Source organism: Somniosus microcephalus, chromosome 18 (assembly GCF_052327205.1).
Source record: "Somniosus microcephalus isolate GS21.2 chromosome 18, FLI_Smic_1.0, whole genome shotgun sequence".
In the NCBI taxonomy this organism is placed as follows: Eukaryota; Metazoa; Chordata; class Chondrichthyes; order Squaliformes; family Somniosidae; genus Somniosus; species Somniosus microcephalus.
The window spans coordinates 10,210,569-10,354,747 of record NC_141004.1 but is presented as its reverse complement, the minus strand read 5'-3'; the positions used below and the strand labels follow the sequence as shown (position 1 = coordinate 10,354,747).

The 144,179-nt window shown below is 49.2% G+C and overlaps 2 protein-coding genes across 2 annotated transcripts; one reads left to right on the top strand and one right to left on the bottom strand.

The window, feature by feature from the left end:
- Positions 1-66,388: 66,388 nt before the first annotated feature.
- Positions 66,389-107,698, bottom strand: LOC147105018 (uncharacterized). The gene is made up of 6 exons (XM_086011033.1): positions 107,635-107,698; positions 96,446-96,512; positions 90,736-90,876; positions 87,741-87,845; positions 85,179-85,228; positions 66,389-67,023 (listed from the first exon to the last, which is right to left on the bottom strand). Exons 2-6 carry the CDS (start codon positions 96,447-96,449, stop codon positions 66,802-66,804), a joined length of 522 nt encoding a protein of 173 aa, XP_085867159.1. The 5' UTR covers positions 96,450-96,512; positions 107,635-107,698; the 3' UTR covers positions 66,389-66,801.
- Positions 107,699-109,557: 1,859 nt separating this feature from the next.
- LOC147105017 (uncharacterized) lies at positions 109,558-129,364 on the top strand. Its single transcript, XM_086011031.1, has 2 exons — positions 109,558-109,825; positions 124,893-129,364. Exon 2 carries the CDS (start codon positions 124,934-124,936, stop codon positions 125,945-125,947), a length of 1,014 nt encoding a protein of 337 aa, XP_085867157.1. The 5' UTR covers positions 109,558-109,825; positions 124,893-124,933; the 3' UTR covers positions 125,948-129,364.
- Positions 129,365-144,179: the final 14,815 nt, after the last annotated feature.

The following is a 144,179-nucleotide window of genomic DNA, read 5'->3' as shown; positions in this document are numbered from 1 at the left end:
GATTAGAAGCTAGACGAGATGGTAATAGGCTGAGATTAGGTGTAAAGTGCACTGGCAGAGCAAGAGATAGCTGCCAGGTGTGAGAGAGAAACAAAAGGAAAGGGGGGGGGGAAAGGAGTGGAAAAATTACAAGAAAAAATGAAATAGGGGCCGAGGTTATGATCTGAAATTGTTGAACTCGATATTGAGTCCGGAAGGCTGCAGAGTGCCTAATCGGAAGATGAGGTGCTGTTCCTCGAGTTTACGTTGAGCTTCCGTGGAACAATACAAGAGGCCAAGGACAGTGAGGTCCGAGTAGGAATGGAGCGGTGAATTAAAATGACAGGCGACCGGAAGCTCGGGGTCACCCTTACGGACTGAATGGAGGTGTTCCGCAAAGCGGTCACCCAATCTGCGTTTGGTCTCCCCAATGTAGAGGAGACCGCATCGTGAGCAGCGAATACAGTATACTAGATTGCGAGAAGTACAAGTAAATCGCTGTTTCACCTGGAAGGGGTGTTTGGGGCCCTGGACAGTGGAAAGGGGGGAGGTATAGGGGCAGGTGTTACATCCCTCAATCCTTTCTAGTTCCAGAAACATACCATTTGCACTTCAATGGTCCTGCTAACTTGTTTCACAAACCCTCTGGCACTGTATGTAAAAAGAAGGTCCCTCTGACTTCCCCTCTTGCTCCTAGCTTCCTCCTTGTTGACATGCAATGTCCGGTATTTGAGCGATTTGCCTAAAATCCGTTTTTGCCATCTCAATGAGGTGAGCTCAAAGTTTGCTGTTTCCTGGTTCCATTGCATTAATCCTTCCTCATAACCTACATTCCTGATGCAGACATGCCAACCATCAGAATAAGCCTCCTCTTCCCTGGTCCTCCTCTTTGCATGATTCCAGCGCTGATGGCCTGGATTACCCACTCTGTACCCGGTCAATGCAAACTCCTGCAGGAACAGGCATACTTCCACCGCACCCCCGCACCCCCCCCCCCACCTCCTCCAGTGTACAGAGGCACCAATGCAGTCAATCAGCGCTCATAGCATACCTAGAGGAAGAGTGGGACCTGTGCGAAGCATTAAGCAATGGACTCAGGGAGGGTCGGACGGTCGGGGGGTGGGGGAATAGATATCAAGGGGAGAGCAGAAAATGTATAGCGAGGGGAAGGTGGGAGTCAGGATTCAAAGGGAGGAGAGGCGGCAGAACTAAATGGGAGGAGAGGGGTAATTGCAGACTGCAAGGGGAGAAAATGGAGCAGTGTGTTAGGGGAAGGGAGGGGGAAGAATGTAAGATGGAGGGGAGTGTTACGTCCGTGTACAATAAAACACAGACTGTGGAGAACGGTACAACAGGTGTTTACTCAACGTGGCTCAAACTGCAACTGAACTGTACAGATTACTACTCAGTGTTATATACAGGTGTGGTCACTGCTGGTGCTGCAGTATACACGAGCTGTAAAAAATAGTTCCCTCCTTAAAGGTACATACATTACAATTCCTCCCCTTTTAGATTAACAGTACCATAACACTCATTTAACAATTAAATATCAAACTAATTACAATTAACACTTTTAACATGCAACATTAGCTGAAAATAGTCTATTTATATATTCAGTCTTTGGGGAGGCTTCCTGATCCTTTCTGGATAGCGCCTTTCCCGAGTGTCTTGCTCTTGGTGCGGAGGCGATTCTGGCCCCCTGTCGTCGGTTGGTTCATCAGCTTCCGATGCTACTGTTTCTGGGGTAGATGCTGTTAAATCCGTGTATCTTGAGGTTGTGTGTCCTTCAATAACTTGACAAGAGACTGCAGGGAACAATCAACAGGTGTTTACTGGATGAGGGTTACTCTAAAACTAACTATACAGATCCCTACTCAGGGTTATATACAGGTGTGGTCACTGCCGGTACTACAGTATACAGGAGCTGTAAAAAGTAGTTCTCCCCTTAAAGGTACATACACTACAATTCCTCCCCTTTTAGATTAACAGTACCATAACATTTATTTAACAATTAAATATCAACTAATTACAATTAACACTTTTAACATGCAACATTAACTGAAAATAGTCTATTTATAAATTCAGTCTTTGGGGAGGCTTCCTGATCCTTTCTGGATAGCGCCTTTCCTGAGTGTCTTGCTCTTGGTGCGGAGGCGATTCTGGCCCCCTGTCATCAGTTGGTTCATCAGCTTCCGATGCTACTCTTTCTGGGGTAGATGCTACCTGTATGTCCGGTTCATCACCAGGTACGCAAGGCATGGGGTTGACTCGTTCCTGTGACTCTAGGATCTGATCAACATGGCGTCTCACAATGTTCTCCCCAACATCCACTGTGTACATTAATGGCCCCTGCCGTGTGCCTATCGTTACTGATTGCCATTTCTCTGTTCGGTAGTCGCGGGCCAAGACTGGTTGTCCTACATTGAAGCTCCTTGTCGGCTTCTCATTGATGTGCTGGAATTGCTTATTCTCAACATCTCTTCGTACATTTGGTCTGAGCAAATCCAGACGAGATCTCAACCTTCGGTTAAAGAACATCATGGCCAGGGTCTGGTTGGTGACTGCAGGTGTCGCATTTCTGTAGGCTAACAGGAATTTGTCCACCTTATGCTGCAGTGGAATGTCGTCATCGCACATGGCCTTACTGCTTTTTTAAAGGTTTGTACGAACCTCTCAGCCAATCCATTTGTGGCTGGATGATACGGGGCGGATGTGTAATGCCTTATCCCATTCCTTTTCATAAATCTTCGAAACTCTTCGGACACAAACTGTGGTCCGTTATCAGAGCAAATCTGCTCTGGCAAGCCGTTCCTGGCAAATATGGTCCGTAGGACTGCAATAGTTTTCTCCGTGGTGGTGGAGGACATTTTGATCACCTCAGGCCATTTCGAGTGCGCATCCACGGCTATTAAAAAGCATTGAGTCCATGACTGCACCAGCAAAATCAATATGCACCCGTTGCCATGGAGAGGAGGGCCACTCCCATGGGTGTAGAGGGGCATGTGGTGGTGCATTTTGGACCTTCTGGCATCCTGAGCAGCTCTTTGTCAGGTCCTCGATTTGTTGATCGATCCCCGGCCACCACACATAAGCCCTAGCAAGGCTTTTCATTTTCACCCCTCCCAGATGGTCTTCGTGAAGCTCATTGAGCACTCTCTCCCTTAACTTGGGTGGAATTACCACTCAGGATCCACACATCAAGGTCCCCTGGCATACTGACAGCTGTTCTCTTCTGGATGAGAATGCTGGCAACAGCGAGTCGCCATGTGTTGGCCATCCCTTCACCGTCAAGTCATATACCCGAGACAGTGTCGAGTCATTTCAGGTCTCCTTCTCTATATCAGCGTTAGTTACTGGCAAGGTTTCAATTATAGTCGAATAAAATATTTCGGCAAGGTCCACTGCTGGTGCTTCCTCTGCAGTAGGCAGTGGTAGGCGTGATAGCCCATCAGCGTTTCCATGCTGTTTCGTGCCCTTATACTCGATTTCATATTGGTTCGCCCCTAGAAAAAGGGACCATCTTTGTAGCCGTTGCGCAGTCATCACCGGAATGCCCTTCATTGGATTAAAGATGGAGACAAGTGGTTGGTGGTCAGTCAGCAAGGTGAACTTCTGCCCGTGCAGATAGTGGTGGAACTTTTTCACTCCCCACACTAGGCTGAGGGCCTCCCTGTCAATCTGGGCGTAGTTACGCTCGGCTGAGGCTAGTGACCGAGACGCAAAGGCTACTGGCCTCTCCGAGCCGTCTGGGAATTTGTGCGACAGCACCGCTCCAATGCCATAGGGTGATGCATCACACGCCAACCGAATTGGTAGTGCTGGGCTGAAATGAGCCAACACCTCTTTTGATGTGATCAATTCTTTGCACTTCTGGAAAGCTCGTTTACATTCGTCATTCCACATCCATGGTACCCCCGTTTGCAGTAGGGTGTTCAGTGGGTGTAGTACTGTAGACAAATTCGGCAAGAACTTATGGTAGTAGTTCACCAGCCCGAGGAACAACCTCAGTTGTGACACATTTTCCGGTGCTGGAGCCTTGACTACTGCCTTAATCTTTTCAGGGGACTTATGTAACCCCTCTTCATCAATAACGTGGCCACAATACGAGATCTGCTTCTGGAAAAACTCGCATTTGTGGCGATTAGCTCAGAGCCCGTATTCCTTCAATCTAGTGAGCACCTGCTCCAGGTTGGCGAGGTGATCACTGTCATTTTCGCCCGTGACCAGGATGTCGTCCAAATAACACTGGGTCCCTGGAATCCCTTGCAGGACTTGATCCATTGCCCTTTGCCAAATAGCCGGAGCTGATGCTACCCCGAACACCAGCCGGTTGTATTGGTAGAGGCCTTTATGAGTGTTGATCGTGAGGTACTGTTTCGAGGCTTCTTCTACCTCCATTTGCAGGTACGCCTGGACCAGATCAATCTTAGTGAAGCGTTTCCCTCCAGATAGCGAGGCGAATATATCTTCAATCCGCGGAAGCGGATATTGTACAGTGTGAAGGATTGGATTCACTGTCACCTTAAAGTCCCCACAGATGCGAACCTTCTTTGGTTCCCCAGGCGTATTACTCAACGACCTCTTCATTACAGGAACGATGGGTGTAGCCCACTCGCTCCAGTCCACTTTGGACAGTACTCCTGAACGTTCCAAACCTTCCAGCTCTGCTTCGACGGCTGGGCGGATCGCATAAGGTACCGGTCTGGCCTTAAAAAACTTTGGGCTTGCATTTTCCTCTATTTTGATCATTGCTGTTATGACTTTTAGTGTTCCGAGTCCCTCCTGGAACACTTCTTGTGCGTCAGTTAGCATTTTTGACAGCCGTCCAGGTGTGACGTCGTCATCCTTTTTGGCATCTACAGTCAGTGCTTGTATGGAATGCCAATCTAGCTGTATCTTCCGGATCCATTCACGTCCTAGTAGTGGTGGTCCTCCATCTGGCAATACATATAGGTCCATTTTTGGTGTTTCCTTGCCGTTATATATAACGTTCACCCTTATTTTTCATTTGGGGTAGACTTTTTGCCCCGTGTACATCTTCAAGACAATTTCTGTATCTCTCAAGGGTATATGTGAGAATAGCCGCTTGTAGTCCCTTCGGTTTATGGCTGTTAGGGCTGATCCTGTGTCCAATTCCATTTTCACTTGGACTCCGGCTATCTTGAGCGTGACCCAGATAGTTTGGTGATCCTCCATTTTGATCACATTATGTAGTTTCAGACAACCCAGCTCCTTGCTTCCAGAGTCTGTATCACTTTTCTGTTCGTCTGCACTACTCTCCATCACCTTATGTACCTTCTTGTACTTCTCCTGTGGGGATTTTTTGCTGCTGGTTTTCTTTTCCGACCTGCAGACTCTTGCTATGTGTCCTGCTTTTCCACACTGTCTGCACACTTTGTCTTTGAACCAGCAATCATTCTGGTCGTGTGTTGTTCTGCCGCAGCGATAGCACTTCTCTGTTCCATATGACATTTCATTTGTGCCATATTCTTGCGGTCTCTGTTGTATCTCTGCAGCGCCCCGTGCTGCTGCTTCATATGATACCGCAATGCTGAAAGCCTTTTCCAGCGTAAGGTCCTTTTCAGATAAAAGCCGTTTGTGGGTTCCTTCACTTTGAAGCCCACACACAAACTTGTCCCTTAAGGTATCTGCCAGTCCTGCTTCAAACTGGCAGTGTTTCGATAGTTTGCGCAGTTCTGTTAAATAATCAGCATTGCTTTCATCCTTATGCTGGTTCCGTTTGTGAAACTTGAATCTTTCTGCTACCAGCAGCGGTGTGGGGTTTAAATGTTCCTTTAGTATCGTTACTATGTCTTCAAAACTCTTTTCCATTGGCTTCGTTGGGGTTACTAGATTTCGTAATAAACCATACGTCTTTGCACCCATTAAATTTAACAATACCGACGCTTTCTTGTCGTCTGACACCTCATTTGCCTTGCAGTACACCTCTATTCGTTCGACATATGTAGTCCAATCTTCGACTTCATTGTCAAATGCGGTGATACTGCCACTCCTCGGCATTTTGGGTGTGGTTTAAAATGGCGTCTCCCAATGGCTTAAAATGGCGTCTCCCGCGCTTTCCTTCCTCCCCCGCTGCTGCTGGTTCTCGTGGCAATGGCGGCACCCTGTAGGTTTCGCGCGCTTCTCCTGCGCTGCTGCCAACGCCGCTCTCGGCGGTCCTCGTGGCAATGGCGGCGCCTTGCGGGTTTCTACGCGTCTCTCTCTCCCTCCCTCCGACGCTGCTCGGCCCCTGAACACCGGCTGCGCCCTGTGTGCTCTGCCCTCTCTCTCTCCCCCGTTGACGCTGCTCGGCCCTTTGCTGTGCCGCTCGGTCGGGCTCTAGCCCGCCGCTGTCCAGGAAGGGTCTGCGCACTACCTGTTGCCAGCCCGTTTCGCTGGACCACCTCGACTGGAAAGCCAAGCCTGGCTCTCGACAGCCTCCCCCGCAATTCTCGAGTCTCTGCTGAATGACTGGGTGGTTGCCCGTGGTCGACGCCCGAGTCTCTGGCCTTGACCTCCAATCCACTGATCTTCAGGAACGAATCCCTGGGAGGTGATGCAGAGTTGCAGGTAGGTTCGAACCTGCCTCGTCGCCAATGTTACGTCCGTGTACAATAAAACACAGACTGCGGAGAACGGTACAACAGGTGTTTACTCAACGTGGCTCAAACTGCAACTGAACTGTACAGATTACTACTCAGTGTTATATACAGGTGTGGTCACTGCCGGTACTGCAGTATACATGAGCTGTAAAAAATAGTTCCCTCCTTAAAGGTATATACATTACAGGGAGGGCAAGGGGCAAAGGGGGAAATGGATGGGGATGAGAGAGACTGGAGTCCATGGCAGTGACAAAGTGAGGCGTAAGGGCAAAGCTGGGACTGGGGCCTTTGAGGCTGGGGGAGGAGCTGGGAGTGCGACTTTAGGGCATGGGAGTACGTGGAGTCCCAGCAATAACTGAAGGAGGGGCATAAATTGCCAGCTTGAATACTGGAGAGAGTGGAAGAAAAGTGCCAAATTAAATAGGCTAAGTAGGTTGGAGGGATAGAAATGGGAGGGTTGAGAATAGTATGTGTGTGAGAGGGTGGGGAGTTGGATGGGGTACAGTGTGTGTGAGGGTGGGGAGTTGGATGGGGTACAGTTTGTGTGAGGGTGGGGAGTTGGATGGGGTACAGTGTGTGTGAGGGTGGGGAGTTGGATGGGGAACAGTGTGTGTGTGAGGGTGGGGAGTTGGATGGGGTACAGTGTGTGTGAGGGTGGGGAATTGGATGGGGTACAGTGTGTGTGAGGGTGGGGAGTTGGATGGGGTGCAGTGTGTGTGAGGGTGGGGAGTTGGATGGGGTACAGTGTGTGTGAGGGTGGGGAGTTGGATGGGGTACAGTTTGTGTGAGGGTGGGGAGTTGGATGGGGAACAGTGTGTGTGAGGGTGGGGAGTTGGATGGGGTACAGTTTGTGTGTGAGGGTGGGGAGTTGGATGGGGTACAGTGTGTGTGAGGGTGGGGAGTTGGATGGGGTACAGTGTGTGTGAGGGTGGGGAGTTGGATGGGGTACAGTGTGTGTGAGGGTGGGGAGTTGGATGGGGTACAGTGTGTGTGAGGGTGGGGAGTTGGATGGGGTACAGTGTGTGTGAGGGTGGGGAGTTGGATGGGGTACAGTGTGTGTGAGGGTGGGGAGTTGGATGGGGTACAGTGTGTGTGAGGGTGGGGAGTTGGATGGGGTACAGTGTGTGTGAGGGTGGGGAGTTGGATGGGGTACAGTGTGTGTGGGGGTGGGGAGTTGGATGGGGTACAGTGTGTGTGAGGGTGGGGAGTTGGATAGGGTACAGTGTGTGTGAGGGTGGGGAGTTGGATGGGGTACAGTGTGTGTGAGGGTGGGGAGTTGGATGGGGTACAGTGTGTGTGAGGGTGGGGAGCTGGATGGGGTACAGTTTGTGTGAGGGTGGGGAGTTGGATGGGGTACAGTGTGTGTGAGGGTGGGGAGTTGGATGGGGAACAGTGTGTGTGTGAGGGTGGGGAGTTGGATGGGGTACAGTGTGTGTGAGGGTGGGGAATTGGATGGGGTACAGTGTGTGTGAGGGTGGGGAGTTGGATGGGGTACAGTGTGTGTAAGGGTGGGGAGTTGGATGGGGTACAGTGTGTGTGAGGGTGGGGAGTTGGATGGGGAACAGTGTGTGTGAGGGTGGGGAGTTGGATGGGGTACAGTTTGTGTGAGGGTGGGGAGTTGGATGGGGAACAGTGTGTGTGTGTGAGGGTGGGGAGGTGGATGGGGTACAGTGTGTGTGAGGGTGGGGAGTTGGATGGGGTACAGTGTGTGTGAGGGTGGGGATTTGGATGGGGTACAGTTTGTGTGTGAGGGTGGGGAGTTGGATGGGGTACAGTGTGTGTGAGGGTGGGGAGTTGGATGGGGTACAGTGTGTGTGAGGGTGGGGAGTTGGATGGGGTACAGTGTGTGTGAGGGTGGGGAGTTGGATGGGGTACAGTGTGTGTGAGGGTGGGGAGTTGGATGGGGTACAGTGTGTGTGAGGGTGGGGAGTTGGATGGGCTACAGTGTGTGTGAGGGTGGGGAGTTGGATGGGGTACAGTGTGTGTGAGGGTGGGGAGTTGGATGGGGTACAGTGTGTGTGAGGGTGGGGAGTTGGATGGGGTACAGTGTGTGTGGGGGTGGGGAGTTGGATGGGGTACAGTGTGTGTGAGAGTGGGGAGTTGGATGGGGTACAGTGTGTGTGAGGGTGGGGAGTTGGATGGGGTACAGTGTGTGTGAGGGTGGGGAGTTGGATGGGGTACAGTGTGTGTGAGGGTGGGGAGTTGGATGGGGTACAGTGTGTGTGAGGGTGGGGAGTTGGATGGGGTACAGTGTGTGTGAGGGTGGGGAGTTGGATGGGGTACAGTGTGTGTGAGGGTGGGGAGTTGGATGGGGTAAAGTGTGTGTGAGGGTGGGGAGTTGGATGGGGTACAGTGTGTGTGAGGATGGGGAGTTGGATGGGGTACAGTGTGTGTGAGGGTGGGGAGTTGGATGGGGTACAGTGTGTGTGAGGGTGGGGAGTTGGATGGGGTACAGTGTGTGTGTGAGGGTGGGGAGTTGGATGGGGTACAGTGTGTGAGAGGGTGGGGAGTTGGATGGGGCACAGTGTGTGTGAGGGTGGGGAGTTGGATGGGGTACAGTGTGTGTGAGGGTGGGGAGCTGGATGGGGTACAGTGTGTGTGAGAGGGTGGGGAGTTGGATGGGGTACAGTGTGTGTGTGAGGGTGGGGAGTTGGATGGGGTACAGTGTGTGTGAGGGTGGGGAGTTGGATGGGGTACAGTGTGTGTGAGAGGGTGGGGAGTTGGATGGGGTACAGTGTGTGTGAAAGGGTGGGGAGTTGGATGGGGTACAGTGTGTGTGAGGGTGGGGAGTTGGATGGGGTACAGTTTGTGTGTGAGGGTGGGGAGTTGGGTGGGGTACAGTGTGTGTGAGGGTGGGGAGTTGGATGGGGTACAGTGTGTGTGAGGGTGGGGAGTTGGATGGGGTACAGTGTGTGTGAGAGGGTGGGGCGGAGTTGGATGGGGTACAGTGTGTGTGTGAGAGGGTGGGGGGGAGTTAGATGGGGTACAGTGTGTGTGAGAGGGTGGGGGGGAGTTGGATCGGGTACATTGTGTGTGAGAGGGTGGGGAGTTGGATGGGGTACAGTGTGTGTGAGAGGGTGGGGGGGAGTTGGATCGGGTACATTGTGTGTGAGAGGGTGGGGAGTTGGATGGGGTACAGTGTGTGTGTGAGGGTGGGGGGGAGTTGGATCGGGTACAGTGTGTGTGAGAGGGTGGGGGGAGTTGGATGGTGTACAGTGTGTGTGTGTGAGAGGGTGGGGGGGAGTTGGATGGGGTACAGTGTGTATGTGAGAGGGTGGGGGGGATTTGGATGGGGTACAGTGTGTGTGAAAGAGCAATCCAGTGAGTCCCACTCTCCCGCTCTTTCACCAGAGTGGACCCTGTGGGCGAGCTGCCAGATGCGAAAGATAAGCTGAAAATTAAGTGGCTATAAACAAGCCACTAATGACCTGAATTGGGTCACCGCTGCTGCCTTTTGGATCTGCTCAGCGCTGACAGACCCGACATCGGGAAAGACATGTGGCGACGGGTTGACAACGGAATCAAAAGAGCTGGCACAGACTGGATGGGCCAAATGGCCTCCTTCTGTGCTATACTGTTCTATGATTCTATCAATGTGAATGGATGCTGATTGACAGAGCATGGAATAGACACATTGGCCGGAATTTTCCAGGGGGTCAGCGGGCTGGATTGGGGATAAATATTGGGCAACACACCAGGGATAACTCCCCTGCTCTTCTTCGGAATATTGACATGGGATCTTTTACGTCCACCTGAGAGTGAAGACGGAGCTTCAGTTTAACATCTCATCTGAAAGACGGCACCTCCGACAGTGCAGCAGTCCCTCAGTCCTGCACTGGGAGTGTCAAGCCTGGGCTCTCAGGTATGTGCTCAAGTCTCTGGAGTGGGACTTGAAGCCGCGATCTTCTGACTGCTAAGCCAGAGAGTGCTGCCCACTGAGCCACGGCTGACAGCTATAAAATTCAGTACAGGAATCTTCCTATTGTTTTGATCGGAGCCAACATTAGCACCTTGAACAATACCATCAAAAAGTGATCAACTCATCATCCTCTCCGGGCAAATTGGCTGCCGCATTTGCCTCCTCAACAGCGCTCACCACACTTCACAAGAACGAATTGCGCGTCTGAGACATTTCTGGGTGCTTTCCCGACAGCGAGCCTGCTGTGTCGTCACGTGCATAAGGGAGTCGGTTGTGGCAACATAACTGCGGGAACCAGGACAAGACGGGGGCTGAAACCCAAACTGAAGAAGCAACAAAAGATAAAAGCTCCATTTTGAGAGATGAGACAAGACGTCTCTTAAATAAAAGTATTTTTATTTTCTGCTTCTGTCGCTCTGGGACATCAGTTGCAGTCTGTGCTGCCTGGAATGATATATATTGCTGCCTACTTAGATGGCACTCATCATTCATAATACTTACCCTGATGGTACTTACCGTACTTGCCAGCGGTGTACACAACCATTGAGAGTGCTATCCAATTATCATGCTATTGATAGTTATTTAGATTGCATTTACATTTACCATCAACAATATTCATCATGGACTGTATTTATCGGGCATAACCATGACAGAGCTTATTGTTAATACTTCTTACTGATGATGGTGCTTCACTTTGACACCATCTATCTGTAGGAACATAGGAACAGGAGGAGGCCATTCAGTCCCTTGAGCTTGTTCCGCCATTCAATGAGATCATGGCTGATCTGTGACCTTTAAAAGCTAATACTTGAGGCTTCAACATTCTAAATCCGTTTCCTGAGTTTTATTGTCAAAGTAACATCTCATCCTTGTTTTCAAATCCCTCCATGGCCTAGCCCCCTCCCTATCTCTGTAACATAGAAACATAGAAGATAGGAGCAGGAGTAGGCCATTCGGCCCCTCAAGCCTGTTCTGCCATTTAATGAGATCGTGGTTGATCATCCAAATTCAGTACCCTGTCCCTGCTTTCTCCCCATACCCCTTGATCCATTTAGCCTTAAGAAATATATCTAACTCCTTCTTGAATATATTTAATGAATTGGCCTCAACTGCCTTCTGTGGTAGAGAATTCCACAGGTTCACCACTCTCTGGGTGAAGAAATTCCTCCTCATCTCAGTCCTAAATGGCTTACCCCTTATCCTTAGACTGTGACCCCTGGTTCTGGACTCCCCTGCCATCGGGAACATCCTTCCTGCGTCTAGTCTGTCTAGTCCTGTTAGAATTTTATAAGTTTCAATGAGATCCCCTCTCATTCTTCTGAACTCTAGCGAATATAAGCCTAATCGACCCAATCTCTCTTCATACGTCATTCCTGCCATCCCAGGTATCAGTCTGGTGAATCTTCGCTGCGCTCCCTCCATGGCAAGAACATCCTTCCTCAGATAAGGCGACCAAAACTGCACACAATACTCAAGGTGTGGTCTCACCAAGGCCCTGTACGACTGCAGCAAGGCATCCTTGCTCCTGTACTCGAATCCTCTCGCTATGAAGGCCAACATACCATTTGCCTTCTTAACCGCCTGCTGCACCTGCATGCTTACCTTCAGCGACTGGTGCACAAGGACAGCCAGGTCTCGTTGCACTTCCCCTTTTCCCAATCTATTGCCGTTCAGATAATAATCTGTCTTCCTGTTTTTGCCACCAAAGTGGATAACCTCGCATTTATCCACATTATACTGCATCTGCCATGCATCTGCGCAATCACCTGTCCAAATCATACTGGAGTTTCTCTGCATCCTCCTCATAGCACACACGCACACCCAACCTCTTCCAGCCCGACAAAACTGCGCTCCTCCAACTCTCTCCTCTTGCGCATCCCTGATTTAATCGCTCCACCATTGGCGGCCGTGCCTTCAGCTGCCTCGGCACCAAGCTCTGAAATTCCCTCCCTAAACCTCTCTGCCTCTCTCTCCTCCTTTAAGATGCTCCTTAAATCCTATCTCTTTGATCAAGCTATTGGTCACCTGTCCTGATATCTCCTTCTGTGGCTTGGTGTCAAATTCTGATTAATAACTCTCTTGAGAAGTGCCTTGGGACGTTTTGCTACGTTAAAGGTGCTATATAAATGCGAGTTGTTGTTGTTGTTGTAACACCTCTCCTCAATGGGCTAACACACGACTCTATCCAATTTCTTCATTGGCCGCAATCACCTCAGTCTGAGCTCGATTGAAGTCCAAGTCCTATAGGTTGAAAGGTCACCTTTACTGAATCTAAAGGATGTTGGGTTCCTATATAAATCTTGACGTAATAAAACTCACTACACACTTGGTTTGAGTATAAAGCAAGGCTTTAATCAACTTGTTTCAGAACATGGAGGTCTAGTTGTACTTCACTAGTTCCTTGTCTTACAAAATGTCCCTGACAAGCTGGGACCACGCCCGAGTATTTATACTCCTTGGACGGCGCCATCAGCTGGCCGTCCAGCGTTATTTCATGAGTAGTTTCTTGATGATGGAGATTTATAACATATCTGAACAAACCTCTGTTGTAAACTACAAGACCAAGCAGACTGTGTTGTCCTCGACACCATCCAGGACAAAGCATTCCAATTGACCGGCAGCCCATCCACCACCTTAAACTTTCACTCCCTCCACCACCGGCGTACCGTGGCTGCAGTGTGTACCATCTACAAGATGCACTGCAGCAACTCGCCAAGGCTTCTTCAGCAGCACCTCCCAAACCCGCGACCTCTTCCACCTAGAAGGACAAGGGCAGCAGGCGCATGGGAACACCACCACCTCCAAGTTCCCCTCCAAGTCACACACCATCCTGACTTGGAAATATATTGGCCGTTCCTTCATCGTCACTGGGTCTAAATCCTGGAACTCCCTCCCTAACAGCACTGTGGGAGCACCTTCACCACACGGACTGCAGCGGTTCAAGAAGGCGGCTCACCACCACCTTCTCAAGGGCAACTAGGGATGGGCAATAAATGCTGGCCTCGCCAGCGACACCCACATCCCAAGAATGAATAAATAAAAAATTCACAGCTTCATCCCTCTGTGAGTGATGCTGGCACTGGGTGCCTGAGATGGGTATGTGCTCCATTCCCCAACATTGGCCTTCATGACCTTGATAAACACAAAGTGCCCCAGCACAGGCATGACGGGCCGAATGGCCTCCTCCCGGTGCTGTATCATTCTGACTCTATGACAAAATTTCTGCATGACCCAATAATGACATGAATATCCTTCTATTGCTCATTTCTCCCTCATGTGCTGGTCATGGGTTAGTCGAACTCGACTGCGATAGATTTAGTGTGGCGCAACACCCCTGGGCTCGGGACTGGGGGGATAAACCAATCAGCCAAGTTTTCCCCCCTCCTGATCCTGATCTAGAGCATGTGGGATCAGACCCGGCCGCGATGCCCTCCACAGCCAAATAACCAGGGCTCACCCATGGGTGAGGAACTAGGGGACGAAGTGCCCATGGAACCCGAGAGCCAGCGCACTCAAGGGAGGAGGGGAGAAAAGTGTAAGAATATTAAGGGCTCTGCTTGGGCGGGTGTGATCAAACACTCAATGAATTGACGATAGCGACAAGTTATTGTAACTTGCCGCTAGTTGATATAACGTGTGACCACCTTGCAGCTGTTTTCCCCAGTGCTGTCTCTGACTCATACCCATTTCACACGCTCTCAGGAAATTCAGAGAATGTTCATTCAGAAAGTAAGCATTGCTGAGTCAGGTTCACTTCCTGGGTACAGACATGTTGGGAAACAGCGCCCGCGTCTCGTGATCAGCTTAAATATCATTGGTTCAGCTTGATTGATTAAGAAAGGGAAGATAGATTATGAAAGTAAATTAGCAAAAAATATAAAAACAGATAGTAAGAGTTTTTATAGTTATATAAAAAGAAAAAGGGTGGCTAAAGTAAATGTTGGTCCCTTAGAGGATGAGACCGGGAAATTAATGGTGGGAAATATGGAGATGGCAAAAACACTGAATGAATATTTTACATCAGTCTTTACAGTAGAAGACACTAAGAATATCCCAACACTGGACAAACAGGGGGCTAAAGCGGGGGAGGAGCTAAACACGATCAAAATCACTAAGGAAGTGGTACTCGGTAAAATAATGGGACTCAAGGCGGATAAATCACCTGGACCTGATGGCTTACATCCTAGGGTCTTGAGGGAAGTGGCAGTAGGGATTGTGGATGCATTGGTAATAATTTTCCAAAACTCCCTGGACTCGGCAAAGGTCCCGGCAGACTGGAAAACTGCTAATGTAACACCCTTATTTAAAAAGGGCAGTAGACAGAAGGCTGGAAACTATAGACCGGTTAGCCTAACATCTGTGGTACGTAAAATTTTGGAGTCCATTATTAAGGAAACAGTAACAGGACATTTGGATAATCATAATTTAATAGGACAAAGTCAGCATGGTTTTATGAAGGGGAAGTCATGTTTGACAAATTTGCTGGAGTTCTTTGAGGAAGTAACGTATAGGGTGGAAAAGGGGGAACCAGTGGACGTAGTGTATTTAGACTTCCAAAAGGCATTTGACAAGGTGCCACACAAAAGATTATTGCTTAAGATAAAAAATCACGGGATTGGGGGTAATATTCTGGCATGGATAGAGGATTGGCTATCTAACAGAAGGCAGAGAGTTGGGATAAATGGTTCATTCTCAGACTGGCAATCAGTAACTAGTGGTGTTCCGCAGGGGTCAGTGCTGGGTCCCCAACTCCTTACAATCTATATTAACGATTTGGAGGAGGGGACCGAGTGTAACATATCAAAGTTTGCAGATGATACTAAGATGGGAGGGAAAGTAGTGAGTGAGGAGGACATAAAAAACCTGCAAGGGAACATCGACAGGCTAAGTAAGTGGGCAGAGATTTGGCAGATGGAATACAATACTGGAAAGTGTGAGGTTATGCACTTTGGCAGGAAAAATCGTAGAGCAAGTTTTTATCTTAATGGCAAGAAACTGGAAAGTACTGAAGTACAAAGGGATCTGGGGGTCCTGGTGCACGAAACTCAAAAGGTTAGTATGCAGGTGCAGCAAGTGATTAAGAAGGCCAATGGAATGTTGGCTTTCATTGCTAGGGGGATAGAATATAAAAATAGGGAGGTATTGCTTCAGTTGTACAAGGTATTGGTGAGACCACACCTGGAATACTGCGTACAGTTTTGGTGTCCATACTTAAGAAAAGACATACTTGCTCTCGAGTCAGTACAAAGAAGGTTCACTCGGTTAATCCCGGGGATGAGGGGATGGACATATGAGGAGAGGTTGAGTAGATTGGGACTTTACTCATTGGAGTTCAGAAGAATGAGAGGCGATCTTATTGAAACATATAAGATTGTGAAGGGGTTGGATCGGGTGGATGCGGGGAAGATGTTCCCGATGATGGGTGAAACTAGAACTAGGGGGCATAGTCTTAGAGTAAGGGGCTGCTCTTTCAAAACTGAGATGAGGAGGAACTACTTCACTCAGAGGGTGGTAGGTCCATGGAATATGCTGCCCCAAAAAGCTGTAGAAGCTACATCATTACATAAATTTAAAACAGAAATAGACAGTTTCCTAGAAGTAAAGGGAATTAAGGGTTACGGGGAGTGGGCAGGAATTTGGACATGAGTCTAGGTTCGGATCGGTCATGGCCCTGTGGGTAGTGGAGCGGGCCCAGGGGCCGTGTAGCCTGATTCTGCTCCTATTTCGTGCGTCTAATTCTGTTAGATTCAGGAGATGGTTCTGTGATAGTGGATTGGCGGTTAGGATCAGATCAGCCATGATCTTATTGAATGGTGGAGCAAGCTCGAGGGGCCGATTGGCCTACTCCTGCTCCTATTTCTTATGTTCTTATGTTCTTATGTTAGTTTCTGCGAGCGAGAGGTGCTGGGGACAGATTGCCTCAGCTGGGAAACAGCCAGCAGGCCAGTCACAAGTCGTGTGTTACTTCAGCAACAACGATGCCGTGCATTTATATAGCACCTTTAACTTAGTGGAAAGAAACATTCCCCGGCGATTCACAGAGGTGTGCAATGGAATCGCGAGAGAGTTCCGAAGGAAGGAAGGAATAGTGCAAAGGAGGGAGGGAGGGAAAGAAGGAAGGAAGGAAGAGAGGGAGGGAAAGAAGGAAGGAAGGGAGGGAGGGAGGGAATGAAGGGAGGGAGGGAGAGAGGGAAGAAAGGGAGGAATGGAGGGAGGGAAAGAAGGAAGGCAGGGATAGAGGGAGGGAAAGAATGAAGGAAGGGAGGGAGAGAGGGATGGAGGGAGGGAATGAAAGGGAGGAAGGAGGGAAGGAAGGAAGGAAGGGTGGGGAAGGAAGGAAGGGTGGGGAAGGAAGGAAGGAAGGAATTGCATTTATATAGCTCCTTTCATGACCTCACCAGCAACCAATTTGTGCACAGCAAGGTCCCACAAACAGCAATGAAATAATGACCCGGTACAGGGACACCAGGGAGAACTCACGTGCTCTTCTTCGAAATTGTGCCACAGGATCTTTTACCTCCACCTGAGAGGGCAGACGGGGCCCGGGTTTAACGTCCGTTCCGAAAGACGGCACCTCCGACAGTGCAGCGCTCCCTCAGTGCTGCACCGGAGCGTCAGCCTAGATTTTGAAGAAAGTAAGCTCGCAGAAAAAAGAAGAAAAATAACGGGAATTTTTGTGGAGTTGTGTGACGGGGGAAGTGGAAGACGAGTGATGGCAAGGTCAGAACATTGTGGAGGTATGTGCGGTCCATTTTGCTGCCTTCTCAGCTGCGAGGCAGATGTCCTATCTCATCATCTAATCTAGATAGGATTGGGTCTTTAGTACTGATTGTGTTATGGAAATGTTTCCAAAATGAAAACACGTGCGCTGATTGGCTGGCTTTACTGAGACATTGTGCGTAGGAATGTTCTCTGGTGGTTCAGATTCTGAAGTGATAGTTTCTGGATCCGAACAGATTCCCTCGCACATGTGTACATCAAGGTGGCCGGGCCCTAGCCAGACGTCAGGCTTCAGTGAATAATACGCTTCTTCTAGTTTCCCAAAGCCAGATGGAGGTTGGAGCAGTGGGAATATTGGTTTTAAAGGACGGTCTGACTCGCTGAAATACTGAGAACCTGTCAGTTCCTTAGACAGCTCACCACCCAGATAGACACGAACAACATGTGGCTGCAGTTGTTACTTTTAGCTTCCTCCCTTCTCTCCTGAAGGAACTGGCTTACACTCGGGTATAGCTCCTTGGACCTCCTCCACTACCTCGCCCATTCTTTATAAATATGTACAAATATAAGACAGTCACAAATAAATCCAATGGGGAATTCAGGAGAAACTTCTTTACCCAGAGAGTGGTGAGAATGTGGAACTCGCTACCACAGGGAGTGGTTGAGGTGAATAGTATAGATGCATTTAAGGGGAAGCTGGATAAACACATGAGGGAGAAAGGGAATAGAAGGATATGCTGATAGGGTGAGATGGAAGGGGGTAGGAGGAGGCTCATGTGGAGCATGGACCAATCGGGCCGAATAGCCTATTTCTGTGCTGTAATTTTTATTTAATTCGATGTAACAGTGAGCTCAGGCTGGCTAGTCAACCATGGAGGGCACTTCACCCAACCCTGCACCTGTCCTCACCCAACACCCAGTAGTGATTCACTCAATACCCATCAGGAATAAGGACACTGGAGGAAAAGAAAGAACTTGCACCTTTCACGACCTCAGGACGTCCCAAAGCGCTTTACAGCCAATGAAGTACTTTTGGAGTGTAGTCACTGACGTAATAAAACTCACTTGGTTTGACTTTACTTGTTTCAGAACATGGAGGTCTAGTTGTACTTCACTAGTTCCTGTCTTACAAAATGTCCCTGACAAGCTGGGCCCAAGCTGGCCCCACGCCAGAGTATTTATACTCCTTGGACGGCGCCACCAGCTGGCTGGCCAGTGTTATTTCAGGAGTAGTTTCTTCATGATGATGAGATTTATAACAGTCACTGTTGTAATGTAGGAAACGCGGCAGCCAATTTGCGCACAGCAAGATCCCACAAATAGCAATGAAATAATGACCCGGTTGTCCTGGTGAATATTTCTCCCTCAACCAACATCACTAAAAACAGATGATGACATCTGGGATCTTGCTGTGCTCAAATTGGTTGTTGCGTTTCCTGCATTACAACAGTGACTACACTTCAAAATTGGCTGTAGAGTGCATTGGGACGTCCTGAGGTTGTGAAAGGCGTTATATAAATGCAAGTCTTTCTTTCCTACTCACAAAACTTCAACCTACTGCTCCATAATTTCCTGAATCCCTTAGGTAAAGATGCCACCACCTGGCGACAGGAAGCGATCGGTGATTTTGTACAGTAATTTACGGAGGCCAAGAGATTAATCTACAGTTTGTTCAGCAGGATGCCAATGATTGAAATGGTGCATTAATTAATTTGATGGACTGACTCGCTGCTGCCAACATATTCGCCCACACAACGATGAAAAGAATTCATTAAAGAGTCGATGCTATGAATTCAGGCACTCAACCAGCGTTTCGACTGTCATGGGCACTTTTTGGGGATTTGGGGGCAGTGGCCAATGGGCTGTGCAGGATTTTCGGGGCAAATGGCTCTCGCTAACCTCTGCGACTAAATTTGCAAAAGGTCCAATAAAACCATCCAGGACAAAGCAGCCCCACTTGATTGGCACCCCATCCACCACCTTAAACATTCACTCCCTCCACCACCGGTGCACCGTGGCTGCAGTGTGTACCATCTACAAGATGCACTGCAGCAACTCGCCAAGGCTTCTTCGGCAGCACCTCCCAAACCCGTGATCTCCACCACCTAGAAGGACAAGGGCAGCAGGCGCATGGGAACACCACCACCTCCAAGTTCCCCTCCAAGTCACACACCATCCTGACTTGGAGATATATCGGCCATTCCTTCATCGTCGCTGGGTCAAAATCCTGGAAATCCCCCGCTAACAGCACTGTGGGAGCACCTTAACCACACGGACTGCAGCAGTTCAAGAAGGCGGCTCATCACCATCTTCTCAAGGGGTAACTAGGGATGGGCAATAAATGCCGGCCTTGCCAGCGACGCCCACGTCCCATGAATGAATTAAAAAAAATAAGGTGTCTGCCATGGCACAGTGGGAAGCACCCTTGATGTAAGAAAACTACTAGGCACTTGGTCTAAGTATTAAACAAAGCTTTAATCAACTGTTTTACAACATGGAGGTCTAGTTGTGTCCTTCACTAGCTCCTGTTAAGACTGTCCTGCACAAGCTGGGCCCATGCCCGAGTATTTATACTCTCCCTGGACAGCGCCACCCGCAGGCCGCTCAGTATTATTTCATAAGACTTTCATGAATGACTGATTCATGTCAACCCTCACCACTGTGTCAGAAGGTTGTGGGTTCGGGCCCCACTCCAGAGACATGGGCACAGAACCCAGGCTGACACTGCATTGCAGTACTGAGGGAGTGCTGCACTGTCAGAGGCATTGGCCTAGAAATTGAGTTTTGGCGCAGCCAGGGCTTTAGCGCCGGAAGTTAGTGCCGGAGCTAAGTCGCGCTGGTCGGGCCCAAAATTCACCAATTCTGCGCCCAAACGGCTGCCGGCACTGCTGAGAGCTGGTTGCGCCTGAAAACTGGCGCTACGCGCTGAATATCGGCGCTATTCCGGCGCTGCGGCGCCCGCTGCGGTGCGGCAGGTTCGGGAAGTGCAGGCCTCCTCCTTCCCTTAAGGAGGAGCTGCCTGCACCCGGCCGCGGCCCGCGAAAATCTTTTTAAAAATGAGCCCGGCACCTCGGACAAGTGCCGGGCTTGCTTCTGTTCCGGGGGGGGGGGGAAGTCCGGGGAGGGAGCTGCGGCCAGGCGGCCGGCGGGAAAGCGGCCGGCCGCTGCGGTGCCTTTAATGCGCCAGCGCAAAGTCATGTAAGACTCTGTTGCCAGAGTCTTAGTTGCGGCTGCCACGGGCGAGGCGGCCGCAACTGAATTTCGGCGCTGGGGCCCGTCGGCATGGCAACCGGGACGCTGCGCACACCGATGACGTCATCGGTGCCGGCGCAGCGCTACCGGTCTACCGCGGCGGAAGGGCCCCAGGCAATTTCGGCGCCGGCGCCAATTGCAGCGCTAGGCCCTCTAGCGCCGCAAAATCGGCACTAAGGGCACTGAATTTCTAGGCCATTGTCTTTCAGATGAGACATTAAACCGAGACTCCACCTGCTCTCCCTGCCGCTGCCTCAGCCTATCTGATACTGAAACCTTCATCTGCACTTTTGTCACCTCCAGACTCGACGATTCCAACACTCTCCTGGCCGGCCTCCTATCTTCTACCCTCTGTAAACTTGAGCTCATCCAAAACTCGGCTGCCCCGTGTCCTAACTCACACCCAGTCCCATTCACCCATCACCCCCTGTGCTCACTGCCCCGTGTCCTAACTCACACCAAGTCCCGTTCACCCATCACCCCCTGTGCTCACTGCCCCGTGTCCTAACTCACACCCAGTCCCGTTCACCCATCACCCCCTGTGCTCACTGCCCCGTGTCCTAACTCACACCCAGTCCCGTTCACCCATCACCCCCTGTGCTCACTGCCCCGTGTCCTAACTCGCACCCAGTCCCATTCACCCATCACCCCCTGTGCTCACTGCCCCGTGTCCTAACTCACACCAAGTCCCGTTCACCCATCACCCCCTGTGCTCACTGCCCCGTGTCCTAACTCACACCCAGTCCCGATCACCCATCACCCCCTGTGCTCACTGCCCCATGTCTTAACTCGCACCCAGTCCCGTTCACCCATCACCCCCTGTGCTCACTGCCCCGTGTCCTAACTCACACCCAGTCCCGTTCACCCATCACCCCCTGTGCTCACTGCCCCGTGTCCTAACTCACACCCAGTCCTGTTCACCCATCACCCCCTGTGCTCACTGCCCTGTGTCCTAACTCGCACCCAGTCCCGTTCACCCATCACTCCCTGTGCTCACTGCCCCGTGTCCTAACTCACACCCAGTCCCGTTCACCCATCACCCCCTGTGCTCACTGCCCCGTGTCCTAACTCACACCCAGTCCCGTTCACCCATCACCCCCTGTGCTCACTGCCCCATGTCCTAACTCGCACCAAGTCCCGTTCACCCATCACCCCCTGTGCTCACTGCCCCGTGTCCTAACTCGCACCCAGTCCCGTTCTCCCATCACCCCTGTGCTCACTGCCACATGTCCTAACTCGCACCAAGTCCCGTTCACCCATCACCCCTGTGCTCACTGCCCCGTGTCCTAACTCGCACCAAGTCCCGTTCACCCATCACCCCCTGTGCTCGCTGACCCGTGTCCTAACTCGCACCCAGTCCCGTTCACCCATCACCCCCTGTGCTCACTGCCCCATGTCCTAACTCACACCCAGTCCCGTTCACCCATCACCCCTGTGCTCACTGCCCCGTGTCCTAACTCGCACCAAGTCCCGTTCACCCATCACCCCCTGTGCTCGCTGACCCGTGCCCTAACTCACACCCAGTCCCGTTCACCCATCACCCCCTGTGCTCGATGACCTACATTGGCTCCCGGTCCTACAACCACTCGATTTTAAAATTCTCATCCTTGTTTTCAAATCCTCCCATGGCCTCGCCCCCTCCCTAACTCTGCAACTTTCCAGGAGATCTCTGCACTCCTCCAATTCTGGCCTCTTGTGCATCCCCAATATTCATCGCTCCACCATTGGCGGCAGTGCCTTCAGCTGCCTGGGCCCTAAGCTCTGGAATTTCCTCCCTAAATCTTTCTGACTCGCTACCTCTTTCTCCTCCTTTAAGACACTCCTTAAAACCTACTTCTGTGACCAACACCTGCCCTAATATTTCCTTATGTGGCTCGGTGTCAAATTCTGTTTGATAATCGCTCCTGTGAAGCGCCTTGGGACGTTTTACTACAACAACAACAACAACAACAACGTGTACTTATGTAGCACCTTTAACTAATAAAACATCCCAAGGTGCTTCACAGGAGTATTAAAAGACAAAAAAATTGACACCAAGCCACATAAGGAGATATTAGGGCAGATGTGTCTTAAAGGAGGAAAGAGGCGGAGAGGTTTAGGGAGGGAATTCCAGAGCTTAGGGCCCAGGCAGCTGAAGGCACGGCCGCCAAAGGTTGAGCGATTATAATCAGGGATGCTCAAGAGGGCAGAATTAGAGGAGCGCAGATATCTCGGGGGGGGTTGTGGGGCTGGAGGAGATTACAGAGATAGGGAGGGGCGAGTCCACGGAGGGATTTGAAAACAAGAATGAGAATTTTGAAATTGAGTCGTTGCTTAACCGGGAGCCAATGTAGGTCAGTGAGCAGAGGGGAGATGGGTGAATGGGACTTGGTGCGAGTTAGGACACGGGCAGCCGAGTTTTGGATGACCTCAAGTTTACGTAGGGGAGAACGTGGGAGGCCAGGGGAGCTACATTAAAGGCAAATTGTCATTGATGTTGCCAAACAGGGCAAATGTCATCTGCTGCACTTTTACCAGCAACATCTCCATGGCTGCATCCTCAGATCTTGGATTGACCCCTTGCCCTAAGACATTGGGCAAGCATTCATACATTAATACAGTCATTTGCTGGCTGTAATTTGCTATCGATTCAGCAATTAGTATTTTCACCCCCCTGTTGGGGGTGATAGGCGTGAAGAGCCCGGCCATTCAGGAGGTGATGTCAGGAAGCACTTCTTCACACAAAGGGGAGTGGAAATCTGGAACTCTCTCCCCCCAAAAAAGGCTGTTGAGGCTGGGGGGGGGGGGGTCAATTGAAAATTTCAGAACTGAGATTGATAGATTTTTGTCAGGCCAGGGTCACAGAACCAAGGCGGGCAGATGGAGTTAAGATACAGATCAGCCGTGATCCAATCGAACAGACTCGATGGGCTGAATGGCCTCCTCCTGTTCCTGTGATGTCTGTCAGGGTGAGTTTAATTGTTTACGTTTTGGTCACCGTTCCCTAAAAGAAAAATGGATAAATCACGAAGAGGTCCGCGGGGAAGATTCCCGGTCTGAACCCAACAATCCATTGTTTTCTCAGCGTCTGGTAGGCCAGGCCATCGAATTGGAAATCAATCCGCCTGTTGGAGGCTGACCTAATTTTCGCTTAGTTAATGTGTTACCGTCCTCAAAGGGAGTCTCTGGGTTGAAGAAATGTTTCGACTGCTAACAGGTTTTGTTGAGAATGCAGCTCTCCCATCTGGATTAGTTCTTTCAGTCTGAGAGACCTGCTTCTAATTATTGGAGATAAACACTTGGGTCAGAGTAACGTGTTTGTATGCTTTTTCCCTTAAAAGGGGCTCTTTACAGTATTTTCTCTCTCTCTCTCTATTTTATGACTAATACTACAGTCGGCGTTCCTCCCTCCCATTCTTGCTCCTTCCCTGGAGTGTCAGCCGTGGCTCCGTGGGTAGCACCCTCGCCTCTGAGTCATGGGTTCAAGTCCCACTCCAGAGACTGGAGCACAAAAATCAAGGCTGACACTCCCAGTGCAGTGCTGAGGGAGTGCCGCACTGTCGGAGGTGCCGTCTTTCAGAGGAGACGTTAAACCGAGGCCCCGTCTGCCCTCTCGGGTGGATGTAAAAGATCCAATGGCACTATTTCAAAGAAGAGCAGGGGAGTTATCCCTGGTGTCCTGGCCAATATTTATCCCTCAATCAACATCACTAAAACAGATTATCCGGTCATTATCACATTGCTGTTTGTGGGAGCTTGCTGTGCGCAAATTACATTACAACAGTGACTACACTTCAAAAAGTACTTCATTGGCTATAAAGCGCCTCGGTATGTCCGGTGGCCGTGAAAGGCGCTATAGAAATGCAAGTCTTTCTTTCTAAGTTATGACTGCACGGTCCCACACACTCTTCCTGCTCCCTGCAGCTTCCCACAGTGTGAATATCAAGATTCACCACGCCATTTCCCACTAACTCCTTCTTTCCCTGCACCTCAGAACACCGGGACCCCCGCAGTTCCTTCACTCTTCCCTCCCTCTCACAACCGGCAGACGTTTAAAGCCTAAACTCAGTCACTACGGGTGACACTTCCAGCGGGACATAAATCGGGCGAGATTTGATCGGCCGGCCATTATAAAGAAAGAAAGACTTGCATTTCTATAGCGCCTTTCACAATCTCAGGATGTCCCAAAGCGCTTTACAGCCAATGAAGTACTTTTGAAGTGTGGTCACTGTTGTAATGTGGGAAATGCGGCAGCCAATTTGCGCACAGCAAGCTCCCACAAACAATGATAATGACCGGATAATGTTTCAATGAAAACCTAAAGCAAAATACTGTGGATGCTGGAAATCTGAAATAAAAACAGAAAATGCTGGAAATACTCAGCAGGTCAGGCAGCATCTATGGAGAGAGAAACAGAGTTAACGCTTCAGGTCGATGACCCTTCGTCAGAACTGGAAAAAGCTGGAGATGGAACAGGTTTTTAAGCAAGTGTAGGGGCAGGGAAAGGGGGGAGGGGAGGAAAGAACAAAAGGGAAGGTCTGTGATAGGGTGGAAGGCAGGAGAGATTGAGAGACAAAAGGGATGATGGTGCAAGGCAACAGGAGATGGTAATGGGACAAGTTAAGAAACAAAAGATGGCTCTAGATGAAGTGTAAATGGTGATGACAGAATGAAAGACAGCTGCTATGTGAGAGAGAGAAAAAATAGGGGCAGAGGTTATGGTCTGAAATTATGTTGAGTCCAGAAGGCTATAAAGTGCCTAATCGAAAGATGAGGGCCCAGAAATTCGAGTCGGGGGCTTCCCGCGGGTGCAAGCCCCCAACCTGCACTGACCTAGCGCGCCGGCAGTTGAGCTGTAGGGCCCCGTGGAATTCTGCTCTGGGGCCTGGCCCAGCTGCCGGCGCGCTGTGCTTGTGTGTCCCAGGGGCATAGTTAGTGCGATGCGTCCCCTGGGATCATGTGAGCCATGGGCAGCCAATCGGAGGAGGGAAAAGCCCATTCATAAGATTGACAGGAAGACCTGTCTAAACTATGAATACTACGGGCCTCAAAATAGCATTAAACCTTCAAATAATTTTTTTTTTTAAATCACACTTTTTCAATAAACTACAAATTACATTAAATAACTATTTTAAACAATAATTTAAATTTTTGAAAAAAATAACTTTATAAAAAAACGGGGCTAAAAATAAACTTAACTTGCTTTAAAGTATTTAAAAATAATAAACCTGTGGAAAAAGTGTTTTAATTTTAATTAATTGACCACTTACCTTGTAAAAAGCAGGCCATACGCCTGCTTTTTAAATGTGTAAATCCTGTTAGATCCGTGATTCTTAAAACAGGATGTTTCCCAAGAACTACACGGAGGCTGTAACTTAACAATCAACAGGTGTTTACTGGAGTAGGGTAGTCTCAAGACTGGGAGTACAGAGGCATGCTCAAGGCTTATATACAGGTGTGGTCACTGCCGGTACTACAGTATACAGGAGCTGTAAAAGTAGTTCTCTCTTAAAGGTACAGGTAGACTATCCTTTATCCGAAAACCTCGGGACCAGCCGTGTTTCGGTTTTCGGAAAATTTCGGATTTCGGAAGGTGAGCAAAAACACTTCGGTTTTCAGAGTAATTTGGTTTTCGGGAGTGCGGATAAAGGATACACTATCCCTTATCCGAAAGGGTGGGGGTCGGCGGGGGGTCGGGGTCGGCGGGGGGGTCGGGGGTGGGGGACGGCGGGGGTCGGGGTCGGGGTCGGCGGGGGTCGGGGTCGGCGGGGGGGTCGGCGGGGGTGGGGGTCGGCGGGGGTCGGGGTCGTGCGCACGACTTACGCTGAACGATTTCGGTTTTCAGAAGTGCGGAAAAATGCTACACTATCCTTACCCGGCTAAGCCTGCAATCTCCTACCCAGGAGGGAACTCAGTGACACTCTGCCCTGCTCAGCGTAAGTCGTGCGCCACTCTGGTCATGTCGTGCGCATGACTTACGCTGACCGAAAAAACCTTCGGTTTTTAGAGGTTTTCGGAAGTTCGGGTAAAGGGTAGTCTACCTGTACATACACTACAATTCCCCCCCTTTTAGATTAACAGTACCCATAACATTCAAATAACAATTAACACTTTAACATGCACATTAAACAGAAATAGTCCATTTATAAATTCAGTCTTTGGGGCGGCTTCCTGATCCTTTCTGGATAGCGCCTTTCCTGAGGTTCTTGTTCTTGGTGCGGAGGCGATTCTGGCCCCTTTCCATCGGTGCCCACTGCTACTGTTTCTGAGGTAGATGCTGCCGGTATGTCGGGTTCATTCCCAGGTACGCGAGACATGGGTTTGACTCGTTCCTGTGATGCTAAGATCTGGTCGACGGGGCGTCTCACAATGTTCTCCCCAACATCCACTGTGTACATTAATGGCCCCTGCCGTGTGCATATCGTTCCGGGTTGCCATTTCTCTGTTCGGTAATCACGGGCCAAGACTGGTTGTCCTACATTGAAGCTCCTTGTCGGCTTCTCATTGAATTGTTTATCCTCGATATTTCTTCACACATTTGGTCTGAGCAAATCCAGGCGAGATCTCAACCTTCGGTTAAAGAACATCATGGCCGGGGTCTGGTTGGTGATTGTTTGTGTCGCATTTCTGTAGGCTAACAGGAAATTGTCCACTTTATGCCTCAGTGGAATGTCGTCATCGCACATGGCCCTTACTGCTTTTTTAAAGGTTTGTACGAACCTCTCAGCCAATCAATTGGTGGCTGGATGATACGGAGCGGAGGTGTAATGCCTTACCCCATTCCTTTTCATAAATCTTCGAAACTCTTCGGACACAAACTGTGGTCCGTTATCAGATCAAATCTGCTCTGGCAAGCCGTTCCTGGCAAAAATGGTCCGTAGGACTGCAATAGCTTTCTCCGTGGTGGTGGAGGACATTTGGATCACCTCAGGCCATTTCGAGTGCGCATCCACAGCTATTAAAAACATTGAGTCCATGAATGGACCAGCAAAATCAATATGCACCCGTTGCCATGGAGAGGAGGGCCACTCCCAGGGGTGTAGAGGGGCATGTGGTGGTGCATTTTGGACCTTCTGACATCCTGAGCAGCTCTTAGTTAGGTCCTCGATTTGTTGATCAATCCCCGGCCACCACACATAAGCCCTAGCAAGGCTTTTCATTTTCACCCCTCCTAGATGACCTTCGTGAAGCTCATTTAGCACTCTCTCCCTTAACTTGGGTGGAATTACCACTCGGGATCCACACATCACTGTCCCCTGGCATACTGACAGCTGTTCTCTTCTGGATGAGAATGCTGGCAACAGTGAGTCGCCATGTGTTGGCCATCCCCTCACAGTCAATTCATATACCCGAGACAGTGTCGGGTCATTGCGGGCCTCCTTCTCTATATCCGCGTTAGTTACTGACAATCGTTCAATTATTGACGAATAAAATATCTCGATAGGGTCCACCGCTGGTGCTTCCTCCACAGTAGGCAGTGGCAAGCGTGATAGCCCATCAGCATTTCCATGCTGTTTCGTGCCTTTATATTCTATTTCATATTGGTTCGCCCCTAGAAAAAGGGACCATCTTTGTAACCGTTGTACAGTCATCACCGGAATGCCCTTCTTTGGATTAAAGATGGAGACAAGTGGTTGGTGGTCAGTCAGCAAGGTGAACTTCTGGCCATGCAGATAGTGGTTGAATTTTTTTTACTCTCCATACTAGGCTGAGGGCCTCCCTGTCGATCTGGGCGTAGTTGCGCTCGGCTGAGGTTAGTGACCGAGACGCAAAGGCTACTGGCCTCTCCAACCCGTCCGGGAATTTGTGTGATAACACCGCTCCAATACCATAGGGTGATGCATCACATGCCAACCGGATTGGTAGTGCTGGGTTGAAATGGGCCAACACCTCTTTTGATGTGATCAAATCTTTGCACGTCTGGAAAGCTCGTTTACATTCGTCATTCCACTTCCATAGTACCCCCGTTTGCAGTAGGGTATTCAGTGGGTGTACTACTGTAGACAAATTTGGTAAGAACTTATGGTAGTAGTTCACCAACCCGAGGAACGACCTCAGTTGTGACACATTTTCCGGTGCTGGAGCCTTGACTACTGCCTCAATCTTTTCAGGGGACTTATGTAACCCCTCTTCATCAATAATGTGGCCACAATACGAGATCTGCTTCTGGAAAAACTCGCACTTGTGGCGATTAGCTCGTAGCCCATATTTCTTTAATCTAGTGAGCACCTTCTCCAGGTTGGCGAGGTGATCACTGTCATTTTCGCCCGTGACCAGGATGTCGTCCAAATAACATTAGGTCCCTGGAATCCCTTGCAGGACTTGATCCATTGCCCTTTGCTAAATAGCCGGAGCCGATGCTACCCCGAACACCAGTCGGTTGTATTGATAGAAACCTTTATGAGTGTTGATCGTGGGGTATTGTTTCGAGGCTTCTTCTACCTCCATTTGCAAGTACGCCTGGGCCAGATCAATTTTGGTGAAGCGTTTACCTCCAGATAGCGAGGCGAAAATATCCTCAATCCATGGATGCGTATAATGTACCGTGTGAAGGACTGGGTTCACTGTCACCTTAAAATCCCCACAGATGCGGACCTTCTTTGGTTCCCCAGGCATATTACTCAACGACCTCTTCATTGCAGGGACGATGGGTGTAGCCCACTCGCTCCAGTCTACTTTGGACAGTACTCCTGAACGTTCCAACCCTTCCAGCTCTGCTTCAACGGCTGGTCGGATCGCATAAGGCCGGTCTGGCCTTAAAAAACTTTGGACTTGCATTTTCCTCTATTTTAATCATTGCTGTTATGCCTTTTAGTGTTCCGAGTCCCTCCTGGAACACTTCTTGTGCGTTAGTTAGCATTTTTGACAGTCGTCCAGGTGTGGCGTCATCATCCTTTTTGGCCTCAACCTTCAGTGCCTGTATGGAATGCCAATCTAATTGTATCTTCCAGATCCATTCACGTCCTAGTAGTGGTGGTCCTCCATCTGGCAATACATATCGGTCCATTTTAGGTATTTCCTGGCCTTTGTATATCACTTTCACCCTTATTTTTCCTTTGGGGTAGACTTTTTGCCCCGTGTACGTCTTCAAGACAATCTCTGTAGCTTCCAAGGGTATATGTGAAAATAGCCGCTTGTAGTCCCTTTGGTTTATGACTGTTAGGGCTGATCCAGTGTCCAATTCCATTTTCAGTTGGACTCCGTCTATCTTGAGTGTGACCCAGATAGTCTGGTGATCCTCCATTTTGGTTACCTTATGTAGTTTCAGACAACCCAGCTCCTTGCTTCCGGAGTCTGTATCACTTCCCTGTTCGTCTGAACTACTGTCCATCACCTTATGTACCTTTTTGTACTTCTCCTGTGGAGATTTCTTGCTGTTGGTTTTCTTCCCTGACCTGCAGACTCTTGCTATGTGTCCTGTTTTCCCACACTGTCTGCACACTTGGTCCTTGAACCAACAATCCTTCTGGTCGTGTGTTGTTCTGCTGCAGCGATAACACTTCCCTGCTCCATATGACATTTCATTGGTGCTGTATTCTTGCGGTCTCCGTTGTATCTCTGCAGCGCCCCGTGCGGCTGCTTCGTGTGATACTGCCATGCTGAAAGCCTTGTCCAGCGTAAGATCCTTTTCTGATAGAAGCCGTTTCTGAGTTCCTTCACTTTGAAGCCCACACACAAACTTGTCCCTTAACGTATCTGATAGTCCCACTCCAAACTAGCAGTGTTTCGATAACTTGCGCAGTTCCGTTAAGTACTCAGCATTACTTTCGTCTTTATGCTGGTTCCTTTTGTGGAACTTAAATCTTTCTGCTATCAGCAGCGGTGTGGGGCTTAAGTGGTCCTGTAGGATTTCTACTATGCTTTTGAAATTCTTATCCACGGGCTTTTCAGGGGTTACCAGGTTTCGCAGTAACCCATAAGTTTTTGCACCCATGGAATTTAACAAAACCAGTGCTTTCCTAGCATCTGGCAATTCATTCGCCCTGCAGTACACCTCAATGCGTTCCACATGTCGCCCAATCTTCGACTTCATTGTCGAACGCCGTGATACTTCCACTCTTCGCCATCCCTGGGTGTGATTTAACTGTCTAAAATGGCGTCTCCCGCGCTCTCCCTTCTTCTCCGCTGGCACAAAATGGCGTCTTCCGCGCTTTCCTTCCTTCCCGCGCTCGCCCTTCTTCTCTGCTGCAGCTTCTAAAAATGGCGTCTCCCGCGCTCTCCCTTCTTCTCCGTGGCTCAATGGCGTCTCCCGCGCTCTCCCTTCTTCTCCCCGCGGACGCGGTTCAGCCCTTGAGCCCTGGCTGTGCTCTGCGCGTTCTCCTGTGCGCCTTTCCCGTTGCCGTTGTTCAGTCCTGAACCCGGCTGCTGCTTCACCCTCTCTCTGCTTGTTTTTCCTCGATGCCGCTCGGTTTTCAACCCCCGGCCGCGCCCTGTACGCTTCACCCTCTCTCTTACCCCGTCGACGCTGCTCGGCTTTTCTACGCCGTCGGTCGGCTCCAGCCGCCGCTGTCCGGGAAGGGTGTGCGCTGCACCTGTTGCCAGTCTGTTGCTGGATCGTCGTGGTTGGGGAACCAAACCCGGCTCTCAACAGCCTCTCCTGCGATGTTTACTTGCTGCCGGATGACTAGGTGGTTGCTCGTGGTCGACGCCCGTGCTTCTGGCCTCGACTTTCTTCCACCGTCCTCCCGGAGCGACTCCTTGACGAGAAATGCAGAGTTGCAGGCAGATTCGAATTGACCTCATCGTCACTGTTAGATCCGTGATTCTTAAAACAGGATGTTTCCCAAGAACTACACGGAGGCTGTAACTTAACAATCAACAGGTGTTTACTGGAGTAGGGTAGTCTCAAGACTGGGAGTACAGAGGCATGCTCAAGGCTTATATACAGGTGTGGTCACTGCCGGTACTTACAGTATACAGGAGCTGTAAAAGTAGTTCTCTCTTAAAGGTACATACACTACAAATCCTACAGGCTTAACCTCGCGTGAAAACCTGCAAAAAAAAACTAAGTTCAAAGCGCACGCGCAGCCTCCCCTGCGCACGCGTTCGACCTCTGAACCTCTTCGTTCAGAGGATCGGAAGTGCCGGTTTCCCGCGCATGCGCAGTACGTGCGTACTCACCCGTGGAGAGCTGAATTTCTGGGCCGAGGTGCTGTTCCTCGAGTTTACGTTGAGCTTCATTGGAACAGTGTAAGAGGCCGAGGATGGTGAGGTCTGAGTGGGAGTGGAGCAGAGAATTAAAGTGACAGGCGACCGAAAGCTTGGGGTCACCCTTATGGACTGAACGGAGGTGTTTCACAAAGCGGTCACCCAATGTAGAGGAGACCACATCGTGAGCAGCGAATACAGTATATTAAATTGCGAGAAGTACAAGTAAATCGCTGTTTCACCTGGAAGGGGTGTTTGGGGCCCTGGACAATGGGAAGGGAGGAGGTAAAAGGGCATGTGTTGCATCTCCTGTGCTTGCACGGGAAGGTGCCAGGCGAAGGGGAAGGGCTGTTAGGGGTGATTGAGGAGTAGACCAGGGTGTCGCGGAGGGAGCGGTCCCTTTGGAATGCTGAAAGGGGAGGTGAGGGGAAGATGCGTTTGGTGGTGGGATCATGCTGGTGGTGGCAGAAATGGCGGAGGATGATCCGTTGAATGTGGAAGCTGGTGGGGTGAAAGATGAGGACAAGGGGAACCCTATTGTGGTTCCGGGTGGGAGGGGAAGGGGTGAGAGCAGAAGTGCAGGAAATAGAACGGACACAGTCAAGGGATATGTCAACCACGGTAGAGGACAATCCTCGGTTGAGGAAAAAGGAAGACATGTCGGAAGCACTAGTGTGGAAGGTGGCATCGTCGGAGCAGATGCGACGGAGACGGAGAAACTGGGAGAATGGAATAGAGTCCTTACAGGAGGCGGGGTGGGAGGAAGTGTAGTCCAGGTAGCTGTGGGAGTCGGTGGGCTTGTAGTGAATGTTTGTCAATAGCCTACCCCCAGAGATGGAAACAGAGAAGTCAAGGAAGGGAAGGGAAGAGTCGGAGATGGACCATGTGAAGGTGAGAGAAGGGAGGAAATTGGAAGCAAAGTGAATGAAATTTTCTAGTTCAGGGCGAGGGCAGGAAACAGCACCGATACAGTCATCAATGTTTTAATGATGTTGATTGAGGGATAAATATTGGCCGCAGGACACTGGAGAGAGCTCCCCTGCTCTTCTTTGAAGTAGTACCATGATATCTTTTACGTCCACCTGAGAGGGAAGACCGGGCCAGAGTTTAATGTTTCATCCGAAAGACGGCAACTCCGACAGTGCAGCACTCCCTCAGCATTGTGCTCAAGTCTCTGGAGTGGGACTTGAACCCACAATAACAACACATTGCATTTATATAGCGCCTTGAATGTAGTAAAATGTCCCAAGGTGCTTCACAGGAGTGATTATCAAGCAAAAATGAACACTGAGTCACATAAGGAGATATTAGGACAGGTGACCAAAAGCTTGGTCAAAGAGGTAGGTTTTAAGGAGCGTCTTAAACTTAGAGAGAGGTGGAGAGGTTTAGGGAGAGAATTCCAGAGCTTAGGGCCTAGACAGTTGAAGGGATGGCCACCAATGGTGGAGCGATTAAAATCGGGGATACTCAAGAGGCCAGAACTGGAGGAGCGCGGAGATCTCGGGGGGTTGTGGGGCTGGAGGAGGTCATAGAGATAAAGAGGGACGAGGCCATGGAGGGATTTGAAAACAAGGATAAGAATTTCAAAATCGAGGCGTTGGCGTACCAGGAGCCAATGTAGGTCAGCGAGCACAGGGGTGATGGGCAAACAGGACTTAGGACACGGGGCAGCAGAGTTTTGGGTGAGCACAAGATTCTGGAGGGTGCAGACCTGTGACTCAGAGGGGAAAGCGCTACTGACTGAACCACGGCTGGCCATGGAAGAGGAACTCGTTTATAACGAGCGGCCAATCGATCCACAATTGCTCGTTTTTGGTCCACGGCAATGGTGAAAGTTTTGGCTTATGTTTTGATTTTGACTCTTAACTTGCCTCGGAAGTGGCCTAACAAGGTCAGTCAGATCAAACCCCTACTTGGGCAATGAGGGATGGGCAATAAATGACAGCTTTGCCAGTGTTTAAGACGGTTAAAGGAGTTGATAGGGTAGATAAAGGGAAACTATTTCCTCTGGTGGGGGGAGTCCAGAACAAGGGGGCACAACCTTAAAATTAGAGCCAGGCCGTTCAGGGGGTGATGTCAGGAAGCACTTCTTCACACAAAGGGTAGTGGAAATCTGGAACTCTCTCCCCCAAAAAGCTGTTGAGGCGGGGTTTCAATAGAAATATTCAAAACTAAGATTGATAGATTTTTGTTAGGCAGGAGTATTAAGGGTTACGGAACCAAGGCGGGTAGTTGGAGTTAAGATACAGATCAACCATGATCTCATTGAAGGGTGGAACAGGCTCGAGGGGCTGAATGGCCTCCTCCTGTTCCAATGTTCCAGTGACACCCATATCCCGAGCATGAATTAGAAAAAATAAATTTAATTAAGAGCAGCTAGAGATGGGCCTTGCCAGCGCTTCCCACACACCCAGCGCAAATTAAAAAATAATGAGTCATTAGATTCAGACAACAAAGAAATAAATCTGGAAAACAAAACTAGAGATGATGTTGAGATAAATAAATAGCATGAATCTCTCTCTTTTTGTTTGGTATAATACAAGCTCTGTGTGTCCTTCCCTTTGGAAAGCTGCGGAGTCCAGAATACAATTGAAAACAGGAAGCTGCACAGGAACGACACTTGCGGTCAGATTGGGCTCATTGCCCAGAGAGATGCTTTGCCCCTAGGAAACAGTGTCTATAAATAGGATTGTACTGTCGCCGTTCAGTCCCTGCCCTCACACCAGCTGACAGCCCATCTGCTCTCTCGGCAGGGCGTAAAAGATCCCACGGCAATATTTCAATGAAGAGCAGGGGAGGTTCTCCTTGGTGTCCTGGGGCCAATATTTATCCCTCAATCACAACAGATTATCTGCTCATTATCACATTGCTCTTTGTGGGAGCTCGCTGTGCACAAATTGGCTTCCAGGTTTCCCTACATTACAACAGTGACTACACTTCAAAAAGTACTTCATTGGCTGTAAAGTGTTTTGGGACGTCCTGAGGTGGTGAAAGGCGCTGGAGAAATACAAGTCTATCTTTCTTTCTTTGACGTTGAGGTAGATCGTTGGATTCACTTTGCATGCTGGGAAGCCAATGTGGGGTTGTATCCCGCCCTTGTTGTACTGATGCTCAGTGTTGGTACTCACCTGGAACTCCCACATCTCCTCCATCGCAAAAAATTCCTCAAGGAAGCTTGGGTTTCCCCTTCTGTGTCAAACATTAGCTTTCCCTTCATCAATAATGAGGTTTAATCGAGGTGTTCAAAATCCTGAGGTAAATAAGGAGAAACTGGTAGGGTCGGTAGCCAGAGGACACAGATTTAAGGGTGATTGGCAAAAGAACCAGAGGTGAGATGAGGCAACATTTGTTTACACAGGGAGTTGTTGTCATAGAGTCATAGAGTTATACAGCACAGAAAGAGGCCCTTCGGCCCATCGTGTCTGCGTCGTCCATCAAGCCCTGTCCAATCTAATCCCATTTTCCAGCATTTGGTCCATAGCCTTGTATGCAATGGTATTTCAAGTGCTCATCTAGAACGCACTGCCTGAAAGGGCGGTGGAAGCAGATTCAGTAGTAACTTTCAAAAGGGAATTGGATAAATACTGGAAGGAAAAAAAATTGCAGGGCTCTGTGGAAAGAGCGAGGGGGAGTGGGACTAATTGGAGAGCTCTTTCAAAGAGCCGGCACAGGCACGATGGGCCGAATGGCCTCCTTCTGTGCTGTGTGTTTCTATAGTTTTAAGAACTCTTAACTCTATAAAGTCTAATCTTGCCCAAGAGTTCAATCCTGGTGCCATATCTGGCCAATGTGTTGTCGGTCCTCTCTCACACATCATGAATCACGTCTGCGACCTTTCATGTCTCTACTTTAACAGTACTCCAGTGGTCAGTACTCCTTGGAACTTGTTCTCCCTACAGTCTAAATCCACCATCTTTGAACACTGTTGGTCTTCTTTGCATCCTCACTGAATTGAAATTCAGATTCATTGCGCTGTTACCTATGATCATTTACTGTATCCTCGGGCTGAAGAAAGGGGCCAATTCCTGACCTTCCACCCTTCGTGTTTCGGATCCACCCAGGATTACAAATATCTCCAAGATATTAATCGTTCCTCGGCCTGGCCTGCTGAATTTTTCCAGCGTTTTCTGTTGTTATTTCCTGACCTTCTTCGTTCTCTCTCTCCTACAATCTACCAATTTTAAAACCCAACCGTACCACCTGCTATTTCTCGACGGCCCTCATCTTCAGTACGGCAGAGTTTCCCCCTGATTGTTTTCCAGCTGGCACCTTGGCTCGGAATTTGCGGTCCGGCTGACGGCGAACAGGCAGCGTTCGGCTTCATTCCGCCTTTGAAACTGACCGCAACTCCGGCATTTTGTGCCGGCGCGTGCGGAGACCCAGAAGCCGCGGTCAGTCATTGACAGCTCCCCCGCTGGCTGCCCCGTGTGACTTCCAGACCCAACTATTCCAAGGCACACCTTCGTCTCGCTGCTGAACGCAAATTCCCGGCCTTTGTGTGTGTGCCTATTGTTGTGTATGTAACCGTTTACCTTTAAGGGAACTATAGAATGTGACCGTTCGCCTTTAAGAGCACTACTTTAGGGTGGCACTATTTATTGGCTCATGTATACTGTAATACCGATAGTGACCACACCAGTATATAAGGGTTGTGATACGTTAACTAGATCAGAAATCGCCCAGACCTCTGAATAGTAAAGACCTGTTTTGTTTGTACTTCTAAAGTCTCTGAAGTTATTTACTGCACAACCTACAGACTTTACAGTGGCGACGAGTCCGATCGTACCCTGCGGCAAGACTAACCAGTAGCAGAGAGCTTCATAAAAAAGAAAACACGAGGCTCCGTCTACTAAAAGTATAGTACTTACTGGAAGCTGGAAGATTAACAGCAAAGCTGCGGCAGCAACAGGCACAGATTACCCTGCTACCACATCTTGAGCGAGCCAATCAGCCTAAAACAAGGCGGCCGAAGAGACTGTGAGTAGTTAAAACAAATAAATTTAAAAAAAAACGGGGTAGAAGTATTTGGAGGAGAAGGGCAAAGCATTCGGGTCCAACGGCGTCGGGTGACAGCCGGACCGCGGGCAATGTGAGAAGCCGTGCAGCAACCGCTGCCACGAAGCGCTGAGCCTGCGAGTAGGCGCGGGAGTGTCAGAGCCGAGAGCCGCGCGAGCGGGGGAGCCAGAGCCGAGCGGGAGGCGTTGCAAGCCAGCGATCGCATCTCCAGATAAGGGCCGAGAGCCGCGAGAGCGATCGGATCTACAGATAAGGGCCGGCAGCCGCTTCGCGATCCAGCGATCGCATTATAGATAAGGACCGCACTCGGGCTGACAGACGGCGTCGGGGGACCGGGTGAAGACCGCCAAGCGCGGGAAAACCGCCATTGAAGTGGGCGGGGAGAGCGAGAAGTGCAGGAAAGCCGCCATTTTTCGGGGAAAACCGCTGAAGAAGAAGGAAGAAGCGGGAAACCGCCATCTTGGAAATTATTAAGAATTTCAGAAAAGTAATAAGATTTTTCAGAAAGGCTGGTGTGTTCTCAAGAAGAGAGAAGAAAATTAATAATAAGTAAAGTAATACTTGTACTGTTCTCAAAAAGAGAAGAAGATGCCTAAGCGAGGAAATATTAATGACTTTAATGCAGAAATAGAAGACTGGGCCACGTATGTGGAACGCATAGAAATATATTGCGTAGCCAACGAAATTGAGGATGACAACAAGGCAATAACTTTGTTAAATTCGATGGGAGCAAAAACATACGGGCTTTTGAAACATCTAATAGCACCAGTTAAACCAGTGGACCAGACCTTCGAAGAGATCGTAACAGTGTTGAAGGATCACTTGAACCCCACACCGTTGATGCTGGCTGAACGATTTAAATTTTACGCCAGAACCCAGAGGCAAGATGAAAGCAATGCGGAATACTTAGTCGAACTGCGTAAGCTAGCGAAATACTGCCAGTTTGGAGGGAATTTGACAGAGGCGCTGCGGGACAAGTTCGTATGCGGCTTGGCCAAAGAAGGAACGCAGAAGCGACTTCTGGAAGAAAACGACCTCACACTGGACAGGGCTGTCCTCATAGCTTCATCGCACGAAGCCGCAGCGAAAGGGACGGCGGAAATGCAGCTAAAGGCGGCGGCACTCGGGGTGGACCAAATTACAACAAGCACTCCCAAATGCTACCGTTGTGGAAAGACAACGCACGACCAGAATCAGTGCTGGTTTAAGAACCAAGAGTGCAGGAAATGTGGCAAACTGGGTCACATCGCGAAGGTATGCAGGTCCGGAAAGAAGACCAACAAGCAAAGGAAGCCACCACCACAAGGAAAGTACAACAAGGTGCATCAGGTGGCTGAAAAGAGTTCAGACGAACAAAATTCAGACTCAGACCCAAACAGCCAGGAGCTGGATAGTCTGAGAATCCACCATGTGGGTAAAGTAACTGATCTACAGTTGATCTGGGTCACACTAAAAATAGCGGGAGTCCAAGTACGAATGGAGCTGGACACGGGATCAGCTGTATCCGTCATCAACCAAAAGGACTATCACCGGCTATTCTCTCACATACCCTTAAGAAATACCAAATTCGTATTACAGACATACACGGGGCATCATGTATACCCCCTGGGAAAAATACGAGTCAAGGTGAGAGATAGGGGTAAAGAACACCCACGAATGTATCTGTACGTACTACCTGAGGGAGGACCACCACTTCTGGGACGGGAGTGGATCAAGAAAATAGACATGGAATGGCACTACCGACAAGCAATGACGAGTGAGGACTCGGTGCAGACAAGCAGCTCAGACTCCGAGCCGGAAGACGATAAGTCCAGCTTATGTATGAAAAACAAGATTAACATGAACTCACGGACTAAGGTTGGGAAATCGATGGCGTGCATAAAGACAGAGAATTCTGAGTCTGTTCAAGCTACAGACAGATGCATTACGGAGGAACACCGGGCTAGAACTCAACGTTATGTCAAAGTACAACGACAATTAGAAAAGTTGAGTGCCCGTCTCCTACAAGAGATGGAAAAGGTGAAAAAGTTCTGGGACACCGAATGGGAGTCCCTGGAAAGACAACAGAGACAGCTCGCTCAAGCAGAGAGCGACCATAGAGCCATCGTGGCCAAGTACCAATCACATCTCCCTGAGGCTGTTCAGGAACTAGAATATACACAGAACGATCCAAAGGAAGAGGAATCTTCAGGAAGTCAGGATGGTATTCCAGTTCACCTCTACGACTTGTTGCAAGCAGAGTGTAACGAGTTGAAAGAACAGTATGAACAGGCTCGGACTACAATCCTGGAAGGGGTTAACTTGGCAACTTCCGAAAAGCTCGTGTTAGTGAAAGAACATGAACGACTAAAGGTTGACCATAAGCAGGAATTACAAAGTCTGCAGGAAATGTTTGATGAGCTTCAGGCCAAGGCTGACTCATCGTTAGGGATTCAATCCATAGGAAAAAAATTAGTGGTGGAAGACATACCAGAACAGGGAATACAGGATGTCCAAGAACTCGTTAAATTATTAAAGGAAACACAAAATAAATATGAAGCGGCAATGGCCGAGGTCCAACGACTTGAAGAACAGATGCAACTGGAAATCTTTTCAGTGGAAGAAAAGGGAACTGTAAGAAACACAGAGACCGTAAGAATGGGCCATGAACATGAGCTTAAATCGTCAGAGGAGAAGGGTTTGGAGCTCTCAAAAGTTATTGAAATAGCCGAGGTTGCAACACAGACTGAGAAGATGGCAGCAGAGCAACCCTTAGATACCAAAAGTACGCTGACTCATGTCAAGGTTGAACAACAGAACGCTGAAACAACTGCTCCGGTAGAGGGATTGAATAGTCCGATCAATCAATCTCCAAAGGAAGTTGAAGTATTAAAATCACAAATGAGGTCATTAGTAAACAACTTGCTGAAAGCCCAGAAAAAGTTAGAGGAAGCGGAACACGTGAAGAAGTCTCTTCAGGAAAGATGTCTGGATTTGGAACAAAAGCTGGCTGACGTCCAGCTGGGTAGGGAGGACATAGAAGACCCTCTCGCTGGCCTAGCTCAGGACGACTCCGAATATTACTATGTCCTGTCCTGCCCAACTTGTAACTTCAACTCCCACCATACAGAAATCATGGAGGAGCACCGAAAATCTACGGAACATCGGGAGAAGGTGGCTCTACTACGGAAAAAGGAGGAAGAGAAGGAGGAACTGCGCATGCAGCTGGCAGCTGACAGTGGAGCCCAGAGAGTCTCCAAGAAGCAGAAAAGGAAAAGTCGAAACAGAAGATGACCCATCTGAACCATTATTACCTCTACCAGATCACACACGTGGTCCCTCCGAACGGAGCCAATTCAGTTCGGAAGTTCAAACTGTTAAACCCATGGAAGGACTATTGAATGAGTCACTCCAGCAATGTGAACCGACTACACCACAGAGACTGAATCTATGAACTGTTTTCCACAGAGACTGAATCTGTGATCTGTTTTGACATGAAGTTATATATGTTATTATGTTATGTTAAACATGAAGTTATATGACGTTGACTCCATCGAGAGTATATCTGTAAATTGTTATATGACGTTGACTCCATCGAGAGTATATCTGCAACCTGTTTATATAAAATTGAAGATTGTATGTTTAACGGGATTCTGTAAGTAATAAGCTAGGAAGGGAGGAGTGTTGTGTATGTAACCGTTTACCTTTAAGGGAACTATAGAATGTGACCGTTCGCCTTTAAGAGCACTACTTTAGGGTGGCACTATTTATTGGCTCATGTATACTGTAATACCGATAGTGACCACACCAGTATATAAGGGTTGTGATACGTTAACTAGATCAGAAATCGCCCAGACCTCTGAATAGTAAAGACCTGTTTTGTTTGTACTTCTAAAGTCTCTGAAGTTATTTACTGCACAACCTACAGACTTTACACCTATAGGACAAAGAAGGGATAAAAGGACAACTTTGCTGTGATACCCTCCACTCATTACATGCAGAATTACACAGAAACAGGCCATTCGGCCCAACTGGTCCCTGCTGGTGTTTATGCTCCACACAAGCCTCCTCCCACCCCTTTTCATCTCACCCCACTAGCATATCCTTCTAGGATATATATCCTTCTAGGCTCATGGATGCCTTTGTGACTTCCAGACTCAACTATTTCAATGCTCTCCTGAACCCACTGAGCCACGGGTCACACTAAACCAAATCTCTTTTCTACACTGTTGGGTCTGCCTCAACACACTTTGAGGTCACAGCGTGTTCCTGACTGGGAGAAACCTCAGCTCAGGATTCGGCCGCGTGGAATGGTTGCGTGAGAGGCCCTGGATTTCCTCTCCGGCCGATAATATCCACTTTGTCTCTCCTGTTGCCTTATCTGCTCCACGTAGCTTCTGAGGGCAACTCCGTCTGAGCTAAACCAGAGCCTTCAGCCGTCCACAGAGATTGCACCTATCTCACTCATTGTTAAACTGTTTACGTTGTCAAAAACTCCAGCGATACCAGTTAAAGGGGTGGTGTCGGTCTTAGGGCTGCAAGACTCATTTACATGCACCGACAGTTCGCAACCTCGGTGTCCTCAGCAGAGCTTCCGACCCTATATCCCCGGTGCCCTGGGGCCAATATTTATCCCTCAACTAACATAACAAAAACAGATTATCTGGTCATTATCACATTGCTGTTTGTGGGAGCTTGCTGTGCGCAATTTTGGCTGCCACATTACAACAGTGACTACACTTCAAAAGTACTTCATTGGCTGTAAAGCGCTTTGAGACGTCCTGAGGTCGTGAAAGGCGCTACAGAAATGCAAGTCTTTTTTCTTTCTTTCTCTCCATCACCAACAGCACCAACTTCCGCCTCTGTATATCGCCCATCTCCACCCCTGCCTCAGCCCGGTTGTTGTTGAAACCCTCATCCATGCTTTTGTCACCTCCAGACTTGACTATCCCAATGCTCCCTTAGCTGGTCTCCCACTTACCACCCTCCATAAACTTCAGCTCATCCAGAGACAGAACTTGACACTGAGTCAAAGAAGGGGACACTAGGATAGGTGATCAAAAGCTTGGTCAGAGAGCTAGGTTTAAGGATATTCATCTGGGCATCGCTGGCAAGGCCGGCATTTATTGCCAATTCCTAATCGCCCTCGAGAAGGTGGTGGTGAGCCGCCTTCTTGAGCCGCTGCAGTCCGTGTGGTGAAGGTGCTCCCACAGTGCTGTGAGGGAGCATCTAAGCGTCTTACAGGAGGAGGAGAGAGAGTTAGAGAGGCGAAGAGGTTTAGGGAGGGAGTTCCAGAGCTTCGAGCCTTGGGGCCACTAATGGTGGAGCGATTAAAATCGGGGATGTGCAAGAGGCCAGAATTGGAAGATCGCAGATATCTCGGAGGGTTCTAGGGCTGGCGGAGGTTACAGAGACCTGGAGGGATTTTAAAACAAGGATGAGAATTTTAAAATTGAGGTGTTGCCGGACCGGGAGCCAATGTAGGTCAGCGAGCACAGGGTGGAGCAGTGATGGGTGAACGGGACTTGGCGTGAGTTAGGACACAGGCAGCAGTGTTTTGGATGACCTCAAGTTTACGTAGGGTGGAATGTGGGAGGCCGGCCAGGAGTGCGTTGGAATAGCCAAGTCTGGAGGTAACAAAGGCATGGAGGAGGGTTTCAGCAGCGGATGAGCTGAGGCAAGGGTGGAGTCGGGTGATGTTACAAAGGTGGAAATAGGCGGTCTTAATCACTAACAGCAGGTTCTGTGATCGTGCCCAGGGTGCATTACCAGAGATGATGAGAGAAATCAGGAAGTAGGTTTATAGGCGGCACCGAAAGAGACAAGAAAAAAAGGAAGAAAGCCTTTCACGGCCAACAAGTTACTTATGACATGTGGTACTTTTACGTAGGCAACCACTGCCATCAATTTACACAAAGGAAGAACCCACACATGAGAGTGAGCAGTTACTTGGATTTTGGTGGCGTTGGTTGAGGAAGGAATGTTGTCCAAGACATTGGGAGAACTCCTCTGCTCTTCTTTTGATCCATGGGATCTTTTACTCCAACGTGAGCAGGCAAACTTGGTTTAATGTTTCACGTGAAAGACGGCTCCTCCGACAGTGCGGCGCTCCCTCAGTACTGCCCCTCCGACAGTGCGGCACTCCCTCAGTACTGCCCCTCCGACAGTGCGGCGCTCCCTCAGTACTGCCCCTTCGACAGTGCGGCGCTCCCTCAGTATTGCCCCTCCGACAGTGCGGCGCTCCCTTAGTACTGCCCCTCCGACAGTGCGGCGCTCCCTCAGTATTGCCCCTCCGACAGTGCGGCGCTCCCTAAGTACTGCCCCTCCGACAGTGCGGCACTCCCTCAGTACTGCCGCTCCGACAGTGCGGCGCTCCCTCAGTATTACCCCTCCGACAGTGCGGCGCTCCCTAAGTACTGCCCCTCCGACAGTGCGGCGCTCCCTCAGTACTGCCCCTCCGACAGTGCGGCACTCCCTCAGTACCGCCCCTCCGACAGTGCGGCGCTCCCTCAGTACTGCCCCTTCGACAGTGCGGCGCTCCCTCAGTATTGCCCCTCCGACAGTGCGGCGCTCCCTTAGTACTGCCCCTCCGACAGTGCGGCGCTCCCTTAGTACTGCCCCTCCGACAGTGCGGCACTCCCTCAGTACTGCCCCTCCGACAGTGCGGCACTCCCTCAGTACTGCCCCTCTGACAGTGCGGCGCTCCCTCAGTAATGCCCCTCCGACAGTGCGGCGCTCCCTTAGTACTGCCCCTCCGACAGTGTGGCGCTCCCTCAGTACTGCCCCTCCGACAGTGCGGCACTCCCTCAGTACTGCCCCTCCGACAATGCGGCGCTCCCTCAGTACTGCCCCTCCGACAGTGCGGCGCTCCCTCAGTATTGCCCCTCCGACAGTGCGGCACTCCCTCAGTACTGCCCCTCCGACAATGCGGCGCTCCCTCAGTACTGCCCCTCCGACAGTGCGGCGCTCCCTCAGTATTGCCCCTCCGACAGTGCGGTGCTCCCTAAGTACTGCCCCTCTGACAGTGCGGCACTCCCTCAGTACTGCCCCTCCGACAGTGCGGCACTCCCTCAGTATTGCCCCTCCGACAGTGCGGCGCTCCCTAAGTACTGCCCCTCTGACAGTGCGGCGCTCCCTCAGTAATGCCCCTCCGACAGTGCGGCGCTCCCTTAGTACTGCCCCTCCGACAGTGTGGCGCTCCCTCAGTACTGCCCCTCCGACAGTGCGGCACTCCCTCAGTACTGCCCCTCCGACAATGCGGCGCTCCCTCAGTACTGCCCCTCCGACAGTGCGGCGCTCCCTCAGTATTGCCCCTCCGACAGTGCGGCGCTCCCTTAGTACTGTCCCTCCGACAGTGCGGCGCTCCCTCAGTATTGCCCCTCCGACAGTGCGGCGCTCCCTCAGCACTGCCCCTCCGACAGTGCGGCACTCCCTCAGTACTGCCCCTCCGACAGTGCAGCGCTCCCTCAGTACTACCCCTCCGACAGTGCGGCACTCCCTCAGTACTACCCCTCCGACAGTGCGGCACTCCCTCAGTACTGCCCCTCCGACAGTGCGGCGCTCCCTCAGTATTGCCCCTCCGACAGTGCGGCACTCCCTCAGTACTGCCCCTCCGACAATGCGGCGCTCCCTCAGTACTGCCCCTCCGACAGTGCGGCGCTCCCTAAGTACTGCCCCTCTGACAGTGCGGCGCTCCCTCAGTAATGCCCCTCCGACAGTGCGGCGCTCCCTTAGTACTGCCCCTCCGACAGTGTGGCGCTCCCTCAGTACTGCCCCTCCGACAGTGCGGCGCTCCCTCAGTACTGCCCCTCCGACAATGCGGCGCTCCCTCAGTACTGCCCCTCCGACAGTGCGGCGCTCCCTCAGTATTGCCCCTCCGACAGTGCGGCGCTCCCTTAGTACTGTCCCTCCGACAGTGCGGCGCTCCCTCAGTATTGCCCCTCCGACAGTGCGGCGCTCCCTCAGCACTGCCCCTCCGACAGTGCGGCACTCCCTCAGTACTGCCCCTCCGACAGTGCAGCGCTCCCTCAGTACTACCCCTCCGACAGTGCGGCACTCCCTCAGTACTACCCCTCCGACAGTGCGGCACTCCCTCAGTACTACCCCTCCGACAGTGCGGCACTCCCTCAGTACTGCCCCTCAGACAGTGCGGCGCTCCCTCAGTACTGCCCCTCCAACAGTGCGGCGCTCCCTTAGTACTGCCCCTCCGACAGTGCGGCGCTCCCTAAGTACTGCCCCTCCGACAGTGCCGCGCTCCCTCAGTACTGCCCCTCCGACAGTGCAGCGCTCCCTCAGTACTGCCCGTCCGACAGTGCAGCACTCCCTCAGTACTGCCCGTCCGACAGTGCGGTGTTCCCTCAGTACTGCCCCTCTGACAGTGCAGCACTCCCTCAGTACTGCTCCTCCGACAGTGCAGCACTCCCTCAGTACTGCCCCTCCGACAGTGCAGCACTCCCTCAGTACTGCCCCTCCGACAGTGCAGCACTCCCTCAGTACGGCCCCTCCAACAGTGCGGCGCTCCCTCAGTAGTTCACCGGGGGGGGTATCAGCCTGGATTTTGTTCGCAAGCCCCTGGAGTGGGACTTGAACCTACGCCCTACAAGACTCAGAGGGGAGAGTGCTACCCACTAAGCCAAGCTGACAAGCACATTATCACCCCAAAACTGGCCTTACTGTTACAGCCATCAGTTTCCATACTGCAACATTTTCTGTGGGGAAGGTGAAATGTTACATCCCCTTTAAGATGTAGTCAATGGTGATTTGAATCTGTAAGCAACCTATCACATTGCAGTGGGATGAGAAGCCCCTGCATTGGCCTCTTAAAGACACACAGGCAACAGGAAGAGAGATAACAGCGCAGACTCGCTGCTGATCTGTGCTCAGCTCTTTCGGAGAACCAAAATGAGACTCCCCGCTTTTCGAAAAGCACCCCTTGAGTACCTCAGCGGAGCAATGAATTTTCTCATTAATGGCCCAGAAATTCGGGTCTCCACGGGTGAGTACGCACGGGGTACTCACCCATAGGCCCAATGGAAGTGCCAGTTTCCTGCATGCACTGCGCATTCCCGGGAAACCGGCACTTCTGTTCCCCTGAACGAAGGGGTTCAGAGGTCGAACGCGTGCGCGGGAGAGGCTGCGCGTGCGCATCGAACTTACGTTTTTTTTGCAGGTTTTCCCGGGAGGGTAAGTCTCCAGAAGTTAGACATATAAAAAGCAGGCATAAGGCCTGCTTTTTACAAGGTAAGTGGTGAATTAATTAAATGAAAACATTTTTTCCACAGGTTTATTATTTTTAAATACTTTAAAGAAAGGTAAGTTTATTTTTAGCCCCGTTAGAAAGTAAAAAAGATTTTTTCAAAAATTTAAATTATTGTTTAAAATAGTTATTTCATGTAATTTATAGTTTATTTTAAAAATGTGATGTTTTTAAAAAATTTATTTGAAGATTTAGTGATGTTTTGGGGCCCGTAGTATTTATAAGTCTTATGAATGGGCATTCCCTGCTCCGATTGGCTCTCCATGGCCCACGTGATCCCAGGGGACGCATCGAACTAACTGCGCCCCTGGGATACGCAAGCACTGCGCGCCGGCAGTTGGAGGAGGCCCAGGATCGCAATTCCACGGGGGCCCACAGCTCAACGGCCGGCGCGCAAGGTAAGTGCAAGTCGGGGGCTTACACCCGCGGGAAGCCCCTGACCCGAATTTCTGGGCCATTATGTTCCGAAGCAGCCTTCTTCTTCTGTTGTCTCCCCATCCTCTCCTGAAGATGACGACTCCTCGCTGGGTGCAGGTTCCTCAGGCCCCGCTCGCCTGCCTGCACCTCGCCCCAAGTGGCCGTTCTTTAATGGGTGAGCGTGGGCGCTATTCTACCACGTGTGGCATCACAAACCCGTCCTGGTCCAATGCCCTGCCATGTGCCTCTCCCAACGGGTGTCACTGGTTAGAACATAAGCACATAAGAATTAGGAGCAGGAGTCGGCCATACAACCCCTCAAGCCTGCTCCGCCATTCAATAAGGTCACGGTTGATCTTCGACCTCAACTCCACTTTCCCGCCTGATCCCCGTATGCCTTGTTTCCCCCAAATTCCAAAAATCTATCGATCTCAGCCTTGAATATACTCAACAACTCAGCATCCACAGCCCTCTGGGGTAGAGAATTCCAAGAATGCCCCCTGGTTCTAGACTCTCCAGCCAGGGGGAAACAACCTCTCAGCATCTACCCTGTCAATCCCCCTCAGAATCTTGTAAGTTTCAATGAGGTCTCCTCTCATTCTTCTAAACTCCAGAGAGTATCGGCCTGAGAATAGGACTCAGGAGCTGGAACTCAGGCTGATACAGGTACAAAAAGTCATCAAAAAGACTAATGGAATCTTGGCCTTTATCTCAAGGGGTTGGAACACAAAGGACAGGAAGTTGTGCTTCAGTTGTCCAGAGCCTTGGTCAGACCGCACTTTGAGCACTGCATTCAGTTCTGGGCACCACACCTTTATTTTTAATTCATTCATGGGGTGTGGGCGTCGCTGGCAAGGCCGGCATTTATTGCCCATCCCTAGTTGCCCTTGAGAAGGTGGTGGTGAGCCGCCTTCTTGAACCGCTGCAGTCCGTGAGGTCAAGGTCCTCCCACAGTGCTGTTAGGGAGGGAGTTCCCGGATTTTGACCCAGCGACGATGAAGGAACGGCCGATATATTTCCAAGTCAGGATGGTGTGTGACTTGGAGGGGAACTTGGAGGTGGTGGTTCTCCCATGCGCCTGCTGCCCTTCTAGACGGCGGAGGTCGAGGGTTTGGGAGGTGTTGCCGAAGAAGCCTTGGCGAGTTGCTGCAGTGCATCTTGTAGATGGTACACACTGCAGCCACGGTGCGCCGGTGGTGGAGGGAGTGAATGTTTAAGGTGGTGGATGGGGTGCCAATCAAGCAGGAAGGATGTGTTGGCCTTGGAAGGGAGCAGCACAGATTCACCAGAATGATACTGGGGCTTAAAAGGATTAAATTACGAGCGCCAGCTCTGCCTAGGTTTTGACCAATTTCAGATCGGGGTCCTAAAACAGGCATTAGGCCCTTGGTTTAGTACATGCAAGGGGCCCACACCTGTTTCAGGATGCCTTAATACCGCCCAACCCAATTTCACATTTGGCGCATTTCCGGGGGTGGGGGGGAATATGGCGCGGAACATCACACCCTGAAATTGGTCGGGTTTTGTACCCGTTTCACTCCTGTGAAAACAGAGCAATGCAAACCGATTTCATTGAAACGTATAAAATTCTGACAGGGCTAGACAGACTGGATGCAGGGAGGATGATTCCCCTGGCTGGGGGGTCTAGAACGAGGGGTCACAGTCTCAGGATACAGGGTAGGACATTTAGGACTGAGATGAGGAGAAATTTCTTCACTCAGAGGGTGGTGAGCCTGTGGAATTCTCTACCACAGAAGGCTGTGGAGGCCAAGTCACTGAATATATTTAAGAAGGAGATAGATAGATTTCTAGACACAAAAGGCATCAAGGGGTATGGGGAGAGAGCAGGAATATGGTATTGAGATAGAGGATCAGTCATGATCATATTGAATGGCGGAGCAGGCTCGAAGGGCCAAATGGCCGACTCCTGCTCCTATTTTTCTATGTTTCTATTTCCGCCCCTTGGAACCTCGCAGCGGTTTAAGGGCAGAAATTGTGAGGCCATTCAACCCCTCGAGTCTGTTCCGCCATTCAGTAGGCTGGTCCGTACCACAACCTTACTAGACTCGGGGCACGGAAGAAGGGTGGCACCTGTTGTAGCCCGATCGCTGAACGGCGTTCAGATCTAGCGAGGTCTTTGCACCATCAGCGGAGCCTTGCAGTCCATCAGGGCCTCCTAGCGCTGGTTTGCGGCCGTTCTGTGCTGTGAACTGATAGAAAGAAAAGAAAGACTTGCATTTCTCTAGCACCTTTTACAACCTCAGGCTGTCCCAAAGTGCTTTACATCCAATGAAATACTTTTCTTTTTGTGATATCCGAATGGTAAGGTCAGAAACTGAGAGAAGCGAGATATTAGGAACAAACCCAACTGTTTATTTACATGGTGTAGCAGAGAGACATAGCTCTTATAAGCTGGAAGCCAGGCACACAATTCTTACTGCACGAGCCAAGATGGAGGATGAACCTCTGAGTCATACCCATAATGCAATGCCACATTACCGTATAAACTGGTGTACCAGGACATTGAATACATGACCCATTACCTTAAATACTGGTGAATGTGAACCCTTAATATTTGGCTCCATCTGGTGGATAACTTAAACATTACATCTCAGATTACTATATCCCTCCCCTCTTAAGTTGAACATTAATTTCTTAACACCATTCTTAAAAAGTCCCATAAGGAAACTCCTTTAACGATAGTCCATACTGAATGAATCTAGCAGGTCGTTATCAATCTCTCTGGCGGCTTGTAAGACCTTGGTGAACGTCTTACAGTCAAGTCCCTGCTTGGTTGTGGTAGAGCCACCTGCTGCTCCTGAGCAGTACTCAGAGTATCTGACTCTGCTACGATGGTTTCCTCTTGACGAAGGGGTCCAGGTGTAACTGGCTCTGTTCGTGGTGGTGGTACCACCGATGCATTTGGATAACTGGGGGCCAACTTGTCCTCCAACATCTCCTCTGGAACCTCCATTTCGATTTCCCCTTGTCTGGTCAGTATCTGATCTACATGTCTGCGTACTACCTGACTAGTTCCCACCATGACCGTATATGATACTGGACCGGTCATTGAGTCTATGACGCCAGGAATCCATTTTGGACCATAACTGAAATTCCTGGTAAGGACCGCATCTCCTTCTCCAAAACTGCGGCTCTTTGTCCTTCTGTCATGGTTCTCCTTTTGTTTGATTTGTCGGTTTTCCACCTTCCTTTTTAGATCTGGGTGAACCAGGTCAAGAGTGGAGCATAGTCGACGTCCTAACAACAGCTCAGCAGGAGAGAGTCCTGTGGTAGATTGAGGTGTTATTCTGTAGCTGAACAGAACTCGTGACACCTTGGCTGCCAAACTCCCTTCCGCACTTTTTTCATCATCTCCTTAAATGTTTGTACGGCTCTCTCCGCAAGTCCATTTGAAGACGGGTGATATGGAGCTGAGGTCATGTGCACTATGCCATTGTTTCTCATGAACTCTTTTGTTTCTGTACTCACAAAACACGTGGCATTGTCATTTACTATGATCTCCGGTAGCCCTTGATTACTAAAACTCCTAAGCAGGTGGTCTATAGTAACAGTAGATGAAGCAGAATTTACAGGATAAACATCCATCCATTTGGAATGGGCATCAATGATTATGAGGAACATCTTTCTCATGAATGGACCCGCATAATCTACATGTAATCTTCTCCATGGTTTATCCGGCCACTCCCAGGGGTGGAGAGGAGCCGCTGCTGGTGCCTTCCTGTGTACTTGACAAGTGCTGCATGTCTTGACTAGATTTTCTATCTCCTCATCTAGCTTTGGCCACCACAAGTAACTCCTTGCCAAGGCTTTCATACGCGAAACTCCAGGATGACACTGATGTAGTTGCCCTAGGATAGACTGTCGTGCTGGCTGTGGAATAATCACTCGAGCTCCCCACAACATGCAACCATCCTGCACACTCAGCTCTATCTTCCTGACACTGTAAGGTATGAAATCAGTCCCTTCCGGATGCTGTGGCCATCCCCTCATCACATATTCTCGGACTCTAGACAGTACTGGATCTTTACCGGTCCATGTCCTTACTTGTTCAGCGGTCACAATTGCCGTGTCTGTGTCCTCCAACATCAAAACTCTGTCCTCTGGAGCTGCACGGATAGGTGTGCCTGGCAGTGGAAGACGGCTCAAGGCATCTGCGTTCCCATGGTACTTGCCCGCCTTGTAGACGATGACATACTCATATGCCCTCAACGTCACTGCCCACCTTTGGATCCGGGGTGACACCATCTGTGGTACTGCTTTCATTTCATTAAAAAGAGATAGAAGAGGTTTATGATCGGTGCATATGGTGAATTTCCTGCCATATATGTACTTGTGAAACCTCTGTAACCCAAACATTACTGCTAACCCCTCTTTATCTAACTGGGAATAGTTTTTTTCCACTGGTGTCAGAGTTTGAGACATAAACCCTATTGGTCTTTCTGTTCCATCTTCCAAGCTGTGTGAAAGGACTGCCCCCACCCCATTAGGTGAAGCATCACAAGAGAGAATGATGTCTTTCTCTGCATTGTAGTGAACAAGCACATCCGAGGACAGCATCAGTTTCTTGGACTGTTCAAATGAAACCCTCTGTTCCTCTTCCCACTGCCACTGTGTCTCCTTGCACAGAAGTTTGTGAAGAGGTGCTAACACTGTTGCCAAGTTTGGTAAAAATCTGTTATAATAGTTTAGCAGTCCCAGGTAAGCTTTTAACTCAGTCACATTGGTAGGAGCTGGGGCCTCCTGCAGTGCTTGTACCTTCTCCTTGATTGGATGGAGCCCGGTGGCGTCCACTCTGTGTCCCAGGAACACGGCCTCATTCCCCAGGAAAGTGCACTTACTCCTCTTGAGCCGTAACCCAGCCTTATCCAATCTTTGTAGTACCTCTCTCAGAGTGCTCAGATGCTCCTGGTCGGTTCTTCCCATCACCAGAATGTCATCCAGATAGATTGAAACATGTGGGATCCCTTGCAGTACACCCTCGATAGTCCTCTGGAAAATAGCTGGACTAGATGAGACACCGAATGGTAAGCGGTTATAGGTAAACAAACACTTGTGTGTATTTATGGTTACATACTTCTTGGATTCCTCATCTAGTGTAATCTGCAAGTATGCATGACTCATATCCAGCTTTGTGAATTTCTTCCCTCCAGCCAGGTTTGCAAAGAGATCCTCTGTTTTGGGAATAGGATACTGTTCTAGTTTAGACACCCTATTTACTGTCAATTTATAATCTCCACAGAGTCTTACCGAATTGTCCGGTTTTAAAACAGGTACAATGGGAGCTGCCCATTCTGAACATTTCACGGGTTCAAGTATGTTCTCTCTCAAAAGACGCTCAAGTTCAACCTCTACCTTCGGTTTCATGGCATACGGCACAGGTCGTTGTTTAAAAAACCTTGGCAGTGCCTCCTTGTCTACATAAATCTTAGCTGGGGGGCCATCAAATGTGCCAAGTTCTTCCTTGAACACGTTCTCATGTTCAATCAACACTTCTTGCAAAGACAACTGTTTGCCTCCCTCTATTTGATTTATTGCTCCCCAATCTAATTTAAATTCTTGTATCCAGCCCCAACCTAACAGGTTTGGTCCGGAACCCGATACTACAACTACAGGTAGCTGTTCCACTGTGTCCCTGTGTTGCACAGTTACAGTAGCTGTACCCAATGTTGCCACTCATTCACCGGTATATGTTTTAAGCTGCATAGAGCAAGACTTTAACTCTGGAACTTTTGAGTACTCCTCCCTATTCATTATGGTCACCCCGCATCCTGTACCCACTTCAAAGTTGACCTTAGAGTCATTTACTGTCAGTTGCAAAGTGATAGGATCCACTTTTGGAATGTTCTCTACCATACTATGCATTATGAACATGTCATCTTCTTTCTCAGCTTCTCCACTGATGTGATGTGCTCCCTGTTTTTTCCCTTCTCTTCCTAGGTTTTGCTTTCCTCCCCCTTTTGGTTTGTATTCCTCCACGGTTGCTTTTGCCCTGCATGCACATTTTATGTGTCCTTTTTTTTCACACTTGTGGCACATTTCCTCCAGAAACCTGCATTCCCTCACCAGGTGATCACCATTGCATCTATAACATGCCTTTACATGCTCACGTTGTGGTTTCTGACGCATGTTTAACTTGTGCACAATAACCTGGCCTCCAACTTGCTTTGTAGTAGCCCAGTCTGAACCTTGTAATTCTTTTACATCTCGGTTCGCTGTCTCTATGGCTTGAGCAAGTTCCAACGCTTTTTCATACGTAAGCCCAGTCTCGGACAATAATCTCCGCTGCATTCGATCATCCATTATCCCGCAAACTAGCCTATCTCTCAGCATGTCTTTCAGGTTGTTGCCGTAATTGCAATCATGTGCCAATTTCCTCAACACCGCTACATAATCCAATACAGTCTCTCCCGGTTTTCTGTTCTGTGAATTAAATTTGAAACGCTGTACAATCTCACTCGGTCTGGGATTGAAATGGTCCTTCAGCAAGGCCACTAAGTTAGCAAATGATCTGTTTCCAGGCTTTTCAGGACTGCATAAGTTTCTCATTAAACTATACGTCTGACTTCCCACGGAAGTGAGCAAAATAGCTCTCCTTTTTCCTACATCAATTATATCATTTGCTTCAAAGAAATGCATTAGCACCTCGCAGTATTCATCCCAGGTCTGCGTCTGAACATCAAAAGCAGAGATCTTTCCTACCATAGCAGCCATGATCCGTTATTCAGTGCTACTTTTCTTTTTTTTTTCTTCGTCAAATTGCGATCTGTTTATCCTCGTCGCCAATATGTGATATCCGAGTGGTAAGGTCAGAAACTGAGAGAAGTGAGATATTAGGAACAAACCCAACTGTTTATTTACATGGTGTAGCAGAGAGACATAGCTCTTATAAGCTGGAAGCCAGGCACACAATTCTTACTGCACGAGCCAAGATGGAGGATGAACCTTTGAGTCATACCCATAATGCAATGCCACATTACCATATAAACTGGTGTACCAGGACATTGAATACATGACCTTAAATACTGGTGAATGTGAACCCTTAATATTTGGCTCCATCTGGTGGATAACTTAAACATTACATCCCAGATTACTATACTTCTGAAGTGTTGTAATGTAGGAATGGTGTTGATTGAGGGATAAATATTGGCCCAGGACACCGGGGAGAACTCCCCTGCTCTTCTTCGAAATAGTGGCCGCGGGATCTTTTACGTCCACCTGAGGGAGCAGACAGGGCCTCGGTTTAATGTCTCATCTGAAAGGCGGCACCTCTGACAGTGCAACACTCTCTCAGCACTGCACTGGAGTGTCAGCCTAGATTACAAGCTCAAGTCTCTGGAGTGGGACTCGAACCCATGACCTTCTGCATGAACAATAACAACTTACATTTATATAGCGCCTTTAACGTAGTAAACCATCCCAAGGCGCTTCACAGGAGTGATTATCAAACAAAATGTAACACCGAGCCACATAAGGAGATATTAGGGCAGGTGACCAAAAGCTTGAACAAAGAGGTCAGTTTTAAGAAGCCTCTTAAAGGAGGAGAGAGAGACGGAGAGGTTTAGGGAGGGAATTCCAGAGCTTAGGGCCCAGGCAGCTGAAGGCACGGCCACCAATGGTGGAGTGATTAAAATCGGGGATATGCAAGAGGCCAGAATTAGAGGAGCGCAGGTATCTCGGGGGTTGTGGGGCTGGAGGAGATTACAGAGATAGGGAGGGGCGAGGCCACGGAGGGATTTGAAAACAAGGATGAGAATTTTAAAATCGAGGCGTTGTCGAACCAGGAGTCAATGTAGGTCAATGAGCACAGGGGGTGATGGGCGAACGGGACTTGGTGCGAGTTAGGACACGGGGCAGTGAGCACAGGGGGTGATGGGTGAACGGGACTGGGTGTGAGTTAGGACACGGGGCAGTGAGCACAGGGGGTGATGGGTGACCGGGACTGGGTGTGAGTTAGGACACGGGGCAGTGAGCACAGGGGGTGATGGGTGAACGGGACTCGGTGCGAGTTAGGACACGGGGCAGTGAGCACAGGGGGTGATGGGTGAACGGCACTGGGTGTGAGTTAGGACACGGGGCAGTGAGCACAGGGGGTGATGGGTGAACGGGACTGGGTGTGAGTTAGGACACGGGGCAGTGAGCACAGGGGGTGATGGGTGAACGGGACTGGGTGTGAGTTAGGACACGGGGCAGTGAGCACAGGGGGTGATGGGTGAACGGGACTGGGTGTGAGTTAGGACATGGGGCAGTGAGCACAGGGGGTGATGGGTGAACGGGACTCGGTGCGAGTTAGGACACGGGGCAGTGAGCACAGGGGGTGATGGGTGAATGGGACTCGGTGCGAGTTAGGACACGGGGCAGTGAGCACAGGGGGTGATGGGTGAACGGGACTCGGTGTGAGTTAGGACACGGGGCAGTGAGCACAGAGGGTGATGGGTGAACGGGACTCGGTGCGAGTTAGGACACGGGGCAGTGAGCACAGAGGGTGATGGGTGAACGGGACTCGGTGCGAGTTAGGACACGGGGCAGTGAGCGCAGGGGGTGATGGGTGAACGGGACTGGGTGCGAGTTAGGGCACGGGGCAGTGAGCACAGGGGGTGAGGGGTGAACGGGACTTGGTGTGAGTTAGGACACGGGGCAGTGAGCACAGGGGGTGATGGGTGAACAGGACTGGGTGTGAGTTAGGACACGGGGCAGTGAGCACAGGGGGTGATGGGTGAATGGGACTGGGTGTGAGTTAGGACACGGGGCAGTGAGCACAGGGGGTGATGGGTGAACGGGACTGGGTGTGAGTTAGGACACGGGGCAGTGAGCACAGGGGGTGATGGGTGAACGGGACTCGGTGCGAGTTAGGACACGGGGCAGTGAGCACAGGGGGTGATGGGTGAACGGGACTGGGTGTGAGTTAGGACACGGGGCAGTGAGCACAGGGGGTGATGGGTGAACGGGACTGGGTGTGAGTTAGGACACGGGGCAGTGAGCACAGGGGGTGATGGGTGAACGGGACTGGGTGTGAGTTAGGACACGGGGCAGTGAGCACAGGGGGTGATGGGTGAACGGGACTGGGTGTGAGTTAGGACACGGGGCAGTGAGCACAGGGGGTGATGGGTGAACGGGACTCGGTGCGAGTTAGGACACGGGGCAGTGAGCACAGGGGGTGATGGGTGAACGGGACTCGGTGCGAGTTCGGACACGGGGGCAGAGGTCTGGATGAGCTCAAGTTTCTGGAGGGTCATGGCCGGGAGTGCTACCCACCGAGCCACAGCTGACACAGCTGAATATAAATGACATAGTCTGTGGAGATTGATGCTTGTAACGGAAAATGAGACAACAAAACCTTTTCTTTGAAAGATAGGCAGACCACCTGCACATGCTCAACGGAGCCCAATCTGAGCTGGGAGTGGACGGGAGACAAGAGGCAGCTCTCAATGTTGGAGAAATCCTGCCATCTGCTGGCGATCTCTCAAATTATACCCCAACACAGTGAGGACTTTTATAAAATGGTATTTTAGTAACAGCAGCTTCTCGATGGAGCTGCTCCTGAGAGTTGAGGAAACATTACAGCAGGTCACAGTAAGGGAAAGGAACCATCGATACTTTAGATGGGGGCTGTGGTTCCACTCTTTTGTTAAACTGTCTGCTTGATAAGCCGCACAAGTCAGAAGGTCCCAATTCAGCAACAACAAATTGCATTTACATAACGCCTTTAACGTAGTAAAACGTCCCACGGTGATTAACAGGAGTATGTCAGTATTTACATGGGGTCCCTGGGAGTGTGTCAGTACTGTACCCCAGTGTTATACAGGAATAAACCTGTGCCCACCAGTACTGTACCCCAGTGTTATACAGTGACAGACCTGTACCCACCAGTACTGTACCCAGTGTTATACAGGGACAGACCTGTACTCACCAGTACTGTACCCCAGTGTTATACAGGAATAAACCTGTGCCCACCAGTACTGTACCCCAGTGTTATACAGTGACAGACCTGTACCCACCGGTACTGTACCCCAGTGTTATACAGGGACAGACCTGTACCCACCAGTACTGTACCAGTGTTATACAGTGACAGGCCTGTGCCCACCAGTACTGTACCCAGTGTTATACAGGGACAGACCTGTACCCACCAGTACTGTACTCAGTGTTATACAATGACAGACCTGTACCCACCGGTACTGTACCCCAGTGTTATACAGTGAGAGACCTGTACCCACCAGTACTGTACCCCAGTGTTATACAGTGACAGACCTGTACTCACCAGTACTGTACCCCAGTGTTATACAGTGACAGACCTGTACCCACCAGTACTATACCGCAGTGTTATACAGTGACAGATCTGTACCCACCAGTACTGTACCCCAGTGTTATACAGTGACAGACCTGTACCCACCAGTACTGTACCCCAGTGTTATACAGTGACAGACCTGTACCCACCAGTACTGTACCCCAGTGTTATACAGTGACAGACCTGTACCCACCAGTACTGTACCCCAGTGTTATATATACAATGACAGACCTGTACCCACCAGTATTGTACCCCAGTGTTATACAGTGACAGACCTGTACCCACCAGTACTGTACCCCAGTGTTATACAGTGACAGGCCTGTACCCACCAGTACTATACCCCAGTGTTATACAGTGACAGATCTGTACCCACCAGTACTGTACCCCAGTGTTATACAGTGACAGACCTGTACCCACCAGTACTGTACCCCAGTGTTATACAGTGACAGACCTGTACCCACCAGTACTGTACCCCAGTGTTATACAGTGACAGACCTGTACCCACCAGTACTGTACCCCAGTGTTACACAGTGACAGGCCTGTACCCACCAGCACTGTACCCCAGTGTTATATATACAGTGACAGATCTGTACCCACCAGTACTGTACCCAGTGTTATACAGTGACAGACATGTACCCACCAGTACTGTACCCCAGTGTTATACAGTGACAGACCTGTACCCACCAGTACTGTACCCCAGTGTTATACAGTGACAGACCTGTACCCACCAGTACTGTACCCCAGTGTTATACAGTGACAGACCTGTAGCCACCAGTACTGTACTCCAGTGTTATACAGTGACAGACCTGTACCCACCAGTACTATACCCCAGTGTTATACAGTGACAGGCCTATACCCACCAGTACTATACCCCAGTGTTATACAGTGACAGATCTGTACCCACCAGTACTGTACCCCAGTGTTATACAATGACATACCTGTACCCACCAGTACTGTACCCCAGTGTTATACAGTGACAGACCTGTACCCACCAGTACTGTACCCCAGTGTTATACAGTGACAGACCTGTACCCACCAGTACTGTACCCCAGTATTATACAGTGACAGACATGTACCCACCAGTACTGTACCTCAGTGTTATACAGGAACAGACCTGTACCCACCAGTACTGTACCTCAGTGTTATACAGTGACAGACATGTACCCACCAGTACTGTACCCCAGTGTTATACAGTGACAGACCTGTACCCACCAGTACTGTACCCCAGTGTTATACAGTGACAGACCTGTACCCACCAGTACTATACCGCAGTGTTATACAGTGACAGATCTGTACCCACCAGTACTGTACCCCAGTGTTATACAGTGACAGACCTGTACCCACCAGTACTGTACCCCAGTGTTATACAGTGACAGACCTGTACCCACCAGTACTGTACCCCAGTGTTATATATACAATGACAGACCTGTACCCACCAGTATTGTACCCCAGTGTTATACAGTGACAGACCTGTACCCACCAGTACTGTACCCCAGTGTTATACAGTGACAGGCCTGTACCCACCAGTACTATACCCCAGTGTTATACAGTGACAGATCTGTACCCACCAGTACTGTACCCCAGTGTTATACAGTGACAGACCTGTACCCACCAGTACTGTACCCCAGTGTTACACAGTGACAGGCCTGTACCCACCAGCACTGTACCCCAGTGTTATATATACAGTGACAGATCTGTACCCACCAGTACTGTACCCAGTGTTATACAGTGACAGACATGTACCCACCAGTACTGTACCGCAGTGTTATACAGTGACAGACCTGTACCCACCAGTACTGTACCCCAGTGTTATACAGTGACAGACCTGTACCCACCAGTACTGTACCCCAGTGTTATACAGTGACAGACCTGTAGCCACCAGTACTGTACTCAGTGTTATACAATGACAGACCTGTACCCACCGGTACTGTACCCCAGTGTTATACAGTGAGAGACCTGTACCCACCAGTACTGTACCCCAGTGTTATACAGTGACAGACCTGTACTCACCAGTACTGTACCCCAGTGTTATACAGTGACAGACCTGTACCCACCAGTACTATACCGCAGTGTTATACAGTGACAGATCTGTACCCACCAGTACTGTACCCCAGTGTTATACAGTGACAGACCTGTACCCACCAGTACTGTACCCCAGTGTTATACAGTGACAGACCTGTACCCACCAGTACTGTACCCCAGTGTTATACAGTGACAGACCTGTACCCACCAGTACTGTACCCCAGTGTTATATATACAATGACAGACCTGTACCCACCAGTATTGTACCCCAGTGTTATACAGTGACAGACCTGTACCCACCAGTACTGTACCCCAGTGTTATACAGTGACAGGCCTGTACCCACCAGTACTATACCCCAGTGTTATACAGTGACAGATCTGTACCCACCAGTACTGTACCCCAGTGTTATACAGTGACAGACCTGTACCCACCAGTACTGTACCCCAGTGTTATACAGTGACAGACCTGTACCCACCAGTACTGTACCCCAGTGTTATACAGTGACAGACCTGTACCCACCAGTACTGTACCCCAGTGTTACACAGTGACAGGCCTGTACCCACCAGCACTGTACCCCAGTGTTATATATACAGTGACAGATCTGTACCCACCAGTACTGTACCCAGTGTTATACAGTGACAGACATGTACCCACCAGTACTGTACCCCAGTGTTATACAGTGACAGACCTGTACCCACCAGTACTGTACCCCAGTGTTATACAGTGACAGACCTGTACCCACCAGTACTGTACCCCAGTGTTATACAGTGACAGACCTGTAGCCACCAGTACTGTACTCCAGTGTTATACAGTGACAGACCTGTACCCACCAGTACTATACCCCAGTGTTATACAGTGACAGGCCTATACCCACCAGTACTATACCCCAGTGTTATACAGTGACAGATCTGTACCCACCAGTACTGTACCCCAGTGTTATACAATGACATACCTGTACCCACCAGTACTGTACCCCAGTGTTATACAGTGACAGACCTGTACCCACCAGTACTGTACCCCAGTGTTATACAGTGACAGACCTGTACCCACCAGTACTGTACCCCAGTATTATACAGTGACAGACATGTACCCACCAGTACTGTACCTCAGTGTTATACAGGAACAGACCTGTACCCACCAGTACTGTACCTCAGTGTTATACAGTGACAGACATGTACCCACCAGTACTGTACCCCAGTGTTATACAGTGACAGACCTGTACCCACCAGTACTGTACCCCAGTGTTATACAGTGACAGACCTGTACCCACCAGTACTATACCGCAGTGTTATACAGTGACAGATCTGTACCCACCAGTACTGTACCCCAGTGTTATACAGTGACAGACCTGTACCCACCAGTACTGTACCCCAGTGTTATACAGTGACAGACCTGTACCCACCAGTACTGTACCCCAGTGTTATATATACAATGACAGACCTGTACCCACCAGTATTGTACCCCAGTGTTATACAGTGACAGACCTGTACCCACCAGTACTGTACCCCAGTGTTATACAGTGACAGGCCTGTACCCACCAGTACTATACCCCAGTGTTATACAGTGACAGATCTGTACCCACCAGTACTGTACCCCAGTGTTATACAGTGACAGACCTGTACCCACCAGTACTGTACCCCAGTGTTACACAGTGACAGGCCTGTACCCACCAGCACTGTACCCCAGTGTTATATATACAGTGACAGATCTGTACCCACCAGTACTGTACCCCAGTGTTATACAGTGAGAGACCTGTACCCACCAGTACTGTACCCCAGTGTTATACAGTGACAGACCTGTACTCACCAGTACTGTACCCCAGTGTTATACAGTGACAGACCTGTACCCACCAGTACTATACCGCAGTGTTATACAGTGACAGATCTGTACCCACCAGTACTGTACCCCAGTGTTATACAGTGACAGACCTGTACCCACCAGTACTGTACCCCAGTGTTATACAGTGACAGACCTGTACCCACCAGTACTGTACCCCAGTGTTATACAGTGACAGACCTGTACCCACCAGTACTGTACCCCAGTGTTATATATACAATGACAGACCTGTACCCACCAGTATTGTACCCCAGTGTTATACAGTGACAGACCTGTACCCACCAGTACTGTACCCCAGTGTTATACAGTGACAGGCCTGTACCCACCAGTACTATACCCCAGTGTTATACAGTGACAGATCTGTACCCACCAGTACTGTACCCCAGTGTTATACAGTGACAGACCTGTACCCACCAGTACTGTACCCCAGTGTTATACAGTGACAGACCTGTACCCACCAGTACTGTACCCCAGTGTTATACAGTGACAGACCTGTACCCACCAGTACTGTACCCCAGTGTTACACAGTGACAGGCCTGTACCCACCAGCACTGTACCCCAGTGTTATATATACAGTGACAGATCTGTACCCACCAGTACTGTACCCAGTGTTATACAGTGACAGACATGTACCCACCAGTACTGTACCCCAGTGTTATACAGTGACAGACCTGTACCCACCAGTACTGTACCCCAGTGTTATACAGTGACAGACCTGTACCCACCAGTACTGTACCCCAGTGTTATACAGTGACAGACCTGTAGCCACCAGTACTGTACTCCAGTGTTATACAGTGACAGACCTGTACCCACCAGTACTATACCCCAGTGTTATACAGTGACAGGCCTATACCCACCAGTACTATACCCCAGTGTTATACAGTGACAGATCTGTACCCACCAGTACTGTACCCCAGTGTTATACAATGACATACCTGTACCCACCAGTACTGTACCCCAGTGTTATACAGTGACAGACCTGTACCCACCAGTACTGTACCCCAGTGTTATACAGTGACAGACCTGTACCCACCAGTACTGTACCCCAGTATTATACAGTGACAGACATGTACCCACCAGTACTGTACCTCAGTGTTATACAGGAACAGACCTGTACCCACCAGTACTGTACCTCAGTGTTATACAGTGACAGACATGTACCCACCAGTACTGTACCCCAGTGTTATACAGTGACAGACCTGTACCCACCAGTACTGTACCCCAGTGTTATACAGTGACAGACCTGTACCCACCAGTACTATACCGCAGTGTTATACAGTGACAGATCTGTACCCACCAGTACTGTACCCCAGTGTTATACAGTGACAGACCTGTACCCACCAGTACTGTACCCCAGTGTTATACAGTGACAGACCTGTACCCACCAGTACTGTACCCCAGTGTTATATATACAATGACAGACCTGTACCCACCAGTATTGTACCCCAGTGTTATACAGTGACAGACCTGTACCCACCAGTACTGTACCCCAGTGTTATACAGTGACAGGCCTGTACCCACCAGTACTATACCCCAGTGTTATACAGTGACAGATCTGTACCCACCAGTACTGTACCCCAGTGTTATACAGTGACAGACCTGTACCCACCAGTACTGTACCCCAGTGTTACACAGTGACAGGCCTGTACCCACCAGCACTGTACCCCAGTGTTATATATACAGTGACAGATCTGTACCCACCAGTACTGTACCCAGTGTTATACAGTGACAGACATGTACCCACCAGTACTGTACCGCAGTGTTATACAGTGACAGACCTGTACCCACCAGTACTGTACCCCAGTGTTATACAGTGACAGACCTGTACCCACCAGTACTGTACCCCAGTGTTATACAGTGACAGACCTGTAGCCACCAGTACTGTACTCCAGTGTTATACAGTGACAGACCTGTACCCACCAGTACTATACCCCAGTGTTATACAGTGACAGACATGTACCCACCAGTACTGTACCTCAGTGTTATACAGGAACAGACCTGTACCCACCAGTACTGTACCTCAGTGTTATACAGTGACAGACATGTACCCACCAGTACTGTACCCCAGTGTTATACAGTGACAGACCTGTACCCACCAGTACTGTACCCCAGTGTTATACAGTGACAGACCTGTACCCACCAGTACTGTACCCCAGTGTTATTATATATACAGTGACAGACCTGTACCCACCAGTACTGCACCTCAGTGTTATACAGTGACAGACCTGTACCCACCAGTACTATACCCCAGTGTTATACAGTGACAGGCCTGTACCCACCAGTACTATACCTCAGTGTTATACAGTGACAGACCTGTACCCACCAGTACTATACCCCAGTGTTATACAGTGACAGATCTGTACCCACCAGTACTGTACCCCAGTGTTATACAGTGACAGACCTGTACCCACCAGTACTGTACCCCAGTGTTATACAGTGACAGACCTGTACCCACCAGTACTGTACCTCAGTTTTATACAGTGACAGACCTGTACCCACCAGTACTGTACCCAGTGTTATACAGTGACAGACCTGTACCCACCAGTACAGTACTCCAGTGTTATACAGTGACAGACCTGTACCCACCAGTACTATACCCCAGTGTTATACAGTGACAGGCCTGTACCCACCAGTACTATACCCCAGTGTTATACAGTGACAGATCTGTACCCACCAGTACTGTACCCCAGTGTTATACAATGACATACCTGTACCCACCAGTACTGTACCCCAGTTTTATACAGTGACAGACCTGTACCCACCAGTACTGCACCTCAGTGTTATACAGCGACAGACCTGTACCCACCAGTACTGTACTGATTGCCATTATGTCTTCATTTCATGGACGGAGGTGAAAAATGCACAATTAACCAAATCGGAACAGGCTAAATCTAATCAAATTTATTGATAATTACAAAATATACACAAAAAGAGTTTGGTACATATTATTAAAGGAATACAAATACAGACGATTGCATAGATATCGCACACTACCTTGTATCAGTCAGGTTGGGAGTTACATGTGAAATACACGAAGATCTATCAGAAGTCCAGCAAGAATTGACACAAACAGATAAATATTTCTTTCATGCCCTCAATTCCTTGCAGAGTGCCGCAGTGCACTGGTGATGTGCCAGCAGCGCAGTTTCTCTTCTTGTTATCCTGTGCATTGGTTACAAAATCGGGATCTTCCCATGCAATTTTCGTGAGCCTCCCCATTGGTTCAGTGCCCACCACCTGACCCACAATTCCCTAAGATACACAAGATGATTCAAAAGGCAGAAGAAGTGTCATAGCAGCCATTTTAGATTAAAGTGAGGGCGTGGCGTCCATTTTAGATTTGAGCTACGACAGCTTTTCAGCATCTGCACAACGGGGCAAAATTCTTTTACTGGGATCTTAGTGGATCTTTGTGTCTGCCGTGGCTCAGTGGGCAGCACCCTCGCCTCTGAGTCAGAAGGTTGTGGGTTCGTAGTCCCTCTCCAGGGACTTGAGCACATAATCTAGTCCGACGCTCCCACTTCTGTACTGAGGGAGTGCTGCACTGTCTGAGGTGCCGTCTTTCGGATGAGGCGTTAAACCGAGGCCCCGTCTGCTCTCTCGGGTGGATGTAAAAGATCCTATGGCACTATTTGAAGAAGAGCAGGGGAGTTCTCCCCCTGTGTCCTGGGGCCAATATTTATCCCTCAACCAACATCACTAAAACAGATTATCTGGTCATTATCACATTGCTGTTTGTGGGAGCTTGCTGTGTGCAAATTGGCTGCCGTGTTTCCTATATTACAACAGGGACTGCACTCCAAAAAAAGTTACTTAATTGGTTGTAAAGCGCTTTGAGACATCCGGTGGCTGTGAAAGACGCGGAAGAAATGCAAGTCTTTCTATCTTTTGTTACCCAGTTGAATTAACCGTGACTCTCAGTCAAACAGCCTTTTTCTCCCCATCTCCAATATTTTTAAAACTAACAAATAAAGAAAATGAAAAAAAAAACCCACAATTTTGTTTAATTTAATGCTGCGATGATTTTCCTCCCGAGTGTTGCTGGCAGCAGTGGCCGAGAGATTAATCTTCAATTACTGGAGACGCCGGGGCAAACCTGGCAGGTCGGTAACCGATGTCCCCTGTAAGCTGCCTTGTGTTGTGTGCGGGCTGTTTCCTTTAGTGCGCAGTCTCATTAAATTTCTGCGCCTGTGCGGTGTTTACAATGTAATAGCCAGCGAGCGGCCCCGCGCGGGACCGTTCAGATTACTGCACGGCATGCGCGGCCCGTTCACCTTAGCGGGAACCCGGTTGGCAATCATAGCCAGCGTTGAGACCCATAGATAAGTCTTGGAGGTGGGACAGGGCAGGGGGGCAGGGAAGTGATTGGGACGGGGCAGGGCGGGCAAGCAGAGGGCCCACGGTTGTCTTGTGGAGTCAGGAGAACAAGTCCTGCTCCTGCCGACTCTGCAAAAAAAGACCAAACACGGACAGGTTTCGTGTCTTCTTTTCCAGCGACCATCAACTGGAACTAAGCAGTCGGAGACCCCGGAAATACACAGCGTAGCTTGTCCATCGCAAGCCCTGACTAGTCTAAACCAAATTTAAGAGCCCGGGGTCTGAAATGAGCGAAGGAGCCTCAAATACAAGATTGAACAAAAGGCAAGAGGATCGATTCAGCCGTGGCCTGAGGCGATGGGGCATGGGCCTCTGCCCTGATAAATTGGTCATCCTTGCACCCGTTTCATGCCCATAAAGCAGGGGCAACACTGTCGAATTTATCACAGAAATCACAGAAACCCCACAGTGCAGATAGAGGCCATTTCGGCCCATCGAGCCTGCACCGACACATATCCCACCCGATCCCCGTAACCCCTACACCAACACATATCCCACCCTATCCCTGTAACCCCACGTATTTAATCCCCCTAACACTAAGGGTCAATTTATCATAGCCAATCAACCTAACCCGCACATCTTTGGACTGTGGGAGGAAACCGGAGCACCCGGAGGAAACCCACGCAAACACGGGGAGAATGTGCAAACTCCACACAGACAGTCGCCCGAGGCCAGATTCGAACCCGGGTCTCTGGTGCTGTGAGGCAACAGTGCTAACCACTATGCCACCGGCCCCAATATTTTCACAAACATTGAAGTAGGGGTTGGCTACCCTCCAGGATTGGCCTGGAGTCTCCAGGAATTGAAGATTAATCTCCCGGACACCACCGCCAGCAAAAAACCCAGAGAGAAAAATCACGGGCAGGGGGCCATGAAAAAAAATTGGTGTTTCTTTCGTTTTCTTTTGATAATTTTTATTAAATATAAAAATATTGGAGATTGGGGAGTAAAGGCTCTTTTACTGACGGGTGATGAAGTGTCTGTCTGTTTTCCGATTGGCCGCGGGAAGGCGGGGCGCCGTGAGGTTGGCCGTGTTGGGCGACCAATGGCGGGAGTGTGGGGGCGGAGCATCTCCAGGAATAACTTCAACCAGTATTGGCAACGCCATCATGGGAAAGAGACAGATAGGGCTGGATTTTCCTAAGCCCCTGGAGTCGGGTTGGAGGCGTGCGGGCGATAAAAATCGGAGATCCGGGGGTCCCGACCCCATCCCGCCTCCAACCCGCCTCCATGTCAATTTCATAGGAGTCGGGTTCCCGACAAGTGCTGGAACCCGACTCCCAGAGGCGGGAAGGGATTAAAGGCAATTAAACTGCCTGTTAACAGGTAGTTAACAGGTAGTTTTTTGCCTATTCGCGATTTTTATTGCTGGTTTGTGGGCTTCCCGACAGCTCCAAACCACGAAAAGTTTTCGAGGCGGGACGTGGGTCTGAGGTCTTGGAGGGGTCGAGATGCCCAGTGTTCAGGTGAGTGAGGGGTGCAGGAGTGCAAAGGTAAGTGTTTTGCAAGTGTTTAAAGTGTTTAAATAAGTTTAACTTACTTTTACTTACCTTTACAGGAGTCCTGCATTCCGGTGTCGGGAGTCGGCTGCAAGAACCACAGAAGCTCCGATTTAAAAAAAAAAATCAGCTTCTTGGTTTCTGCAGCAAAATGATTTTAAAGTTATCCTGAGAAAGGACTGAGGCTGAATTAGCAGTTTCTCAGTGCTTGACAGCTTCAAACAGCTGCTAAACACTGATCTTTCATCTGCCAAAAGCTTTTGACAGATGAAATGTCAATCTCTGACGTCACCTGTTGCCGGGTGGCCCTTAATTGGCCTGCTGAGCCCACAGGGCGGGCTCAACAAGGTCAATCAGAGGAAAATCCAGTGGGTTGGCCACATCTCCATGGAGGCGGGACAACAAGCCCGAATGTGGGTTTCCCACCTCCAACCCGCCCCCGTAGCAAAATCCAGCCCATAGTGTTTGTTCTCGCTATCAGAGTCACTAATGAAATCTACTTTGCTTTATACACGACACTGGCGTATTCGGTTGCCCGTGCTGGAGGTTGGATAGCAGAGTGTTGGTCCTCGACCTTGAACTCCACTGTGCTGTAAACCACATTGGTAGCTTCTGCTGCCTTCGTGTCTGAACCCTCCAGACCGGAGTCCACGGGGACTTCTGCAGGCGGTCTCGCGATGCTGGCGTACTCGAACCCATCGTCCGGTCTTTCGGAGTCCTGTAGCGGGATCAGAGGAGGGGTCGTTTTATCGAAGAGGAAGGATAAACAACAGCAGCCAAATCTGGAGAGCAATGGAACAACCTCGAAAGGGAGTCAACCCATCACCGCCCTCATCTAGAGTTTCGGCAACGGCCATTTATACAGTGCCCTTAACATAGCAGAACCTCCCGAGGCGCTTCCAGGAGGCATAGTGGGAGAGAAATGGGTGCCGAGCCAAAGAAGGAGATATTAGGAGTGGTGAACAAAAGCTTGGTCAATGATCTGGACTTTAAGGAGCGCCTGAAAGGAAGAGATAGGCTAGGGAGAAAAGAGGAGAGGAGCTCTCCCTGATGTTGTGGGCCATTATCCCGCAACCAACATGATCACATTGCTACTTGTGGGATCTTGCTGTGCGCATATTAGAGTCATAGAGTTATACAGCACAGAAAGAGGCCCTTCGGCCCATCGTGTCCGCGCCAGCCATCAAGCCCCGTCTATTCTAATCCCATTTTCCAGCACTTGGTCCGTAGCCTTGTAAGCTATGGTGTTTCAAGTGCTTATCTAAATGCTTCTTGAATGTTGTGAGGGTTCCTGCCTCTACCACCCTTTCAGGCAGTGAGTTCCAGATTCTAACCACCCTCTGGGTGAAAAAGTTTTTCCTCAAATCCCCTCTAAACCTCCTGCCCCTTACCTTGAAACTATGCCCCCTGGTTATTGACCCCTCTACTAAGGGGAAAAGTTCATTTCTATCTACCCTATCTATGCCTCTCATAATTTTGTACTCCTCAATCAGGTCCCCCCTCAGCCTTCTCTGCTCTAAGGAAAACAACACCTGGCTGCCGCGTTTGCTACATTACAAGAGTGACTACATTTCAAAAGTGCTCTGTTGGCTGTGAAGCCCTTTGTGACGTCCGAATGTCCTGAAAGGCACGACGTAAATGCAAGTTCTTTCTTTTAAATATGAGCAGCATTTTGCTTAAAAGGACAGTGCCCAGCCTGGAGACTAAATGCCACCCACTTCTCAATTATCTCTGGCTTGTGGAGTTCTGCTTCTAACCGATCTCCACCCCCGTCTGTCCCCCCTCCCCCCAATTCCCAGCAGTGCTACTCCCCCCTCCTCGAGTCAGGACCTGCCTCAAGAACTCACTCCCTCCTCCTCGAGTCAGGACCTGCCTCAAGAACCCACTCCCTCCTCCTCGAGTCAGGACCTGCCTCAAGAACCCACTCCCCCCTCCTCGAGTCAGGACCTGCCTCAAGAACCCACTCCCTCCTCCTCGAGTCAGGACCTGCCTCAAGAACCCACTCCCCCCTCCTCGAGTCAGGACCTGCCTCAAGAACCCACTTCCTCCTCCTCGAGTCAGGACCTGCCTCAAGATCCCACTCCCTCCTCCTCGAGTCAGGACCTGCCTCAAGAACCCACTCCCCCCTCCTCGAGTCAGGACCTGCCTCAAGAACCCACTCCCTCCTCCTCGAGTCAGGACCTGTCTCAAGAACCCACTCCCCCCCTTGCTGCTAGTCTCAGCTGGGTGTGAGAGGGCCAAGCTTGTGGGGGAGGTTATTCCAGAGATGAACGCTTCTGGTGAATAACGCTCACTTCACCTCAAACCACCTCTGGCCAGTTGATTCATCCGACTGAAAAAAGAAACAGGACGACGGAGGTGACAGTCAAAACAAGTGCAAATCTGGAGAGCAAAACTGCGAAATATTCACCATCCACACATCTCCTAGCCTTCTGCCCTCCACAGGCAACTTCCTACCCCCTACAATGACCATCATTTCTCACGTGCTTTGATCATCGCAGTCTACACCTAACCTTTTATCTCCAATTGTGGGCGTCGCGGGCAAGGCCAGCATTTATTGCCCATCCCTAGTTGCCCTGAGAAGGTGGTGGTGGGCCGTTTGATGCAACTGAGTGACTCATTAGGCCACCTCAGAGGGCAGTTAAAAGTCAACCACGTTGGGTGTGGTACTGGGGTCACATATAGGCCCAGACCGGGTAAGGACGGCAGGTTTCCTTCCCTAAAGGCCATTCGTGAACTCGTTGGGTTTTTACAACAATCTGACAGCTTCACAGTCACTTTTACTGAATTCAAATTTTCAATCAGCCAATGGTGGTTTTGAACTCTCGTTCTCTGCATTATTAGTCCAGTCCTCGGGATTACTGTGATATCTTGAGACACAGCATATATACACACAACAGCACAACATGGCTTCCGGTAAGAACTGTACTGCACATAGCTTTATTATTATACACATCAGTAGTCCACCAGGTGGCGCTATTACACTTCTCCCTCCTTATTGAAGAAGTTAATCATAGCAAATAGTCATTGCACATGACTTGCATGGTATACACAACTCATTTTATGTTTCCAAATTCTACTATAGAATTCTGTAACACAAACAAAAAATGTGAACTTATTATCCATCTTTACAAATTAAACTTAACCACTGGTTTTCTGTTTCGAAGAGGATACTTTCTTTCTTGAATAGAACTTTCAGATCTTGTTGTAGGACTTTGACTCATTCTAGGCTGAGCCTGCGGTGAATTTTTCTCCAAGGGCTGACCTTGATCTACATTTGGACTCTACACTTTCAGACTGTTTGTCTGCCTGACTCAGGCTCAGACTTAAATTCTGACTTTGTCTCAGACTTGTTTCTGGTACGTCTGATGTAGGATTTGCTACTGGTGCTCTACTTGTAACAAGACGATCTGACTCATCATAATAAATGGAATCATCCCAGCTTTCAACTCCTTCCACATCTGTAGGTGAGATATGAGCAACGTGAACAAACCTAACCTTTCCATGATCAAACATCTTGACCAAATATGTGCGAGGGCCACATATCTTCACTACTCTTCCTGGTAACCACTTTAACCATTTATGGTGATGGTTCTTCACTCTAATCTTCTGGTTCAACTTTACACTGCTCTCTCTAACTCTACCTTTATCATGACTCTCTTTCTGCCTTGATTGCTTCTCTTCTACGGACTGTGCTGTCTTGTTTTGCACACTTTGTACAAAAATAATAAATTGCAGGACAACGGAGTATTACAATTTAAACTCTTTTAATGAAGCATCAGGTCTGTAAGCTTTCTCAATCAACACAGCACCGTGTGGACAAGATGGAGTCAGGACTCCTGGGTCTTCCCAAACAATAGCAGTCCTTACAGATGCCTGCAGGCCAATGACAACTCAGCATGTGATCACATGTGAATATAATAGGTATTCCTTACAGATGCCTGCGGGCCAATGATAAATCAGTATGCAAATGTTACATGTGCCAAGTTTGACTTTAACAACGAGAACCTGGTTCGTGGCTGTCGTTTGAGAAACAACTCAGCTGGTTTTCTACCAGTAGTGGTATGAGGAGTATTCCGATAGATAATCAGAAAATGTGCCAGTTTGTGGTCCAATGACAACTGACATTTCTTTGGATTTGGATCCAGCATTTGCTTGATGAGGGCGCGTTTGACAATTTGTACTGTGCGCTCTGCTGCACCATTTGAAGCAGGGTGGTACGGTGGAACTTTGGTATCTTTCACACCGTTTCTGCTCATGAAATGTGTGAACTCTTCTGAACAAAATTGCGGCCCATTATCAGACACAATTTCTTCTGGGAGGCCGTATGAAGAAAACAATCTTCGCAAATTGTCTCGTGTTTTGCTTGTTGTTATTATCCGCATCGGAAAAACCTCTACCCACTTCGAGTGACTATCTATCACTATGAACAATTGCTGTCCTTCTAGCTCAGCAAAATCTACATGTAACCTTTGCCCCACTCTGGAAGGCCATTTCCATGGCTGTACTGATGGTGGTTTCTTGCTCACCAATTGACATGTTGTACACTGACTGACTATGTATCCCTTTATCTTAACCTGGCCACCATAAGTATCTTCGTGCAAAGCTCTTGGTCAAGCACATTCCCAGGTGCTGGTCATGAAGATCTAACAATTTAGACCTGAATGTATTTGGGATAACCACTCTTGCTCCGACATGATACAATCTTTATCCTCTGGCAATTCATTCCTACGAATGAAGTATGGATGGATATCTTCCTCTGATACCTGGTTTGGCAATCCATTTGCTATGTAATCATACACCTTTGATATAATTGGGACACGTTTGGTTGCCCTACCAATCTCTTCAGCTGTGACTGGCAGCTCATCAATGCATGAGAAATAGAATACTTCTTCCTTATTGGGTGTAACTTGTGATGGGGATGGCAACCTGGACATAGCATCAGCATTACTGTGATCAGCTGATCGTCTGTACTCAATGTCATACGTATACACTGACAAAATCAAAACCCATCTGTGCATTCGGGCTGCAGCTAAGGTTGGAACTGTGGACTTTGGATGGAGGATTGCTGTCAGGGGCTTATGGTCAGTAACTATGGTAAACTTATGACCAAACAAGTATTTGTGAAACTTCTTGATCCCAAAAATCAATGACAAAGCTTTCCTTTTGACCTGCGCATAATTCCGCTCACTGGCACTGAGAGTGCGTGAAGCAAAAGCAATTGGTCTCTCCTCCCCACCATCTAGTACATGAGAGATCACTGCCCCAACTCCGTACGGAGAGGCGTCACACACTAGCTTGATCGCCTTAGATACATCATAGTGAACTAACATGGTACTCTCTACTAACTGGCTTTTACACTCTTAGAACGCAGTGTCGCATTCTTTTGACCATTTCCAAGGGACCTGTTTTCTCAACAGCTGATTCAGTGGATGTAACAATGTAGCCAAGTTTGGGAGGAACTTTCCTTAATAATTCAAAAGACCCAAAAATGACCGAAATTCAGAGACATTCTTGGGAGTGGGTGCATTCCTGATTGCATCCAGCTTTCCCTTGGTTGGATGTAAACCACCTTTGTCTACTCTGTGCCCCAAGTACTCCACTGAGTTTTGAAACAACTCACACTTGTGAGCTGTCACTCGTACTCCGTGCTTCTCTAGCCGTTTGAGCACTTCATTCAACACCTCACCATGGATTTGCCTGATTGGTGCTGAAATGAGTATGTCACCCAAATAACACACTACCCCTTCAGTCCCCTGCAAAATTTGGTTCATCACCCCCTGGAATATGTCGGGGCGGAAGACACTCCAAAGGGTAGCCTATTGAACTGATATAGGCCTCGGTGACTATTTATAGTCAAGCATGACTTGGACTCTTCATCGAACTCAAGTTGTAGGTAGGCGTTTGTTAGATCTAACTTCGAAAAGATCTGGTCATCTGTCAGCGTTGTGAACAAATCTTCCACATTTGGCAACGTATTGGGTAGATTACACTGTAGAACCTGGTTTATGGTTACCTTATAATCACCACACAACCTTACCTTACCAGCTGACTTAGGTACAACAACAATGGGTGTAGCCCAATTACTGAAATCTACCCTAGAGATAATGTTCTCAGTTTCTAGTCTTTTGAGTTCTTGCTCAACTTTCTCCGTGAGTGCGTATGGTATGGGACGTGGCTTGCAGTAAATTGGTCTTGCGTCCTTCTGCACTCTGACACTTGTCTTGAAGTCTTGGATCGGACTGCCCATTTCACTGAACACCTTCGGATACTGCTTGATGACATCATCTTTCGATGCAAATTTCGCGTCCACACGAAAAATCTCATTCCAACCCAGCTTCCGTGATCCCAACCAATTTCTACCTATCAAGGCAGGCTTGTCTCCTGCCACTACTATGAGAGGCAAGCTCTGACACTGATCCTTGTATTTCACTGGGATGGTGACACTTCCTACTACAGGGCTTTGCTCTCCTGAGTAACCTCGCAAGCTCTACCTTCGATTTCTCGAGTCGATAATCACGCAACTTGTCGCGATAGAGTGGTTCCGGTACTACGCTCACGGATGCACCAGTGTCGATTTCCATGGGTATCCTAGTTCCTGTGATATCTACTTGGATGACGATACCTTGCGAATCGCTGTTAGATACCTTCGTGCTCCTGATGACGTGAATCTCTAGAAACTCCTCGTCCTGCTGCTGCTCTTCAACGGTACGTAGTGTCTGGCGATTTCTACTTCTAGCATTGCCAGTCGGTTTACTCTTCTGTCGGCACACCTTCACAAGATGCCCAGTTTTCTTGCAGTAGAAACACTCTGCCTTCACATATGGACAGCTTTGAGCGAGGTGTTGTCCCAGGCACCGATAGCACAACTTCAATGCACTGTTACCGTGGCCAGTTGCTGAGGCCTTGGGGCCCAACTGCCTTTTTACTTTTAGCCTGCAGCCGATTCACCTCGGTTGTCTGTCGACTGGAAATGGCGCGGAACTCTTCGGGAGTATCGGTCGGCCATATCCATCGACATAGCTGTCTGACAAGCTAAGTCAAAAGTCAAGTTAGGGGTTGTCAATAACTTACTCCTGATACATTCAGTTTTCATCCCACAAACAAAGCGGTCACGCAAAGCTCGGTCCTGAAAGTTTCCGAAATGACAGTGAATGGATAGCTTTTTTAAAGCTACAATGTACTCACTGATACCCTCGTCATTTAATTGATCATTTTTTCCAAAACAATGGCCCAGAAATTCGGGTCCCAACGTACGAGTACGGACGGAGTACTCACGCGTGGACCCGATGGAAGTGCCGGAATCTTGCATGCACTACGCATGCGCGGGAAACCGGCACTTCCGATCCTCTGAACCAAGGGGTTCAGAGGTCGAACGTGTGCGCGCGGGAGTCTGCGCGCGCGCGTTGAACTTCCTTATTTTTTTCAGGTTTTAACGTGCGGGTAAGTCTGTACATTTTAGAAATGTAAAAAGCAGCCATAAGGACTTCATTTTCAAAGGTAAGTGGTCAATTATTTAAAATTAAAACATCTTTTCCACAGGTTTTTTACTTTTAAATACTTTAAAGCAAGGTAAGTTTATTTTTAGCCCCGTTTTTTAATAAAATTATTTTTTTCAAAAATTTAAATTTTTGTTTAAAATAGTTATTTAATGTCATTTATAGTTTATTTACAAAGTGTGATGTTTTAAAAAAAATTTTTGAAGGTAAAGTACAGTTTTACAGCCTCAGCATTTATACCTTTTGACAGGTCTATCTGTCAAGACTTATGAATGGAGCATTCCCTGCTCCGATTGGCTGCCTGTTGCTCACGTGATCCCAGGGGACGCTTCGCACTAACTACGCCCCTGGGACACGCCAGCAAAGCGCGCCGGCCTCTGGGACAGGCTCGGAGAGGAATTCCACGCAGGCCAAGAGGTCAACTGCCGGCGCGCTAGATAAGTGTAGGTCGGGGGCTTGCACCCGCGGGAAGCCCCCAACCTGAATTTCTGGGCCAATAACTTTCAGCCATTTCCAGGGGCTTTGGACTGTAATGCTGTTCTCCTTCAGTGGCGTGTCCTTGGGCTTGGTGGGAACAAGCAAATTTTTCAGGGTTTCGTACACCTCGGGGCCTGCTTCAGTCAAAAAAATAGCCCGTTTCATTTCTAAAACCGCCCGGTTACGGATTACATCATCGGGGACTTCGACGATTCTATTCGCGGTGAAAAACATTTCTAGCCGCTCCATATATGCTCCGAAAGTCTCTCAGTCGTTCTCGAACTCACCCAAGCGCCCTGTTATTCCCCGAGACGCAGCCATCTGGACTCTGGCAACATTGACAGTTCAGCCACATGTGCTCAAATTTACCGCCCGGGATTTTTAAGTTTTTTCTGCATAACGAAGAACCTCGAACAGTCCCTCCGTTGGTTGGCAGGATTACCCTCCAACAAAAAGTTCAGCTCGGGAATCCGCAATCCCATCCTCTGTTATGTCTGACATTGGTGATAGGTACTCGATTGCCTTGGCCTGAGCACATGGAGTTTGATACTGCTGTTATCGTTGTATTGTGTCTGACATTGGATATAGGTATTCGATTGCTTTTGCCTGTAAGAGCGTGTTTGGATCAGCCATTAAAAGCAACATGAACTGAGCTCTGCATACGGCCTCTGGATTATCTTTGCAAACGCAACATTTGGCGACGAGGATGGCTGAAATCTCTCTTCCACCACCTCCTCCCTTCCTTGCACTACCCGGTGAGCCCCCGATCCCATGGGTTCGTTGGTTACAGTCCTTTGAAACCTACCTCATTGCTCCTGGACTAGAAAATGTGAGTACAGCATGGAAAAAGGCACTGTTATCCCATTGCTTGGGAGCGGAGGGCCAGCGTGTTCTTGGGACATTATGCGCAGCAGACTCAATTCAAACGTATGATGTGGCTGTGGCTCTGTTAAGCACACATTTCTCTGCCCCACAAAGTGCCCTCCTGCGGCGATTCATTTTTAGACAGCGTCACCAACTCCCCGGCGAGTCGGTGCATCAATACGTGGCTAATTTGAGGGGGTTAGCTAGCTCGTGCAAGTTCGGTGCACTACAAGATGAGATGGTGCGTGATCAACTAATAGAGCACACCAACAACGTGAGAGTGCGTGAAAGACTGTTACTCGAGTCCGATGATCTGTCGTTGTCACAGGCAGTCAACATTGCCTTTCAAGTGGAGTCTGCAGCCGAATGTGCAGCGGAACTAGCACACACACCCAGTGACAGTGCCCTCGGCCCCGACAGCTCTGACACGGTAATGCTCGCGCGATGGCAGCAACGCGCGCTACTGCGGCAACAGTGTGGAAACTGCGGATCTCATTCACATGCTACCAGAGCGCAGAATTGCCCCGCGCGCGGCCAAGCCTGTCGCAATTGTGGAAAACAAAATCACTTTGCCAATGTCTGCCGCTCTGCCCCTGTTGCTACAAATGAACACTCTCAGTCCTCAAGCAGTTGGCCTATAATTCACAACGTGAGCTCTGGGCCAGTAGTGGCTTTCAAGTCATGCACAATTAACCTGAATGATGTGTGCATCACTCTGTTGTTGGATACCGGTGCCAGCGTCTCACTGCTGAATGTGGACACATTCAAACGCTTTTTCAGCTCCCTGCCACTCTCTGCGCCCTCCACTGCCCTTTTCGAAAATTGGACTAGTGGCCTCAGTCAACCTCACTGTACGCGATGGAACAAAAGTTTTGCCAGGTTTTTGTTTTCATGTGGCACGCCAAGGAGCTAACCTGATGGGACTGGATCTTTTCACTGACCTGGGTTTTTCTCTCTTGGACACTGGTGGGTCTGCGATTCTGCACGTCGCCTCACCGTGGCGCCAAACATGGCCAGCACTCTTCGAGGGTCTGGGCTGCCTGACTGCCTTCACCCACCAGCCCATGGTTGACTCCACCGTTACCCCTGTCATTCAGCCATTGCGCCGCATCCCGCTTGCTCTCCGTGACAGGGTCACAGCTGAACTAAAGCAGCTACTGGAAGCTGGCATCATCAAACCAGTTGAGGCCTCCCCATGGGTCTCCAACCTGGTGGTCGCAATGAAAAAGTCAGGTGGTCTACGCATCTGTGTCGATCTTCGAGCAGTGAATAAGGCCGTAATCCCTGACAAATATCCACTGCCCACGTCAGAGGAACTCACAGCGCAGTTCTATGGTTCCATCCTGTTCTCGAAACTGGACCTTTGACAGGGCTATCTACAGGTTCCCCTCCACCCCAGCAGCAGGGACCTCACTGCTTTTGTGACACATGCTGGCGTCTTTCGGTACACCAGGATGCCATTTGGACTTAGCTCTGCACCCAGCTGCTTCCAAAAGGTGATGTCCTCTGTGCTCGCGGGCATTCCTGGGGTGGCCATCTACCTGGATGACATCGTTGTGCATGGGCCCTCGACCTCCACTCATGACGAATGCCTTCACAGAGTTTTCACGGCTCTAGCAAAACACAAGCTCACACTGAATGGCGAAAAGTGTGTCTTTGCTGTTTCAGAGATCGAATTTGTGGGGTTTCGGTTGTCGGCTGACGGTATATCCCCACTCCAGTCAAACGTGGATGCCATTCACAGCATCCCAGAACCCAGCTCTGCAGCACAGGTTGCCTCCTTCCTTGGCATGACTGGATACTACCTGAAGTTTTTGCCCCAGTACTCAGCCGCCACAGCCCCACTGCGCCAGCTCCTGCGAAAGGATGAGCCTTGGGTGTGGTCACAAGCTGTTCGCCTCCTCAAATCGCAGCTCACGTCGCCTCCAGTGTTGGCTCACTTTAACGTCGCCAGCCCCACCCTCGTCACCTGCGACGCGTCCGCTGCAGCTGTGGGGGCGGTGTTATTACAGATACAGAATGGAGTGGAGAAACCAATCGCCTTTGCCTCCCGAGCCCTTAGCCCCACTGAAGAGAAGTACTCAGTAGGCGAGCGTGAGGCGCTGGCGTGTGTCTGGGCATGTAAGCGGTGGCACCTGTACACGTATGGCCGTGCCTTCACCCTGCGAACCGATCACCAGGCTCTCACTGCCCTGCTGTCGACATCCGGCACGGGCCACAGACCACTGCGTCTACACCGCTGGTCTGACCGCCTCCGCCAATACAATTTCAGTCTCCAGTTCACACCAGGACGTGACAATGTTGTTGCAGATCTGCTCTCCCGCACTGTCTCTGCCCCAGTCGGGTCTGAACATGTGAAACAGGATATCGTCCAGATGCTGCACACGCCTCTCCAAACCACAGTCTCTCTCCAGGAGCTCAAAGAGGCCTCTGAACAGGATCCGGCCCTCTCCCAGCTGTGCACCTTCATCAGAGATGGCTGACCTCACAAGGTGCCTGAGGAACTGTCTGCCTACTCCAGAGTTAAAGAGGAGCTCTCCTGCTGGAATGACTCCTGTGTTGCACGTGGGCTCTGCACTGTGGTCCCAAGTGCCCTTCGTGCGCGTGTTTTATCCATGGCGCACGAGGGCCACTTGGGCATAGTGAAGCTCAAACAACGATGCCAAGACCTAGTGTGGTGGCCGGGTATCAACAGGGAAATCGAGGCCCTGGTCAAGGACTGTGCAGCCTGCCTTGTAAGTGGCAAGACTGGCCACCAAGCTCCTCCACCCCTGCAACCCCTTGCCTGGCCCTCTCAGCCCTGGGAGCACCTGCAGCTGGACGTCTGCGGGGAGATCCATGGTGTCCCCCACCATCAGCGGTTCCTAGTGGTGACCTATGACCTGCACTCAAAATGGCCAGAGGTCACTGCCGTGGGCTCCGTCACCTCTCGGGTCATCATCGATATCCTTGAGTCCCTCTTCTCCCGCTGGGGGCATCCAAAGGCCATCACCACAGGCAATGGCCCCCAAATGGTCTCTTCGGATCTCTCCTCTTACCTTGAGAGCAAGGGCATCCATCACATACGCACACGTACTACCACCCCGAGTCAAATGGGGGGGTGGAGCGTTTTAACCAGACACTGAAAAATGGCCTCAGAGCACACCTATCCCAGGGGTGTGCGTTTGACAAGGCCCTCCTCCACACACTGCTGCACTACAGAGCCTCCCAGCATTCCACTACAGGGGTCTCACCCGCATCCTTCATGCTGGGCCGTGAGCTCATGCTGCCCCTTGGCAGGCTCCGCCCCTCGCTAGCTCAGAGCCCTGCTCCACGGGCTCAAGCCACAGTCGCCAGACAGCAGGAGAAGATGAAACTCCGCTTCGACCAGTCGAAGAGGGCCAAGGCACCCAACATCTCAGTCTCCGATTGGGTCAGAGTCCGCAGGCCTCACCGCAACAATAAGATGGCCTCATTCTGGTCCTCCCCTCTCCAAATCAGCCGCCAACTTGGACCAGCCACTTTCTGCCTCACTGACGACTCTCGGTGGCATGCCAGCCGCCTTCGGAAGGTGCCAGCACCCCCTGATGCGGGATTATATGGACTTAATCCCCAAGCCTTAACCCCAGAGTGGCAGGATGCACATGTGGCTCAGCCAGCCAACCCTCAAGCAGATATTGTGCCTCAGCCTGCTCTTCACCAGCCCGCACCTCGGCCTGTTCATACACATTCTTGCCCTGGCCACCTACAGGACTTTGTCACTACATTTCATGTTTGAAATTCTGTGAGGGGGGAGGAAATGTCATGTCTGACATTGGTGATAGGTACTCGATTGCCTTGGCCTGAGCACATGGAGTTTGATAGTTCTGTTATCGTTGTATTGTGTCTGACATTGGATATAGGTATTCGATTGCTTTTGCCTGTAAGAGTGTGTTTGGATCAGCCATTAAAAGCAACATGAACTGAGCTCTGCATACGGCCTCTGGATTATCTTTGCAAACGCAACATCCTCGTCGCCAATTCTGTGATATCTTGAGACGCAGCACATGAATCAGTCATTCATGAAAGAAAGACTTATGAAATAATACTGAGCAGCCTACGGGTGGCGCTGTCCAGGGAGAGTATGGGGGAGAAATTCGGTATCGCCCCATTTGGGGCGCAATTATCGGCCGGGCGCAAAGATTAGCGCCTGGCGCTAATTATTGCCTCCGACTGCAAACTTGGCTTTTATCGCCCCTGGAGCTAATTGGAACGCTAAATCAGGCGCTTCACATCTGTCTTAAGGTGCAAAGGCCAAGGAGCGAGGCGCTACCTCAGAGCACTGGCAAATCTCATGTGATGTCAGTCAGCAATGGAACACAGACACACTGGCACCGGCCAATTCTTAAAGGGGAGTTCTGATGAATGGTCATCGACCTGAAACGTTAACTCTGTTTCTCTCTTCACAGATGCTGCTTGACCTGCTGAGTTTCTCCAGCATTTTCTGTTTTTATCTTAAAGGGGAGGGTTTATCTTGGTCTCCATCCACATCCTGTTCATTGCAGCCTTGAGTCTCGGCCTGGAGAGACCTGTACATCAAATCTGCTGGAAAGAACAATGGAGAGACCCAGGGAAAGAGCTCAGAGTGCAGCCCCCACAGTCTCTTCTAAATAGATACAAGGAAGGGCAAATCAAAATGAACCTGCAAAGTGTTGCTCAGTACCCAAAACTCCTTCACACGGCGTTGAATCTCTCCAGAAGTCTCTCTCTCTCTCTCTCTCTCTCTCTCTCTCAGAATGCATGGTGCAAAAATGCCACCAACAAAAAAAGGAAGGAAGCGGTCGCCTTTAAATTGCGCTCCCCCAGTCCCTTCCCGACTGCAAAACGCTCCCCTCAAACTGTCGTTGCTAGCGGCAGGTATTAAGGCAGGGGGCACCACACAATTTCCAGTCCGGGGCGCTACTGGGGCGTTGCGCACTCGACTGACTTCACGATCTGCCGGCGCAGGAGATCGTGGTGGTAGTGTTTAACGCCGCCGCAAAATGCCCGGTCAATTTCGCGAGAGGCGCAGATATTTCCGCGCCCGGGCGCTAGTTGGTTTGCGCCCCACTTAGCGCCCTCTTAAGGCGCTAACAGGTGGCGCTACCAACTGAATTTTTCCCCCTATAAGTACTCGGGCATGGGCCCAGCTTGCGCAGGACATTCTTAACAGGAACTAGTGAAGGACACAACTAGAACTGTACTGCATATGGACTTCTTAAATAATATTAATAAATTTAATTAATTACATAGGATGGGAGAGCAGGTGATGTATTACTGTTGTGAAATGTGGGAGCCGGTGGACCCCATTGATGCTCACGGTGATTACATTTGCGATAAGTGTTTGCAGCTAGAGGAACTCCGGCTCTGTGTTGATGAGCTGGAGACCAAGCTTCAGACACTGCAACACATCAGGGAGGGGGAGTGTTACCTAGACTCTGTTTCAGGAGGTAGTCACACCAATTAGATTAATTAATTCAGGTGTAGTCCGTGGTCAGGGACAGGATGGTGTGACTAGAAGTGAGGTAGGTAAGGGGATCCAGCAGGTAGTGTTGGAGGAGCTGCAGCCCTTGCTCTTGTCCAACAAGTTTGAGGCTCTTACTCCCTGTGGGGATGGGAACGGGGACTGCGGGGAGGATGAGCAATCTGCCCACAGCACCATGGAGCGGGGGGCCATTCAAGTGGGGGGAGTTAAAAGAAATGTTGTAGTGGTAGGGGATAGTATCGTTAGGGGGATAGATAGGGTTCTTTGCAGCCGAGAGCAAGAGTCCCAAAGGCTGCGTTGCCTGCCTGGTGCCAGGGTTAAGGACATCTCCTCTGGGCTGGAGAGAAACTTGGAGTGGGAGGGGGAGGATCCAGTTGTCGTGGTCCATGTTGGTACCAACGACATAGATAGGACAAGGAAAGAGGTTCTGCTGAGGGAGTTTGAGCAGCTAGGGGCCAAATTAAAAAGCAGAACCACAAGGGTAATAATCTCTGGATTACTACCTGAGCCACATGCAAATTTGGCTAGGGTAAATAAAATTAGAGAGTTATATGCGTGGCTCAAAGACTGGTGTGGGAGAAATGGGTTTTGCTTCTTGGGACACTGGCACCAGTACTGGGACAGGAGAGAGCTGTTCCGTTGGGACGGACTTCACTTGGCCAGTGCTGGGACTAGAATCCTGGCGAATCGAATAACTAGGGCTGTAGAGAGGGCTTTAAACTAATTAGTGGGGGGGAGGTTTTAAGAGAGCGAAAAATAAAAATGACAGCGGAGAAGGCAATAGAGCAAGGTAGCAGTGGGGGAATTAAAAACCAGAGCATGTCAGGAAGGGACAGAATGTATGATGATAAAGGTAAAGTAGTAAAAGGGGTAAAAGCAGGAATAAGTTGTCAGAAAACATATTTGAAAGTTCTTTATCTGAATGCACGCAGCATTCATAACAAAATAGACGAGTTGACGGTACAAATAACTATACATGGGTATGATCTGGTGGCCATTACAGAAACATGGCTGCAAAAGGATCATGACTGGGAACTAAACATACAAGGGTATTTGACAATTAGGAAGGACAGACAGGAAGGAAAGGGAGGTGGGGTTGCTATGGTAATCAAGGATGGAATCACTGCAATAGTCAGAAATGATATTGGGTCAACGGATCAGGATAGTGAAACAGTTTGGGTGGAGATAAGGAATAATAAGGGGAAAAAGTCACTAGTGGGCATAGTCTATAGGCCTCCTTGCAGTTGCAACTCTGTTAGTCGGAGTATAAATCAGGAAATAGTTAGGGCTTGTAATAAGGGAACAGCTATAATCATGGGGGATTTTAACTTTCATATTGACTGGACTAATCAAATTGGGCATGGCAGCCTTGAGGAAGAGTTCATAGAGTGTATTAGGGACGGGTTCCTTGAGCAGCATGTAACTGAACCAACCAGGGGGCAGGCAATCTTAGATCTGGTCCTGTGTAATGAGACAGGATTAATAAAAAATGTCCTAGTAAAGGATCCCCTTGTAATGAGTGACCATAATATGGTTGAATTCCAAATTCAGTTTGAGGGTGAGAGAGTTGGATCTCAAACCAGCATACTGAGCTTAAATAAAGGAGACTATGAAGGTATGAGGGTAGAATTGACTAAAGTGGACTGGGAAAACAGATTGAAGTGTAAGACAGTACAAGAGCAGTGGTCTACATTCAAGGAGATATTTCACATCTTTCAAGATAAATATATTCCACTGAGGAAAAAGGGGAATAAAAGAAAAGACAGCCATCCGTGGCTTAGTAAAATAATAAAGGATAGTATCCGACTGAAAACAAGGGCATATAAAGTAGCCAAATCTAGTGGGAGGATAGAGGATTGGGAAGCATTTAAAAACCAGCAAAGAATAACTAAAAGATTAATTAAGAAAGGGAAGATAGATTATGAAAGTAAACTAGCAAAAAATATAAAAACAGATAGCAAGAGTTTCTACAGCTATATAAAAAGAAAAAGGGTGGCTAAAGTGAATGTTGGTCCCTTAGAGGATGAGAACATGAAACTAGTGGTGGGGAACATGGAGATGGCAAAGACGCTGAACAAATATTTTGTATCAGTCTTTACAGTAGAGGACACTAAAAATATCCCAACACTGGACAAACAGGGGGCAATGGGGAGGGGAGGAGCTAAACACGATTAAAATCACTAAGGAGGTGATACTCGGTAAAATAATGGGACTTAAGCTGGATAAATCCCCCGGACCTGATGGCCTTCATCCTAGGGTCTTGAGAGAAGTAGCGGTAGGGATTGTGGATGCATTGGTGATTATTTTCCAAAACTCCCTGGACTCAGGAAAGGTCCCGGCAGATTGGAAAACTGCTAATGTAACACCCTTATTTAAGAAGGGAAGTAGACAAAAAGCTGGAAACTATAGACCAGTTAGCCTAACATCTGTGGTTGGTAAAATGTTGGAGTCCATTATTAAGGAAACAGTAACAGAGCATTTGGATAAACATAATTTAATAGGACAGAGTCAGCATGGTTTTATGAAGGGGAAGTCATGTTTGACAAATTTGCTCGAATTCTTTGAGGACGTAACATACAGGGTGGATAAAGGGGAACCAGTGGATGTAGTGTATTTGGACTTCCAAAAGGCATTTGACAAGGTTCCACACAAAAGATTACTGATCAAGATAAGAAATCACGGGATTGGGGGTAATATACTGGCATGGGTGGAAGATTGGCTATCTAACAGAAAACAAAGAGTTGGGATAAATGGTTCATTCTCAGGCTGGCAATCAGTAACTAGTGGTGTTCCGCAGGGGTCAATACTGGGACCCCAACTCTTTACAATCTATATTAATGATTTGGAGGAAGGGACCGAGTGCAACATATCCAAGTTTGCCGACGATACAAAGATGGGAGGGAAAGCAGTGAGTGAGGAGGACATAAAAAACCTGCAAAAGGACATAGACAGGCTAGGTGAGTGGGCGGAGATTTGGCAGATGGAATATAATATTGGAAAGTGTGAGGTTATGCACTTTGGCAGAAAAAATCCAAGAGCAAGTTATTATCTAAATGGAGAGAAACTGCAAAGTGCTACAGTACAAAGGGATCTGGGGGTCCTGGTGCATGAAACACAGAAGGTTAGTATGCAGGTACAGCAGGTGATCAGGAAGGCCAATGGAATCTTGGCTTTTATTGCAAGGGGGATGGAGTATAAAAACAGGGAAGTCTTGCTGCAGTTATACAGGGTATTGGTGAGGCCACACCTGGAATACTGCGTGCAGTTTTGGTTTCCATATTTAAGAAAAGATATACTTGCTCTCGAGGCAGTTCAGAGAAGGTTCACTCGGTTGATTCCGGATATGAGGGGGTTGACGTATGAGAAAAGGTTGAGTAGGTTGGGACTCTACTCATTGGAGTTCAGAAGAATGAGAGGCGATCTTATTGAAACATATAAGATTGTGAGGGGGCTTGATCGGGTGGATGCGGTGAGGATGTTTCCAATGATGGGTGAGACTAGAACTAGGGGGCATAATCTTAGAATAAGGGGCTGCCCTTTCAAAACTGAGATGAGGAGAAACTTCTTCACTCAGAGGGTAGTAAATCTATGGAATTTGCTACCCCAGAGAGCTGTGGAAGCTGCAACATTAAATAGATTTAAAACGGAGATAGACAGTTTCTTAGCAGATAAGGAAATTAGGGGTTACGGGGAGAGGGCAGGGAAGTGGACGTGAGTCTAGGTTCGGATCAGCCATGATCCTATTGAATGGCGGAGCAGGCCCGAGGGGCCGTATGGCCTACTCCTGCTCCTATTACTTATGTTCTTATGTTTTATTATTATATACATCAGTAGTCACCAGGTGGCGCTAACATAACCACTACACCACCATAACCAGGCAAACAGTTATTTATTCAACCTCTCTTTGAATCCTTTCAGTCACAACTTTTTAATTCCTGGCCTCACGTTAGACTTGTCCATTTTAACCTCAGGTTCTCTAGGACTGTGCTCGCAGAACAACTCAAGCAATTTGTTTGCATCACCCAGGTCTCTCAGCGTGTTAAGGCCCCGGATCAGGTCTTGGGTTGAGAGGGAAGAAGAGAAGGAAAGTCTAGAAATGTTCCACAAACAAAAGTAAACCTTTCAATTGGCACCCCATTCACCACCTCGCCAAGACTTCTTCGGCAGCACCTCCCAATCCCGCGACCTCTACCACCAGAAAGACAAGGGCAGCAGGCGCATGGGAACACCACCACCTCCAAGTTCCCCTCCAAGTCACGCACCATCCTGACTTGGAAATATATTGCTGTTGCTTCATCGTGGCTGGGTCAAAATCCTGGAACTCCCTCCCTAACAGCACTGTGGGAGCACCTTCACCACACGGGCTGCAGCGGTTCAAGAAGGAGGCTCACTAGCACCTTCTCAAGGGCAACTCGGGATGGGCAATAAATGCTGGCCTTGTCAGAGACGCCCACATCCCAGGAATGAATTTTTAAAAATCTATTTATCTTCTGACGCTGTCTCCTTTAAACAACCAAAAGCTAAAAAAAATAATAATTAATTCTTGTTTACCTCCTCTCCCTCCTTTAATCTCATTCTCTGGGGACCAGCCGTGTCCTTGCCTGTAAAAGAGACGAGCAGAATTTGACACAGTTGCTGCAGCATCACAGATAGGAGCCAGTGAAACATGCCTTAACGTATTGGGATCTCTCACCAACTCCTACGTATCACAGCCCGCACAGGTGGTCATACAGTACATAGCGTCGGTTCAAGAGCTAAGCGGCCTCAGGTTATTTATAGAATCATAGAATCACAGAACAGTACAGCACAGAAGGAGGCCGTTCGGCCCATCGAGTCTGTGCCGGCTCTTTCGAAGAGCAATCCAGTTAGTCCCACTCCCCCCGCTCTTTCCCCATATCTCTGAATTTTTTCTCCTTCACGTATTTATCCAATTCCCTTTTGAAGGCTACTATTGAATCTGGAGAACAGGGATAGACTTCAAGAGGACATAGACAGGCTGGCGGAATGGGCGGACACGCGGCAGATGAAGCTTATCGCAGAAAAGTGTGAAGTGATACATTTTGGTAGGAATGAGGAGAGACAATATAAACTAAAGGGTACAATCCTAAAGGGGGTGCATGAACAGAGATCTGGGGTTTTATGTGCACAAATCGTTGAAGGTGGCAGGGCAGGCTGAGACAGTGGTTAAAAAATGCATACGGGATCCTGGGCTTCATAAATAGAGGCAAGGAAGTTATTATGAACCTTTATAAAACACTAGTTCGGCCACAATTGGAGTATTGTGTCCAATTCTGAGCACCGCACTTTAGGAAGGATGTGAAGGCTTTAGAGAGGGTGCAGGAAAGATTTACAAGAATGGTTCCAGGGATGAGGGACTTCAGTTACGTGGATAGACTGGAGAAGCTGGGGTTGTTCTCCTTAGAGCAGAGAAGGTTGAGAGGAGATTTGATAGAGGTGTTCAAAATCATGAGGGGTCTAGACAGAGTAAAGAGAGAGAAACTGTTCCCATTGGCGGAAGGGTCGATGACCAGAGGATTTAAGGTGATTGGCAGAAGATCCAAAGGCGACATGAGGAAAAACTTTTTTATGCAGCGAGTGGTTAGGATCTGGAATGCACTGCCTGAGAGGGTGGTGGAGGCAGATTCAATTGTGGCTTTCAAAAGGGAATTGGATAAGTACCTGAAGGAAAAATAATTGCAGGGCTACGGGGAAAGGGCGGGTGCGTGGGACTAGCTGAGGTGATTGACGTAAGAAAACTACTAGGCACTTGGTCTGAGTATTAAACAAGGCTTTAATCAACTGTTTTTCAACATGGCGATCTAGTTGTGTCCTTCACTAGTTCCTGTTAAAGAATGTCCTGAGCAAGCTGGGCCCATGCCCGAGTCTTTATACTCTCCCTGGACAGTGCCACCAGCAGGCTGCCCAGTATTATTACATAAGTCATTTTCACATGAATGACAAGATTCATGTCAGTGACCTTGCAGAGAGCTGGCACGGGCTCGACGGGTCGAATGGCCTCCTAATGTGCTGTGACTATTCTATGATTCTATGATTCTGTTTATACAGTTTAAATGTTAAAGTCTAGGATAATTCTGCCTTCCTGGTAGGGAGCCATGCTGCAAGGGAGCTCAGGTCCAAGGATTGGATTTTCTCTGCCCCGCCGCTTTCACCACTCCCTGCCGTGGCTCCCATCCCTTTTCCTGGATGAGTAAAATTGGGCGGGATGCAAAACGGGCTTCCTGCTTGAACCTGCCCTGTTCCCGACCGGATTAGGTTAAAATTACCCCCGATATCATTCCTCATTCTGTCAGCCGTGTCTCAGCGTGTAGCACTCTCTCGCCTCTGAGTCAGAAGGTTGTGGGTTTAAGTCCCACTCCAGAGACTTGAGCACAAACTCCAGATAGACACTCCCAGTGCGGTGCTGAGGGAGTGCTGCACTGCCGGAGGTGCCGTCTTTAAGATGAGACATTAAACCGAGACCCCGTCTGCTCTCTCAGGTGGATGTAAAAGATCACATGGCACTGTTTCAAAGAAGATCAGGGCAGTTCTCCCCAGTGTCCTGGACAATATTTATCCCTCAACCAATATCACAAAAAAAATCAGATTATCTGCTCATTATCACATTGCTGTTTGTGGGAGCTTGCTGTGCGCAAAATGACTGCTGTGTTTCCTACATTACAACAGTGACTACACTTCAAAAGTACTTCATTGGCTGCAAAGTGCTTTGGGACGTCCTGAGATGGTGAAAGGTGCTGGAGAAATGCAAGTTGACTGTTGGTGCAGCACTGAGGGAGTGCTGCATTGTCAGAGGTGTTACATTTGGAATGAGACGTTAAACCGAGGCCCCGTCTGCCTGCTGAGGCGGGTGTCCAAGATCCCATGGCACTATCCAGAGGAGAGTGAGGAGCTCTTGGGGTGTCCTAGGCTGTCAAAAACAGAGGGACTGGCCCGTTGTTCATTTGCTGTTTGTGGGATCTTGCTGTGTACAAATTAACGTTTTGCAACTCCTACAGTGACTTCACTGATTGCAATGCATGTTGAGATGCCCCGAGGATCTATAAATACAAGTCATTTCTTTTATTGATACTTTTCAAAGGATAAAATTACACTTACCCAGAATATTTTTCTTCTTTTTGATTAAGTACAGGACAATCACAACCAGCATCAAAACCAGCACCACAAACAGCACCACTTCCATCGACACATATTTCACATAGTCTGGTGACAGAAAGAAAACATTTCATCGAGCGCAATAGCAAAATACTGCGGATGCTGGAAATCCGAAATAACAACAGAAAATGCTAGAAAAACTCAGCAGGCCAGGCAACATCCGTGGAAAGAGAAATAGAGTCGACGTTTCGGGTCGAAACCCTTCTACAGAACTGAGAGAAAAGGCAGGAAATGAAACAAAAGGCAGTTTGGGGGCTGGGAAATGGGGGAGGGGATGAAAGAAGAGACATTAAGAGATATTCAAGGTGAGACGAGATGGTAATAGGACAGGTAAAGAAACAAACAATGGCTCTAGATGAAATGTGAAATGCGCTGGCAGGGTGAAAGACATGTTGTTTAAGAACATGAGAAATAGGAGCAGGAGTCAGCCATACGGCCCCTCGAGCCTGCTCCTCCATTCAATAAGATTGTGACTGATCTTCTACCTCAACTCCACTTTCCCGCCCGATCCCCATATCCCTTAATTCCCCTAGAGTCCAAAAATCTATCCGTCTCTGTCTTGAATATACTCAATGACTGAGCCTCCACAGCCCTCTGGGGTAGAGAATTCCAAAGATTCACCACCCTCTGAGTGAAGAAATTTCTCCTCATCTCAGTCTTAAATGGCCGATCCCTTATTCTGAGACTGTGACCCCTGGTTCCAGACTCCCCAGCCAGGGGAAACATCCTCCCTGCATCTACCCTGTCAAGCTCTGTAAGAATTTTGCATGTTTCGATGAGATCACCTCTCATTCTTCTAAACTCTCGAGAATATAGGCCTAGTCTACTCAATCTCTCCTCACAGGACAATCCCCCCCGCCCAAGTTTAATGTGTTCTGCTCTTGTCTAGGGACCCGGGCAATGTCCTGTCACCTTAGGGTGCAGTCCTACACCACTTTGTTTAATTCTAAAGTTGAGTGTGAACAGAAGTGATCTCACAGCTGATTGCACTGAGAGATGGAAAGTGAGAATTACGCAGTAACTTGGCTTCCATTCTGCTCTTATCAATTGCAGGCAATCTTTTGGCAGCATGACACCGGATGTCACAGGGCTGGAGAATCGAAGTTGGAAAGAGAACGCGAGGACATGTTTGGAGGGTTCAGTGTTAACTGGCTCTCCCAACTGACATCGAGTTCAAGAGCAAGCCATTCTCACTTCACTCTACGCAACGTAAACAGACCCGTAGCTGGACTCGAAAAGAAAATATGGTGTAGCTATTTATACATCTGTCTCCCCTACACAAGCACTTTCATTTCCTGAGTTCGCAGCGAGATCACAGTTATTTTCTTAAAGTGGCAGGTACGCTTATGCCTGCTCTTACAGAAATACAATTGTGCAGCACAGAAGGAGACAATTCGGCCCATTGCACCTGTGCCCAATCTCTGAATGAGCTATCCATTAGTCCCACTCAATGTTCCCGCTAAGCTGCGGGGCTGCGCGGCGGTCTGGAGGTCCCGCAAATAATCTATTTTTTTTAAATTTAAATATCTGACTATTTTTTGCTGCTCCACCGGGCTTCGCAATAATAAGTTGGGCCCCACTCCCACACCGGGGTAACGCGAGACTGGACTCGCCCGCAAACCCCGCCCCCCCCACCCTGCGGGCCCACCCAGAGGCCGGCTAGGGCTGCCCGATATTGCAGAGGGCTGGGGTTAGCGGGCTGGGGTCAGCGGGCTGGGGTCAGTGGGCTGGGGTCAGAGGGCTGGGGTCAGAGGGCTGGGGTCGGTGGGCTGGGGTCGGTGGGCTGGAGTCGCCTGGCTGGGGTCAGAGGGCTGGGGCCGGAGGGCTGGGGCTGGAGGGCTGGAGTCGCTTGGATGGGGTCAGAGGGCTGGGGCCGGAGGGCTGGGGTCAGTGGGCTGGAGTCGCCTAGATGGGGTCAGAGGGCTGGGGTCAGGGGGCTGGGGCCGGCGGGCTGGGGTCGGAGGGCTGGAGTCGGTGGGCTGGGGTCAGAGGGCTGGGGTCAGAGGGCTGGGGTCAGAGGGCTGGGGTCGGAGGGCTGGGTTCAGTGGGCTGGGGTCAGAGGGCTGGGGTCAGAGGGCTGGGGTCAGAGGGCTGGAGTCGGCGGGCTGGTGTCAGAGGGCTGGGGTTGGCGGGCTGGGGTCGGAGGGCTGGGGTCAGAGGCCTGGGGTCGGCGGGCTGGTGTCAGAGGGCTGGGGTCAGAGGGCTGCATTCGGCGGGCTGGTGTCAGAGGGCTGGGGTCGTGGGGTTGGGGTCAGGGGGCCGGGGTCAGAGGGCTGGGGTCGGCGGGCTGGGGTCGGAGGGCTGGGGTCGGAGGGCTGGGGTCGGAGGCCTGGGGTCAGCGGGCTGGTGTCAGAGGGCTGGGGTCAGAGGGCTGCATTCGGCGGGCTGGTGTCAGAGGGCTGGGGTTGTGCGGCTGGGGTCAGGGGGCCGGGGTCAGAGGGCTGGGGTCAGCGGGCTGGGGTCGGAGGGCTGGGGTCGGAGGCCTGGGGTTGGCGGGCTGGTGTCAGAGGGCTGGGCTCAGAGGGCTGCATTCGGCGGGCTGGTGTCAGAGGGCTGGGGTCGTGGGGCTGGGGTCAGGGGGCCGGGGTCGGAGGGCTGGGGTCTGCGGGCTGGGGTCAGAGGGCTGGGGTCGGCGGGCTGGGGTCAGAGGGCTGATGTCGGAGGGCTGGGGTCAGAGGGCTGGGGTCGGAGGGCTGGGGTCAGAGGGCTGGGGTCGGAGGGCTGGGGTCAGAGGGCTGGGGTCGGCGGGCTGGGGTCAGAGGGCTGGAGTCGGCGGGCTGGGGTCAGAGGGCTGGGGTCGGAGGGCTGGGGTCGGAGTGTTCCGGGGTGCTCGACTTCTACCTGGCAGCCCTATGCTAATGAGGCACAGCTCTCGAATTTGACCTGGGAAAACCTACTCCTAATTCTCTACTGAATTTAACAATGGAGGAAAATGTACCTGTTTGAGCTGCTGTTGGCGCTGGGGTTGTTGTTGCTCGGGTGGTTGTAGCTAGGGTTGTTGTTGCTCGGGTGGTTGTAGCTAGGGTTGTTGTTGCTCGGGTGATTGGTGGCTCTGGCACGTTTTTTGAATTCCAAGAACCTACAACAGAAAAAAAATTGGTGGGAATGTTAACTGCTTGCGAACTACTGTCTTTCATTTGTACCGCAAAGTGCATAGGGAGATTTTGGACGTAATACTAATAGAATCATAGAAGTTTACAGCACAGAAGGAGGTCATTTGGCCCATCGTGCCGTGCTGGCTCTTTGCTAGAGCAATCCAGAACTCTCCCGCTGTCTCCCCTTATCCAGCCGAATCCCACTTTCCAACTCTTGGTTACGGCACTTCAAGTGCACATCCAAGTACTTTTTTAAATGTGCTGAGGGTTCCTGCCTCTACCACCCTTTCAGGCAGTGAGTTCCAGACCCCCACCACCCTCTGGGTGAAAACATTTCTCCTCAATTCCCCTCTAATCCTTCTACCAATTACTTTAAATCGATGCCCCCTGGTTATTGACCTGTGCTAAGGGAAATAGGTCCTTCCTATCCACTCTATCCAGGCCCCTCATAATTTTATACACCTCAATTAAATCTCCCCTCAGCCTCCTCTGTTCCAAAATAAACAAGCCCAGCCGATCCAATCTTTCCTCGTAGCTAAAATGACATCGAGTCTACAGCACAGAAACAGGCCATTCGGCCCAACTGGTCCGTGCCGGTGTTTATGCTCCACACGAGCCTCCTCCCACCCTTCTTCATCTCACCCTATCAGCATATCCTTCTATCCCTTTCTCTCTCACGTGTTTATCCAGCTTCCCTTTAGATGCATCTCTGCTATTCGCCTCAACCACTCCCTGTGGTAGCGAGTCCCACATTCTCACCGCTCTCTGGGTTTCTCTTGAATTTCCTGTTGAATTTATTAGTGACTCTCTTATATTTCTGGCCTCTAGTTTTGGACTCCCCCACAAGTGGAAACATTGGGCAGGATTTTCATTGGGCCGTGGAGGCGGGATTGGAGGCGTGTGGGGGGTTAAAATCCCGAAATCAGGGGTCCCGACCCCATCCCGCCCCCAACCCGCCTCCATGCCAGTTTCAAAGGAGGCGGGTACCCGCCCCGCACTGGGACCCACCTACCCGAGGCGGGAAGGGGATTAGTGCCAATTAACTGCCTGTTAACAGGTAGTTAACAGGCAGTTTTTAGCCTAATCCCTATTTTTAATGTTGAAGTGTGGGATTCCTGACGGCTCCAAACTACGCCAAGTTAGCGAGGCGGGCCGTTGGGATGAAGGGTTTGGAGGGGTTTAGATGTCCGGTGTTCAGGTGAGTGATGGGTGCATGAGTGCAAAGGTAAGTGTGTTTGGTGTGTGTAAATTGTTTAAAGAAGTTTTTACATACCTTTACTTACCTTTACAGCCTTCCTTCCTTCCGGTCTTGGGAGTCCCTCATCTCACCGGCACAGAAAGCAGAATGGCTGCGAACTGTCAAAAATTGCAGCCTTCAGCTTTCTGTTCCAGGGAGATCTCGAAATCATCCTGAGAGGAAGGAATTAACTTGGCGTACAGATTGTCAGTGTTTGACAGCTTCAAACAGCTGTGAAATGCTGATATTTCATCTGTCAAAAGGTCTTGACAGATGAAATATCAATCTGTGACATCACCTGTTGCCGGGTGGCCCTTAATTGGCCTGCCGAGCTCACCCATGTGATCATGAGGATATCCACGGCTGGGAAATTGCTCTTTTTAAAATTCATTCAGGGGATGTGGGTGTCGCTGGCAAGGCCAGCATTTATTGCCCATCCCTAATTGCCCTCGAGAAGGTGCTGGTGCCGCCTTATACAACTGAGTGGCTTGCTGGGCCATTTCAGAGGGCAGTTAACAGTCAACCACATTGCTGTGTGTCTGGAGTCACATATAGGCCAGACCGGGTAAGGACAGCAGATTTCCTTCCCTAAAGGACATTAGTGAACCAGATGGGTCTTTACGACAATCCGGTAGTTTCATGGTCATCATTACTGATGCTAGCATTTTATTCCAGATTTATTTATTTAAATTTAAATTCCCCCACTGCCGTGGTGGCATTTGAACTCATATCTCTGGATCATTAGTCCAGGCCTCTGGATTACTAGTCCATTAAGATAACCACAATGCTACCGTACCCCTTGCTCAGAGCTGCTCCTGCTCTGTTGCCGATACTTTGGAGGACGTGTGGTGGAAACTTCGTTAACAACAACCGCTTGCATTTATATAGCGCCTTTAGCATAGTAAAACATCCCAGGGCACGGCACAGGAGAGTCACCAGACAAGAATTGACACCGAGCCAAAGATGGAGACATTAGGGTCAAACAAAGAAAAGAGAGATGAAGAGGGATACAACAGAAGTTTGTTTGGTTTCTCTCATATATAGAAAGACACCTGAGACACAAAAAGAAAGACTTGCATTTATACAGAACCTTTCACAACCTCAGGATGTCCCAAAGCGCTTTATAGCCAATGAAATACTTTTGAAATGTAGTCACTGTTGTAATGTAGGAAACGCGGCAGCTAATTTGCTGAAATAGTTTCTCTCTATCTACCCTATCAGTTCCCCTTAATATCTTGAAAACTTCGATCAAATCACCCCTAAATTCCAGGGAATACAACCTTAGTTTGTGTAATCTTTCCTAGTAATTTAACTCTTGGAGTCCGGGTATCATTCTGGTAAACCTACGCTGCACTCCCTCCAAGGCCAGTATATCCTTCCTAAGGTGTGGTGCCCAGAACTGCTCACAGTGCTCCAGGTGTGGTCTAACCAGGGCTTTGTACAGCTGTAGCTTAACATAGGAGTTCATACTATAGAAAGGAGAAATAACTTTTTTCATTCATTTATGGGATGTGGGTGTCGCTGGCAAGGCCAGCATTTATTGCCCATCCCGAGTTACCCCTTGAGAAGGTGGTGGTGAGCCGCCTTCTTGAACCGCTACAGCCCGTGTGGTGAAGGTACTCCCACAGTGCTGTTATGGAGGGAGTTCCAGGATTTTGACCCAGCGACGATGAAGATTTGGCGATATACTTTTAAGTCAGGATGGTGTGTGACTTGGAGGTGGTGGTGTTCCCATGCACCTGCTGCCCTTGTCCTTCTAGGTGGTAGAGGTCACGGGTTTGGGAGGTGCTGCCGAAGAAGCCTTGGTGAGTTGCTGCAGTGCATCTTGTAGATGGTGCACACTGCAGTCACGGTGTGCCGGTGGTGGAGGGAGTGAATGTTTAAGGTGGTGGATGGGGTGCCAATCAAGCTGGTTGCTTTGTCCTGGATGGTGTCAAGCTTTTTGAGTGTTGTTGGAGCTGCACTCATCCAGGCAAGTGGAGAGTATTCCATCACACTCCTGACTTGTGCCTTGTAGGTGATGGGGAGGTTTTGGGGAGTCAGGAGGTGAGACACTCGCCGTAAAATACCCAGCCTCTGACCTGCTCTTGTTGCCACAGTATTTATGTGGCTGGTCCAGTTAAGTTTCTGGTCAATGGTGTTAATTTGCATTTAATAGCACCTTTCACCACCTCAGGCCGTTCCAAAGCACTTTACAGCCAATGACTTCAGGTGGATCATCAGTCGGGACATCACGATTAGGGCAGGCGAGGTCAGAACGAAAATCATCAAAAGGGGAAGCTGGATAAGCACATTGGGGAGAAAGGAATAGAAGGATATGCTGATAAGGTGAGGTGAAGAGGGGTGGGAGAAGCCAATTGATGCTAGATCAATTGTTAATTTTAAATTAAAGATTGATAGCTTTCGGTTAAGTTAGAGAGAGATTACAGAAACTAGGGTTGTATTCCCTAGAATTTAGAAGGTTAAGGGGTGATCTGATCGAAGTTTTCAGGATATCTTGGGGAACAGATCGGGTAGATAGAGAGAAACTATTTCCGCTGTTTGGGGACTCTAGGACTAGGGGGCAGAGTCTAAAAATTAGAGCCAGACCTTTCAGGAGTGAAGTTAGGAAACACTTCTACACACAAAGGCCGCGATTTCGCCAGCCGCGGTGAGTCCAGTGTGGCCGGAGCAGGCAACGGCCTCAAACCCCGCTCCCATCTTCATCCCGCCTCCTCCAAGTGATATTGCCCTGATTGGACTTGTTAAGCCCAACTTGCGAGGTACCCAGCCAATTAAAAGGAAGCCGGTCTGATGATGTCATCTGATGACGCGTCATCAGCCGGTTTCCTTAAAGAGACCATGTCCACATTCATTTTGACATTTGTGCTGTCAGTGTTCTACAGCATTGAGGTGCTGCAAACACTGACAAGCACTGCACAAAGGTGCACGGCTGCACCCAGGCTCCCCCATGACTCCCTCCATATGCTTATGGAGGGAGTCACAGCACGCAGGGAGGTTCTCTTCCCGACCAGGCTGCAGTGGCGCAAACCTTTCATTGATCTCAGTAGATCACGAAACATTACCGCAAAGCCACACTCAATCTCATCCTTCTGTGCCACTCATCACATCCCCATCACTCTGCCTTCCCTACCCTATTCCTGCACATCCTTACTCACACCAACTTACCTTGCCCCTCCACCCATCCCTCGCTATCTACATTATCACTTCCCCATCTCACTAGCCACCCCTCACACTCACCCTCATCCCAGTCCAATCATACCAACTAACAACACACAAGGGTAGGCACTTGGGTGTTTTAGCCAATGTTCATGTAAACTTTCTGTTAATGTGTTGTCCAACATTGAAATCCTTATTGTCACCACTTTGCCTTCTTGGACAGATTCGTGTGCACCTTTGGAAGTGGCTTAGTGAGGTGCAGTGAATGTTGAGACATAAGAAGTACATGGGAAAATGGTTCTTAACTACCTTTTAATAAGCTTTTAACTGTTTAAATTGGCTGACCTGCCGCTTGGTGTTGAGTCTGTTCAGGGTTTTCAGACCCGACACTTGGGAAACTGACAAGGAGGTGGGTTTACAGCGGGATACCGACCCGCTGTCAATCTTTGTGATCTTTGACAGTGGACCCGCCTCCAAACCACTCTGAGCGCTGGCAAAATTCAGCCCAAAGGGCGGTAGAAGTTTGGAACTCTCTTCCGCAAACGGCAATTGATGCTAGATCAATTGTTAATTTTAAATCGCAGATTGATTGCTTTTTGTTAACCAAAGGTATTAAGGGATATGGGGCAAAGGCGGGTATGTGGAGTTAGGTCACAGATCAGCCATGATCTCATTGAATGGCGGAGCAGGCTCGAGGGGCTGAATGGCCTCCTCCGGTTCCTATGTTTCCTATGAGGCTCGTGAGGAGCATTAAAAGGCCGGCATAGACCAGATGGGCCAAATGGCCTGTCTCTGTGCTGTACATTCTATGTAATTCTATGTAAAAGCTCGCACTCCTGGTTGCTGCTGCCTTGTGACCCTGATTGAAACAGCATGTGTGTGAATATTGGGCGCGGTCAGGACCGAGTGCCAATCGGTTGCTGTAGCAACCTACAAAACAAGAGCAGCTACAATCAGAAGTCATTCTGTTGTGTGCAAAGCTGATGACACAACAAGGCGCAAATTTAAAAAAAGATTGGTGTCAGAATTGCCACCAAGGCCACATTTCTTGTCCATCCCTAGTGGCCCTGAGGACATGCCATTCTGATGTCAGATGCAAGTGCTTTCCCTCTTAATACAACGCAGATGATCAGAGCATAATGACTGACAGCAAATACCCATTGAACTGCCTTCTGTTTTCGCTGGTTTAGCCTGTTGTACGGCTGTTGCCAGCTGTTCCGCTCCCTGTAAATACAAAAAAACACACAAGAGGAGAGATTAACCGAATGAAATCCAGGCTTCCGAAATCTTCATCCAAGAATTCATTGCCTCCAGACTCTACTGCGCTCTTTGCCAGCCTACTGAACTCCACCCACTAACTCCAACTCCAAACCTCTGCCATCTGTATCCTGTCCCGCTCTTAGTCATTTATCATTTTAAGCACTTTGATTCGATCACCCCACAACCATATAAACTCAAGGGAACACAAACCATCATGGACTATATCAAATACTTTAAGCTCCTGAGGGGAAATATTGCTAATTTCCCCACCCCATCCCCAAGAATAATCAAATAATATTCTAGAATATCTATCGATTTGTCTTCATGTCCAATGAAGTATCTAATATTTTCTCTCATAAATATTCCTATTATCGTCAGTGCCAGTATATTTCTCCAGTTCTTTTTCTGAAGGAGTTAAGAACATAAGAAATAGGGCAGGAGTCGGCCATTTGGCTCTTCGAGCCTGCTCCGTCATTCAAGAAGATCATGGCTGATCTTTCACCTCATCTCCACTTTCCCGCCCGATCCCCATATCCCTTGGATCCCCTAGAGTCCAACAATCTATCGATCTCTGTCTTGAATATACTCAACGACTAATCCTGCACAGCCCTCTGGGGTAGAGAATTCCAAAGATTCACCACCCTCTGAGTGAAGAAATTTCTCCTCATCTCAGTCCTAAATGGCCAACCCCTTATTCTGAGACTGTGACCCCTGATTCTAGAGTCCCCAGCCAGGGGGAAACATCCTCCCTGCATCTACCCTGTCAAGTCCTGTAAGAATTTTGTATGTTTCAATGAGATCACCTCTCATTCTTCTAAACTCTAGAAAATATAGGCCTAGCCAACTCAATCTCTCCTCATAGGAAAATCCCCCCATCCCAGGAACCAGTCTGGTGAACCTTCTGCGTTGCACTCCCTCTAAGACAAGCAAATCCTTTCTTAGGTAAGGAGACCAAAACTGTACACAATACTCCAGGTGTGGTCTCACCAGGGCCCTATATAATTGCAGTAAGACTTCTTTACTCTTAGACTCTTGTAATAAAGGTTAACATATCATTTGCTTTCTGAATTGCTTGCTGTACCTGCATGTTAACTTTCAGTGATTCGTATACAAGGACAACCAGGTCCCTCTGAATATCAGTTAATTGACACTGGGGTAGATCTTGCCTTTGTGCTATAGTGTAAAATGGGCGCGAGACAGTCGGGAACCCCAGTCTCTCCCCATTTTTATTTCCACTGAAGTAAATAAGGAGAGATGTAAAATGGGCTGTCAATTTGCTATCACCCATTTTACACAATCGCGTAAAGTCAAGATCTGCCCCCAAGTGTAAAATAGTCTTTCTGAGAGCCCGCTTCACAAATCTAGTGGTCAGTGGAAAACCTTTGATCTAGTCTCACTTTGAAGCCTCTTAAGTTTGTATTGAGTCCTAGGTCAGATTCCCCCTCCCATCTTCTCTTCTGAAAGAAACAAGACTTGCATTTCTATAGCGCCTTTCACGACCTCAGGACGTCCCAAAGTGTTTTACAGCCAATGAAGTACTTTTTGAAGTGTAGTCACTGTTGTAATGTAGGAAAAATGGCAGCCAATTTGCGCACAGCAAGCTCCCACAAACAGCAATGCGATAATGATCAGATAATCTGTTTTTTAGTGATGTTGATTGAGGGGTAAATATTGGCCCAGGACACCGGGGAGAACTCCCCTGCTCTTCTTCAAAATAGTGCCATGGGATCTTTTCCGGGGTTTCTTTTCATGTGAAACTGGCACCAGGAAGGAGCTGTATTGATGGGATGGGCTCCACCTGAACCGGGTTGGGACCCGTGTCCTAGCAGAAAGGGTAAATGTGTTGTGAGGAACCAGACACAGTAGGGATTACTGAGACATGGCTACAGAAAAATCAGGACTGGGAATTAAACATTGCAGAGTATAACATACTTAGAAAAGATAGAGAGGGAAAAAGGGAAGGTGGAGTAGCTGTACGTATTGGGGATAACATAATGGCAGTAGAAAAAAGTGATGCAGCTATCACTAAGAAAATAGTACTTGGTAAAATAATGGGACTAAAAGATGACAAGTCCCCTGAACCAGATGGCCTGCATCCCAGGGTCTTAAAAGAAGTGGCTGCAGAGATAGCGGATGCATTGGTTGCAATATATCAAAATTCCCTGGACTCTGGAGAGGTCCCAGCGGATTGGAAAACCGCAAATGTAACACCCCTATTTAAGAAAGGAGGAAGACAGAAAGCAGGAAACTATAGACCAGTTAGCCTAACATCTGTTGTTGGGAAAATGCTGGAGTCCTTCATTAAGGAAGCAATAGCAGGGCATTTGGAAAATCATAATGCAGTCAAGCAGAGTCAGCATGGTTTTATGAAAGGGAAATCATGTTTAACAAACTTGCTGGAGTTCTTTGAGGAGGTAACGAGCAGGGTGGACAAAGGTGAACCAGTGGATGTGGTGTATTTGGATTTCCAGAAGGCATTCGATAAGGTACATAAAAGGTTACTGCATAAGATAAGAGCTCACGGAATTGGGGGTAATATATTAGCATGGATGGAGAATTGGCTAACTAACAGAAAGCAGAGAGTCGGGATAAATGGGTCATTTTCCAGTTGACAAACGGTAACTAGTGGTGTGTCACAGGGATCGGTGCTGGGGCCTCAACTATTTACAATCTACATTAATGACTTGGATGAAGGGACTGAGTGTAATGTAGCCAAGTTTGCGGATGATACAAAGATGGGTGGGAAAGCAAGTTGTGCAGAGGACTCAAAGAACCTGCAAAGGGATATTAACAGGCTAGATGAATGGGCAAACATTTGGCAGATGGAGTATAATGTGGGAAAGTGTGAGGTTATACACTTTGGCAGGAAAAATAAAAAAGCAAATTATTATTTAAATGGAGAGAGATTACAAAATGCTACAGTTCAGAGGGACCTGGGGGTCCTTGTGCATGAAACACAAAAAGTTAGCATGCAGGTACAGCAAGTAATCAAAAAGGCAAATGGAATGTTGGCCTTTATTTCAAGGGGGTTGGAGTATAAAAGCAGGGAAGTCCTGCTACAACTGTACAGGGTATTGGTGAGACCACACCTGGAGTACTGTGTACAGTTTTGGTCTCCTTATTTAAGGAAGGATATACTTGCATTGGAGGCAGTTCAGAGACGATTCATTAGGTTAATTCCAGAGATGAGGGGGTTGGCTTATGAGGAAAGGTTGAGCAGGCTGGGCCTATACTCATTGGAAATTATAAGAATGAGAGGTGATCTTATCGAAACATATAAGATACTGAGGGGGCTCGACAAGGTAGATGCAGAGAGGATGTTTCCCCTCGTGGGGAAATCTAGAATGCGGGAGCACAGTTTTAGAATAAATGGTCATCCTTTTAGAACTGAGATGAGGAGGAATTTCTTCTCTCAGAGGGTCACAAATCTGTGGCATTCTCTGCCCCAGAGAGCCATGGAGGCTGGGTCATTAAATACATTTAAAGTGGAGATAGACAGTTTTTTGCAAGATAAGGGAGTGAAGAGTTATGGGAAGTGGGCAGGGAAGTGGCTTTGAGCCCAAGATCAGCCACGATCTTATTGAATGGCGGAGCAGGCTCAAGGGGCCAAGTAGTCTAATCCTGCTCCTATTTCTTATGTTCTTATGTAAAAATAGAATCTATGGATAGAGATAAAAGATAATAAAAGATAATAAAGGATCAATCACACTAATAGGCATAGTCTACACACCACCTAATAGTGGAAGGGATGTGGAGGAAGAAACATGTAGACAAATTAGGGAAATGAGTAAAAACCATAGAATAATAATCATGGGGGATTTCAACTACCGCAATATTAATTGGACAGAAGAGGTAGGTAAAGGGGATAAACAAATGGAGTTCCTATAATGTATACAGATTCCTTTCTAACCCAATATGTAAAAAGCCCAACAAGAGAGGATTCGCTATTGGATCTAGTAATGGGGAATGAACCAGAACAGATAAGAGAAGTAAAAGTAGGGGAACATATAGGCAATAGTGACCATAATATAATACGTTTTAAGATGATAATTGAGAAGGACATAATTATGACGAAAACCAGATTAATAGATTGGAGAAAAGTTGATTTTGAGGGGCTGAGAATAGAACTTGGGGGAAAAAATGGGCAGCAATATTGGCAAACAATGGTGTAGAACAGCAATGGGAATCATTTAAAGTGTTGTTTAACAGAATGCAGGAAAAATATATTCCGCTAAAAGGAAAGAACAAACTAAACACTAATGAGATTCCATGGATGAATAAAGCCATAAGGGGTCAATTGAGGGTGAGGAAAGAGGCATATATTAAGTACATTGATGGCAGGAGAGTGCATGATAAGGGAGAATATGAAGAGATTAGGAGAGAAGTCAAAAAAACAATTGGGAAGGCAAAGAGGAACTATGAAATTAAATTATCAAGGAACATAAAACAAAATAGTAAAATATTTTACAGGCACATCAATAAAAAAATGAAGGTTGGGATGGGAATAGGGCCATTAAGGGATAGACAGGATAATAGCACAGGTAATGACAGAGAGATGGCAGAAATATTAAACAATTATTTTGCTTCAGTATTTACCAGGGAGATAGAACAGGTGGACATGACATTGGATGATGCGATTAGTAATGAGATAAGTGCATTTAAAGTAAAAAGGGGATATATTAAAAAGCTAATCAAATTTACCATCTTAAGCCAGAAGTGCCGAGTGGATGATCCATATTGGCCTCCATCACAGAAGCCAGTCTTCAGTCAATTCAATTCACTCCACGTGATATCAAGAAATGGCTCAGCGCACTGGATACAGCAAAGGCTATGGGCCCCGACAACATCCCGGCTATCGTGCTGAAGACTTGTGCTCCAGAACTAGCCGCGCTTCTAGCCAAGCTGTTCCAGCACAGCTACAACACTGGCATCTATCCGACAATGTGGAAAACTGCCCAGGTATGTCCTGTCCACAAAAAGCAGGACAAATCCAATCCGGCAAATTACTGCCCCATCAGTCTACTCTCAATCATCAGCAAAGTGATGGAAGGTGTCATCGACAGTGCTATCAAGCAGTACTTACTCACCAATAACCTGCTCACTGATGCCCAGTTTGGGTTCCACCAAGACCACTCGGCTCCTGACCTCATTACAGCCTTGGTCCAAACATGGACAAAGGAGCTGAATTCCAGAGGTGAGGGGAGAGTGACTGCCCTTGGCATCAAGGCAGCATTTGACCGAGTCTGGCATCAAGGAGTCCTAGTAAAACTGAAGTCAATGGGAATCGGGGGAAAAACTCCCCACTGGCTGGAGTCATACCTAGCACAAAGGAAGATGATTGTGGTGGTTGAAGGTCAATCATCACAGCCCCAGGACATCACTGCAGGAGTTCCTCAGGGCAGTGTCCTAGGCCCAACCATCTTCAGCTGCTTCCCCAATGACCTTCCCTCCAACATGAGGTCAGAAATGGGAATGTTCGCTGATGACTGCACAGTATTCAGTGCCATTCAAAGCTCCTCAGATAATGAAGCCGTCCATGCCCGCATGCAGCAAGACCTGGACAACGTTCAGGCTTGGGATGATAAGTGGCAGGTAACATTCGCGCCACACAAGTGCCAGGCAATGACTATCTCCAACAAGCGAGAGTCTAACCACCGCCCCTTGACATTCAATGGCATTACCATCATCGAATCCCCCACCATCAACATCCTGGGGGTTACCATTGAGCAGAAACTTAACTGGACCAGCCACATAAATACTGTGGCAACAAGAGCAGGTCAGAGGCTGGGTATTCTGTGGCGAGTGTCTCACTTCCTGACTCCCCAAAGCCTTTCTACCATCTACAAGGCACAAGTCAGGAGTGTGATGGAATACTCTCCACTTGCCTGGATGAGTGCAGCTCCAACAACACTCAAGAAGCTCGATACCATCCAGGACAAAGCAGCCCGCTTGAATGGCACCCCATCCACCACCTTAAACATTCACTCCCTCCACCACCAGCGCACCGTGGCTGCAGTGTGTACCATCTACAAGATGCACTGCAGCAACTCGCCAAGGTTTCTTCGACAGCACCTCCCAAACCCATGACCTCTTCCACCTAGAAGGACTAGGACAGCAGGCACATGGGAACAGCACCACCTCCAAGTTCCCCTCCAAGTTATCCTGACTTAGAAGTATATCGCCAATCCTTCATCGTCGCTGAGTCAAAATTCTGGAACTCCCTACATAACAGCACTGTGGGAGTACCCTCACCGCACGGACTGCAGCGGTTCAAGAAGGCGGCTCACCACCACCTTCTCAAGGACAATTAGGGATGGGCAATAAATGCTGGCCTTGCCAGCGACGCCCACATCCCATAAAATAATTTAAAAAAAACTCAAAGTGGATAAAAGCCCTGGTCCGGATAGATTGCATCCATGCATTTTAAAAGAATCTAGGGGAGAGATAGCCGTGGCATTTCTACACATATTTAATAATTCATTAGAAAAAGGTGTAGTGCCAGAAGACTGGCGGATAGCAACGTAATACCTATATTTAAGAAGGGGGATAGAACATGTCCAGGGAATTATAGACCAGTCAGCTTAACATAGGTGGTAGGAAAAATAATGGAATCCCTACTAAAGGAAAATAGAAGAACATCTAGAAACAAAAAATATAATAATGAATAGTCAGCATGGGTTTCAAAAGGCAATGTCTTGCTTGACCAACCTCATTGAATTTTTTGAAGAGGTAACAGAGAGAGTAGACAAGGGTAATGCAGTAGATGTAATTTATTTAGATTTTTAAAAGGCCTTCGATAAGGTACCACATAATAGACTGATGAACAAGGTCAGAGAATGCAGAGTCAGGGGACAAGGAGCAGAATGGATTGCTGGCTGGCTTCAGGACAGAAAGCAGAGAGTGGGAGTAAAGGGTAACTATTCACAGTGGCAGAAGGTGGGTGATGTAATAAAACTCACTACACACTTGGTTTGAGTATAAAGCAAGGCTTTAATCAACTTGTTTCAGAACATGGAGGTCTAGTTGTACTTCACTAGTTCCTTGTCTTACAAAATGTCCCTGAGGAGCTGGGGCCGACGCCTGAGTATTTATACTCCTTGGATGGCACCACCAGCTGGCCGTCCAGCGTTATTTCATGAGTAGTTTCTTTATGAATGATGAGATTTATAACAGTGGGTAATGGTGTTCCACAAGGATCAGTGCTGAGACCACTGTTGTTCGCAATTTATATTAACGATTTAGACTTTGGAATCAAAAACACAATTTCTAAAGTTGCGGATGACACCAAATTGGCGGGGGGGGGGGGAATAGTCAATACGGAGGAGGACTGCAACAAATTACAGACGGACATTAATAAACTTGCAGAATGGGCATATAATTGGCAAATGAAGTTCAACACAGATAAATGTGAGGTATTACATTTTGGTAGGAAGAATAGGGAGGTCACTTATCACTTGGAGGGTGCGAGTCTGGGTGGGGTAGAGGAACAAAAGGACCTCAAAGTACAAATACACAAATCACTAAAAATTGCGACACAGGTTAGCAAGGCCATAAAAAAAGCAAACCAAGAACTAGGGTTTGATAAGTAGGGAAGTTATGCTAAACCTGTATCGAACCTTGGTTAGATCACACTTAGAGTACTGTGTACAATTCTAGTCGCCATATTATAAAAAGGATGTAGCGGCACTAGAGAGGGTGCAGAGAAGATTTACAAGGATGATACTAGGAATGCGAGGGTATACATATCAGGAAAGGATGAACAGGCTGGGTCTCTTTTCTCTTGAAAAAAGAAGGCTGAGGGGTGACCTAATAGAGGTCTTTAAAATGATGAAAGGTTTTGATAGAGTGGATACAGAGAGAACGTTTCCACTTGTGGGGAAGAGCATAACTAGAGGCCATCAATATAAGATAGTCACCAAGAAATCCAATAGGGAATTCAGAAGAAACTTCTTTACCCAGAGAGTGGTGAGAATGTGGAACTCGCTACCACAGGGAGTGGTTGAAGCGAATAGTTTAGATGCATTTCAGGGGCGGTTAGATAAGCATATGAGGGAGAAGGGAATAGAGGGTTATGCTGATAGATTTAGATGAGGAAAGACGGGAGGAGGCTCGAGTGGAGCATAAACGCCGGCATGGACTGGTTGGGCCGAATGGCCTGTTTCTGTGCCGTATATCCTGTGTATGTAACCCTATATACGTCCACCTGAGAGGACAGACAGGGCCTCGGTTTAACATCTCATCTGAAAGACGGCACCTCTGACAGTGCAGCACTCCTTCAGTACTGCACTGGGAGTGTCGGCCTCGATTTTTGTGCTCAAGTCTTGGCAAGGTGACAGGAGTTAAAATCATCGCTCGGAACACTTGCTCAACCTTCACATCCTTCTACAAAATTCAACCTTTCGAAACCTCCGCATGTGGCCACCTAAATGCTACTTCCTGCTATATTTTTGTCTTCTCTCTCAGTCTCGTTAACTGTGGCGGTGTCCTTAACTAAGGTCTTTGGGGGAAAAATTGAGTCGCGCCCCCTTTGGGGCGCTATCTTCACCAGGGTGCTACTTTTAGCGCCCCGAATAAATTAGCGCCCCCCGTGGCCGAAATTCATCGGTAGCGCCCCAAGAGGGAAGCGGGGTGCTACTGGAACCGCCCTGACTCCCTCTTGGGGCGCTGCGAGGGAACATCGCGGCGCTATGTGGTGCTGCGGCAAGTCGTGTCGCGGTACTGCAGGCCTTCCTCCCCTTGCTGGACCACCAGGGATCAGAGTGCTGGCAAAGGAGCCTGGCACTCAAGAGAAGTGCCGGGTTCACAGAGCGCAGATGGCACTCCGCGGGGGGGGCTGAAGAGGAGGCCGGGGACGGCAGAGGGGGCAGGTGCTGGCAGGCGGCCAGCAACAAAAATGGCCACCCGGCATCGCACCTTTAATTTGCGCCGCCCCGGCCGCAGGTAGGCCCCCCCCCGACCCCGTCGGGCATAGCCTCCGGTGGTAAGTCAGGGGGCGCTACCGAAGATTGCGGCCAGGGCGCTGCGCATGGCGATGACATAATCGGTGGCAGCGCAGCGCCACCGGGCACTAACAGTTACTGCCGCCGCTAACCTCCATCTGAATTTCGTGGGGGGCGTTGGCGGTCGTGCGCCCGGGCGCTAGTTGCTTTGCGCCCTCTTAGGGCGCTAACGGGAGGTGCAAAGCAACCAAATTTCCCCCCCAAAGTTTCGGTTTGAGATCTTTCTTTAAGTTTGGGAAAGAAGAATGTGAAGGCCGAGACTACAATGCCCGGTTAAAATAAGAGTCAATAATCTTGTTCTCAAGTTGCACAACAAATAGTGTATCAAAGATAAAAAGAAATTCCACATTTCGGACACAAGAGCCGAGACCGTGGTGGAGCAGGACATCCTCTGGCGTGCCCTGGTAGTTAGAGATTTCCCCTCACCCTTCAGCCCTGCAAGTTTCTGGGAGCGCGAGCTGATAACGGCGCGGCGAGGGCAGCGGGCCATCTGGGACCTCGGTGAACGACGGGACCAACAGTCTATCTCCCTAACCAATGAGATTTAAGGATTGAGAAAGAAAGAGAGGAGCAACGGAGAAGGAAATTGGGCGAATTTTAGTCAAATCAGGTACAGAGAGAGAGCGGGAAAGAAAGATTGGATTAACAGAGAGAAAAAAGTGAGAAAAAAATGTAACAATTAAATTTGACATTTTAAAAATCTGTAACCACCAAATTACCCTCATCAACCCTCTCTGTTACTTCATCAAAGAACTCAATCAAGTTAGCGAAACACGATTTACGACCTGTGGGAACAAGACTCCACAGTTTCAATTCTCCCGTCTGGGCCGGAGAGATTTCTGCACTGCAGGAACATAAACCTTCTCATTAAGAAGGTTCCTTACGCTGTTAAGTTCCAGCCCCGACTTTCCGCGGCGAGTTTCACGGGCAATTAATGCGCAAATCCAGCAATTTCACGAAACTCACGGGGAGGTTGAGGGTGAGCTGCTGTTTTCCGTGAGGCTAACGGGGTGTGGGGGGAGCAGCGTGAATCGTCCGGCACGTTGTGCCAATTCACAACTCACGGGGTATCCCTTCCTCGCCACAAGTTGTTGGACGATTAAACACGTTAATAACGGCAAGCGCCATTAAACGGGCAACAAAAATCTGAGCCATTATGAAGAAGTGCCTCGATCGTGTGACACAATCTTGTGTTCAGTTAACCACTTAGAGTCATAACGGCACAGAAGGAGGCCATTCGGCCCATCGAGTCTGTGCTGGCTCTCTGTGGCGCAATCCAGTCAGTCGCATTCCCCCACTCTATCCCCGTAGCCCTGCAAGTTTATTTCCCTCAAGTGCCTATCCAGTCTCGCCTTGAAAACATTGAGTGTCTCCGTTTCCACCACTTCCGTCGGCAGCGAGTTCCAGGTCATCACTACTCGCAGCGTAAAAAAGTTTTTCCTCACATCCCCCCCTGTATCTCTTGCCCAAAACCTTAAATCTGTGTCCCCTAGTCCTTGTACCATCAACTAGTGGGAACAGCCTTTCCCCGTCTAGCCTATCCAAACCCGTCATAATCTTGTACACCTCTATCAAATCACCCCTCAACCTCCTTTGCTCCAATGAAAACAAATCCAGCTTCTCCAACCTGTCCTTGTAGCTAAGATCCCCCATCTCCGGAACCATTCTGGTAAATCTCCTCTGCACCCTCTCAAGGGCCTTCGCATCCTTCCTAATCTGTGGTGACCAGAACTGGACGCAATACTCCAGTTGTGGCCGAACCAGCGCTTTATAAAGGTTCAGCATAACTTCTCTACTTTTGTACTCAATACCTCTATTTATGAAGCCCAAGATCCCACATGCTTTGCTAACCACTCTCTCAATATACACTTCTTGCTCACAATCTGGCTTCTTATTTGTATGAACAGCCCAGAGAGACCCAGCCAATGCCCTCTAATGTTACATTGGGGTGAGGTCGAGTCTGCAGCACAGAAACAGGCCAGTCGGCCCGTCTGGTCTATGCTGACCTTTATGCTCCACACGAGCCTCCTCCCGGCCCCGCTTCATCTAACGCTGTCGTAATCTGAGACAGCTTAAAGTTCCAGTACCTGTGCAGTCAGGGGAACCTGTCCGAACCTCTGTCCTCGCTCTCTGACTGAGTCGCTGCCTCTGTTATAGAATAGGGAATGCACTGTCTTGTTTCACAACATCTCACACTTCCTGCTACATATTGCTGTCACATTGGAGAGTTTCATACCCGCCTGTTTCATGAAGAAGAAACTCGGCTCTGAACGGTGTTCGAGCCCTGTCCTGGTGATGGTCGGGCTTGTCCTGTGCCGCGGACGGTTGTAGTTATCGCAATGTACGTCTCCCATTGTGAATTTATTTTTTATACTTTCACAGTTCCAGTGGCAGACTGGACCAGAGCTGAAATTTGATCCAGCATATTACACACAATTAAATAGAATTTACATAGAATTACAAAGAATTACATAGAATTGACATCGTTTACATAGAATTACACAGTAGTTACAGCACAGAAACAGGCCATTCGGCCCCACTGGTCCGTGCCGGTGTTTATGCTCCACACAAGCCTCCTCCCACCCCCCTTTCCATCTCACCCCATCAGCATATCCTATTCCCTTCTCCCTCGTGTGTTTACCGAGCTTCCCCTTAAATACAGCTGTGCTATTCGCCTGGACCACTCGTTGTGGTAGCGAGTTCTACATTCTCAGCACTCTCTGGGTAAAGAAGTTTCCCCTGAATTCTCTGTTGGATTATTAGTGACGATCTTATATTGATGGCCTCTGGTTCTGGTCTCCCCCACAAGTGGAAACATCTTCTCTACGTCTAGCTTATCGAACCCTTTCATAATCTTAAAGACCTCCATCAGGTCACCCCTCAGTCTTCTCTTATCTAGAGAAAAGAGCCCCAGCCTGTTCAGTCTTTCCTGATAGTTGTAGCCTCTCTATTGTCAATGCATTCTGCTCCATTGTATGTACTGATTTATTTAATATTTATATTTTATGTTGCTTGGCTCAGTGGGAGCGTTTGTACATCTGTGGCAGCTCATAGGCTTGTTCCAGAGGCTTGAGCACATAATCCAGGCTGACACTCTAGTGCAGTACCGAGGGAGTGCTGCACTGTCATAGAATCATAGAATGGTTAGAGCATGGAAAGAGGCCATTCGGCCTGTCGAGCCCATCCCAGCTCTCTGCAAGAGCACTTCAGCTAGTCCCACTCCCCTGCCCTTTCCCCGTAGCCCTGCAATTTTTTTCCCCTCAGGTTCTTATTCAATTCCCTTTTGAAAGCCACAATTGAATCTGCCTTCACCACACTTTCAAGCAGTGCATTCCAGATCCTAACCACTCACTGTGTAAAAAGGTTTTTCCTCATGTCGCCTTTGGATCTTCTGCCAATCACCTTAAATCTGTGTCCTCTGGTTCTCGACCCTTCCGCCAATGGGAACAGTTTCTCTCTATCTACTCTGTCTAGACCCCTCATGATTTTGAACACCTCTATTAAATCTCCCCTCAACCTTCTCTAGTCTATCCACGTAACTGACACTCCCAGTGCAGTGCTGAGGGAGTGCTGCACTGTCGGAGGTGCCGTCTTTCAGATGAGACGTTAAACCGAGGCCCTGCCTGCACTCTCAGGTGGACGTAAAAGATCCCGTGGGCACTATATCGAAGAAGAGCAGGGGAGTTCTCCCCGGTGTCCTGGGGCCAATATTTATCCCTCAATCAACATCACTAAAACAGATTATCTGGTCGTGATCACATTGCTGTTTGTGGGAGCTTGCTGTGCGCAAATAGGCTGCCGCGTTTCCTACATTACAACAGTGACTACACTTCAAAAAAGTACTTCATTGGCTGTAAAGCGCTTTGGGATGTCTGGTGGTTGTGAAAGGCGCTATAGAAATGCAAGTCTTTCTTTTTATTACACTTCAAAAGTAAATCATTGCCTGCAAAACCGAGGAATTTCTCAATGCAAGTATAATTTTTTCAAACTGCAGTACAGTACCTGGGAGACCCATTTTAAGAGCAGATTGAGGAAGGGATTTACCCATAACCCACAGCTGGAGGAAGGAATGAGAAGCGTGCAATGTACATGCGCATGGAAGGACCCATCATCTCTTTGTGTTGCGGTTCAACCTTCCATTGAGACAAAGACATTTGCCACGGAGTCGGTGGTCGGGACACTCACATCGCAGCGGTGAAACTGACACTGACTCTGACACTGACCAGGGGAAGAGGCTCCGGATCCGCTCAATCCCAGCACTTTGAACAAGCGGTGACCGTAAGTAAGGAGCTAACGGGTGAATTTGCACCTCCCCATCCCAGCGGAAGGACCTGTTTGATGGAACTCCCCCTGACTCTCGATGGGGGGGGAGAGAGGGACCGCTGCCCACATTCTTTAACCGGGTTTTTGCAATCAAGGGGAGGGAGGGAGGGGAATGGTAGTGTGTGTGTGTGTGGCGATAGGGGATCAGTCAAGTTCAGGGGCTGAGTCCCAGGGTGTTCCCAGCCCAGGGGTGTCGCTCCCATGTCCAACTACCCCCTCCTCACTGGCCGCGGTCACATTTAACCTGTCACCTCCCTTGGCCCAAGCCTTTCGTCAAATTGCAGTTTCTGAGATGAATGCAATAGTGAAATGTTCCTAAATCAGCTGGACATTGGGTTCAAACACCACTCAAGGGCTTGGGCACATAATCCAGGCTGACGCACCCAGTGCAATGCTGAGGGAGCGCTGCACTGTCGCAGGGTCAGTACTGAGGGAGCGCCGCACTGGCGGAGGGGCAGTACTGAGGGAGCGCCGCACTGTCGCAGGGTCAGTACTGAGGGAGCGCCGCACTGGCGGAGGGGCAGTACTGAGGGAGCGCCGCACTGTCGGAGGGGCAGTACTGAGGGAGCGCCGCACTGTCGGAAGGGCAGTACTGAGGGAGCGCCGCACTGTCGGAGGGGCAGTACTGAGGGAGCGCCGCACTGTCGGAGGGGCAGTACTGAGGGAGCGCCGCACTGTCGGAGGGGCAGTACTGAGGGAGCGCCGCACTGTCGGAGGGGCAGTACTGAGGGAGCGCCGCACTGTCGGAGGGGCAGTACTGAGGGAGCGCCGCACTGTCGGAGGGGCAGTACTGAGGGAGCGCCGCACTGTCGGAGGGGCAGTACTGAGGGAGCGCCGCACTGTCGGTGGGGCAGTACTGAGGGAGCGCCGCACTGTCGGAGGGGCAGTACTGAGGGAGCGCCGCATTGTCGGAGGGGCAGTACTGAGGGAGCGCCGCATTGTCGGAGGGGCAGTACTGAGGGAGCGCCACGCTGTCGGAGGTGCCGTCTTTCGGATGAAGATGTTAAACTGAGTCCCTGTCTGCTTTCTCGGGGATGTAAAAGATCCCACGGCACTTTTTCAAAGAAGAACAGGGGAGTTCTTATCATTGTCCTGGGGCCAAAATTTATCCCTCAACCAACATCACTAAAAAGCAGATTATCTGGTCATTTATCCCATTGTTGCTTGTGAGATCTTCCTGTGTGCAATTTGGCTGCTGCGACAGCCTACCTGACTGTGACTGCACTTCAAAAGTAATTAATTGGCTGTCCTGAGGATGTGAAAGGGGATATATAAATGTAAGCTCTTTCTTTAATTTTTTTTTGTTCCTGGGATGTGGGCGTCGCTGGCAAGGCCCATCCCTAGTTGCCCTCGAGAAAGTGGTGGTGAACCGCCTTCTTGAACCGCTGCAGTCCGTGTGGTGAAGGTGCTCCCACAGTGCTGTTAGGGAGGGAGTTCCAGGATTTTGACCCAGCGACGATGAAGGAACGGCCGATATATTTCCAAGTCAGGATGGTGTAGAGGGGAACTTGGGAGGTGGTGGTGTTCCCGTGCGCCTGCTGCCCTTGACCTTCTAGGTTGTCTGTTAGATCAGTGCCAGTCACATGCCACTGGACAGACTGAAATAAGACCATGCCATCCCCCACAGCAAGCATAGGGCAGGGCCCTCTTGGCTCTCGGTCATGAGCAGGTGGAATTTATAAACCATCAGGATCCAAAGAAGCTCCCATAAAGACCTCAAAGCCAAGCCATCATACCTATGCCACCCAATAGGGAATAAGTGGGGAGTAATTTATGAAGCAGACTGCACCACATTAAATTGAGAGGAAGAAGGGCAAACCACAGTGGCACAACACCATAGCGACATTACCACCAGTGTGGACCATCTACAAGATGCACTGCAGCAACTCGCCAAGACTTCTTTGACAGCACCTCCCAAACCCGTGACCTGCACCACCTAGAAGACAGATATTTGAGCTACAGGGGAGTCGAGGGTTATGGGGAACAGGTAGGAAAGTGGAGTTGAGGCCAAGATCAGAGCAGCCATGATCTTATTGAATGGCGGAGCAGGCTCGAGGGGCCGAATGGCCGACTCCTGCTCCTATTTCTTATGCTCTTATGCAAGGGCAGCAGGCGCACGGGAACAACCATCACCTTCAAGTTCCCCTCCAAGTCACACACCATCCTGACTTGGACATCCATCGGCCGATCCTTCATCGTCGCTGGGTCCAAATCCTGGAACTCCCTCCCTAACAGCACTGTGGGAGCACCTTCACCACACGGACTGCAGCGGGTCAAGAAGGCGGCTCACCACCACCTTCTCGAGGGTGATCAGGGATGGGCAATAAATGCAGGCTTTGCCCTATCCCAAGAATAAATAACACTTCAATTTATTTGTGCAATTTGTTTTAACATATTGCCAGATTGTGGTCAGTCATTCCTTTAATGGTCTCATCAGGTGAACAATACCAGGAAGAATGGGAGCACACTGTATTCAGAGAAATCTTTCCTTCAAACACGTTAACATTTTTCCCAATCCAGCAACTTTTGAAATTAAACGTCAAATCATTAAAAGCAGCATCGCAGGTTAGCAAAGCAATTAAAAATGGCAACAAAGCACTGGGATTTATTTCCAGGGGTATAGAATTGAAAAGTCGTGAACCTATCTTAAACTTGTACAGGGTCCTGGTCAGGCCGCAGAGTACTGTGCACAGTGCTGGTCTCCAAACTAAAGAAAGACACAGAAGCACTGGAGAAAGTGCAAAAAGGTTTACAAGGATGGTACCAGAACTGAGAGAGTACAGCTAGCAGGAAAGATTGAACAGGTTGGAGCTTTGTAGAGGTGACCTGATAGAAGTCTTTAAGAAGGGCCCTGGTGAGACCACACCTGGAGTATTGTGTAGAGTTTTGGTCTCTTTACCTAAGGAAGGATATACTTGCCATAGAGGGAGTGCAACGAAGGTTCACCAGACTGGTTCCTGGGATGGGGGGATTGTCCTATGAGGAGAGATTGAGTAGACGAGGCCTATATTCTCTAGAGTTTAGAAGAATGAGAGGTGATCTCATTGAAACATACAAAATTCTTACAGGACTTGACGGGGTAAATGTAGGGAGGACATTTCCCCTGGCTGGGGAGTCTAGAACCAGAGTTCACAGCCTCAGAATAAGGGGTCGCCCATTTAGGACTGAGATGAGGAGAAATGTCTTAATTCAGAGGGTGGTGAATCTTTGGAATTCTCTGCCCCAGAGGGCTGTGGAGGCTCAGTCGTTGAGTATATTCAAGGCTGAGATCGATAGATTTTTGAATATTAAGGGAATCAAGGGATATGGGGATAGTGCAGGAAAGTGGAGATGAGGTAGATGATCAGTCATGATATTGAATGGCGGAGCAGGCTCGAGGGGCCGAATGGCCTCCTCCTGCTCTTATTTCTTATGTTCTTAAAATTATGAATGGGTTGGATAGGGTAGATTTGGAGAGAATGTTTCCATTTGTGGGAGAATCCAAAACTAGGGGCCATAAATACAAGATAGTCACTAATAAATCCATTAGGGAAGTACGGAGAAATTTCTTCACTGAAAGAGAACGGTTAGAATGTGGAACTCGCTGCCGCAGGCAGTGGTTCAGGCAGCGTGCAGCAGTTGAACTGTGAGCAGTTCTGGGCACAACACTGTAGGAAAGATATTGGCCTTGGAGGGAGTGCAGCGTAGGTTTACCAGAATGCTACCCAGACTCCAAGGGTTAAATTACGAGGAGAGATTACACAAACTGGGGTTGTATTCCCTAGAATTTAGAAGGTTAAGGGGCAATTTGATCAAAGTTTTCAAGATATTAAGGGGAACAGATAGGGTAGATAAAGAGAAGCTATTTCTGCTGGTTGGGGATTCTAGGACTAGGGGGCAGAGTCTAAAAATTAGAGCCAGACCTTTCAGGAGTGAAGTTAGAACATAAGAACATAAGAAATAGGAGCAGGAGTAGGCCAATCGGCCCCTCGAGCCTGCTCCGCCATTCAATAAGATCATGGCTGATCTGATCCTAACCGCCAATCTACTATAACAGAACCATCTCCTGAATCTAACAGAATTAGACACACGAAATAGGAGCAGGATCAGGCTACACGGCCCCTGGGCCCGCTCCGCTACCCACAGGGCCATGTCCGATCCGAACCTAGACTCATGTCCAAATTCCTGCCTGCTCCCTGTAACCCTTAATTCCCTTTACTTCTAGGAAACTGTCTATTTCTGTTTTAAATTTATGTAATGATGTAGCTTCTACAGCTTTTTGGGGCAGCATATTCCATGGACCTACCACCCTCTGAGTGAAGTAGTTCCTCCTCATCTCAGTTTTGAAAGAGCAGCCCCTTATTCTAAGACTATGCCCCCTAGTTCTAGTTTCACCCATCTTCGGGAACATCCTCCCCGCATCCACCCGATCCAACCCCTTCACAATCTTATATGTTTCAATAAGATCGCCTCTCATTCTTCTGAACTCCAATGAGTAAAGTCCCAATCTACTCAACCTCTCCTCATATGTCCATCCCCTCATCCCCGGGATTAACCGAGTGAACCTTCTTTGTACTGACTCGAGAGCAATGGACTTTTCTTAAGTATGGACACCAAAACTGTATGCAGTATTCCAGGTGCGGTCTCACCAATACCTTGTACAACTGAAGCAATACCTCCCTATTTTTATATTCTATCCCCCTAGCAATGAAAGCCAACATTCCATTGGCCTTCTTAATCACTTGCTGCACCTGCATACTAACCTTTTGAGTTTCGTGCACCAGGACCCCCAGATCCCTTTGTACTTCAGTACTTTCCAGTTTCTTGCCATTAAGATAATAACTTGCTCTACGATTTTTCCTGCCAAAGTGCATAACCTCACACACAAAGGATGGTAGAAGTTTGGAACTCTCTTCCGCAAATGGCAATTGATGCTAGACCAATTGTTAATTTTAAATCTTTTAAACTTGCAGGTGGTGGTGTTCCCATGCGCCTGCTGCCCTTGTCCTTCTAGGTGGAAGAGCTCGCGGGTTTGGGAGGTGCTGCCGAAGAAGCCTTGGCGAGTTGCTGCAGTGCATCTTGTAGATGGTACACACTGCAGCCACAGTGCGCCGGTGGTGGAGGGAGTGAATGTTTAAGATGGTGGATGGGCTGCCGATCAACCCAGTAATGGATATCTTTTTAAGCATGTTTTTTTCCAGAATGTGGGCGTCGTTGGCAAGGCCGACATTTAGCGCCCGCCTCTAGTTGCCCAGAGTAGACGGCGGTGGACCTTTTCCTTGAACGGCTGCAGTATTTCTCCCTGACGGCACTCCACTCCTCAGACAGTAAGTGTTCTTTGACCGATAACCACACCGCGAGCAATGGTACAACGCTGAACGAGTGTGCAGAGAGAGACTGAGCAATAAAAAGAAAAAAGAAAGACTTGCATTTATACAGCGCCTTTCACGACCACCAGACGTCCCAAAGTGCTTTACAGCCAATTAAGTACTTTTTGAAGTGGAGTCACTATTGTACTGTGGAAACGCAGCAGCCAATTTGCGCACAGCAAGCTCCCACAAACAGCAATGTGATAATGACCAGATAATCTGTTTTTGTTACGTTGGTTGAGGGATAAATATTGGCCCAGGACACCGGGGAGAACTCCCCTACTCTTCTTCGAAATAGTGCCGTGAGATCTTTTACATCCACCTGAGAGGACAGAGGGGGCTTTACAGCCCCTCTGCACGGTCCCATCAAACACTCTCAGGGCAGGTACAGCACGGGTTAGATACAGAGTAAAGCTCCCTCTACACTGTCCCATCAAACACTCCCAGGACAGGTGCAGCACGGGTTAGATACAGAGTAAAGCTCCCTCTACACTGTCCCATCAAACACTCCCAGGGCTGTTACAGAACGGGGTTAGATACAGAGTAAAGCTCCCTCTACACTGTCCCATCAAACACTCCCAGGGTAGGTACAGCACGGGTTAGATACAGAGTAAAGCTCCCTCTACCCTGTCCCATCAAACACTCCCAGGGCAGGTACAGCACGGGTGAGATACATGGTAAAGCTCCCTCTACACTGTCACATCAAACACTCCCAGGACAGGTACAGCACGAGTTAGATACAGAGTAAAGCTCTATCTACACTGTCCCCATCAAACACTCCCAGGGCAGGTACAGCATGGGTTAGATACAGAGTAAAGCTCCCTCTACACTGTCCCCATCAAACACTCCCAGGGCAGGTACAGCATGGGTTAGATACAGAGTAAAGCTCCCTCTACACTGTCCCATCAAACACTCCCAGGGCAGGTACAGCACGGGTTAGATACAGAGTAAAGCTCCCTCTACACTGTCCCATCAAACACTCCCAGGACAGGTGCAGCACGGGTTAGATACAGAGTAAAGCTCCCTCTACACTGTCCCATCAAACACTCCCAGGGCAGGTACAGAACGGGGTTAGATACAGAGTAAAGCTCCCTCTACACTGTCCCATCAAACACTCCCAGGGCAGGTACAGCACGGGTTAGATACAGAGTAAAGCTCCCTCTACACTGTCCCATCAAACACTCCCAGGGCAGGTACAGCATGGGTTAGATACAGAGTAAAGCTCCCTCTACACTGTCCCATCAAACACTCCCAGGGCAGGTACAGCACGGGTTAGATACAGAGTAAAGCTCCCTCTACACTGTCCCATCAAACACTCCCAGGGCAGGTACAGCATGGGTTAGATACAGAGTAAAGCTCCCTCTGCACTGTCCCATCAAACACTCCCAGGGCAGATACAGCATGGGTTAGATACAGAGTAAAACTCCCTCTACACTGTCCCATCAAACACTCCCAGGGCAGGTACAGCATGGGTTAGATACAGAGTAAAACTCCCTCTACACTGTCCCATCAAACACACCCAGGGCAGGTACAGCACAGGTTAGATACAGAGTAAAGCTCCCTCTACACTGTCCCATCAAACACTCCCAAGGCAGGTACAGCACGGGCTAGATACAGAGTAAAGCTCCCTCTACACTGTCCCATCAAACACTCCCAGGGCAGGTACAGCACGGGTTAGATACAGAGTAAAACTCCCTCTACACTGTCCCATCAAACACTCCCAGGGCAGGTACAGCACGGGTTAGATACAGTGTAAAGCTCCCTCTACACTGTCCCATCAAACACTCCCAGGGCAGGTACAGCACGGGTTAGATACAGAGTAAAGCTCCCTCTACACTGTCCCATCAAACACTCCCAGGACAGGTACAGCACGGGTTAGATACAGAGTAAAGCTCCCTCTACACTGTCCCATCAAACACTCCCAGGACAGGTACAGCACGGGTTAGATACAGAGTAAAGCTCCCTCTACACTGTCCCCATCAAACACTCCCAGGGCAGGTACAGCATGGGTTAGATACAGAGTAAATCTCCCTCTACACTGTCCCATCAAACACTCGGAGGGCAGGTACAGTACGGGTTAGATACAGAGCATAGCTCCCTCTACACTGTCCCATCAAACACTCCCAGGGCAGGCACAGCACGGGTTAGATACAGAGTCAAGCTCCCTCTGCACTGTCCCATCAAACACTCCCAGGGCACGTACAGCATGGGTTAGATACAGAGTAAAACTCCCTCTACACTGTCCCATCAAACACTCCCAGGGCAGGTACAGCACGGGTTAGATACAGAGTAAAACTCCCTCTACACTGTCCCATCAAACACTCCCAGGGCAGGTACAGCACGGGTTAGATACAGAGTAAAGCTCCCTCTACACTGTCCCATCAAACACTCCCAGGGCAGGTACAGCACGGGTTAGATACAGAGTAAAGCTCCCTCTACACTGTCCCATCAAACACTCCCAGGGCAGGTACAGCACGGGTTAGATACAGAGTAAAGCTCCCTCTACACTGTCCCATCAAACACTCCCAGGGCAGGTACAGCACGGGTTAGATACAGAGTAATGCTCCCTATACACTGTCCCATCAAACACTCCCAGGGCAGGTACAGCACGGGTTAGATACAGAGTAAAGCTCCCTCTACACTGTCCCATCAAACACTCCCAGGGCAGGTACAGCATGGGTTAGATACAGAGTAAAACTCCCTCTACACTGTCCCATCAAACACTCCCAGGGCAGGTACAGCGCGGGTTAGATACAGAGTAAAGCTCCCTCTACACTGTCCCATCATACACTCCCAGGGCAGGTACAGCACGGGTTAGATACAGAGTAAAACTCCCTCTACACTGTCCCATCAAACACTCCCAGGGCAGGTACAGCACAGGTTAGATACAGAGTAAAGCTCCCTCTACACTGTCCCATCAAACACTCCCAGGGCAGGTACAGCATGGGCTAGATACAGAGTAAAACTCCCTCTACACTGTCCCATCAAACACTCGGAGGGCAGGTACAGCACGGGTTAGATACAGAGTAAAGCTCCCTCTACACTTTCCCATCAAACACTCCCAGGGCAGGTACAGCACGGGTTAGATACAGAGTAAAGCTCCCTCTACACTGTCCCATCAAACACTCCCAGGGCAGGTACAGCACGGGTTAGATACAGAGTAAAACTCCCTCTACACTGTCCCATCAAACACTCCCAGGGCAGGTACAGCACGGGTTAGATACAGAGTAAACCTCCCTCTACACTGTCCCATCAAACACTCCCAGGGCAGGTACAGCACGGGTTAGATACAGAGTAAAGCTCCCTCTACACTGTCCCATCAAACACTCGCAGGGCAGGTACAGCACAGGTTAGATACAGAGTAATGCTCCCTCTACACTGTCCCATCAAACACTCCCAGGGCAGGTACAGCATGGGTTAGATACAGAGTAAAGCTCCCTCTACACTGTCCCATCAAACACTCGGAGGGCAGGTACAGCACGGGTTAGATACAGAGTAAAGCTCCCTCTACACTGTCCCATCAAACACTCCCAGGGCAGGTACAGCACGGGTTAGATACAGAGTAAAGCTCCCTCTACACTGTCCCATCAAACACTCCCGAGGCAGGTACAGCACGGGTTAGATACAGAGTAAAGCTCCCTCTACACTGTCCCATCAAACACTCCCGGGGCAGGTACAGCACGGGTTAGATACAGAGTAAAGCTCCCTCTACACTATCCCATCAAACACTCCCAGGGCAGGTACAGCACGGGTTAGATACAGAGTAAAACTCCCTCTACACTGTCCCATCAAACACTCCCAGGGCAGGTACAGCACGGGTTAGATACAGAGTAAAGCTCCCTCTACACTGTCCCCATCAAACACTCCCAGGGCAGGTACAGAACGGGTTAGATACAGAGTAAAGCTCCCTCTACACTGTCCCATGAATATTAATTCAACGAGAGGTCTAGAATATAAAAGCCAAGGTGTAATGGTGAATCAGGAAGAGCAGAGTTTGGAGGATTGAGTGCTGTTTTGGGCTCCACACTGAAGGAAGGATGTTGAAGTAATAGTTTGCTGAGGTGTTGCATTGTATGAGCAGTTACAAATATGGAGAAAGACTTGATAAATTGCAGCTGTGTGCAATAGAATGGAGGACATTGCACAATGATTTGCTAAAGGTTTTTGAAAATTATGAAGGGATGGGACAGGGTAGATAGAAACAGACTGTTTCTGCTGATTGAGGTCTGGAATGGGGGGGCCATAGATCAGAGAGAGACAGCGTAGAAGGAGGCCGTTTGGCCCATCATTCCTGTGCTGGCTCTTTGAAAGAGCTGTCATGCTTCGTCTAATAGAAGATTAAATGTAAGAGATTTAGGACAGAGAGCTGGAGAAACCTTTTCACACAGGGGTACAAGGCTGGCTTTTTTTGCATTACTGGAGTTAATGATTGAAGCAACAACCATGTAACATTTAATAGGTTAGATAGGAGGGTGAAGGAAAGTGGGATAAAGGTGATCTGGAAACAGGGCAGGCACGTGGGATGAGGATTACTGGCAACACCGACTGGATGGGCTGAACTGCCTCTTTCCATTTCGATGTGTTTCTTTGAATATTGGTTCATGAATAATAAACACATTAATTCTAGTGAACCTTAGTTCACAGCCAGTGTTTGTATTGTTGAAGTTTGGTGATGACATTGTGTAACTGTAATTTCTAATATTTTTGGTGAATTCATATTCAACACAGTGATGTTATTGTTGGGAAACAACATTACTATGTTTGGCATCTCGTAACACTTTCAGGTCAAGTTCAGCAGGGGTCAGAGAACATTTCACTTTTCACATCAATCACGCATAGGTCAGATATAGTACAGGATAGATATAACTTTACATACCTCTGCACTGCCCCATCAAACACTCCCAGGGCAGGTACAGCCTGGGTTAGATAGAGAGTAAAGCTCCCTCTACACTGTCCCCATCAAACACTCCCAGGGCAGGTACAGCACGGGTTAGATACAGAGTAAAACTCCCTCTACACTGTCCCCATCAAATACTCCCGGGGCAGGTACAGCACGGGTTAGATACAGAGTAAAACTCCCTCTACACTGTCCCATCAAACACTCCCAGGGCAGGTACAGCACGGGTTAGATACAGAGCATAGCTCCCTCTACACTGTCCCATCAAACACTCCCAGGGCAGGCACAGCACGGGTTAGATACAGAGTCAAGCTCCCTCTGCACTGTCCCATCAAACACTCCCAGGGCACGTACAGCATGGGTTAGATACAGAGTAAAACTCCCTCTACACTGTCCCATCAAACACTCCCAGGGCAGGTACAGCACGGGTTAGATACAGAGTAAAACTCCCTCTACACTGTCCCATCAAACACTCCCAGGGCAGGTACAGCACGGGTTAGATACAGAGTAAAGCTCCCTCTACACTGTCCCATCAAACACTCCCAGGGCAGGTACAGCACGGGTTAGATACAGAGTAAAGCTCCCTCTACACTGTCCCATCAAACACTCCCAGGGCAGGTACAGCACGGGTTAGATACAGAGTAAAGCTCCCTCTACACTGTCCCATCAAACACTCCCAGGGCAGGTACAGCACGGGTTAGATACAGAGTAATGCTCCCTATACACTGTCCCATCAAACACTCCCAGGGCAGGTACAGCACGGGTTAGATACAGAGTAAAGCTCCCTCTACACTGTCCCATCAAACACTCCCAGGGCAGGTACAGCATGGGTTAGATACAGAGTAAAACTCCCTCTACACTGTCCCATCAAACACTCCCAGGGCAGGTACAGCGCGGGTTAGATACAGAGTAAAGCTCCCTCTACACTGTCCCATCATACACTCCCAGGGCAGGTACAGCACGGGTTAGATACAGAGTAAAACTCCCTCTACACTGTCCCATCAAACACTCCCAGGGCAGGTACAGCACAGGTTAGATACAGAGTAAAGCTCCCTCTACACTGTCCCATCAAACACTCCCAGGGCAGGTACAGCATGGGCTAGATACAGAGTAAAACTCCCTCTACACTGTCCCATCAAACACTCGGAGGGCAGGTACAGCACGGGTTAGATACAGAGTAAAGCTCCCTCTACACTTTCCCATCAAACACTCCCAGGGCAGGTACAGCACGGGTTAGATACAGAGTAAAGCTCCCTCTACACTGTCCCATCAAACACTCCCAGGGCAGGTACAGCACGGGTTAGATACAGAGTAAAACTCCCTCTACACTGTCCCATCATACACTCCCAGGGCAGGTACAGCACGGGTTAGATACAGAGTAAAACTCCCTCTACACTGTCCCATCAAACACTCCCAGGGCAGGTACAGCATGGGTTAGATACAGAGTAAAGCTCCCTCTACACTGTCCCATCAAACACTCGGAGGGCAGGTACAGCACGGGTTAGATACAGAGTAAAGCTCCCTCTACACTGTCCCATCAAACACTCCCAGGGCAGGTACAGCACGGGTTAGATACAGAGTAAAGCTCCCTCTACACTGTCCCATCAAACACTCCCGAGGCAGGTACAGCACGGGTTAGATACAGAGTAAAGCTCCCTCTACACTGTCCCATCAAACACTCCCGGGGCAGGTACAGCACGGGTTAGATACAGAGTAAAGCTCCCTCTACACTATCCCATCAAACACTCCCAGGGCAGGTACAGCACGGGTTAGATACAGAGTAAAACTCCCTCTACACTGTCCCATCAAACACTCCCAGGGCAGGTACAGCACGGGTTAGATACAGAGTAAAGCTCCCTCTACACTGTCCCATGAATATTAATTCAACGAGAGGTCTAGAATATAAAAGCCAAGGTGTAATGGTGAATCAGGAAGAGCAGAGTTTGGAGGATTGAGTGCTGTTTTGGGCTCCACACTGAAGGAAGGATGTTGAAGTAATAGTTTGCTGAGGTGTTGCATTGTATGAGCAGTTACAAATATGGAGAAAGACTTGATAAATTGCAGCTGTGTGCAATAGAATGGAGGACATTGCACAATGATTTGCTAAAGGTTTTTGAAAATTATGAAGGGATGGGACAGGGTAGATAGAAACAGACTGTTTCTGCTGATTGAGGTCTGGAATGGGGGGGCCATAGATCAGAGAGAGACAGCGTAGAAGGAGGCCGTTTGGCCCATCATTCCTGTGCTGGCTCTTTGAAAGAGCTGTCATGCTTCGTCTAATAGAAGATTAAATGTAAGAGATTTAGGACAGAGAGCTGGAGAAACCTTTTCACACAGGGGTACAAGGCTGGCTTTTTTTGCATTACTGGAGTTAATGATTGAAGCAACAACCATGTAACATTTAATAGGTTAGATAGGAGGGTGAAGGAAAGTGGGATAAAGGTGATCTGGAAACAGGGCAGGCACGTGGGATGAGGATTACTGGCAACACCGACTGGATGGGCTGAACTGCCTCTTTCCATTTCGATGTGTTTCTTTGAATATTGGTTCATGAATAATAAACACATTAATTCTAGTGAACCTTAGTTCACAGCCAGTGTTTGTATTGTTGAAGTTTGGTGATGACATTGTGTAACTGTAATTTCTAATATTTTTGGTGAATTCATATTCAACACAGTGATGTTATTGTTGGGAAACAACATTACTATGTTTGGCATCTCGTAACACTTTCAGGTCAAGTTCAGCAGGGGTCAGAGAACATTTCACTTTTCACATCAATCACGCATAGGTCAGATATAGTACAGGATAGATATAACTTTACATACCTCTGCACTGCCCCATCAAACACTCCCAGGGCAGGTACAGCCTGGGTTAGATAGAGAGTAAAGCTCCCTCTACACTGTCCCCATCAAACACTCCCAGGGCAGGTACAGCACGGGTTAGATACAGAGTAAAACTCCCTCTACACTGTCCCCATCAAATACTCCCGGGGCAGGTACAGCACGGGTTAGATACAGAGTAAAACTCCCTCTACACTGTCCCATCAAACACTCCCAGGGCAGGTACAGCACGGGTTAGATACAGAGTAAAGCTCCCTCTACACTGTCCCCATCAAATACTCCCAGGGCAGGTACAGTACGGGTTAGATACAGAGTAAAGCTCCCTCTACACTGTCCCCATCAAATACTCCCAGGGCAGGTACAGCCCGGGTTAGATACAGAGTAAAGCTCCCTCTACACTGTCCCCATCAAACACCCCCAGGGCAGGTACAGCACGGGTTAGATACAGAGTAAAGCTCCCTCTACACTGCCCCCATCAAATACTCCCAGGGCAGGTACAGCACAGGTTAGATACAGAGTAAAGCTCCCTCTACACTGTCCCCATCAAACACTCCCAGGGCAGGTACAGCACGGGTTAGATACAGAGTAAAGCTCCCTCTACACTGTCCCATCAAACACTCCCAGGGCAGTGTAGAGGGAGCTTTACTCTGTATCTAACCCATGCTGTACCTGCCCTGGGGGTGTTTGATGGGGACAGTGTAGAGGGAGCTTTACTCTGTATCTAACCCATGCTGTACCTGCCCTGGGAGTGTTTGATGGGGCAGTGTAGAGGGAGCTTTACTCTGTATCTAACCCATGCTGTACCTGCCCTGGGTGTGTTTGATGGGAAGGGCTGTAGTGCTGACTTCTGTCTTGATCAGTGATTCACCAGTAGGCCTGTCAATAAAGTTGGCCAATTCCCCTCCCCCTTTGGCTTGTGGGTTTAAGGAGAATATCATGCAGTATTCTTGGAAAGAATAGGGGCCATCCCGGCTAAAGGGCCTGGGTTAAGACAATTAACCCTCATGGTATCGGTTGTGACATTACACAAACTGGCCCATCCAACTTAAACACACATCTTCAATGGCCGCGGCCATTTTAAAATTCATTCTCGGGATGTGGGCGTCGTTGGCAAGGCTGGCATTTATTGCCAATCGCTAGGTGGTGACACAAAACTTTCAAGACCACTTCAGAGGGCAGTTAAGAGGTAACCACGTTAGTGTGGGACTGGAGTCACGTATAGGCCCAGACCGGGTAAGGACGACGGGTTTCCTACCCTAAAGGGACATCAGTGAACCCGTTGGGTTCTTACGACAATCCGACAGCCTCAGGGTCACTTTTACTGATAGCAGATTTGTTTAATTGATTTCAAATTCTTAAGCTGCCCTGGAGGGAATTGAAAGAAAGAAAGAACTTGAATTTCTATAGCGCCTTTCACGACCACCGGACATCCCAAAGCGCTTTACAGCCAATGAAGTACTTTTTGAAGTGGAGTCACTGTTGTAATGTGGGAAACATGGCAGCCAATTTGCGCACAGCAAGCTCCCACAAACAGCAATGTGATAATGACCGGATAATCTGTTTTAGCGATGTTGATTGAGGGATAAATATTGGCCCCAGGACACCGGGGAGAACTCCCCTGCTCATCTTCGAAATAGTGACCGCGGGATCGTTTGCGTCCACCCGAGAGAGCAGACGGAGCCTCGGTTTATCATCTCAGCCAAAAGACGGCACCTCCGACAGTGCAGCACTCCCTCAGCACTGCACTGGGAGTGTCAGCCTGGAATTTGTGTTCAGGTCTCTGGAGTGGGACTCGAACCCACAACCTTCTGACTCCAGGGGCGAAAGAAAGAGAGAGTGCGGCCCGTTGAGCCCCAGCCGACACAAATGGAGGAGATGTGCGAATACCAACCATCCAGTCTGCGAAATTAAAAGTTCTACTTTTCTTTTCTTTCCAGTCAAGCCTGGTGCGGGGGTTACTGCGCAACCGGCAGTGAGCATGGAAGCACAGCAGGAGTACGGCCGTTTAACGAGCGACTCACGGACCCCGGCTGCCCCCCAGGATTGGCACCACCACTACTACTGCCCTCAGTGCAGGAAAGGCTTCAAGTCTCCCTCGGGCTTGGAGAGGCACCTTCGTGTTCACACCGGGGAGAGACCGTTCGAGTGCCCGGTGTGTCGCAAATGTTTTTACAGTTGCAGCAACCTGACCAGACACCAGCGGATCCACGGTGGAGAGAAGCCCTTTGGCTGCGCGGTGTGCCAGAAGCACTTCTTTACAGCGGGCGAGCTCGCCAAGCACGCGCGGGGCCACGGCGGCGACCGGGCGTTCCGCTGCTCTGTGTGCGGGGAGGGGTTCGGCACGGCCGGCGAGGCGGTGCGCCACCGGGGGTCGCACGCGGGCGAGAGACCTTTCGAGTGCGGCATCTGCAAGAAGCGCTTCTGGAGCGCCGGCTACCTGGCCAAGCACGGGCGCCTTCACGGCCGCGAGAGGCCGTTTGAGTGTGCTGTGTGCAAGAAGGGGTTCCGCGCGGCCGGTTACCTGGCCAAACACGAGCGGATTCACACGGGGGAGAAGCCGTTCCCGTGCGCCGTTTGCGGCAAGCGCTTCCGCGCCTCCAGCAAGCTGGCGGAGCACCGGCAGATACACCGCGCCGAGAAAGCATTCGTGTGCGCGGCCTGCGGGAAGAGCTTCCGCGCCTCCAGGAACCTGGCGCAGCACCGGCGGGTCCATGGCGAGAGGCGGCCCTGCGTGTGTCCCGTGTGCGGGAAGGCGCTGGCCTACTCCGCCACGCTGCGGGTCCACCAGCGCATTCACTCGGGTGAGCGGCCCTTCGAGTGCGCGGCCTGCGGGAAGAGATTCACGCAGGCCTTCAGCCTGAAGCTGCATCAGTACCGCCACAGCGGCGAGAGGCCCTTCCGGTGCTCGCTGTGCGGCAAAGGTTTTATCCTGGCCAGCTACCTGGCAAAGCACCACTGCACGACCTCCCCACGTGAGAGGGCGAAAAATTAAAAGCGTGTCTGTCTGGGTCTCCCACCTTCCACCCTCCATAAACTTCAGCTCATCCAAAACTCTGCTGCCCGTGTCCTAACTCGCACCAAGTCCCGTTCACCCCTGTACTCGCTGACCTACACTGGCAGGTCCAGCAATGCCTCAGTTTTAAAATTCTCAACCTTGTTTTAAAATCCCTCCCTGTCTCGGTAACCTCCTCCAGCCCCACAGCCAATGTTCTCTGTAATTTTCTGGGGTGCGTGGCCCCTTTAAGGGCCTGCACGGTCCATTGCCAGTACTTTAACATTGAAAAAGCCGGTCCCAGGCTGCGCCGCCGCGCATCTTAGAGGGAACATTGCCTACAACCCTCCGAGATCTCTGCGCTCCTCTAATTCTGACCTCTTGTGCATCCCCGATTTTAATCGCTCCGCCATTGGTGGCCGTGCCTTCAGCTGCCTGGGCCCTAAGCTCTGGAATTCCCTCCCTAAACCTCGCCGCCTCTCTCTCCTCCTTTAAGACGCTTCTTAAAACCTACCTCTTTGACCAAGTTTTTGGTCACCTGCTCGAATATTTCCTCGTGGCTCGGTTGATTACGCTCCTGTGAAGCTCCTTTGGATATTTTATATGTTAAAGGTGCTCTATAAATGCAAGTAGTTGTTGTTGAAAGACATTCAGAGATCCAGCGCAATATTCACATCTTACACTTTCGTAGAATTGCATAGAATGTACAGCACAGAAACAGGCCATTCGGCCCAACCAGTCTATGCTGGTGTTTATGCTCCACACGAGCCTCCTCCCGTTCCATCTCCCTCATCTCAGCCTTTCAGCATACCTTCCTGTTCCTTTTTCTCTCATGCACTCGTCTGGTTTCCTTTTGAAAGCATCTAAGCCATTTGCCTAGGATAGGAATATAGGAACAGGAGGAGGCCATTCAGCCCCTCGAGCCTGTTCTGACATTCAGTGAGATCTGCGACCTAACTCCACATACCCGCCTTTGGCCCATATCCCTTAAATACCTTTGGATAACAAAAATCCATCAATCTCAGATTTAAAATTAACAATTGATCCAGCATCAATTGCCGTTTGCAGAAGAGAGTTCCAAACTTCCCCCACCCTTTGTGTGTAGAAGTGTTTCCTAACTTCACTCCTGAAAGGTCTGGCTCTAATTTTTAGACTCTGCCCCCTAGTCCTAGACTCCCCAACCAGCGGAAATAGCTTCTCTTTATCTACCCTATCTGTTCCCCTTAATATCTTGAAAACTTCGATCAGATCACCCCTTAACCTTCTAAATTCCAGGGAATACAACCCTAATTTGTGTAATCTCTCCTCGTAACTTAACCCTTGGAGTCTGGGTATCATTCTGGTAAACCTGCGCTGCACTCCCTCCAAGGCCAATATCTTTCCTACAGTGTTGTGCCCAGAACTGCTCACAGTGCCTGAACCACTGCCTGCGGCAGCGAGTTCCACATTCTAACCGTTCTCTTTCAGTAAAGACATTTCTCCGTACTTCCCTAATGGATTTATTAGTGACTATCTTGTATTTATGGCCCCTAGTTTTGGATTCTCCCACAAATGGAAACATTCTCTCCAAATCTACCCTATCCAACCCATTCATAATTTTAAGAACATAAGAAATAAGAGCAGGAGGAGGCCATTCGGCCCCTCGAGCCTGCTCCGCCATTCAATAAAATCATGGCTGATCATTGACCTCAACTCCACTTTCCTGCACTATCCCCATATCCCTTGATTCACTTAATATTCAAAAATCTATCGATCTCTGTCTTGAATATACTCAACGACTGAGCCTCCACAGCCCTCTGGGGTAGAGAATTCCAAAGATGCACCACCCTCTGAGTGAAGAAATTTCTCCTCATCTCAGTCCTAAATGGCCAACCCCTTATCCTGAGACTGTGACCCCTGGTTCTAGACTCCCCAGCCAGGGGGAAACATCCTCCCTGCATCTACCCTGTCAAGCCCTGTAAGAATTTTGTATGTTTCAATGAGATCACCTCTCATTCTTCTAAACTCCAGAGAATATCGGCCTAGTCTACTCAATCTCTCCTCATAGGACAATCCCCCCATCCCAGGAACCAGTCTGGTGAACCTTCGTTGCACTCCCTCTATGGCAAGTATATCCTTCCTTAGGTAAAGTGACCAAAACTCTACACAATACTCCAGGTGTGGTCTCACCAGGGCCCTTCTTAAAGATTTCTATCAGGTCACCTCTACAAAGCTCCAACCTGTTCAATCTTTCCCGCTAGCTGTACTCTCTCTCAGTTCCGGTACCATCCTTGTAAACCTTTTTGCACTTTCTCCAGTGCTTCTGTGTCTTTCTTTAGTTTGGAGACCAGCACTGTGCACAGTACTCTGCGGCCTGACCCAGGACCCTGTACAAGTTTAAGATAGGTTCACGACTTTTCAATTCTATACCCCTGGAAATAAATCCCAGTGCTTTGTTGCCATTTTTAATTGCTTTGCTAACCTGCGATGCTGCTTTTAATGATTTGACGTTTAATTTCAAAAGTTGCTGGATTGGGAAAAATGTTAACGTGTTTGAAGGAAAGATTTCTCTGAATACAGTGTGCTCCCATTCTTCGTGGTATTGTTCATCTGATGAGACCATTAAAGGAATGACTGACCACAATCCAGCAATATGTTACTTCAATTTATTTGTGTAATTTTTTGTTATTTATTCTTGGGATAGGGCAAGGCCGGCATTTATTGACCATCCCTAATCGCCCTTGAGAAGGTGGTGGTGAGCCGCCGCCTTGAACCGCTGCAGTCCCGTGTGGTGAAGGTGCTCCCACAGTGCTGTTAGGGAGGGAGTTCCAGGATTTGGACCCAGCGACGATGAAGGATCGGCCGATGGATGTCCAATTCAGGATGGTGTGTGACTTGGAGGGGAACTTGAAGGTGATGGTTGTTCCCGTGCGCCTGCTGCCCTTGCCCTTGCATAAGAGCATAAGAAATAGGAGCAGGAGTGGGCCATTCGGCCCCTCGAGCCTGCTCCGCCATTCAATAAGATCGTGGCTGATCTGATCTTGGCCTCAACTCCACTTTCCTACCTGTTCCCCATAACCCTCGACTCCCCTGTAGCTCAAATATCTGTCTTCTAGGTGTGGTAAACCACTGTTACCGTTCACAACCGTTCACTATTGTTACACTGTTGTTATCACTGTTTACACTGTTGTTATCGCTACACAAGGTTACCTCTTGCCACGCACACTGCTATACCTGGGCTTACCTCAGCTGACTCCGCCCATGGCTCCGCCTGCTTGCCCAGGTATAAAGGTGACCGCTTGGCTAGTATTCTCCCTTGTTGGAACCGATCGCCCACGAGGGTGGGCTCTGTTATTTAGCCAATAAAAACCTATAGTTACTATCTTAACTCGTCGCTTTTCATGGAATGAATTGATAGGTATATCAATTTTATTGGCTAAATTTTGAAATGAGTGGATCGGAGCAGCCAAACGACCAGCCAAACGGCCAGCTACAACAGCCACAGCAGCCGGCCTGGCTGCGAGCCCTCCGACCGCCGTACCTGAATCTAAACCCACAGGCAGCGAACTCCGCCCTCGACTTCGAACACTGGCTGAGCTGTTTCGAATCCTACCTGGGAGAATCCGGCGTGCCTCCGGGATCCAAACTAAGAGTTCTGACCGCCCAGGTGAGCGCTAAAGTATTTGCATTCATCCAGGACCTTGCTACATACGAGGACGCCCTCAACCTGCTGAAAGAGCAGTACCGGAGCCCTGTAAATTCTATGTATGCCAGACATCTCCTAAGATCCCGCTCGCAACAGCCAGGAGAGTCTGTAGATGAATTTTTACGGGCGCTACAAACACTCGGCAGGGACTGTGACTTTAAAGCTGTAACGGCTGCAGAAAATACTGAAGGGAATATCTGCGATGCCTTCGTGAAAGGCCTTTGGTCCGACTACTCACGGCAAAGACTGCTTGAATCAAAGGACCTCGACTTGAATACAACTGCAGCCCTCGCTCGTTCTCTGGAAGTGGCCCATCGGGACCTCGAGGCGTACTCCAGGTACTGTGCTGCGCGACCCTGGGACTCGGGCCCGACTCCGGCCGCAATTCCCCTCGCACCGCCACCCCTGGGACCCACCATGGCGTCGGTGTCCCGGAATCGATCGGGACCGCCACCCCCGGGACCCGCTGTGGCAGCGGACCTCCGTGATCGGGCCGCCAGCTGCTGCTTCTGTGGCCAGGCGAGACATCAAAGGGCGCGCTGCCCTGCAAGGAACGCGACCTGCTCCGGCTGTAAAAAGAAAGGCCACTTTGTAAACGCCTGCAGGGGGAAAGCCACAGACGCCAGCATTGCCTCATGTGAGTTGTGGGGGCGGCCATCTTTGATCAAGGCCACAGACGCCAGCATTGCCTCAGGTGGGTCGTGGGGGCAGCCATCTTTGATCAAGCCACAGACGCCAGCAGTGCCTCATGTGAGTTGTGGGGGCGGCCATCTTCTCCGCCATTTTGTCCAACTTCGTGGGGACCCGCGTCATGGGCGACGCCATTTTGGTCGCCGCACTCGGCTGCCGTTCTGTCTCCAGACCCGACCACCGCCTCGCCTGCAGACTACAGCAGCTCGCTCAGCCATACACTGGCCTCCGTCACGCTTGACCAAGCTCTCCCGCATCATCTGTCCAAGTCCATGATGGACATCGAAGTAATCGGCCACGCCACGTCCTGCCTGTTCGACAGCGGAAGCACGGAGAGTTTTATTCATCCAGACACGGTGAGCTGCTACTCCCTCACTGTCCGGCCAGCGCGCCATCGGATCTCGATGGCGGCGAAGTCCCATTCAACAGACATTAGCGGCTACTGTGTAGTGACCCTGTTGGTTAGGGGCACGGAATATAAAAATTTTAAACTTCTCGTCCTGCCCCAGCTCTGCGCTGCCGTCCTACTAGGGCTGGATTTCCAATGCCACCTTCAAAGTGTCACCTTGGCTTACGGTGGACCCCTCCCCCCACTCACAGTCTACAACCAGCAAATTTTAAACCGCCCACCGCATACCACCTGCGGCCTCTCCACCCTCAAAGTCCCGCCCCCCTCCTTGTTCGCTAACCTCACCCGTGACTGTAAACCCGTCACTACCAAGAGCAGGCGGTACAGCGCCGGGGACAGAGCTTTTATTAGCTCTGAGGTGCAGCGACTCCTGAAGGAGGGCATCATCGAGGGGAGCACCAGCCCCTGGCGTGCCCAGGTCGTAGTCGTTAAGACCGGCGATAAACACCGCCTGGTCATTGACTACAGCCAAACCATAAACCGGTACACCCAGCTGGACGCATACCCCCTTCCCCGCATATCTGATATGGTCAACCAGATTGCACAGTACCGGGTATTCTCCACCATCGACCTCAAGTCAGCCTATCACCAACTCCCTATCCGCCCTGAGGACCGCCAGTATACCGCCTTCGAGGCGAACGGCCGCCTCTACCACTTCCTTAGGGTTCCCTTCGGCGTCACCAACGGAGTCTCGGTCTTCCAAAGGGAGATGGACCGGATGGTCGACCAGAACGCGCTTCAGGCCACGTTCCCTTATCTAGATAACGTCACCATCTGCGGCCGCGACCAGCAGGACCATGATGTTAATCTGGAGAAATTCCTCCGTACGGCCCAACGGCTGAATCTCACTTACAATAAGGATAAATGTGTGTTTAATACCTCGCGCCTGGCCATCCTCGGCTGCGTAGTAGAGAACGGAGTCATCGGCCCCGACCCCGAAAGAATGCGCCCCCCTCATGGAGCTTCCCCTCCCCCACTGTCCGAAGGCGGTGAAGAGAACCCTGGGGCTCTTCGCTTACTATGCCCAATGGGTGCCGAATTATGCGGACAAAGCCAGACCCCTCATGAAGTCCACCTCCTTCCCCCTGACAGCAGAAGCAGGCGCAGCCTTCTCCCTCATAAAAGGAGACATTGCGAAGGCCACAATGCACGCTGTGGATGAGTCCATCCCTTTCCAAGTGGAGAGCGATGCCTCCGACTTCGCCCTAGCGGCAACCCTTAACCAGGCGGGGAGACCTGTGGCCTTCTTCTCAAGGACCCTCCAGGGCCCTGAGATCCGACACTCGTCTGTCGAGAAGGAGGCCCAGGCGATTGTGGAGGCGGTACGACGCTGGAGGCATTACCTGGCAGGCAAACGATTTACCCTCCTCACCGACCAGCGTTCGGTTGCTTTTATGTTTAATAACAAGCTGAAGGGCAAAATCAAGAACGACAAGATCTTGAGGTGGAGAATTGAGCTTTCCACCTACGATTACGATATCTTGTACCGGCCTGGTAAACTCAACGACCCCCCGGATGCTCTATCACGAAGTACTTGCGCAAATGCGCAAGTTGATAGACTACGGACCCTCCACAACGACCTCTGCCACCCCGGGGTCACCAGACTTTACCACTTCATTAAGGCCCGCAACCTGCCCTACTCCATCGAGGAGGTCAGGACCATGACCAGGAACTGCCAAACCTGTGTCGAATGCAAACCGCATTTCTATAGGCCGGACAGAGCAAGCCTGATCAAGGCCACCCGCCCCTTCGAGCGCTTGAGCATCGATTTTAAGGGGCCCCTCCCGTCCTCTGACCGTAATGTGTACTTCCTCAACATTATTGACGAGTACTCCCGTTTCCCCTTTGCCATCCCCTGCCCAGACATGACCAGTACCACGGTCATCAAATGCCTGAACGACCTGTTCGCCTTGTTCGGGTTCCCGAACTATATACATAGCGACCGGGGCGCATCCTTCATGAGCGAGGAACTTCGCCAGTTCCTGCTCGCGAGAGGTATTGCTGCGAGCAGGACCACCAGCTACAACCCCCGGGGGAACGGCCAGGTGGAAAGAGAAAGCGCGACAGTTTGGAAGGCCGTCCTCTTAGCCCTAAAGTCTAAGGGCCTCCCAATCTCTCGCTGGCAGGAAGTCCTCCTGGCAGCACTCCATTCCATCCGGTCACTGCTTTGCACTGCCGTTAACGCCACCCCCCATGAACGAATGTTTGTTTTCCCCAGGAAGTCGACTACGGGAACCTCGCTACCAACATGGCTGACTTCTCCGGGGCCCGTCTTGCTGCGGAAGCACGTGAGGGTCCCTAAAACGGACCCCCTGGTCGAGAGGGTGGACCTCCTGCACGCCAACCCCCAGTACGCCTATGTGGCATACCCAGACGGGCGGGAGGACACTGTCTCCTTGCGAGACCTCGCACCCTCGGGCACCCCCGAGATACCACCATTACCCCCCACCACTCCCCCAAATCCAGCTCCTGTAGATGGCATGCCGGAACCCCAGGAGCCTTCGTCGACCACGCAGACACCAGCATTACCATCGGATACTGCACCACCGCCGCCGCTACTGCGCCGATCAGAAAGGCTTACGAGGCCTCCTGAGAGACTGACATACACGAACTGGTAGTACACTTCACCCCGCCGGACTCAATTTTAAACAAGGGGTGAATGTGGTAAACCACTGTTACCGTTCACAACCGTTCACTATTGTTACACTGTTGTTATCACTGTTTACACTGTTGTTATCGCTACACAAGGTTACCTCTTGCCACGCACACTGCTATACCTGGGCTTACCTCAGCTGACTCCGCCCATGGCTCCGCCTGCTTGCCCAGGTATAAAGGTGACCGTTTGGCTAGTATTCTCCCTTGTTGGAACCGATCGCCCACGAGGGTGGGCTCTGTTATTTAGCCAATAAAAACCTATAGTTACTATCTTAACTCGTCGCTTTTCATGGAATGAATTGATAGGTATATCACTAGGTGGTGCAGGTCACGGGTTTGGGAGGTGCTGTCAAAGAAGCCTTGGCGAGTTGCTGCGGTGCATCTTGTAGATGGTCCACACTGGTGGTAATGTCGCTATGGTGTTGTGCCACTGTGGTTTGTCCTTCTTTCACTCAATTTAATGTGGTGCAGTTTGCTTCATAAATTGCTCCCCACTTATTCCCTATTGGGTGGCATAGGTATGATGGCTTGGCTTTGAGGTCTTTATGGGAGCTTCTTTGGATCCTGATGGTTTATAAATTCCACCTGCTCATGACCGAGAGCCAAGAGGGCCCTGCCCTATGCTTGCTGTGGGGGATGGCATTGTCTTATTTCAGTCTGTCCAGTGGCATGTGACTGGCACTGATCTAACAGACCACCTAGAAGGACAAGGGCAGCAGGCGCACGGGAACACCACCACCTCCCAAGTTCCCCTCTACACCATCCTGACTTGGAAATATATCGGCCGTTCCTTCATCGTCACAGGGAGGGAGTTCCAGGATTTTGACCCAAACAGCACGGTGGGAGCACCTTCACCACACGGACTGCAGCGGTTCAAGAAGGTGGCGGCTCACCACCACCTTCTCAAGGGCAACTAGGGATGGGCAATAAATGTTGGTCTTGCCAGCGACGCCCACATCCCATGAACGAATAAAGAAAATGCTTGCTCTTGCGCTACTGTAGAAATGCCATCTTCAGATAGGTTGAGCATAGACCATTGTATTTCCTCGCGGTCACCTGAATTCCTTCTTTGCTGAAGCACGCTGTTGCATTTTGCCCTCAATTCCCAGTGAGAATTAGTAGGAACATTTACTGGGGATCCTACTGGGCTAAGTGTTAGTTCCCTCCGCGTTTGTGTTGCAGTGAGCCCATTGATTCCTGTACATGACCTGTTTTTAATCATTTTTTGGGATATGGGTGTTGCTGGCAAGGCTGACATCCCCAGTCGCTCTCGAGAAGGTAGTGGTGGACTGTTTCCTTGAACCATTGTAGTCTTCTTGTGGAAGCGGAGGGCATGGCTGAGGTACGGGCACTAGATTCCCCACCACATACCCCAGTTACGCAGTGCATCATCCTCAAGTCTGAACCCATTCAGCGGTACTGTACAGTATATTTCCCACTCACCTCACCAAACATGAATCAGAGAAATTTACAGCACAGAAGGAGGCCATTCGGCCCATCATGTCTGTGCCGACCGACAAAGAGCTATCTGGCCTAATCCCACTTTCCAGCTCTTGGTCCGTAGCCCTGTGGGTTACAGCACTTCGAGTGCATATCCAAGTACTTTTTAAATGTGATGAGGGTTTCTGCCTCGACTACCCTTTCAGGCAGTGAGTTCCAGACCCCCACCACCCTCTGGGTGAAAACATTTCTCCTCAAATCCCATTGAAACCTCCGACCAATTACTTTATATCTCTGCCCCCTGGTTATTGACCTTTCTGCTAAGGGAAATAGGTCCTTCCTATCCACTTTATCTAGGCCCCTCATAATTTTATACACCTCAATTAAGTCTCCCCTCAGCCTCCTCTGTTCCAAAGATACCTAGGATGGCAGGAATGACGTATGAAGAGAGATTGGGTCGATTAGGCTTATATTCGCTAGAGTTTAGAAGAATGAGAGGGGATCTCATTGAAACTTATAAAATTCTAACAGGACTAGATGCAGGAAGGATGTTCCCGATGGCGGGGAGTCCAGAACCAGGGGTCACAGTCTAAGGATAAGGGGTAGGCCATTTAGGACTGAGATGAGGAGGAATTTCTTCACCCAGAGAGTGGTGAACCTGTGGAATTCTCTACCACAGAAGGCAGTTGAGGCCAATTCATTAAATATATTCAAGAAGGAGTTAGATATATTTCTTAAGGCTAAAGGGATCAAGGGATATGGGGAGAAGGCAGGGACCGGGTACTGAATTTGGATGATCAGCCATGATCTCATTAAATGGCGGAGCAGGCTCGAGGGCCCGAATGGCCTACTCCTGCTCCTATCTTCTATATTTCTAGCCTATCCAATCTTTCTTCGTAGCTAAAATTCTCCAGCCCAGGCAACATTCTCATAAATCTCCTCTGCATCCTCTCTAGTGCAATCACATCCTTCCTGTAATGTGGTGACCAGGACTGCACGTAGTGTTCTAGCTGCGGCCTAACTAGTGTTTTATTCACTGTCACAGAGATTTGATACTGACATTATAAATCATAGAATCTGACAGCACAGAAGGAGGCCATTCAGCCCATCAGGCTTGTGCTGGCTCTTTGGGAGAGCTCTCCAATTAGTCCCAGTCCGCCGTTGACCTCAGTTTTGTTGGGGCTCCTCCGTCAAATGCTGCCTTAATATCGAGGGCATTTACTCTCACCTCCCCTCTGGCATTCAGCTCTTGTGTTCACACCCGGACCAAGGCCCTGATGAGGTCTGGAGTCAAGTCTCCATCGCTGGCACACCGCGGCTGCAGTACGTACAGCCAGCCGATACCATGCGTTGCTGCAGCTGCCCAAGGTTACAGCGACACGCCTCCATCCCCAACGACCCCATCACCGGGAAATTCAAGAGCAGCAAGATCATGGGAACCCCATCACTTTCCAAAGTCCCCTCTTTATCGCGCAGCATCCTGACTGGGACACAAGGTGCCAATCCTTTATCGTCGCAAGGTCTAAATCCTGAAATTCCCTCACACTGTCGTGGGAGTGTCATCAGCACAAAGGGAGCAGCGGTTCAAGGAGGTGGCTCACCACCAACATCCGAGGGTAACGAGGGGCGGGCAATACGTGTGGCCTTGTCAATGTCGTTCACAGGCTGAGAAAAAATAAATATTAACAGAAAATTACCATATCGCTGATCGTAAAAAAGATGGCAACAGAAAAAGATGGAGCGAGGGTGACAGTGAGAGATAGAGAGAGAGAATAACAGACAGGCAGAGATGAAGTGAAATATACAGAGATAGAAGCTTAGAGAAAGAAATGGTGAGAAAAAGAGCGAGAAAGGGAGATATAGAGACAGAGATAGACATGCAGAAAGATAGAGAATGACAAAGAGTGAGACTGAGATATAGGTGGGAAAAGAGATACAGAGAAAGATAAAGATAAAGATATATAAATAGAGGTAGTGAGAGTAAGAGTGCGATAGAGAGTGAGTTTCTGAATACCCGTTTGTGGTGGAGAACCCTTCCTTGCTGCTAGTGTGTACTCAGAACATTACCCCTTTAAAGAGAGAATGAGCAGGGAGAGGAAATAGAGAGAGAGAGAGAGAGAGAGAATGAGAACATAAGATAAGAAATAGGAGCAGGAATAGGCCACTTGGCCCCTCGAGCCTGCTCCGCCATTCAATAAGATCATGGCTGATCTTGGGCTCAAAGCCACTTCCCCACCCGCTCCGCATAACCCGTCACTCCCTTATCTTGCAAAAATCTGTCTATCTCCACCTTAAATGTATTTAATAACCCAGCCTCCACAGCTCTCTGCGGCAGAGAATTCCACAGATTTACGACCCTCTGAGAGAAGAAATTCCTCCTCATCTCAGTTCTAAAAGGGCGACCCTTTATTCTAAAACTGTGCCCCCGCGTTCTAGATTTCCCCACGAGGGGAAACATCCTCTCTGCTTCTACCTTGTCGAGCCCCCTCAGTAACTTATATGTTTCAATAAGGTCACCTCTCATAGAAACATAGAAGATAGGAGCAGGAGTAGGCCATTCAGCCCCTCTAGCCTGCTCCGCCATTCAATGCGATCATGGCTGATCATCCAAGTTCAGTACCCGGTCCCTGCTTTCTCCCCATACCCCTTGATCCCTTTAGCCTTAAGAAATATATCTAACTCCTTCTTGAATATATTTAATGAATTGCCATCTACTGCCTTCTGTGGTAGAGAATTCCACAGGTTCACCACTCTCTGGGTGAAGAAATTCCTCCTCATTTCTGTCCTAAAAGGCCTACCCCTTATCCTTAGACTGTGACCCCTGGTTCTGGATTCCCCGACCATCGGGAACATCCTCCCTGCATCTAGTCTGTCCAGTCCTGCCAGAATTTTATACATTTCAATGAGATCCCCTGTCATTCTTCTAAACTCCAGCGAGTACAAGCCCAATCGACCCAATCTCTCCTCATACGTCATTCCTGCCATCCCAGGTATCAGCCTGGTGAATCTTCGCTGAACTCCTTCCATGGCAAGAATATCCTTCCTCAGATAAGGCGACCAAAACTGCACACAATACTCAAGATGTGGTCTCACTAAGGCCCTGTACAACTGCAGCAAGACATCCTTGTTCTTGTACTCAAACCCTCTCGCTATGAAGGCCAACAGACCATTTGCCTTCTTAACCGCCTGCTGCACCTGCATGCTTACCTTCAGCGACTGGTGCACAAGGACACCCAGGTCTCGTTGCACTTCCCCTTCTCCCAATCTATTGCCATTCAGATAATAATCTGCCTTCCTGTTTTTGACACCAAAGTGGATAACCTCACATTTATCCACGTTATATTGCATCTGCCATGCTTCTGCCCAATCACCCAACCTGTCCAAATCATCCTGTAGTTTCTTGGCATCCTCCTCACAGCACATACGCCCACCCAGCTTTGTGTCGTCTGCAATTTGGAGATATTACATCTAGTTCCCTTGTCTAGATCATTAATATATATTGTGAATAGCTGGGGTCCAAGGACAGATACCTGCGGTACCCCACTAGTCACTGCCTGCCACTCAGAAAAAGACCCGTTTATTCCAACTCTTTGCTTTCTATCTGCCAACCAGTTCTCTATCCAAGTCAATACCTTGCCCCCAATCCCATGTGCCTTAACTTTACACGCTAATCTCTTATGTGGGACCTTATCGAAAGCCTTCTGAAAGTCCAAATACAGCACATCCACTGGTTCTCCCTTATCTATTTTACTAGTTACATCCTCAAAAAATTCCAGTAGATTAGTCAAGCACGATTTACCTTTTGTAAATCCATGTTGACTTTGTCCGATCCTGTCACTGTTTTCCAAGTGCTCTGCTATTACATCTTTTATAATGGACTCTAGCATTTTCCCCACTACCGATGTCAGGCTTACCAGTCTGTAATTCCCCGTTTTCTCTCTACCACCTTTTTTGAATAGTGGGGTAACATTAGCTACCCTCCAATCCATGGGTACTGTTCCAGATTCCATCGAATGTTGGAAGATGATCAGCAATGCATCTATTATTTCTAGGGCCACTTCCTTAAGTACCCTAGGATGTAGATTATCAGGCCCTGGGGATTTATCGGCCTTCAATCCCATCAATTTCCCTAACACCATTTCCCTACAAATACTGATTTCTTTCAGTTCCTCCCTTTCATCAGACCCTATGTTCCCTGACATTTCTGGGAGGTTATTTGTGTCCTCCTTTGTGAAGACAGAACCAAAATATGTATTTAATTGGTCTGCCATTTCTTTGTTCCCCATTATAAATTCCCCTGATTCTGACTGCAAGGGACCTACGCTTGACTTCACCAATCTTTTTCTCTTCACATATCTATAAAAGCTTTTACAGTCAGTTTTTATGTTCCCTGCAAGCTTACTCTCATACTCTATTTTCCCTTTCTTAATTAATCCTTTTGTCCTCCTTTGTTGAATCCTAAACTGCTCCCAATCCTCTGGATTACTGCTTTTTTTGGCCAATTTATATGTCCTCTCCTTGGATCTTATGCTATCCCTAATTTCCCTTGTTAGCCATGGTTGAGTCACCTTTTTTGTTTTATTTTTATGCCAAACTGGGATGAACAAATTCTGTAGTTCATCCATGTGATCTTTAAATGTTTGCCATTGCCGATCCACCGTTAACCCTTTGAGTGACATTCCCCAATCAATCCTACCCAATTCATGCCTCAGACTATCGTAGTTTCCTTTATTTAAATTCAGGACCCTAGTCTCTGAGTCAACTACTTCATTCTCCATCTTAATGAAGAATTCGATCATATTATGATCGCTCCGACCCAAGGGGTCTCGTACAACAAGATTGCTAATTAATCCTTTCTCGTTACATAATACCCAGTCTAAGATGGCCTGATCTCTGGTTGGTTCCTCGACATATTGGTCCAGGAAACCATCCAGTAAACACTCCAGGAATTCCTCCTCCACAATATTGTTACTAATTTGGTTAACCCAACCTATATGTAGATTAAAGTCACCCATGATGACTGCTGTGCCCTTTTTGCACGCTTCTCTAATTTCCCTTTTAATGCCATCCCCAACCTCTGCATTACTGTTTGGAGGTCTATATACCACTCCCCCTAACGTTTTCTGCCCCTTGGTATTTCTCAGTTCTACCCATACAGATTCCACATCATCAGAGCTAATATCCTTCCTTACAATTGTGTTAATCCCTTCTTTAACCAGTAATGCTATCCCACCTGCCTTTCCTTTTTGCCTATCCTGAATATTGAATACCCCTGGATGTTGAGTTCCCAGCCTTCGCCACCCTGGAGCCATGTTTCTGTAATCCCAATCAAATCATATTCGTTTACCTCTATTTGCGCAGCTAATTCATCCACCTTTTTATGAATGCTCCTCGCATTAAGACACAAAGCCTTCAGGCTTGTTTTTTTAACGCTCTTAGACCTATTAGAATTATTATTTACTGTGGCCATATTTGATTTAAACCGTTGATTTCTCTGACTGCCACTTTTGTTTTTCTCCTTCCTATCTTTTGCTTTTATCCTTGTTTCCCTTTCCTCTGTCCCCCTGCTCAGGTTCCCAACCCCCTGCCATTTTAGTTTAAACCCTCCCCCAGAGCACTAGCAAACACACCCCCTAGGACATTGGTCCTGGCCCTGCCCAGGTGCAAATCGTCCGGTTTGAACTGGTCCCACCTCTCCCAGAACCGGTTCCAATGTCCCAGGAATTTGAATCCCTCCCCCTGGCACCATTCCTCTAGCCACGTATTCACCTGAAATATTCTTCTATTTCTACTCCGACTAGCACGTGGCACTGGTAGCAATCCTGAGATTACTACATTTGAGGTCCAATTTTTTAATTTACCTCCTAACTCCCTATATTCAGCTTTTAGGACCTCATCCCGTTTTTTTACCTATATCGTTCTTCTAAATCCCAATGAGTATAGGCCCAGCCTGCTCAACCTTTCTTCACAAGCCAACCCCCTCATCTCTGGAATTAACCTAGTGAATCGTCTCTGAACTGCCTCCAATGCAAGTATATCCTTCCTTAAATAAGGAGATCAAAACTGTACGCAGTACTCAAGGTGTGGTCTCACCAATACCCTGTACAGTTGTAGCAGGACTTCCCTGCTTTTATTCTCCAACCCCCTTGAAATAAAGGCCAACATTCCATTTGCTTTTTTGATTACTTGCTGTACCTGCATGCTAACTTTTTGTGTTTCATGCACAAGGACCCCCAGGTCCCTCTGAACTGTAGCATTTTGTAATCTTCCTTTAAATAATAATTTGCTTTTTTATTTTTCCTGCCAAAGTGTATAACCTCGCACTTTCCCACATTATACTCCATCTGCCAAATGTTTGCCCACTCACCTAGCCTGTCTATATCCCTTTGCAGATTCTTTGAGTCCTCTACACAACTTGCTTTCCCACCCGTCTTTGTATCTTCCGCAAACTTGTCTATATTACACTCGGTCCTTTCATCCAAGTCATTAATATAGATTGTAAATAGTTGAGGCCCCAGCACCGATCCCTGTGGCCCCCCACTAGTTACCGTTTGCCAACCAGAAAATGACCCATTTATCCCAACTCTCTGCTTTCTGTTAGTTAGCCAATTCTCTATCTATGCTAATATATTACCCCCAACTCCGTGAGCTCTTATCTTCTGCAGTAATCTTTTATGTGGCACCTTATCGAATCCCTTCTGGAAATCCAAATACACCTTTGTCCACCCTGCTCGTTACCTCCTCAAAGAACTCCAGCAAATTTGCTAAACATGATTTCCCTTTCATAAAACCATGCTGACTCTGCCTGACTGCATTATGATTTTCCAAATGCCCTGCTACTGCTTCCTTAATGAAGGACTCCAGCATTTTCCCAATGACCGATGTTAGGCTAACTGCTCTATAGTTTCCTGCTTTCTGTCTCCCTCCTTTCTTAAATAGGGGTGTTACATTTGTGGTTTTCCAATCCGCTGGGACCTCTCCAGAGTCCAGGGAATTTTGGTAAGTTGCAACCAATACATCCACTGTCTTTGCAGCCACCTCTTTTAGAGAGAGGAGAGAGCGAATGAGCAGGGAGGAGAGAGATTGAGAAGGAAGAGGAGAGAGAGAGAGAGAATGAAGAGAGATAAATGAATGCAGTACCACTGTGTACCTGCTGGTGGTGCAGTTGAACCGTGGGAAGTTACTGCACTCAGGCGCGCCACCAACCGCAGTACAGTGGTACTGCAGGCCAATAGCTCAGCCATTCCTGCGATGGTCGGGGGAGGGAGTCTGGTGGTGTCCAGGCCCCAATATCCAAACCACAATGGGCCACTAAACTGCCCAGCACAGAGCCCTGTGGCTCACAGGAACAATTGCAGCACAACACTCAGTTCAAAGAATTCGGTAAATTAAACATTCAGCTAATGGAAAACTGCATTTAAAAACTAAAACTCCCATCAGCATTTCCTTGACCTTGGAGACAATTTCTGTTTTTGGGATTGGGAATGGTGGCGTAGGTGGCATGCTGGAAATTCTTGGTGCAGGACATACCGTCTCCTCTGCCGCTCCAGCTGCCACTCTTTTAATGGGGTACTTGAGACGGGCGGTCCAGGGGCCCGTGCACTCACTTACAGCAAGTCCTGGAGCCCACTCACACAGTAGGGCCGTGTATTGCATTACCTCTGGCAGTGAAAGTCACTACAGCCCTCAATACTTTTGCCTTGGGCTCTTTCCAGGCTGCAGTCAGTGACATCGGTCACAAAAGAGTGGATAGGAAGGACCTATTTCCCTTAGCAGAGAGGTCAATAACCAGGGGGCATAGATTTAAAGTAATTGGTAGAAGGATTAGAGGGGAGTTGAGGAGAAACCTTTTCACCCGGAGGGTGGTGGGGGTCTGGAACTCACTGCCTGAAAGGGTGGTCGAGGCAGAAACCCTCAGCACATTTAAAAAGTACTTGGATATGTACTTGAAATGCCGTAACCTACAGGGCTACGGCCCAAGAGCTGGAAAGTGGGATTAGACTGGAGAGCTCTTTGTCGGCCGGCACAGACACGATGGGCCGAATGGCCTCCTTCTGTGCAGTAAATTTCTATGATTCTCTGAATAGTCAATCTGCGGTCTATGCCCGTGTCAAGCAGGTGCCTGATGTCCTCCTCGCACAGGTCAACCAGAATATCAAGTAAACCTTGGATGCCAGGAATCGGCAGGAAAGGGCTGTAGGTTTTGCAAAGGAAAAGGCTCCTAACCCCTTTATTCTGGTCCTTTCACAGGGTGAGTCCAGAGCAAGGGGGCAGAACCGTGAAAATAGAGCCAGGCCGTTCAGGGCTGACGTGAGGAGGCATTCCTTCACACTAAGGGTAGTGGAAATCTGGAACTCTCTCCCCGAAAAAGCTGTTGAGGCTGGGGGCCAATAGAAATGTTCAAAATTGAGATTGATAGATTTTGGTTAGGCAAGAGTATTAAGGGTTACGGAACCAAGGCGGGTGGATGGAGTTAAGATACAGATCAGCCATGATGTAATTGATTGGCGGGACAGGCTCGAGGGGCTGAATGCCTCCTCCTGCTCCTACATTCCTTCTGTAGCTCAGCAGCTTGTCCTGTAAGAAGAGTGGGAGCGGGTCCTTGACAGGGTTGTGCGGAGGTGTGACGCTCTCTTCACACGGTGTGCACGCTGAGACGGAGAAGCAGCAAGTTGTGAGCAAGGAAGGGGGGGGAGGGGTGCAAGAGAGCGGCTCCAGTGTGAAAGCACTTTTGTGGGAAGGCATTGCGGTTGTGACCAGAGAGCGGCAGATCGCTGCTTTGTTCCAGTTCTGAGGACAGTCATAGGTTTGAAGTGCGCGATGGTGAGCAGAAGGAAGGTGTGGTGCAGCGTCACATGGCGGCTGGAGGAACAGCAGCTGCAGAGGAGAAGGGAAGGGAAGGGCTGCGGGGAGTGCTGCGAGGAACGTGTGATGTTGCGAGATTTCACTCAGAGGAAAAACACAGACCAAGACTGAATTCTCACTTTGTCCAGGTCAAATTGTTGAACGTACTGTTGTGGAGTATTTTAAACCAACACTCGGCACACGGTTTTAGATCGATGGTCAAGTTGTCTTTATTGCCCCGGTGGGGAGACAGTCAGCTCTGTCTTAGCCAGACTTCTCCAAATTGCCACAACAAACATTACATTTTTATACATTACAATACACATGGCCATCTCATGCACAATTCATTCCTGCCACCCGATTGGATCCTGGCCCACATGCATCTTCACTGATTGGTTGCCTATGTCGCGTTACATTAAAGTACTGCCTTTATTATCGGAAAAGTATATGTCAAGCTGTTGTTGCACCTATGACCTCTGTTTATGCCAAATGAGTCTCATCAACATTGT

Coding starts and splice junctions, on each gene's coding strand:
- LOC147105018 (XM_086011033.1), bottom strand. Junction 87,846..90,735: donor GCCAACAGCAGCTCAAACAG/GTACATTTTCCT, acceptor TTCTGTCACCAG/ACTATGTGAAATATGTGTCG. Junction 85,229..87,740: donor AAAGAAGAAAAATATTCTGG/GTAAGTGTAATT, acceptor TCTCTTTTACAG/GCAAGGACACGGCTGGTCCC.
- LOC147105017 (XM_086011031.1), top strand. CDS start 124,934: ATGGAAGCACAGCAGGAGTACGGCCGTTTAACGAGCGACTCACGGACC.